Source organism: Lutra lutra, chromosome X (genome assembly GCF_902655055.1).
Source record: "Lutra lutra chromosome X, mLutLut1.2, whole genome shotgun sequence".
NCBI lineage: Eukaryota > Metazoa > Chordata > Mammalia > Carnivora > Mustelidae > Lutra > Lutra lutra.
In genome coordinates this window covers 31,366,736-31,510,914 of record NC_062296.1, presented here as the reverse complement: position 1 = coordinate 31,510,914, position 144,179 = coordinate 31,366,736, and the positions used below count along the sequence as shown (strand labels likewise).

General features: G+C 36.9%; 1 protein-coding gene and 1 non-coding gene across 6 annotated transcripts; both read right to left on the bottom strand.

Moving 5' to 3' along the window:
• Window positions 1–32,902: 32,902 nt before the first annotated feature.
• On the bottom strand, window positions 32,903–139,538 carry LRCH2 (leucine rich repeats and calponin homology domain containing 2). 5 transcript variants are annotated; one of them, XR_007124863.1, is made up of 23 exons: window positions 139,162–139,538; window positions 104,186–104,330; window positions 98,303–98,429; window positions 95,482–95,587; window positions 95,263–95,399; window positions 90,896–91,029; window positions 86,182–86,269; window positions 85,771–85,882; window positions 85,483–85,580; window positions 85,327–85,385; window positions 83,289–83,396; window positions 78,239–78,316; window positions 76,640–76,708; window positions 67,037–67,085; window positions 66,842–66,958; window positions 58,907–58,951; window positions 56,327–56,377; window positions 53,054–53,111; window positions 52,177–52,289; window positions 51,856–51,993; window positions 51,623–51,700; window positions 33,972–35,855; window positions 32,903–32,992 (listed from the first exon to the last, which is right to left on the bottom strand). XR_007124863.1 is itself a non-coding variant. In XM_047716686.1 (22 exons), exons 1-22 carry the CDS (start codon window positions 139,502–139,504, stop codon window positions 35,736–35,738), a joined length of 2,373 nt encoding a protein of 790 aa, XP_047572642.1. In that variant the 5' UTR covers window positions 139,505–139,538; the 3' UTR covers window positions 33,041–35,735. The 5 variants fall into 5 exon arrangements, 4 of the variants coding, with proteins under 4 accessions (XP_047572642.1, XP_047572643.1, XP_047572644.1 ...); XM_047716686.1 differs by lacking the exon at window positions 32,903–32,992 and having other exon boundaries at window positions 33,041–35,855; XM_047716687.1 differs by lacking the exons at window positions 32,903–32,992; window positions 56,327–56,377 and having other exon boundaries at window positions 33,041–35,855.
• LOC125092553 (small nucleolar RNA SNORA35) lies at window positions 55,861–55,989 on the bottom strand. The gene has a single exon (XR_007125007.1). It is a non-coding gene; the product is annotated as a small nucleolar RNA SNORA35 (small nucleolar RNA).
• Window positions 139,539–144,179: the final 4,641 nt, after the last annotated feature.

The window sequence follows — 144,179 nt, the reverse complement described above, 5'->3', positions numbered from 1 at the left end:
AGTCTGTTAAGTGTCTGCCTTCAGCTCAGGTCGGGATCCCAGGGTCCTGGGATCGAGTTCCACTTCGGGGTCCTTCCTTATAGGACAGCCTGCTTCTCCCTCTCCCTCTGCCTGCCGCTCCCATTGCTTGTGTTCTCTCTCCGGCAAATAAATAAATAAAATCTTTTTTCAAAAAGTCAGTGTATCTTTAAATAAAGGAACTACTAATCTATGTTCTCTCTATACAGATTTACGTATTCTGATACAGAAAAAGCACTTGACAAAACACAATATCCATTCACAATAAAAACCCTCAACAAAATAGGGATAGAGGGAACATACCTAAACATCATAAAGGCCATCTATGAAAAAAGCACAGTTAATACGATCCTCACTGGGGAAAAATTAAGAGCTTTTTCTCTATGGTCAGGAACAAGACAAGGATGTCCACTCTCACCAGTTATTTAGCATAGCACTGGAAGTCCGACCCCCAGCAATCAGACAACAACAACAAAAAAATAAGAGGCATCCAAATCAGCAAAGAAGTCAAACTTTCACTATTTGCAGGTAACATGATACTCTGTATAGAAAACCCAAAGGACTCTACCAAAAAGTTGCTACAACTGATACACAAATTCACTAAAGTTTCTCGATATAAAGTCAATGTACAAAATTCTCTTGCATTTCTATACCCGAATAATGAAGAAGCAGAAAGAGAAATTGGGAAAATAATCCCATTTAGAATTGCATCCAAAATCATAAGATACCTGCGAATAAACCTAACCAAAGAGGTGAAAGACCTATACTCATACTGACAACTATAAAACACTAATGAAAGAAATTGAAGATGACACAAAGAAATCGAAAAATATTCTGTACTCATGGATTGGAAGAACAAATATTGTTAAAATGTCTATACTACCCAAAGGAATCTACACATTTAATGCAATCCCTATCAAAATACAACCAGCATTTTTTCACAGAGCAAAAACAAACAATTCTAAAATCTGTATGGAACTACAAAACACCCTGAATAACCAAAGCAATCTTGAAAAAGAAAATCAGGGGCACCTGGGTGGCTCAGTGGGTTAAAGCCTCTGCCTTCGGCTCAGGTCATGATCCCAGGGTCCTGGGATCGAGCCCCACATTGGGCACTCTGCTCAGCAGGGAGCCTGCTTCCCCCTCTCTCTCTGTCTGCCTCTCTGCCTACTTGTGATCTCTGTCAAATAAATAAATAAAATCTTAAAAAAAAAAAAAAGAAAGAAAGAAAAAGAAAATCGGGGGCACCTGGGTGGCTCAATTGGTTAAGCGTCTGCCTTCGGGTCAGGTCATGATCCCATGATCCTAGAATCGAGTCCCGCATCAGGCTCCCAGCTCAGTGGGGAGCCTGATTCTCCCTCTCCCTTCCCTCCTGCTTGTGTGCACTCTCTCTCTCTCTCTGTGTGTGAAATAAAGAAATAAAATCTTAGAAAGGAAGGAAAGATGGGGTGCCTGGGTGGCTCAGTGGGTTAAAGCCTCTGCCTTCGGCTCAGGTCATGATCCCAGGGTCCTGGGATCGAGCCCCACATTGGGCTTTCTGCTCAGCGGGGAGCCTGCTTCCTCTTCTCTCTGCCTGCCTCTCTGCCTACTTGTGATCTCTTAAATAAATAAAGAAAATCTTTAAAAAAAAAAAGGAAGGAAGGAAGGAAGGAAGTTAGGAAGTAAGGAAGGGAAGGAAGAAGGGAGGAAAGAAGGGAGGAAAGAAGGGAGAAAGAGAAAAGCAAAGCTGTAGGCATCACAATTCCAGATTTCAAGTTATATTACAAACCTGTAGTGATCAAGACATTATGGTACTGGCACAAAAATAGACATGTAGATCAATGGAACAGAACAGAAAATCCAGAAATGAACCCACAACTATATGATTAACTAACCTTAAACAAAGCAAGACAGTGGGGGAAAAAAGTCCCTTCAACAAAAGATCTAAATGTGGGACAAGAAACCATCAAAATCCTAGAGAACATAGGCAGTAATTACTCTGACATTGGCCATAGAAACTTTTTTCTAGATATGACTCCTGAGGCAAGGGAAACAAAAGCAAAAATGAACTATTGGGACTTCATCAAGATAAAAAGTTCTGCACATTGAAGGAAATAATCAACAAAACTAAAAGACAACCTACGGAATGGGAGAAAATATTTGCAAATGACCTATCTGATAAAGGGTTAGTATCCAAAATCTATAAAGGACTTATCAAACTCAACTGCCAAAAAACAAATAATCCAGTTAAAAATGGACAGAAGACATGAATAGAATTTTTCCAAAGGATACATCTAGATAGCCAGCAGACACATGAAAAGATCTTCAACATCACTCATCATTGGGGAAATGCAAATCAATACTACAATGAGATACCACCTCACACCTCTCAGAATCTAAAATCAACAACGCAAGAAACAGTAGCTGTTACTGAGGATGTGGAAAAGGGGAACCCTTTTACACTGTTGGTAAGCATAAAAACTGGTGCAGCCACTCTGTAAAACAGTATGGGGGTTCTTCAAAAAGTTAAAAATAGAACTACCCTATGATCCAGCAATTGCACTACTAGGTATTTACCAAAAGGTTAAAAAAATTACAGATTCAAAGGGATACATGCACACGATGTTTATAGCAGCATTATCAACAATAGGCAAATTATGGAAACAGCCTAAATGTCCATCCCCTGATGAATGGATAAAGAAGATATATGTACAATGGAATATTACTCAGCCATCAAAAAGAATGAAACCTTGCCCACTGCAACAATAGGGATAGAGCAAGATAGTATAACACTAAGTGAAATAAGTCAATCAGAGAAAGACAAATACCATAAATTTCCATTCATATGTGGAATTTCAGAAACAAAACAGATGAATATGGGGGGGGGCGTGCAAGGCAAACCAGGAAACAGAGTTAACTATAGTGAACAAACTGAGGGTTACCTGAGGGGAGATGGATGGGAAGATGGTTTAAATAGGTGATGGGGATTAAGAAGGGTGCTTGTTGTGATGAGCACTGGGTGTTTTATGAAAGTGGTGAATCACTAAATCTATACTTTAAACCAATATTACACTGTATATTAACTAACTGGAATTTAAATTAAAACTTGGAGAAAAAAGCCATTTACCTATTCTGCCCATTTCATATAATTGGAATGATATAATGTTTGATCTTTTGTGACTGCCTTCTTGACATGTTTTCTGTTTCTTTTCTTTCTTTTTTTTTTTAAGATTTTATTTATTTATTTGACAGATAAAAGAGATAGCAAGAGCAGTCACACAAGCAGGGGGAATGGGAGAGGGAGAAGCAGGCTTCCCGCCGAGCAGGGACCATGATGTGGGGATCTATCCCAGGACCCCAGGACCATGACCTGAACGAAAGGCAGATGCTTAACTGACTGAGCCACACAGGCACCTCTCGTGACATGTTTTTGAGATTTATCCATGCTGTGGGATATATGAGTTCATTTCTTTTCATTGACTAATAACATTACACTGTAGGAATATGTAACCATTTGCTTAATCATTCATCTTTGAATTTACCTCTGGATTGCTTCTGCTTTGGGGTTATTACAAATGATGCTGCTATAAACATCCATGTGCAAGGTTTTGTGTGGACATGTTTTCATTTTTCTTGGGTGTATATTTAAGAGTGGAACTTCTGGGTCATATAGTAATTCTATGTTTAGCCATTTAAAGATCTGTCAGACTGTTTTCCAAAGCATCTTCAGTACTTAACATTCCAGCCAGCAAATATACAAGGGTTCTAATTTCTCCACATCTGCACTAATACTTGTTATTGTCTGTCCTTTAGGTTTTAGCCATCCTAGTGGGTATGAAGGGAAATCTTGTGCTTTTGTATTTATGAATACAAATCAAATGTTTTCCATGCCTTATGTCTTTCTGGTTCTTCTATTCCTCACTTTTTTTTTTTTTAACTGTTCCACATTTTCTAGTGTATCATTTTAATTCCCTTGTTTCTTTTCATCTATTTTCTTAGTGGTTGGCATGGGAGTTAACAATTAACATCATACCTTTAAACAACCTAGTTCTGATGAATACCAACTTAAATTCAATAGTATTCACAAACTTTGCTCCAATATTGTCTTCTCCCCCAGCCTTTGTTCTATTGTTGTAATACAAATCACGTCTTTATAGATTATAAGCCCATCAGTGTAGTTTTGTAATAATTGCTTTACGTGGGAGTCTTTAAAATCAGAAAGAAGAGTTACAAACAAAATTGCATTTACACTAACTTTTATATATCCATGTAGTTACCTTTACAGGTACTTTTCAGATGGATTCAAGCTCTTGTCCACGTTGGACTCCGTGCTCAGCAGGGAGCTTACTTCTCTGTCTGCCTGCTCTGTCTACCACTCACCCTGCTTGTACGCTCTCTCTCTCTGACAAATAAATAAATAAAAATTTTTTTAAAAGATTTTTATTTATTTATTTGGACAGACAGATATCACAAGTAGGCAGAGAGGCAAGCAGAGAGAGAGAGGAGGAAACAGGCTCCCTGCGGAGCAGAGAGCCTGATGCGGGGCTCGATCCCAGGACCCTGGGATCATGACCCTAGCGGAAGGCAGAGGCGTTAACCCACTGAGCCACCCAAGCGCCCCAATAAATAAAATCTTTTTAAAAATTTTTAAAAAAATAAAAAGAGATCCACACTTACAAACCTTGTGGTAATATATAGAACACCAAAGGAAAAGCAAAAGAGAAAACACCTAGAGTGAAAAGAGCTACAAAGCATCAGGGATTAGGTTTATTATAATACAACAATGAAAGCTAGAATGCAGTAGAATAATATCTTCAGTATCTGATAGAAAATCATTATCAGCTAAGAACTATATAGTCAATGGGACCAACTTTTATTTATTTTTTTTATTTTTTAATTTTTTAAAAAGATTTTATTTATTTATTTGACAGACAGGGATCACAAGTAGGCAGAGAGGCAGGCAGAGGGAGAGAGGGAGAAGCAGGCTCCCTGCTGAGCAGAGAGCCCAATGCGGGGCTCCATCCCAGGACCCTGAGATCATAACCTGAGCCGAAGGCAGAGGCTTAACCCACTGAGCCACCCAGGTGCCCGGGGACCAACTTTTAAGAGGCTAAGACAAAATAGTATTTGTAGACATAACAACTAAGATATTTACCATCCATTGAGTCATGTTAATGAAAATTTTAAAGGAAATACTTTTGGCAGAAGGAAAATGACCTGATCTCTAGCCTCACTTTTCCTCCCTCATTTTGAGTTCTTTTTAAGTGGAATTTATTTATTTGAGAGAGAGAGAGAGAGAGCACATGCAGGAGGAGGAGCAGAGGGAGAGGGAGAAGCAGGGTCCCCAAAGAGCAGGGCTAGGATCATGTCATGAGCCGAAGGCAGACACTTAACCTACTGAGCCACCCATGCATCCCTGATCTCTTTTTATTTTAATTGAGATGTTCCCTCTCTTTGAAAAATGCCAGTGGAACTTTGATCCAGATGGCATTGAAAGTATAGATGGCTCTAGACAGTATAGACATTTTAACAATGTTTATTCTTCCGATCCATGAGCATGGAATGTTCTTCCATCTTTTTGTGTCTTCTTCAATTTCCTTCATGAGTGTTCTGTAGTTCCTTGAGTACAGATCCTTTACATCTTTGGTTAGATTTATTCCCAGGTATCTTATGGTTCTTGGTGCTATAGTAAATGGAATCAATTCTCTAATTTCCCTTTCTGTATGTTCATTGTTAGTGTATAAGAAAGCAACTGATTTCTGTACATTGATTTTGCACCCTGCCACATTTCTGAATTACTCTATGAGTTCTAGAGGTTTGGGGGTGAAGTATTTTGGGTTTTCCATATAAAGTATCATGTCATCTGTGAAGAGAAAGAGTTTGACTTCTTCTTTGCCAATTTGAATACCTTTTATTTCTTTTTGTTGTCTGATTGCTATTGCTAGGACTTCTAGTACTATGTTGAATAACAATGTCGAGAGTGGACATCCTTGTCACGTTCCTGATCTCAAAGGGAAGGCTGCCAGCTTTTCCCCATTAAGGATGATATTCACTGTGGGTTTTTCATAGATAGATTTTATGAAGTTGAGGAATGTTCCCTCTATCCCTATACTTTGATGCATTTTAATCAGGAATGGATGCTGTATCTTGTCAAATGCCTTTTCTGCATCAATTGAGAGGACCATGTAGTTCTTCTCTCACCTCTTATTGATTTGTTCTATCACACTGATTGATTTGCCAATGTTGAACCACCCTTGCATCCCATGGATAAATCCCACCTGGTCATGGTGGATAATCTTTTTAATGTACTGTTGGATCCTATTAGCTAGGATCTTGTTGAGAATCTTGGCATACATATTCATCAGGGATATTGGTCTGAAATTCCCCTTTTTGGTGGAGTCTTTGCCTGGTTTGGGGATCAGGGTAATGCTGGCTTTATAAAAAGAGTCTGGAAGTTTTCCTTCTGTTTCTATTTTAATTGAGATGTACTGGGCTCTTTAAGAATTGTTGTCTTTTTTTCCATTTTGCAAAATTTCAGGTTTCATCTATTCAAATGTTTCTTCCTCTCACCCAGTTTCTTATACCTCTCCTTTTGAAAATGCCATTACACTAATATCAGATGTTCTCCCTTTTATCTTCCATTTCTTAATTTTTCTTTGTCTCACTATGATGAATTTAGGGTAATATCTTCATTAATTCTCTCTTCAGATGCTTCCAATATGTTCCAAAATCTGATCACTAAATCTTTAAATTTGGTTATTATGACTTTAATTTCTAGGTAATTTTATTTTAAAAAGTATGCTTCATCTTATTTATAGCCTGTTGTCCTTCACTTTAACTGTGCATTCTGTTTTTGATTTTTTAACATTCTCAAATATTTTATTTTTAGTCTATGTCTAAAGTCTTTTCATATCCTTGGGGCACCTGAGTGGCTCTGTTGGTTTAGCGTCTGACTCTTGGTTTCTGCTCAGGTCATGAACTCAGGGTGATGAGAACATGCCATGTGAGACTTCATGTTTACCGGGGAGTCTGCTTGGGATTCTGTTTTTCCCTTGCCCTCTGTACCTTCCCAACCTTCTCTAAAATAAATAAATAAAAAGATCTTTAGAAATAATAATAAAGTCTTTTCATGTCTTAGTCTGTTTTCTATTATCTCTGCAGAGCCTTTGGTTTCTGTGGGATGTTTGAAATTTAATGGTGAGCTCACAGTCTACAAAATCCTATCTATGGGAGTTTGAGGTTGAAGATGCACTCTTCCAAAGGAGATATGCTCTTGCTTTGTTCAATCAGCTGGAAACACTACCAATCTGGGTATACTCTCATTAAATTCTATGTGTGAGGTTTGTAAAATACACACACACAAAAAATATGTAGTAAGTAATAAATCCATGCAGGAGATGGTTAATGTGATGTTATACTTAGAGGATTTTTTTGTTTTTTGGTTTTTTTTCTCCTGCGTTTCACTAAATGTCAAAGTCAAGCAAAGCAAGTTTCCTCGTCCTCTTTTATACATCGAAAAACCCTCTGAAGTCCTAGTTTCATGTCACATTATCTTTTCCAATGAGTTGAAACTTATCAGGTTTTAGTTGTAAAGTATCAGGTTTTATCTCGTCTCCAAGTCCTATGCAACTGTCAAAATAAATTTTGCCAGAAACACTCAGGCTGGTTAGTACCTATGGCTTCCTAATTATCAGCTCAGTAGTGTCTTTAGCAATATATATGTGTTTTAACTGAGCACTCTTAATTACTTTCAGGAGGTGGGTGGTTCTCATGTCATTTCATTTATAATAACATAGGAAACAGATATCTTTTTTCAGAGGGGTCAGGGGCGGAGGAAGAGAGAGAATATTAAGCAGGCTCCACACCTAATCCAGAGCCCAACAAGGGGCTTGATCTCACAACCTTGGGATCATGATTTGAGCCAAAATTAAGAGTGGAATGCTACCAACTGAGCCACCCAGGTGCCTCAGAAACAGGTCTCTTGAAGCACTGTTCTAAACACTTAAATCTCAATAAAATATCTGGATCGCACTGATACTAACATGCCAGACAAAATTTTGCCTGTTCTGTTATTTTCTTAACAAATATTTTTTCATAAATACTTGATATAAATTAAGCTACGTAAAAATAACTCTGCGTGGAATGTCTATAAGTACCCTAAAACACTTCAGAAGCACGTACTTACCATTATCTAGAAGATTTTTAATCAATCCTATCTGTATGTCAAGCATTCCTCCACATTTCCATCATAACCAGGAGCCTAGAAACATGCAGGTAAATAGATGGGAAGAAGTGAATGAGAGTTTCTAAGTATTTTGTTCTAATTTGAGAGTATGTTGAAAACCTGGCAGAAACCATGCTGGTCCAAAATAAGACTCGTTAATACTATCAATGTTAACGAAAATTGCATCTTCAAAACAGTGTTTTCAGGAGACTAGGCAACATATAGAGACTAGCAGGCAGCTTGTTCTGGTGGGTTAATTTATTTTTTTAATTTATTTTTATTGGTTTTACCAAGTAGGGAAATCAGGGAAAAAACCCTATTCATAATATATCTTTTTCCTGAAAAAGTTATTTGTAGACCTGTTTATGACCATTTTCATTGAGATTGAAAAATGTGCCTAGGTCCTCACTGTTCAAAACATGTTCCGTGGACCACCAGCATCAGACTCACATAAAAGCTTGTTAGGAATGCAAAATTTCAGGTTCCTCCCCAGACCTACTGAATCAGAATCTGCATTTATCAAGATTCCTAAGTACTTTGTGTGCACATTAAAGTTTGAGAAGCACAGGCCTGGATGATTTTGGAACTGTTCATAGCTAGTTCACAAACTACTTTGATAGTGTGTCAATAGTGAATAAGGCCTCAACAAGAATACACTGATAAAATTCTGAAGAACATCATTTTTAGAGTAAAGACTGAGATGGAGACAAAAATGGTATGCTTATGAATTTTGGAGGAGATAACTATTAATATGCTAGATTGCAGAATCAAGACCCAAAAATATTTCGGAAACGTCTGACAAGTAACAAGATTAAATATGTTGAGAAAAACCATAAAGTTTCAAAAACTAAATTGTACAAATACAGAGAAAGAGACTCTGGCTCAATAGCAGTTTATATATAAATACCTAAGCAAGATTTCCAAAGATTCTGTCACTGATGTAGAACTAGCCCAATTACTAACTTCTTCCCTGAAATTAATTCTAGAGAAATGAAAGAAGAAAACACAGGCACGGAAAACTAATTTAAAAATCCCCAAGGGACGTCTGGGTGGCTCAGTCAGTTAAGCGTCTGCCTTCAGCCCAGGTCATAATCCCAGGGTCCTGGGATGGAGCCCCGCATAGGGCTCCCTGCTCAGCAGGGAGCTTGCTTCTCCGCTTGCCCCGTTCCTCCCTCTCCCTGTGCTCCTCCCCCTGCTTTAGCTCTCTTTCTCTGTCAAATACATAAAATCTTTAAAAAGAAATAAATAAATAATAAAGATCCTTAAAAATCCACTGTGAAGACAGAAACTGATATATGTGGGAGGGGTCATGGAGTTGGAGACTAGTACAAAAGTCACTTGGAAGCAACAGTAGATGGAATAGTTAGGGGAAAAAAGAGGTTTATGTTTTGGTTTTGCCTCTACTCTGCATCTCCTTAAGATAATAATACTGCAGTAATGAGAGCAAGTATATATGACCATAGAGTTAATATCAGGGCAGCCAAATGAAATATGAGGTACTAAAACAATTGTTATCAGAAAGGACTTATACCATCACTACAAGATTGAATCAACATGAGAAAATCCATTAATGTAAATTACCATATAGTAAACTATTGGATTATATTACAATTGATGCAAAAAAATATTCAGTAAGGTTGGACATCTATTTATGACTATCATTAGAAGTCCAGAAAACTAGAATACTTGATAAATGTTCAAAAAGTTACAGAAAATATTATACTTAATGGAATAACATTAATTCATTTCTGGTAAGACCAGCTATCACCACAGTATAACATAGTATTGCAGGTCCTGGCCAATGTTACAAAGAAATAAGAGGTTTAAGGATTAGAGACAGATCTTAAAATATTATTTGAAAATGATAAGACCATTTCCATAAGATTATCAGTAGAATAAGCAAGTCATTGAGACTAAGAAGATTTAAGCAAGATTTCCAGATACAAAATGAATAGCATCTTAACATGTCAGCAATAACCAAGTAAAAATATAATTTTTTAAAAATAGCATTCTGGAGCACCTGGGTGGCTCAGTGGGTTAAGCCTCTGCCTTCGGCTCAGGTCATGATCTCAGGGTCCTGGGATCAAGCCCCACATCGGGCTCTCTGCTCAGCAGGGCACCTGCTTCCCCCTCTCTCTCTGCCTGCTGCTCTGCCTACTTGTGATCTCTCTTTCTCTGTCAAATAAATAAATAAAATCTTTAAAAAAATAGCATTCTAATATTTAGATTCTATATAATCTCAACTAAAATGGTAGTTTATTTTTTAAGAAAGTAAAGGTACTAAAAATGTACACATTATAATAAATCCACAAATTGATATTTCAACCTTAAAAAAGATGAACAAAGTGCCATAATAACTTTTTTTACTTAAAAAAAAAACATAATATTGCTGCAGCAGTCAAATAAACCCTATATAACAAAACAGAAAGCTCAGAACTGGACACACCTTTATATGATAATAAAAAAAATAAAGATGGCACCAAAAATCAAAGGAAAAACAATGGATTACTTAGTAGATGCTGTTGAAAAAAATCCTCTCTATATGAAGAAAATTAAATGACTATTGCCATTGTGTTACAATGATAAATTTTCTGCCTCTCAAGTGTGTCCCTGTAATCAAACGCAGGTCTGAGAATTCCATTTTGATTAATTAAGGATTAATAAAATAATCCTCCCTTTTTTAAAGAATTTGTCTTACAGCAACTGGATGGCTCAGTCAGTTAAGCATCTGACTCTTGGTTTCAGCTCAGGTTGTGATCCTGAGATGAAGCCCTGCGTCAGGCTCTGTGCTCAAGTCAGAGTCTGTTTAAGTTTCTTCTTCTCCCTCTGCCCCACCTCCCGCTCTCTCTCTCCCTAAAATAAATAAATACATAAATCTTTAAGAAAGAATTTGTCTTTATAAAAACACAATAATAGTTCCTCAATCACAACACATTTAAAACACATGTTAAATATAAGACACTTTAAACATAACTATAGGACAAAAAGCCAAGTAATATTTCTGCTCTGGTACCACTATTTTGCAGTAAGAAATTAAGCCCCTTTGCAATCAGACAACTTTTATCACATCACCTGCAAATTATATCACCAACAGTTAATATTTTTGAATAGAATCTCTCTGTTCAATTGCTTGTAGAATGTACTATTTTAATGAAGAGGATGTGAACAAAACATAACTTTGTTGATGATTCCCCAAGCTTCCAAGTTAAAATCAAATGTAGATACATGCCTGATCATATCTATTTAATCACAACTTAATCTTGTTAAAATATAATCTGTCAAATAGGTCAAGAGAGAAGCTTACATTTCTAGTCAAATGACAAAAATTATTAGTAATTACTCCTTTTCTACTTATTATTCTGTGGTTATATTTTCCTTCATCTCACTCAGTGACAGACATTGGTGCTCACTAGAAACTTAGAGCTCTTTCTCCTGACCTTATAGCCCCATTTTTACAGATTCTAGAATTCTCTCTACCAGAAAACAAATTCTACAAGTTACAATTCATTTTATTAACTACTTTAAGTTTAAAGTGGGCAAACATTAAAATTTTGTGTGAAAGTTGAAAAAAATCAAGAAAAATCTGCTGTCATAATTATTTAAATCATTGGAAATGCCAATTTTCAGAAAACATTTTGTTCAAAATTTCCAGCCATAATTTAGGCAGGATAGAAACAAATTAATATTCTTTCTCCAAGATTAAAGTTCATCAGTTTTTTAAAATATTTCCTCAGAATTCCATTCTCTTCCCCCTCTTCTCTCCTGTGTTACCTCTTTTTTTCCTCCGTATCTCTCAAAAATTCTCTCTTAAAAACAGGTATAGTAAAAATAAATAAATAAATAAATAAATAAAAATAAAGAACAAAAAACAAAACAAAACAAATAAAAATTTTAAAAAACCATGAATAGTCTCCATTTGACTATGACTTAGTTCTCTCACACAATTAAGTTAACAACTATTTAAGAATTTCACAGAATTTAAGGGGAAACTTTAGACCTGTAACTGTATAAAATGGATCCATCTATGAAGCATGATAAATGATCTAGGTAGTTCCCAAGATTCACTATTTTTTCACAGCCTATACTGCAATACGGTCTTGAAATTGTAATGAGCAAGAATGACATCATTTCTTTCATTTTTAAAAAAAGATTTTATTTACTTATTAGCCAAAGAGAGAGAGACAGTGAGAGAGAGCACAAGCAAGGGGAGTGGCACACAGGCAGAGGGAGAAGGAGAAGGTGGCTCCCAGCTGAGCAAGGAGCCTGATGCGGGGCTTGATCTCAAGACCCTGGGATCATGACCTGAGCAGAAGGCAGCCACTTAACTGACTGAGCCTCTCAGGCACCCCAGAATGACATCATTTTAAACATTTCTAAGTAACTTGATATAGTATAGTCAGAATAGTTTGATATATCATGCACTGATTGAACAAATACTGGGGAAGTAACTTTTAACATAGTATATGAGAAAAGGTAGATGGCAGTGGAATAGGAAGAACCTAGGCTCATATCATCCCAAGAACACAACTAGATAACTATCAAATCATCCTAAATAACACAGAAATTGACCTGAAGGGCCACCTGGGATTGAGCCCTGCATTGGGCTCCCTGCTCAGTGGGAAGCCTGCTTCTTCCTCTCCACTCCTCCTGCTGCGTTCCCTCTCTTGCTATGTCTCTCTCTGTCAAATAAGTAAATAAAATCTTAAAAAGAAAGAAAGAGAGAAAGAAAGAAAGAAAGAAAGAAAGAAAGAAAGAAAGAAGTTAATTGACCTGAAGACTGACAGAACAAACTTCATAACTAAAGGGAAAGGAGAGACCACATTGAAGAAGATGGGAAGTGCAGAGACCTGGTTGAGGGGAGAAACAGATTTAGGGTACTGTGGAGAGGAGGGAGTTGTGGTCACAGAGAAGGGCCAGAGAGAGAGGAGCACACTGGACAACACACAAAAGCATTCCCCCAAAGCCATTGGCTTGGAAAACAAGAGAGATTCAATTGGGGCTTAAATCTAGAGTTCTAAAGGTCAATGGCGTTGGCTGGGATAGAGCCCAGAGGGTACTGTGCTGCTTTTGGAAAGAAGGCAGGGAAACAACCTGGGAGCACATGGTGGGGAGATTATTTCCTCTTTTCTGAGCATTTGCCTGACAGTGTTCACTGAGAAACCTCTCCCAGAACAAAGGAGTTGGCAGATGCCATTTCCCTTCCCCCACCCCTCAGCATAAACACAGAGCCACCTGTGGGAGGCAGCAAAGCACAGACAATGGCTGCCAAAATTGCTTCCACTAAGCCCCACCTCCTTGTACTCTGGAGATGGGGGGACACAACACTGTCTTTTCAGTCATATTTACCTCAGTCTCACCTGGACAGACCCCGTCACCCAGAAGACCAGCACAGACTCATGTCCATACCTCATCTCCCAACCAGAGAGTTTTGCAGGGCCTCATTTCCAGTGAAGGTGGTGTCAGGTCTCATTTCAAAAGCAGACCAGAGCACACCTAGCTAAAACTTGCAGCATGCAGGCCAGGAAACAAATCCTGCCCATACCAGGCAAGGAGAGCTTCTGCAGATGACTGGTATGAAGGAGAGAGCACAAAAAGTACACGAGCAGAGCACAAGCAGCAAACACTGGAGACCTCCCTGAACTCTTCACAAGGCCATTATTTAAAAAAAATTTTTTTCAATTAAATTAAATTAGCCAACATAAAGTACATCATTAGTTTCAGAGGTAGAGTCAGTAATTCATCAGTTGCACACAACACACAGTTCTCATCAGATCACATGCTCTCCTTTTTTTTTTTTTAAAGATTTTATTTATTTATTTGACAGAGAGAGATCACAAGTAGACGGAGAGGCAGGCAGAGAGAGAGAGAGAGAGGGAAGCAGGCTCCCTGCTGAGCAGAGAGCCCGATGCGGGCCTCGATCCCAGGACCCTGAGATCATGACCTGAGCCGAAGGCAGCGGCTTAACCCACTGAGCCACCCAGGCGCCCATCACATGCTCTCCTTAACGCCCATCACCCCATCCCCTTACCCACCTCCCCTCCAACAATCCTCAGTTTGTTTCCTAGAGTTCAGAGTCTTTCATGATTTGTCTCTCTCTCTCTGATTTCTTCCTATTCAATTTTCCCTCCCTTCTCCTGTGGTTCTCCATGCTATTCCTTATGTTCCACATATTAGTGAAACCATATGATAATTCTCTTCCTCCGATTGGCTTATTTCACTCAACATAATACCCCCCAGTTCCATCCATGTTGATGTAAAAGGTAAGATTTCATCCTTTCTGATAGGCCATTACTTTTAGAAGCAGGAGAAAAAACTGGCTTTTCTAACACAGAGAAGAAGAGATTTACACAAAATGCCAAGATGGAAGAATTTATTCCACATGAAAGAACAAGACAAGGTCACAGTCAGAAATCTAAGTAAAACAGATATAAATAATATGCCTGATGAAGAATTTAAAGCAACTATCATAAGGATACTGACTGGGCTTCAGAAAAGAATAGAAGATATCAGGGAGACCTTTGCCACAGAGATAAATAGATTCTTTATCTAAAGAATCAGATAAAGAATGCAATAAATGAGATCGGAAACAGGTTTGATGCAATGAATAGCAGGCTAGAAGAAGCAGAGGAATGAAATAGTGACATAGAAAACAAAACAATGGAAAATAATGACATTGAACAAAAGAGAGAAAGAACAATTATGCAACATGAGAATAGATTTAGGGAATTCAGTGACTCTCACGGACTCAAATGTCGTAAGATTCATATTATAGGAGTCCAGAAGAAGGAGAGAAAAGGGGGCAAAAATTTATTGCAAAAACTAATATCTGAAAATGTCCTTTATATGGGGAAGGAAACAGATATCTAGATCTAAGAGGCACTGATAACTCCCATTAAAATCAGCAAAAACAGGCAAAAAAAAAAAAGACATATTGTGATTAAATTTGCAAAATATAGTGATAATGAAAAAAAAAATCTCAAAAGCACCAAGACAAAAGTAGTCTTTGAATTACAAAGAAGACCCATAAGGTTAGCAGAAGAAAATTCAACAGAAACTTGGCAAGTCAGAAGAAAGTGGCATGATGGATTCCAAATGCTAAATAGGAAAAATCTGCAGCCAGGAATCCTCTATCTAGCAAGGCTATCATTCAGAATAGAAGGAGGGATGAAGAGTTTCCTAGACAAACAGAAACTAAAAGAAGGTTGTGACCATTAAACCAACCCTTTAAGTAATATTAAAGGGGACTCTTTGAGTGCAAAGGAGAGACCAACAGTAACAGACAAGAAAGGATCAGAGAAAATCTCCAGAAACGATGACAAAATAAGTACTAAAATGGCAATAAATACATCTCTATCAATAATTACTTTGAAGATAAATGGAATAAATATTCCAATCAAAAAACATAAGGTGTCAAAATGGATTAAAAATCAACACGCACTATATGCTGCCTGGAAGAGACACGTTTTAGACCTAAAGACACCTCAGATCAAAAGGGGCTGGGGAAATATTTATCATGCAAATGGATGTCAAAAGAAAATCGGAGTAGTAATATGTTTACCAGACAAACTAGCCTTTCTTTTAAGGACTGTAACAAGAAACAAAGTAGGGAACTACATCATAATAAATGAGACAGAGCAACAAGAGGATCCATCAATTGTAAATATTTATGCATCCAACATGGGAGCACCCAAATATATAATATAATAACAAACATAAAGGAAGTAATTGATAATAATAAAATAATAGAGAACTTTAGCACTGCATTTACGGCAATTTCATCTAATCAGAAAATCAACATGGAAACAATGGCTTTGAATGACATACTGGAACAGATGGACTTAAAAGATATTTAAGAACATTCCATTCTAAAGCAGGATACACTTTCCTCCCAAGTGCAGATGGAACTTCTCCAGAATAGATCACATATTAGTGAACAAATCAGGCATCAACAAAGACTCAACAAAGACTGACATTGTACCATGCATCTTTTCTGACCATAACACTATAAAACTAGAAGTAAACCACAAGAAAAAATTTGGAAAGACCATGAACATATGGATGTGAAACAGCTGCTACTAAACAATGAATGGGTTAACCAGGAAAACAAAGATAAAATTTTAAAATGCATGGAAACAAATGAAAATGAAAACACAACAGTCCAAATCCTCAGATGCAGCAAAAGCAATCCTAAGAGGGAAGTATACAGCACTACAGACCTACCTTAAGAAGAAAGAAAAATCTAAAATAATAAACCTAACCTTACCCTTAAAGGAGCTATAAAAAGAACAGCAAACAAAATCCAAACCTAGCAAAAGGAAGGAAATACTAAAGATCAGAGCAGAAATAAATGATATAAAAATAAAAAAAAAACACACAATAAAACAGATCAATGAAACCAGGTGCAGTTTATGGGGAAAAAACCAAGAACCAACCAAACAAACAAAAAAAACAAAATTGAGAAACCTCTAGCCAGACTTATCAAAATGAAAAGATAAGGACCCAAATAAATAAAAAAAGTCACAAATGAGAGAGGAGAAATAACATCCAACTCCACAGAAATACAAACATCTATAAGAGAATATTGTGAAAAACTATATGCCAACAAACTGGACAACCTGGAAGAAATGGATAAATCTCTAGAAACATAAAACTACAAAAACTGAAACAGGAAGAGATAGAAAACTTGAACAGACCAATAATGAGCAAAAAATTGAAACAGTAATCAGAAAATACAAAGAAAATTCCAGGGCCAAATGGCTTCACAGGTGAATTCTAACAAACATTCAGAGAAGAGTTAATACCTATTCTTCTCAAACTATTCAAAAAAATGGAAAAGGAAGGAAAACTTCCAAATTCCCTCTATGAGACCCGTGTGACCCTATACTAAAACCAGGTAACAACACCACAAAAAAAAGACAACTACAGGGGTGCATGGCTGGCCCAGTCAGTACAGCATGCAACTCTTGATCTCAGGGTTGTAAATTTGATCTCCATGCTGGGGGTAGAGGTTACTTAAAAATAAAATCTTTTTTAAAAAATGAGAGAGAGAAAGCACTACAGGCCAATATCCTGAATGAACACTGATGCAAGAGTTCTTAATAAAATACTAACAAACCAAATCCAACAATACATTTTAAAAAATCATTCACCATGATCAAGTGAGATTTATTACTGGGTTGCAAGTGTGGTTCAATACTCACAAATCAATAAATGTGATACACACTTTAATGAAAGAAAGGATAAGAACTATACGACCATTTCAGTAGATCAAGAAAAAAACATCTGACAAAATACTTCCATTCATGATAAAAACCCTCAACAAAGTAGGGATACAGGGAACATACCTAAACATCATAAAGGCCATCTATGAAAAAGCCACAGTTAATCATCCTCACTGGGGAAAAACTAAGAGCTTTTCCTCTATGGTCAGGAACAAGACAGGAATGTCCATTCTCACCACTGTCATTCAACATAGCACTGGAAGTCCTAGCCCCATCAATCAGACAACAAATAGAAATAAGAGGCATCCAAATCAGCAAGGAAGAAGTAAAACCTTCACTATTTGCACATGACATGATACTATATATAGAAAACCTGAAAACCACCAAAAAATCACTACAACTGATACACGAATTCACTAAAGTTGTAGGATACGAAACCAATGTACAGAAATCTGTTGCATTTCTATATACCAATAATAAAGCAGCATAAAGATGACACAGAGAAATGGAAAGACAGTGCATGCTCACAGATTGGAAGAACAAATATTATTTTACCATATTATCTATACTACCCAAAGCAATAATGCAATCTCTATGAAATTACCACCAGCATTTTACACAGAGGGAAAACAATCTTAAAATTTGTATGGAAACAGAAAAGACCCTGAATAGCTAGAGGAATGCTGAAAAAGACCAAAGCTGGAGGCATTACAATTCCGGACTTCCAATTATTACAAACCTGTAGAAAACCTGTACAAACCTGCACAAAACAGCATGGTGCTGGCACAAAAATAGACACATAGATCAATAGAACAGTACAGAAAACTGAAAAATGAACCCAAAATTATATGATTAATTAATCTTTGACAAAGCGGGAAAGAATATCCAATGGGAAAATGTCTCTTCAACAAATGGTGTTGAGAAAACTGGACAACCACATGCAGAAGAATGAAACTGGACCATTTTCTTACACCATACACCAAAAGAAATTCAAAATGTAATAAACACTTAAATGGGAGACCTTAAACCATAAAATTCTTAGAGGAGAACAGAGGCAGTAACCTCTTTCACATTAGCCATAGGGACTTCTTTCCAAATATGTACCCTGATGCAAGGGAGAGAAAAGCAAAAATGAACTACTGGGAGTTTATCAAGATAAAAAGTGAACTGCACAGTGAAGAAAACAATCAACAAAACTAAATGGCAATGTTTAGAATGGGAGAAGATATTTGCAAATGACTTATCTGATAAAGGGTTAATACGCAAAATATAAAAAAAACTGGGTCACCTGTTTGGCTCAGTCAGAAGAGCATATGACTCTTAATCTCAGGGTCATGAGTTCAAGCCCCACAATGGGTGCAGAGATTACACACATACATACATACATACACAAGCTTAAAGAGACTCAGAACAAAACAATCCTTTTAAAATATACATAAAGAAGTTATAAAACTCAACACCCCCCAAAAATGATTAACCCAATTAAAAAATAGGCAGAAGGGGCACCTGGGTGCCTCAGTCAGTTAAGCATCCAACTTTTGATTTTGATTTTGGCTCAGGTTATGAATTCAGGATTGTGAGATTGAGCCTCACATTGGGCTCTCTGCTGGGCATGGAGCCTGCTTAAGAATCTCTCTCTATACCTCTCCCTCTGCCCCTCCCCACTCTCTCTGTCTCTCTCTTCCCTTTTCCAAAAAAAAAAAAGTAGGCAGAAAACATGAATAGACATTTTTCCAAAAGAAGATATCTGGATGGCTAACAGATACATGAAAATATGCTCAACATCACTCATCATTGGGGAAATGCAAATCAATACTACAATGAGATACCACCTCACACCTCTTAGAATCTAAAGTAAACAACACAAGGAACAGGTGTTGGCGAGGATGCGTAAAAAGGAAAACCGTCTTGCATTGTTGGTAGGAATGCAAACTGGTGCACCCAGTCTGGAAAAAGTATGGAACTTCCTCAAGAAGTTAAAAAAACTACCCTGTGGGGGCGCCCAAGTGGCCCAGTTGTTAAGCATCTGCCTTCGACTCAGGTCATGGTCCCGGGGTCCTGGGATCAAGCCCCGCATCAGGCTCCCTGATCAGCAGGAAGCCTGCTTCTCCCTTTCCCACTCCTTTTGTTCTTAAAACAAAAACAACAAAAAAACTACCCTGTGATCCAGCAGTAGTACTATTAGATTTTTACCCAAGCAATACAAAAACATTAATTCATAGGAATACATATACCCTGGTATTTATAACAGCATTATCTGCAATAGCCACATTACAGAAACAGCCCATGTGTCCATCCACTGATGAGTGGTAAGGAAGAGATGGTCTATATACAATGGAATATTACTCAGCCATAAGAAAGAATGAAATCTTGCCATTTGCAACAACGTGTATGGGGCAAGAATTATGCTAAGCAAAATAAGTCAGTCATAAAAAGACAAACACCTTATGACTTCACTCATGTGGAATTTAGGAAACAAAACATGAGCAAAGGGGAAAAAAGAGAGAGAGAGAAACCACAAAATAAACTCTTAACAACAGAGAACAAACTAATGGCTACCAAGGGGGAGCTGCGCAGGGGGAATGGGTTAAATAGGTGATAGGGATTAAAAAGTACTTATTGTGGTGAGCACAAGGTGTGTAGAATTGCTGAATCACTGTATTATACACCTGAAACTAATATTAGTGTGCATGCTAACTGGAATTTTTTAAAATATATTTTATTTATTTATTTGACATAGAGAGAGAGAGAGCACACAAGCAGGGAGAAGAGCAGGCAGAGGGAGAGGGAGAAGCAGACTCCCTGATGAGCAAGGAGCCCAGTGTGGGGCTTGATCCCAGGACCCTGGGATCATGACTTGAGCCAAAGGCAGATACTTAACCAACTGAGCCACCCAGGTGCCCCAAGAGGTAAAATATTTTAAGGATATTACTTATTTATTTTGAGAGAGAGAGAAAGATAGAGATTAACATGGGTGGGGGGCAGGGAAAGGCAGAGGCACAGGGAGAAGCAGACTCCCATCTGAGAAGGGAGCCTGATACAGGACTTGATTCCAGGACTCTGGGATCATGACCTGAGCCAAAGGCAGACGCTTATCCAACTGTTCCACCCAGGCGCCCCATGTTAACTGGAATTTTAATAAAAATGGAGAAAAAAATAAAACAGTATGAGAATGTATGGAAGGGAGCTTAAACTAATGGGGGTGGGGTGGCAAAGAGAAACCTGAGAAATTCTGTATTTGAATGATGAATTGAAATTGGCCAAGCTCAGTGACTAGGAAGTGGAGGTTCAGGGAGTCATTTAATTTAGCTATCTGGGGATATTAATTAAATTGATTTATTCAGAACTCAAATTTGTATTGAGCCCTTACTAGGTGCAGGTACTCTGTTACCTAAAGATAAAGTAATGAACAATATATATTAAGATCCCCAAATAAGGAACCTTACTAACTAGTCTAGAAATATTATAAGCACAAACTAAAATGTCACATTGAGATGAACTATGAAGAAATCAGCAGGGTGTTATGTTATAGAATAGGGGGAAACTCAGAGAAGGACACTTCTAAGCTAAATGATAAGAAGCCAGCCATGTGGAAATTGTGTTTTCAGCAGTATAAAAAGGCCCTGATACACTGCTGGCATCAGTGACAGAAAGGAAACACGTATGACTTAAACATGGTGACTTGTACACGAAGAGTTAGTAGTGCTGAAATTAGAGAGGTATGCCAGGGTTTATGGTGAGATATTTTTATTAAAATTTTTTTTAAGATTTTATTTATTTATTTGACATAGATCACAAGTAGGCAGAGAGGCAGGCAGAGAGAGGGGGAAGCAGGTTCCCTTCTGAGCACAGAGCCCAATGCAGGGCTTGATCCCAGGACCTTGAGATCATGACCTGAGCCAAAGGCAGACGCTTAACCCACTGAGACACCCAGGTGCCCCAAGTAAGTGAGATATTTTTAAATAGGAAGATGACGTGAAAATTTACAGCTAGTAGGTCACTTGCGTTTGCCATGCAGAGTAAGGACTGGATAAGTTATGTGGAAACGAGGACAGTTAAAAGTCTTGTAGCAGTCCAGACAAGAGATGATGAGTTTCATCTACCATCAGGATGATGGTAGAGATGAAAAAAAATGAGACAGAGTAGAGGTATGTTCTGAAAGTAAGATGACAAATCCTAGCATAATACACAGAGACTCACTATGTCATAAACCGTCAAGTATTGTAACATTGTGTCAACTACACTCAAAAAATAATTTTTAATAAATAAATTTTCCATTTGGTTTGTCAAAAAAAGTGATGTCTTACTAATGACTTAAATATAAAGTAAAAAAAAAATCAAGGATGACTCCCAGTTTCCTGTCATGAGCAACCAAATGGATGATACTAACATTTATTTCTATGGATATGAATGTGTTTGAAGTCAGGTGCAGAATCCATAATTCTTTATTGACCATTTTAGGATTGAGATATCTGAGATATAACAATATAATTCTTTTTTTTTTTTTTAAGATTTTATTTATTTGTCAGAGAGAGAGGAGAGCGAGCAAGCACAGGCAGACAGAATGGCAGGCAGAGGCAGAGGGAGAAGCAGGTTCCCCGCCAAGCAAGGAGCCCGATGTGGGACTCGATCCCAGGATGCTGGGATCATGACCTGAGCCGAAGGCAGCTGCTCAACCAACTGAGCCACCCAGGCGTCCCAACAATATAATTCTTAAGTAGGTAATTGGATACATACATTTGAAACTCAAAAGTAGTTGAGCTAAAAATAAAAGTTCTACATCAGCAGAATAGTGTGATTCTCATCCCTGGCTGCAAATGAGTATAACCAGGAAAGCTTTAAAAATACTACAGTTCAGGTTCCATTCCCAGCATTTCTGTCTACTTGGTGCGTAATGGGCATTGCCATTTTTCAAAAGGTCCCTAGATGATTCTATATTGCAGCTAGAGCTGAGAAGCACGGACATAGATAGAAATGGATTAGTTCTCCAGAGAAGGCATAGACAGAGTGGAGGTAGAGGAATGAGACTGAAAGAACAAAGGTTTTCAAAATTGAGATTTTTGAGCCTTTTAATACCATAATCTCTTGGGGTACTGATTAAAGATAGGTTCCTAGGCTTAATTCAGAGCTCTTAAACCAGAACTTCTGGAATGCCCAAGAATCTAAATTTTAACAAGCCTTCGAAGTGATTTTAGTGTATACTAATGTTTGAGAAACACTCATTTAGAAGTAGGGTAGAAGTCAGGGGATACAGAAGCAAATTGGGAGAATACAGTATCATAAAGACATGAGAGGGCAATGTTTCAAGGAGGGAGAGGTCGAGTATGATGAAAGCTGGTGAGAGGTCAAACAGATGTTAATGAAGAACTGACCATATCTGGCAACACGGAGTTCACGGTGATTTTGGCAAGGGCAATCACTGTCAGTGAAGAGATGAGATGGGAGACTAGAACAGAGAGTCTGAAGGATGAATGGGAGGTGAGGAACTGGTGACAGCTAAAGTAGTCCTCTAAGAGATTTGGGTTTGTAGGCAAGCAGAAAAAGCAGTAAATTGCTGGGAGACAGTGGGAGTTTTGTGATTGTTTTCAAATAGCAAACACCACCATTTACTTTTATGTTGATGATAAAAATCAAGGTGGAGGCAAGAAAATTAACAAAAAAAGTACAATTTTTTTTTCTTCAGAGATTAAGTGGCCTTTGATAAGTGTAAAGACACATTTTCCATTGTAAGAATCCTGAATGACTCGATAGTTGTAATGTTAATTAAGTTTACAAGTGGAAATATTAGGGAGTTCCCAATCCATTATTTCTATTTACCAAATGAAGTGTAATGGAAATTCACCAACTGAGAAAATGAGGGGATAAATGTGAAGACTTGAAACATTTATAATTTGTATAAATTACCTCTGGTTGGACCACCGAAAGAGCATTCCTGCTCAAAACTGAAGTGTTTAATATGGCAGGAATCATATTAAAACCATTTTATTGCTAAGGAGATAATTAGTACCTTGTGGTTTAAAGCAATCTCTCCTGCATTATAGTGGAAATCTGGAATTTCAACTGAGCAACTGTTAGACTTTTAAATAGATACTTCATAAGCAAAGTTTGGTACCTACCTACAGGTAGTTCTGTGGCTGACCAATATAAGGCTTCTATATGAATTAGGATACAATTTTTACAACAAAATATCATTGGCCATCTACATGTTTAATATAGAAATAGAGAAAACTTATTTCATATGAGGAGCTCACATCTGGACAATCTACAAAATTTCCATTTCATCTACTCTACTGTAGGTAGTAGCCATATAGACAGGTTAAATTAGCACAAAGTTCCACAGTTACAAAAGGAATTTGGGGTTAGAGTCTGTCCTACAAAGCATATGCTCTGTGCACAATATGTAACAGAGTTACTACACTTAAGATTCAGTGAATGAAGCATTGCATGATCTCCAAAGCCTAGGGCAAGAGCAATCTTCTTGTACAAATATATTCCTTATCTGGCAGGAGGCTGAGACCTAAATTTTTAATAAAACTGTAGTAATTGACTTGAGTCTGGGTTTTCTGCTTAAACAAGACACTCAATATTGAAAGAGTGCCATGACTCTGAGACCTATAAGGGTATGAATATTTGTCTTACTCACCATTGCATATGTGGTACTCAGGACACAACGCTTGGCATGTAATATATATATTGAATATTTTCTAAGTGATTTACAACTCAATGATTAAGACATGCCATGGTGCCTAATGTTTATTATTTCAAAATTTTCAGTACATTTCTCCATATAAGAAAAATTAAAATGCTATATATATGAGCTAATAATATACTGTTTATATATACATAGAAAACAGATATATACATATGGCATAGAGCAAATATAGTTTAAAATACAAAAATAAGCAAGCGAAGGATGCATAACAATTCCTTAGGAGAAACACAGAACGTTATTTCCAAGATGCAGTGTGATAGAATAATTTTTTTTTAAAGATTTTATTTATTTGTCAGAGAGAGAGGGAGAGAGAGCGAGCACAGGCAGACAGAATGGCAGGCAGAGGCAGAGGGAGAAGCAGGCTCCCCGCCGAGCAAGGAGCCCAATGTGGGACTCGATCCCAGAACACTGGGATCATGACCTGAGCCGAAGGCAGCTGCTTAACCAACTGAGCCACCCAGGCGTCCCTAGAATAATTTTTTTTAAAGATTTAATTTGTTTATTTGACAGAGAGACACAGCGAGAGAGAGGGAACACAAGCAGGGGGAGTGGGAGAGAGAGAAGCAAGCTTCTTGCTGATCAGGGAGCCTGATGCAGGGCTCGATCCCAGGACCCTGGGATCATGACATGAGCTGAAGGCAGATGCTTAACGGCTGAGCCACCCAGGCGCCCCTAGACTAAACATTTTTTGCTGTTGGATATACTTACACTCCTAGATTTCCACCTATGACATGGGTAAATTTGGGCAAATTACTTAACCTCTGGACTGGTTTTCCTCATCTGTAAAATAAATACAGTACCCATCTCAGGGTTATTCTGAGGATTATATCAGATAATGCTGGAAAAGATACAGTACAATGCTATGCACATAGTAACAACTCACTAAATATTAGATCTTATTTTTTAGTAGTTCCACCTCAACCCTTTATCAGTAAGACCTTATTTTATTAGGTCTGGCTGAATAACATGTGGGTCCAGGTCACAAGGCAAAACAAGATTACTTGTGGTGTTCCCTTCTTTCATTCCTGTAGATTAACCAGGCTGAAAAGTACAGAAGCAACTTTAAAGAGCCACCCTGGTTTATGAAAAGATCTAGGAGAAAGAAAAACATTCCCCTTTGTATTTATCAGCACCAACTTGGCTGCTGATAGAGAAAACAATTTGGAAATGACAGGTCAAATGAATAAAAGAGCAATTAAAGAATGAGATTCCCTGCTGACATATATCTTACCAAGATGATTTTCAAATAATATCAAAAGCACCTAAAAACAAGTACAGAAAACAATGAAATGTATCATTATACCATATTGTTTGTTTAAAAAAATACTTTTGAGAGGTGCCTGGGTGGTTCAGTCCCTTCAGTATCTGACTTGGATTCTGTTCAGATCATGATCTCATGGGTAGTGAGATGGAGCCCTGAGTCAGACTTCACATGTATGGAAGCGACTTAGAAGTTCTCTCCCTCTGCTCTTTCCCCCACTCACTCTCTCTCAAGTAAATAAACAAACCTTTCAAAAAATAAAAAGAAAATAGATAAAAAACCACTTTTGGTTAACATTTCCATAGAACAGAAACTATGAGAGCTTCAGGGGCACCTGCATGGCTCAGTGGGTTAAGGCTCCCACTCTTGATTTCAGCTCAATTCATGATCTCAGGGTCGAGATGGAGCCTCACATTGGGCTCCCTGAGCAGGGAGTCTGCTTAAGATTCTCTCTCTCCCTCTCCTTCTGCTCTTCCCGTCCTTGAGCTCTCTCTCTCTTATGGGGAAAAAAACCATCAGAGCTTCAGAGATCTATTAATTGTATATCTAAAATAAATCAAACCATAAACACAAAAGCATTACATTTAAACTAATGTGAAATATTCTAAAACTTCACACTAATAGAGACTTCAAAATGATTGTTTATAAAATAAGTTATTTCAGGAAAATATAATTTTATGAAATATACTTTTATATAGAGTACCTAATACGTGAATAGATATATTTTCTCCATGCAAATGTAACATACAACTATTCAAACTAAATAAGATTATTTTTCAAAGAAACAGGATTGTTGGGACCAACTAACAGAAATGAGTTTTCAATGACAACTGTAATACTGGGAGGTAAATGTTAAAACTAGGATTGCAAAACATGAGCATGAAGAATGATAAATTTCAACAGCAAAATTTAATATTATAAACACACAATATATATCTTTTTTAATGCATCAGCCAGAAGCCAGCAACAGATTTACTTTGCAAAGCTCTGAACAAAAAAGATGTCTTTATCACTTCCATACCACTAGGGCCTACAACAGCATATTACTACAACTGATATATAGTAAATGCTTGAAAGTAGGTTATTATTGAAGTAGAAATACATACAATGCTATGCTAGTTTCAGATGTATAACATATTGATTCAACATTTCTGTACAGTACTCAATGCTTACCATATAATTACCATTTGCCACCATACAATGTTATTACAATATTATTGACTATATTCCCTATGCTGTACTTCTCATCCCTGTGGCTTATTGTACCCCTTAATCCCCTTTATCTATCTCACCCATCCCCCCACCCAATTTCCCTCTGAAAGCCTCAAGTTTGTTCTCTGTATTTGAGAGTCTCTTTTCTTATTTGTACATTTGTTTTTTGAATTCCACATATAAATGAAATCATGTGGTATTTGTCTTTCTCTGTCTGACTTACTTCACTTAATGTAATACCCTCAAGGTCCATCTATGTTGTCACAAAAGGCAAGATTCCGATGTTTTTTATGGCTAGTGTTCCATCACACACACACACACACACACACACACACACACACACACACACCTTTATCCATTTATCTATCCATGGACATTTAGGTTACTTCCTTATCTTGACTGTTGTAAATAATGCTGCAATAAACATAAAGATGCATATGTCTTTTCAAATCAGCATTTTTGTTTTCATTCAATAAATATCCAGAAGTGGAATTACTGGATCATGCAGGTTGTTTTTTTTTTAAGATTTATTTTTTTATTTGACAGAGAGAGTGAGACAGCACAAGCTGGGGAACAGCAGAGGGAGAGGGAGAAGCAAGGTCCTCACTGAGCAGGGAGCCTGACACGGGGCGGATCCCAGGACCCCGGATCATGACCTGAACTGAAGGCAGACACAACCGACTAAGCCACCCAGGTTCCCCTGGGATCATATAGTACTTTTATTTTTAATTTGTTGAGGAACCTGCTTAGTGTTTTCCATAGTGGCTGCACCAATTTACAGTTCCACCAATAGTGAATGAGGGGTTCCCTTTTCTCCACATCCTTGCCAACACCTGCTATTTCTCATCTTTTTTTATTCTAGCCATTCTGACTGACCTGAGGTGATATTTCATTGTGGTTTTGCATTTTCCTGATGATGAGTGATGTTGAGCATCTTTTCATTTGTCTGTTGCCCTTCTGTATGTCCTTTTTGGAAAAATGTCTGTTCAGGTCCTCCGTTCATTTTTTTTTAATGTTTCAAATTTTCATTTAAATTCTAGTTAGTGCGGAAGGTGGTTCCTGGGTGGCTCAGTCTGTTGAACATTTGACTCTTGATTTCGGCTCAGGCCATGGTCTTGGGGTCATGGGATTGAGCCCAAGTTGAGCTCCATACTCAGCAGGGAGTCTGCTTAAGATTCTCTCTCTCCCTCTGCCTTTTTTTTTTTTTAAGATTTTCTTTATTTATTTGACAGAAAGACACAGCAAGAGAGGGAATACAAGTAGGGGGAGTGGGAGAGGGAGAAGCAGGCTTCCCGCTGAGCAGGCACCCTGATGCGGGTCTCCATCCCAGGACTCTGGGATCATGACCTGAGCCGAAGGCAGACACTTAATGACTTAGCCACTCAGACACCCCTCTCCCTCTCCCTTTGCCCCTCCTCCCCACTCCCTCTCAAATAAATAAATAAATCTTTTAAAAAGCTAAATTCTAGTTAGTTAACATATGGTGCAATGTTAGTTTCAGGAGTAGAATTTAGTGATTCATCACTTACATTTAACATCCACTGTTCATCACAAGTGCTCTCCTTAATGCCCATCACCCATTTAGCTCATCCCCTGCCCATCTCCCCTCCAGCCAACCCTCAGTTTATTCCCTATAGTTAAGAGTCTTTTATGGTTTGCCTGCCTCTCTTTTTTTCCTACCCCTGTGTTCATCTGTTTTGTCTCTTAAATTCCACACAAATGAAATCATACAGTATTTGTTTTTCTCTGATTGACTTATTTTGCTTAGCATAATACCCTCTGGTTCCATCCCTGTCACTACAAATGGCAAGATTTCATTCCTTGTTATGGCTGAGTAATATTCCATTGTGTATATGTACCACATCTTCTTTATTCATTCATCAATGGATGGACATTGGGGCTCTGTCCATAATTTGACTAGTGTTGATAATGCTGCTATAAACATCGAGGTGCATATGCCCCTTTGAATCAGCATTTTTGTATCTTATGGGTAAATACCCACTAATGTAATTCCTGGGTCATAGTGTAGTTCTATTTTTATCTTTTTGAGGAACCTCCATACTGTTTTCCATAAAGGCTGCACCAGTTTGCATTTCCACCAACTGTGTAAGTGGATTCCCTTATCTCTGAATCCCTGCCAACACCTGTTGTTTCCTGTGTTGTTAATTTTAGCCAAGCTGACAGGTGTGAGGTGGTATCTCATTGTAGTTTTGATTTGTATTTCTCTGATGATGAGTGATGTTGAGTATCTTTTCATGTGTCTGTTAGCCATCTGGATGTCTTCTTTGGAAAAATGTCTAATCATGTCTTCTGCCCATTTCTTAACAGGAATATTTGTTTTTTGGGTGTTGAGTTTGATAAATTCTTTATAGACTTTGCAGAAGGAAAGAATATTCAAAGGAAAAAAAAGAGGCTCTTCAAAAATGGTGTTGAGAAAACTGGACAGCAACATGCAGACCCCTTTCTTACATGATACACAAAAAGAAATTCAAAATGCATTAAAAACCTACATGTGAGACATGAAGTCATCAAAATCTATGAGAACACAGGCAGTAACCTCTTTGACATTGGCTATAGCAACTTCTTACTAGACACATTTCCTGAGCCAGTGGGAACAAAAGCAAAAATGAACTATTGGGACTTCATCAAGATAAAAACTTCTGTACAGCGAAGGAAACAATCAACAAAGCTAAGGCAAATATCAGAATGGGAGAAGATATTTGCAAATGACCTATCTAATAAAGGGTTAGCATACTAAATCTATAAAGAACTTATCAACCTCTTTTCATTTGTCAATTGGATTGTCTGGGGTTTTTTAGTGTTGAGTTGAGTTGTAGAAGTTCTTCATATGTTTTGGATATTAGCCCCTTATTGGATATATTGTTTGCAAATATCTGCTCCACTCAATAGGATGCTTTTTTGTTTTATGATTTCCTTTAATGTGGAAAAGCCTTTTATTCAGATGTCCCAATAGTTTATTTTTGCTTTTGTCTTCCTTGTCTGAGGGGACACAGTCATAAATGATGTTGCTAAGACCAAAGTCCAAGAAATTACTATTTTTCCTTTTCAGAGTTTTATAGTTTTATGTCTCACACATTTAGGTCTTTAAACCATTTTGAGCTTTCTTTAATGGAAAAGACTATCTTTTCCCCTTTGTACTTTCTTCTTTGTCACAGATTAATTGACCATACAGGTATGGATTTATTTTTGGCCTCTCTATCCTATAATTCTAGGCCACACCTTCCTGTGGAAGAATGGAAGAGCGCCAATGCATAAATTCTAAAATCTTTTATGGCAATAAATCTTTTATGATTATACCCAAGACTGTACATTAACTATTCCTTATATAGTAAAAACCTGGAAATTTTGGTGGTACAAAACAACAAGAAATTATAACAGTATTTTGTATATTGGTACATTTGTACATTTGGTATATTTGTACATTTTATTAAAAATGTATATTTCATACATGTTTCTTCACTAATCAGCATGATTATATACAATTAAGTGCAATTTTATAATTTGGGTTACAGCATTATACTAATTTCTATTAATACTAATCTTAAATTTTAAAGATTATGAATGAGAGATAAACATAAGTAAAAATATATAAATTGCATTATTTATAACTCAATTATAAAAAAGCATCTAGTTCAATGCTTCACATGATTCTGCTCTCTCTCCCTTCTTTATATTTAATTATTAACCTTCCCATATTTTCTTCAGAGTAAATGAGTCATCTTCCCACAGAAGACATTCAGCTTCTGTTGGTAACTCAGGCTAACTTGGGTTTTAATTTGTTTTCTCATGGACAATAAGACATGCTTTGGAAGGCATTAAAATAAATGATTCCAAATGTTTAAATTGTTTTAAGTCAATACAATTTACCGTAAAAAATGAATGAAATAAATAAAAACCTTTACCTGTTTGGAGGGGATAAAATCCATAATTGAAAATGTCAACTCTGATAAAAAATCATAAATATTTAAAATTAAATGTGTTGTATATGGCTCAAATTTTATATTCACCATGGTAGCCTGAAAGAATGAGTATGCTTTGAGCTTAAAATGAAAAGGGGAGTTGCTGCCTAGCAAGAGGAGAATGGACTAACATCAACACCATGAAAAACAGGTGGTTTCCTAAGCATTCCAAAAACGGGAAGTGTTATACATTAATATTTGCTAATTTAACATTATATTAACTTGTTTGGATTTTATGAATACATGCCTTATTATTCATGTAATTTAAAATTACATGGTCATGTGTGTTTAAAATAGATTTTTAAAAGAAAATAAAAGTATGAGGTAATATTAATCAGAGCATAAAGCTCATCTTTAAAAACCATAAAAGAAGGGGGGAGTTGGGGAAATGGGTCAAATAGGTGATGGGAATTAAGGAGTGCACTTTTCATGATAAGCATCAAGTGATGTATAGAACTGTTGAATCACTATATTGTATACCTGAAACTAATATAACCCCATATATTAACTAACTGGAATTAAAATAATAACTTAAAAAATAAATAGAGCCATAAAAGAAAATCTCAAAGTCCTTAATGAAGTAGAACACAATTCAGAAGAGAGACCTATTAAAAAAATGTTTAATTTGGTATCAATTATAAGGACCTTAAAGCATCACTTAAAATATCAAACTACTATTGTATAATAAACTGATAGTAATATAAAGCTTGAACAACCATAAAGCCTTATTACTAAAACTGGCCACTTGACCAGCAGGATCAGCATCACTTAGGAGTTTCTTAGAAATGCAGAATCTCAAAGCCCATCCTTGAACTGTTGAATGAATTGGTATTTTGTCAATAAGGTCACTAGGTGATCCATATGCATATTAAAGTGTAAGAATCACTGTCCTATAGCATAATTTTAATTATTACTTCAAAAATTATACAGTATTGTTTATTTCATTGCATTAGAAGTGAATGAGCTACCTGAACAAAGTTCTAGAAAATTCAATTTGCTATCTGAAAAATCTATTTCTATTTATACATTTGCATATGTACACACCTAATAAACTTCTCTCTTATTTAGATAGATACTTGATGAATATTAATAGCATACAGTAAAAGTGAATTAATTTTTTCTAATCCTAAAGTGGCAGGGTAATGAAAATTATATATTTGTGAATCAAAGAAAATAGTTTACAATAATTTCTTCAAATTTTTTAAAAGATGATTTTAAAGAATCTTCTTTTTACAAATCATGATAACTTTAAAATGATTCAATCAGCAACTTCCCATCCTAAACTACTGATGTTAGAATTCTCATAACTTCTAAAAACTCTAATTTTCCAATGTAGTAGAACTCTACTTTGCTAAAATCGCTGGAGCCTTGCATAAAACACAAACACAGACTGTGGAAATTCCAAGCTATTTAAACAAAATAAGCATAGGGATTTCTGTCATTTAAAAATGCAGAAACAGGAGACATTATGCCTTAAGGACCAGAAGATATCTATAGGCATTTCCAAATTAATTCAATCTACAGCAATGTATCAAAGGGATCCCAGTCCCTCAGAGCACTCTGGATGCTGAGATAGGTTCCTGAGAACCTTGGAACCCACCCTTGAACTGTTGAATCAATTGATATTTGGTCAATAAGGTCACTAGGTGATCCATATGCATATGAAAGTATAAGAATCACTGTCCTATAGCATAATTTTAATTATTACTTCATAAATTATACAGTATTGTTTTTTATTTTTTTGCATTAGAAGTGAATGAGCTAAGTACATTCCATGTACAACAAAATTTACTAAAACGAATACAGACAATTCAAAATTCTATGATAAACTTAGAGTACTCTTCAAACAACTTATGCCAAATATTTACTTACTTAAGTACTTCTCTAAATCTGAGACTTTAGGGCGAGTAACTATAAAACAGGGGGCAATATAATCTTTAATGTTATTTACCTGAAAACTTTCCACTTTTAGGATGAGTAACAATTATGATAATGATAGTCACTTTAATAAAATACGTGGAATTTTTAACAACTAGGATTACTTGAAAATGAAAGATTATTTTTTAATCAAATTTCTTAAGAGTAATTCAATCATATGCCTCACACTAATTTGTATTACAGAATACAAATAATCACGATTTGACCTATCCTATCTTTTATTTTATGTAAAGGTTTATCTGACACATAATATAAAGAGTTTAACTTATGAAGATGTGATTTATTTTGTGAAGATATCTTAGGAAATTATTGTGTTTTAAAGAAAACTTTATCTACTGAAAATAACATGATGTAAAGAGAATCTGGACTCTTAAACAACTTACGTGGAATATCCTCTTGAGGTCTATTTTTCCGTAGTAGAGAATATAGACACAAGCTACCAAATACCTAGAAAAGATGGATGCTATGATGTTGAGAGAAGAAACAGAGAGGGAGAAAAGAAATCTCAGACTTTAATTTTTTCATTCGACTTTATCCACAGTTTGCATCGGTAATATACATTTAGTGTTCCATTTATTTTTAAATGCATCAGAAAATCAATTATGATAGATCTGTGACCAATACAAAGATTTCTGAATTCTTCAAAAAATTCACTTAGAAAAGTCAATAAACTAGCATTCTGTAGAGATCATTATTAAACAAATGGTAATGCATTTTTACTTCTTATTTCAATTCTAACATTTATCCAACATCACTTCTTTCTTGTGCCATATAGTAATAAAATTTAGCAGATGTAGCTATCTACTACATTTTTTAGGGCCCAATAAAATATTTCAGTTTGATTATTTAACCCTCTTCAAATCACAAATCCAATTCAAATAATTATAATCAATCTTAACTCAATAATCGATGAAGTAAATATAAAAGAACCATAAGGAGCATCTAGAATAAAATTTACACTTATTTAAAAACTAATAAAAGAAATACATTAGAGCCTTGGTAAAATGTTTTCTTGGGGACTATGCTGAGAAACTGACTTAGAGGCGGTGTTGCCTTCTGGCACTACAGTAAATAAACTAACATGATATAGACCTCAGATGGACCCATCTTAAATGGAATTTTGCTTTGCAGTAAAGAATGCTACAGTATGGTTCTGGTGTATTTTCCCTTTAAGGTAATAACTGACAAGTAAATGAAATGCAATAAGGAAGTGGCCTATAATTTCACTAATATTTCAATGATATGAAACAGGAAAATAACTGTAAAATAACTTCCAGGTTGATTAATAAGAAGACTTCTACAACATGATAACTAAGAAAGGCATATGGATGATTGCTGTAGCTTTTACCGGTCACTTTATTTGTAAAATTGTCAAATTTCTACAACAAAAACTAACAACTTAAGATATTTATTTGCCATTTCTTACCTTTATTACCCAAGTTTTCACTAGGGAGATTGATTATGCCAATGAAGTTTTTTTTTTTTTTAAAGATCCAACTGAAAAATAGTAACTAATTAGCTCAAATATTTAAAGTAATAAATTACTAATAATTTAATTTTTAAACCTTATAGTCACAAGAAGCTTTAATTCTTTAAAAGCTCCAATTTCACACTTGGGAATGTAAAGAACACATCCATATTCTAATGCCAAAATTTAATTATATGGCTTCATGCCAACTGATCTAAAAAAGTTGAGTTGTTCCTAAACCAACCCTTACTATACCATTTGGCACACTAGTTTTTAACTTTTATATATGCCCTTTGAAATACCCAAGCCAACACTTTTAATAAGTTGCATCCATATTAAGAGGTAACAAGTGCAAATAATCACATATTTAAGATATGGTACTTGCTTGGCTACTACAAAAGTAATTATACTAAGGTTCTTCTATAGCAAACTGAGTTATTCATTACAGTAATGTTTTTGAAAAATTCTTGCACTACTACCAACATAAATGCATCCATCTCCAAATTAAACAAGGACTTTGGAACATAGTATACTTATGAAAATATTTATAGACTGTTCTGTGTTTAACTCAACATCTCATTAATTGAGGGTCATAAGATTTACAGGATCCACAGAGGGCCAGATTTTAAACAAAAACCTATTCTTCAATTGCTGCTCTCTGAATCTGAATAAAATTAATGGCAGCATACTCACATAATGTTACTGAAAGTCAGGACATAAACCCAAACTTTGGCAGTTTTATCAAAATGTCCTTGATAATTAGTACTTTGCTACTTCTCAAAAACCTTACTGCTTTGTGTAACATTTTCAATACAGAAATAAAATACTCTTCAAATAATACATTTTAAAAGATGATTAAGTTTTGCAAAATTAAATAGCATAAATTAAGCATATTAACATTGGTTTGTTTTTTTGTTTTTTTGTGTTTTTTTTTGACAACATGACATAACCAATTTAAGGAAAACTGCAATGGACTAAATAAAAAACCACAAATGTCACAATGTGAGGCACATTTAAATCCTCACATATTACTGACCTTACAAAATCTACTAAAATATTTTAAAGTTCCATTGATTCCATTAATACATAAAAAGAAATTGCAAAAATGCTTAAGACTATATAAGAGTCATCAATTACACAGGCACTTCACATGTAAACAATCTACAGTACAACTGAAAATATTTTGGCACCAACCTATAATACTAAAAGAATTTAATATAAAGCCAGAGTTCTGCATTTTCTACTCACTTTTTTCTAGAAAACTAAGACCAAAGATTGAAGAAACTGTGTATAAACTAGAATTAGAAGTGTATTAAATAACTCAAATATAGAACAGTTTTAAATCGGTAAAAAAATGATTACCTCATCCAGGTGTTTACTAGTATGCTATGATATAAAAAATTAAACCTAAATGATTATTAAATTGAAACCACATTTTAAATTTAGTATCAATCTGGTTTTTGAAAAATAATCAAGGTTATCAACTGACTTAGTAAAAAGAGAATTTGAATTTATCAAAAACTCATATTAAGTTAATCCTGTCTCCCCCAAAAGAAGTTCGGGCAATTCAAATTTAATTTTTATGTTTTAACATGATTTTTTTAAACCTAAGGCTTGACCTAATTAAATTATTTTTGATTAGAGATTCTTATCATGAATTTGAGATATTGGAAATCACTTCAAATAAATGCAACTATACACTTATGATTTTGAAATGTTACATCAAGCTGTAGAAAGCTGAGATGCCTTGGTTGTAGGTAATTCAAGAAGAGCCTGAACTGTGACACCGACTTTCACAAGACCTCTCTCTTCCAAAATGTGATGAGGCAAACAGAGTCTTTCCTGAAAAACAAAATAAATGACATCAGAACATTTGTTTTTCAATAGTGCAGTAAAGCCTAAACAAATCAGAAATAGATTTTTAAAACGTTTCCTGTAAAACATCAAGTAAAAAGTACACCATTCTAATTAAATTAAATTCTAATTTTTAAAATTGTCTTATTGAGGTATAATTCACATATAACATTATATTGGTTTCAGGCATAAAACAGAATGATTTGAAATATGTATATGGTATAATGCAAAATGATCATCACAATAAGTCTAGTACCATCCATTACCATACAAAGTTAACTTTTAGGATTTACTCTCTTGGCAACTCAAAGCTTATTCTACAATATCACTGACTATCGTCACTATGTGGTACATTACTCCCATGACTTATTTATTTTATGACTGAAAGTTTGTACCTCTTGAGCCTCCATCACCTAATTTCACTTACTCTCCTCTAGCAAACACCATTCTATTCTCTGTATGTATAATGTACATTTTGGTGTTTTTTTTTTTTTTTAAAGATTGTATTTATTTATTTGACGAACAGATCACAAGTAGACAGAGAGGCAGGCAGAGGGAGAGGGAGAAGCAGGCTCCTTGCTGAGTGGAGAGCCCGATGCGGGGCTCGATCCCAGGACCCTGGGATCACGACCTGAGCTGAAGGCAGAGGCTTTAACCCACTGAGCCACCCAGGCACCCCACATTTTGGTTTTTTATTTGTTTTTTTTAGACTCCACATATAAGTGAAAACATACAGGATTTGTTTTTCTCTGTCTGACATAATTTGCTTATCATAGTTTCCTCAAGGTCCAACCATGTCACAAATGGCAAGACTTCATTCTTTTTATGGCTGAGTAATATTCCAGTGTGTGTGTGTATCACATCTGTATCCATTAATCAGTTGATGGACACCTGGGTTGCTTCAATATCCTGGCTATTGTAAATAACACCACAATGATCGCCGGGGTGTATATATTTCTTTGAATTGGTATTTTTGTTTTCTTTGGATAAACTTTCAGAAGTAGAATTGCTGGATCTTATGGTATTTCTATTTTTATTTTTTTGAGGAACCTGCATAGGGTTTTCCATAGTGACTATACCAATTTACATTCCCACCAACAGGATATTAGTGTTCTCTTTTCTCCACATCCTCACCAACATTTTGTCTTTTTGACAGTCATTTTAACAGATGTGAGATGATATCCCATTGTTCTATTTCTAAAAGTCTGGGTAGCTCAAGCATCCAACTCTTGATTTCAGCTCAGATCATGATCTCAGTGTCATGAGAATGAGCCCCCGTTGGGCTCCTTACTCAATGCGGAGTGTGCTGGAGGTTCTATTCTGCTCCTTCTACCTACCCCTCAGGAGGATAAATAAATAAAATCCTTTAACAAAATCAATGAAAGCAAGCCAACACCAAGCCAAATCATAGTTAAATTTGTGAAATATAAAGATAAAGAAAAATCCTAAAATCAGCAATAAAAATGGAGTCCCTAACTTATAAGGGAAGGCAAAATTAGCAGAAAATCTTTCCACAGAAACTTGGCAGGCCAGAAGAAAGTGGCGTGATATATTCAAATTGTTGAATGGGAAAAATCTGCAGCAAAGAATACTCTATCCAGCAAGGATATCAATCAAAATTGAAGGAGAGATAGAGTTTCCTAGAAAAACAAAAACCAGGAGTAGGTGACCACTAAATCAGCCCTTCAAGAAATATTAAAAGGGGCTCTCTGATTAGGAAAGAAAGACAAAATGCAACAAAGACAAGAAAGGAACAGAGAAAATCTCCAGAAACAATGACAAAACAAGTAATAAAATGGCACTAAATTCATATCTATCAATAATTACTGTGAATGTAAATGGACTAAAAGCTCCAATCAAAAGACAGAGGGTGTCATAATGGATAAAAGACAACACCCACTTATATGCTGCCTAAAGGAGACTCATTTTAAAACTAAAGACACCTACAGATTGAAATTGAGAGGATGGAGACACACTGGCCAAGCTAATGGATGCAAAAAGAAAACAGGAGTAGCAATACTTATATCAGAAAAACTAGATTTTTAACCAAAGACTGTAACATGAGATGAAGAAGGGCACTATATCATAATAAAGGGGTCGATCAAACAAGATCTAACAATTATAAATATTTATGCCCCCACCTTGGGGGCAAAACAAAACAATAACAGACATAGAGGAATTCATTGGTAATAATACAATAATAGTAGGGAACTTTAACACCCCACATACAGCAATAGACACATCATCTAAACAGAAACTCAACAAGGGAAAATGCCTTTGAATGACCCACTGGAACAGATGGACTTATCCAGAACATTTCATCCTAAAGCAGCAGAATACACATCCTTTTCAAGTGCACACTGGACATTCTCCAGAATAGATCATATACTAGGTAACAAATCAGGCCTGAACAAGTATAAAAAGATTGACATCAGGACACCTGGGTGGCTGAGTGGGTTTAAGTGTCTGCCTTCAGCTCAGGTCATGATCCTAGGGTCCTAGGATGGAGCCCTACATTGGACTCCCTACTCAGTGGGAGTCTGCTTCTCCCTCTGCCTGCCACTCCCTCTGCTTGTTCTCTCTCTCTGACAAATAAAATCTTAAAAAAAAAAAATATGAGAAAAGACACAAATAAAATCAGAAAGAGAAGAAATTACAACCAAAACAACAGAAATACAAATAATTATAAAAGAATATTATAAAAATAATATTCAAAAAAATGGGCAATCTGGAATAAATGGATAAATTCCTAGAAATATATCAAAACCTACCAAATATATCAAAACCTACCAAAACTGAAACAGGAAAAATTATAACACTTGAACAAACCACTACCCACCAAAGAAACTGAATCAGTTACCAAAAATCTCCCAACAAATAAAAGTCCTGGGCCAGTTGACCTCACAGGAGAATTCTAACAAACATTTAAAGACTTAATACCTATTCTTTCAAAACTTTCAAAAAAGTTTAAAAAAAAAAACTTTCAAAATCATTCTACAAACCCACATTACCTTGATTCTAAAACCAGACTGAGACTCACATAAAATGAGAACTACAAGCCAATATTCCTGATGAAAAATTATCAATAAAATAGTAGCAAATCAATCCAACAGTACATTAAAAGAATCATTCACCAGGATCAAATGGGATTTATCCTTGGGTTGCAAGAGTGGTTCAATATTAGCAAATTAATCAACATGATATACCACATTCATAAAAGGAAGGATAAGAACTGTATGATCCTGTCAATAGGTATAGAAAAAATATGTGACAAAGTAAACTATAAAACACTGATGAAAGAACTTGAATATGACACAAGAAATGGAAAAGCAGTCCATGCTCATGGACTAGAAGAATGAATACTGTTAAAATGTCCATACCATCCAAAACGATCTACATCTTGAATGCAATCCCTATCAAAATACCACCAGTATTTTTCAGAGCTAGAATAAACAATCCTAACATTTGTATGGAAGCAGAAAAGACCCCAAATAACCAAAGCAATCCTGAAAAAGAAAAGCAAAGCTGGAGGCATCACCATTCCAGACTTAAAGTTATATTACAAACCTGTAGTGAACAAAACAATATGATACTCACTCAAAAACAGAAACATAGATCAATGGAACAGAATAAAAAACCCAGAAAAGGACCTATAATTATATGGTCAACTAATCTTCAAAAAAGCAGGAAAGAATATCCAACGGAAAAAAGACAGTCTCTTCAGTAAATGGTGTTATGAAAACTGGACTGCAACATGCAAAGGAATGAAACAGGACTACTTTCTTACCCCAAACAGAAAAAAGAAATTCAAAATGTAATAAAGAACTAAATGTGATGGGGCGCCTGGGTGGCTCAGCGGGTTAAAGCCTCTGCCTTCAGCTCAGGTCATGATCCCAGTGTCCTGGGATCGAGTCCCGCATCGGGCTCTCTGCTCAGCGGGGAGCCTGCTTCCTCCTCTGTCTCTGCCTTCCTCTCTGCCTACTTGTGATCTCTGTCTGTCAAATAAATAAAATCTTAAAAAAAAAAAAAAGAACTAAATGTGAGATAGGAACCAATCAAAACCCTAGAGAACACGGTCAATAACCTCTTTCACAATGGCTGTAGCAAATTCCTACCATATACGTGTTCTGAGGCAAGGGAAACAAAAGGAAAAAATAAACTATTGGGACTTTATCAAGATAAAAAGCTTCTGAAGAGTGAAGGAAACAAACAACAAAAGCAAAAGGCAGCCTTCAAAATGGGAGAAGATATTTTCAGGCGACATATCTGATAAAAGGCTGATATCCAAAATTTATAAAGATCTTACAAAACTTACCCCCCAAAAATGTAATTCAGTTAAAAAATGGGCAGAAGACATGAGTAGACATTTCTCCAAAGATATCAAGATAGATGGCTAACAAACACATGAAAAGATGCTCAAAATCACATATCATTAAGAAAATGCAAATTAAAACCACAATGAGATAGGACTTCACACCTGTCAGAATAGTTAAAATTAACAATACAGGATACAACAGATGTTGGAGAGAATGTAAAGAAAGGGGAACCCTCTTATACTGTTGCTGGGAATGCAAACTGGTGCAGCCATTCTGGAAAAGAGTATGGACATAACTCAAAAAGTTATCTTTTCATCAAGATAAAAAGCTTCTGCACAGTAAAGGAAAGTCAACAAAACAAAGAGGCAATGCACGTAATGAGAGAAGATATTCGGAAAGGATGCTACAAACATAGGGTTGATATCCAAGATCTATAAAAAACTCCTCAAACTCAACACTCAAAAAACAGATAATCACCAGGAGGTTCAGAGAACCCCCCCCTCAAAATCAGTAAGAATAGATCCACACCCAGTCACCTAATAGTAAAATTTACAAGTCTTAGTGACAAAGAGAAAATCCTGGAAGCAGCCCGCGAAAATAAGTCTGTAACATACAATGGTAAAAATATTAGATTGGCAGCAGACTTATCCACAGAGACCTGGCAGGCCAGAACGAGCTGGCATGATATATTGAGAGCACTAAACGAGAAAAACATGCAGCCAAGAATACTATATCCAGCTAGGCTATCATTGAAAATAGAAGGAGAGATTAAAAGCTTCCAAGACAAACAAAAACTGAAAGAATTTGCAAACACCAAACCAGCTCTACAAGAAATATTGAAAGGGGTCCTCTAAGCAAAGAGAGACCCTAAAAGTAGTAGATCAGAAAGGAACAGAGACAATATACAGTAACAGTCACCTTAAAGGCAATACAATGGCAGTAAATTCATCTCTCTCAATAGTTACCCTGAATGTTAATGGGCTAAATGCCCCAATCAAAAGACACAGAGTATCAGAATGGATAAAAAAACAAAACCCATCAATATGTTGCCTACAAGAAACTGATTTTAGACCGGAAGACACCTCCAGATTTAAAGTGAGGGGGTGGAAAACAATTTACCATGCTAATGGATATCAGAAGAAAGCAGAAGTGGCAATCCTTATATCAGATCAATTAGATTTTAAGCCAAAGACTATAATAAGAGACGAGGAAGGACACTATATCATACTCAAAGGATCTGTCCAACAAGAAGATCTAACAATTTTAAATATCTATGCCCCTAACATGGGAGCAGCCAACTATATAAACCAATTAATAACAAAATCAAAGAAACACATCAACAATAATACAGTAATAGTAGGGGACTTTAACACTCCCCTCACTGAAATGGACAGATCATCCAAGCAAAAGATCAACAAGGAAATAAAGGCCTTAAATGACACACTGGACCAGATGGACAGCACAGATATTTTCAGAACATTTCATCCCAAAGCAATAGAATACACATTCTTCTCTAGTGCACATGGAACATTCTCCAGAATAGATCACATCCTGGGTCCTAAATCAGGTCTCAACTGGTATCAAAGATTGGGATCATTCCCTGCATATTTTCAGACCACAATCCTCTGAAGCTAGAACTCAATCACAAGAGGAAATTTGGAAAGAACCCAAATACATGGAGACTAAACAGCATCCTTCTAAAGAATGAATGGGTCAACCAGGAAATTAAAGAAGAATTTTAAAAATTCATGGAAACAAATGATAATGAAAACACAACGGTTCAAAATCTGTGGGACACAACAAAGGCAGTCCTGAGAGGAAAATATATAGCGGTACAAGCCTTTCTCAAGAAACAAGAAAGGTCTCAGGTACACAACCTAACCCTACACCTAAAGGAGCTGGAGAAAGAACAACAAAGAAACCCTAAACCCAGCAGGAGAAGAGAAATCATAAAGATCAGAGCAGAAATCAATGAAATAGAAACCAAAAAAACAATGGAACAAATCAACGAAACTAGGAGCTGGTTCTCTGAAAGAATTAATAAGATTGATAAACCCCTGGCCAGACTGATCAAAAAGAAAAGAGAAAGGACCCAAATAAACAAAATCATGAATGAAAGAGGAGAGATCACAACGAACACCAAAGAAATACAGACAATTATAAGAACATACTATGAGCAACTCTACGCCAACAAATTTGACAATCTGGAAGAAATGGATGCATTCCTAGAGACATATAAACTACCACAACTGAACCAGGAAGAAATAGAAAGCCTGAACAGACCTATAACCAGTAAGGAGATTGAAAGAGTCATCAAAAATCTCCAAACAAACAAAAGCCCAGGGCCAGACGGCTTCCCGGGGGAATTCTACCAAACATTTAAAGAAGAACTAATTCCTGTTCTCCTGAAACTGTTCCAAAAAATAGAAATGGAAGGAAAACTTCCAAACTCATTTTATGAGGCCAGCATCACCTTGATCCCAAAACCAGACAAGGATCCCATCAAAAAAGAGAACTACAGACCAATATCCTTGATGAACACAGATGCAAAAATTCTCGCCAAAATACGAGCCAATAGGATTCAACAGTACACTAAAAGGATTATTCACCACGACCAAGTGGGATTTATTCCAGGGCTGCAAGGTTGGTTCAACATCCGCAAATCAATCAATGTGATACAACACATTAATACAAGAAAGAACAAGAACCATATGATATTCTCAATAGATGCTGAAAAAGCATTTGACAAAGTACAGCATCCCTTCCTGATCAAAACTCTTCAAAGTGTAGGGATAGACGGCACATACCTCAATATTATCAAAGCCATCTATGAAAAACCCACCGCAAATATCACTCTCAATGGAGAAAAACTGAAAGCTTTTCCGCTAAGGTCAGGAACACAGCAGGGATGTCCGTTATCACCACTGCTATTCAACATAGTACTAGAAGTCCTAGCCTCAGCAATCAGACAACAAAAGGAAATTAAAGGCATCCATATCGGCAAAGAAGAAGTCAAACTATCACTCTTCGCAGATGATATGATACTATATGTGGAAAACCCAAAAGACTCCACTCCAAAACTGCTTGAACTTGTACAGGAATTCAGTAAAGTGTCAGGATATAAAATCAATGCACAGAAATCAGGTGCATTTCTCTACACCAACAAGACAGTAGAAAGAGAAATGAAGGAGTCAATCCCATTTACAATTGCACCCAAAACTATAAGATACCTAGGAATAAACCTAACCAAAGAGGCTAAGAATCTATACCCAGAAAACTATAAAGTACTCATGAAAGAAATTGAGGAAGACACAAAGAAATGGAAAAATGTTCCATGCTCCTGGATTGTAAGAATAAATATTGTGAAAATGTCTATGCTACCTAAAGCAATCTACACATTTCATGGAATCCCTATCAAAGTACCATCCATTTTTTTCAAAGAAATGGAACAAATAATCCTAAAATTTATATGGAACCAGAAAAGACCGCGAATAGCCAAAGGAATATTGAAAAAGAAAGCCAAAGTTCATCTTAAAAAAAAAAAAAAAAAAGGGGGCGCCTGGGTGGCTCAGTGGGTTAAGCCGCTGCCTTCGGCTCAGGTCATGATCCCAGGTCCTGGGTTGGAGCCCCACGTCGGGCTTTCTGCTCAGCAGGGAGCCTGCTTCCTCCTCTCTCTCTGCCTGCCTCTCTGCCTACTTGTGATTTCTCTCTGTCAAATAAATAAATAAAAAATCTTAAAAAAAAAAAAATAAAAAAAAGAAATTAAAAAAAAAAAAAAAAGAAAGCCAAAGTTCAGGGTGCCTGGGTGGCTCCGTGGGTTAAAGCCTCTGCCTTCGGCTCAGGTCATGATCCCAGCGTCCTGGGATCGAGCCCCACATCGGGCTCTCTGCTCAGCAGGGAGCCTGTTTCCCCTCCTCTCTCTCTGGCTGCCTCTCTGCCTACCTGTGATCTCTGTCTGTCAAATAAATAAATAAAATCTTAAAAAAAAAAAAAAAAAAGGAAAGCCAAAGTTGGTGGCATCACAATCCCGGACTTCAAGCTCTATTACAAAGCTGTCATCATCAAAACAGTATGGTACTGGCACAAAAACAGACACATAGATCAGTGGAACAGAATAGAGAGCCCAGAAATAGATCCTCAACTCTATGGTCAACTAATCTACGACAAAACATGAAAGAATGTCCAATGGAAAAAAGACAGCCTCTTCAATAAATGGCGTTGGGAAAATTGGACAGCCACATGCAGAAACATGAAATTGGATCATTTCCTTACACCACACACGAAAATAGACTCAAAATGGATGAAGGACCTCAATGTGAGAAAGGAATCCATCAAAATCCTTGAGGAGAACACAGGCAGCAACCTCTTCGACCTCAGCCGCAGCAACATCTTCCTAGGAACATCGCCAAAGGCAAGGGAAGCAAGGGCAAAAATGAACTTTTGGGATTTTTATCAAGATCAAAAGCTTTTGCACAGCAAAGGAAACAGTGAACAAAACCAAAAGACAACTGACAGAATGGGAGAAGATATTTGCAAATGACATATCAGATAAAGGGCTAGTGTCCAAAATCTATAAAGAGCTTAGCAAACTCAACACCCAAAGAACAAATAATCCAATCAAGAAATGGGCAGAGGACATGAACAGACATTTCTGCAAAGAAGACATGCAGGTGGCCAACAGACACATGAAAAAGTGCTCCATATCACTCAGCATCAGGGAAATACAAATCAAAACCACCATGAGATATCACCTCACACCAGTCAGAATGGCTAAAATTAACAAGTCAGGAAATGACAGATGCTGGTGAGGATGTGGAGAAAGGGGAACCCTCCTACACTGTTGGTGGGAATGCAAGCTGGTGCAACCACTCTGGAAAACAGCAGGGAGGTTCCTCAAAATGTTGAAAATAGAACTACCCTATGACCCAGCAATTGCACTGCTGGGTATTTACCCCAAAGATACAAACGTAGTGATCCAAAGGGGCAGGTGCACCCTAACGTTTATAGCAGCAATGTCTACAATAGCCAAACTATGGAAAGAACCTAGATGTCCATCAACAGATAATGGATAAAGAAGATGTGGTATATATACACAATGGAATACTATGCAGCCATCAAAAGAAATGAAATCTTGCCATTTGCGACGACGTGGATAGAACTAGAGGGTATCATGCTTAGTGAAATAAGTCAATCGGAGAAAGACAACTATCATATGATCTCCCTGATATGAGGGAGAGGAGATGCAACATGGCGGTTTAAGGGGGTAGGAGAAGAGTAAATGAAACAAGATGGGATTGGGAGGGAGACAAACCATAAGTGACTCTTAATCTCACAAAACAAACTGAGGGTTGATGGGAGGAGGGGGGTTGGGAGGGGGGGTGGGGTTATGGACACTGGGGAGGGTATGTGCTATGGTGAGTGCTGTGAAATGTGTAAACCTGGCGATTCGCAGACCTGTACCCCTGGGGATAAAAATATATGTTTAAAAAAAATAAAATTAATTTAAAAAAAAAGATAATCACGACAAAAATGGGCAGAAGACATGAACAGACACTTCTCCAAAGAAGACACACAAATGGCTAACAGACACATGAAAAATGTTCATCATCATTAGCCATCAGGGAGATTCAAATCAAAACCACATTGAGATACCACCTTACACCGGTCAGAATGGCCAAAATCAACAAGACAGTAAACAACAAGTGTTGGAGAGGATGTGGAGAAAGGGGAACCCTCTTACACTGTTGGTGGGAATAAAAGTTGGTGCAGCCATTTTGGAAAACAGTGTGGAGATTCCTTAAAAAAATTAAAAATAGAGCTACCCTATGACCCTGCACTTGCACTATGGTATTTACCCCAAAGATACAGATATAGTGAAAAGAAGGGCCATCTGTACCCCAGTGTTTAGAGCAGCAATGGCCACAATCACCAAACTGTGGAAAGAGCCAAGATGCCCTTCAAAAGATGAATGGATAAAGAAGATATGGTGCATATTATGCCTCCATCAGAAATAATGAATACCCAACTTTTGTGTCATCATGGATGGGACTGGAGGAGATTATGCTGAGTGAAATAAGTCAAGCAGAGAAAGTCAATTACCATATGGTTTCACTTACTTGTGGGGCATAAGGAATAACATGAAAGACATTAGGAGAAGGAAGGGGAAAATGAAGAGGGAGAATTAGAGGGGGAGATGAAGCATGAGAGACTATGGACTCTGAGAAACAAATTGAGGGTTTTGGAAGTGGGGGGGTAGAGGTATGGGTGAGCTTGGTGGTGGGTATTAAGGAGAGCATAGATTGCATGGAGCTACATGGTGCATAAACAATGAATCTTGGTTGTGGTGCATAAACAATGAATCTTGGAACACTGAAAAAATAAAATAAAATTTAAAAAATAAATAAAAAGTTAAAAATAGTACTATCTTACAATCCTCCAACTGCACTACTAGATATTTACCCAAAGGATACAAAAATACTGATTTGAAGGGATACATGCACCCTGATATTTATAACAGAATTATCAACAATAGCCAAATTATTGGTAGAGTCTGAATATCCACCCAGTGATGAATGGATAAAAAAGTGGTATACACGATGGAATATTAATCATAAAAAAGAATGAAATCTTGCCATTTGCAAGGACATAGATGGATCTAGTGAGTATCATAGTAAACAAAATAAGTCAGTCATAGAAAGACAAATACCATATGATTTCACTCATATATGGAATTTAAGACACATAACAGATGAACAAAGGGGAAAAAGAGAGGGGAAAACATAAAACTGACTCTTAACTATAAAGAACACACTAAGGGCTGCTGGAGAGGAGGTGGACAGGGGGACTGGTATTAAGGAGGGCACATGTGATAAGCACTGGGTATTATATGTAAGTGATGAGTCACTAAATACTACACCTGAAACTAATATTACACTGTATGTTAACTGATTGGAATTTAAATTAAAACTTGGAAGAAAAAGAATATTCTAAACTTAGATTGTTGTGACTCTTGCCCAACTCTGTGACTATACTACAAACCACTGAACTATATACTTTAAATCAGTGAATTTTACAGTATGTTAATTATATTAATGTTAAAAAAAAAATCAAGTGTGTGCCCAACCTCAGGTGTAAAAAAAGAGGATTACTATCCATATCACACAAACACAACTAAAATTTGATCATAGACCTAAATATAAAACTTAAGATTATAAAACTTCTAGAGGCGACTGGGTGGATCAGTCAGTTAAGCATCTGCCTTCAGCTCAGGTCATGATGTCTTGGTCAGGGCTCGAGCCCCACATTAGGATCCCTACTTGCAGGCAGTCTACTTCTTGCTCTCCCTCCCCTTCATGCTCTCTCTCACTCTCTCTATCAAATAAATAAATAAATCTTTAAAAAAAAGATTATAAAACTTCTAGAAATAAACATAGGAGAAAATTTTTGTGACCCTGAGTTATACAAGGATTTTTTTGGTTTGAAACAAAAAGCAGAATTTTAAAAAATGATATTTTACTTCAAAAAATATATAACTTCTACTGTTTGAAAGATATTATAGGGGCGCCTGGGTGGCTCAGTCATTAAGCCTCTGCCTTTGGCTCAGGTTGTGATCCCAGGGTCCTGGGATTGAGCCCCACATCGGGCTCCCTGCTTGGCGGGAAGCCTGCTTTTCCTCTCCCACTCCCCCTGCTCGTGTTCCTACTCTTGCTGTATCTCTATCTATCAAATAAATAAATAAAATCTTTTTAAAAAAGAAAGATATTATAATGAGAATGAAAAGACAAGCCAAAGACTAATGCTACAATATTTGTAATTCATGCATCTGATAAAGGACTTTGTCCCTTCTTTGTAGAGAAATCTCAAACTCAATGAGAAGAAAACAACCCAATTAAAAAACAGACAAAAGATTAGAACACGTCATAAAAGAAGTCATACAAATGGTAAATAAGCTCTTGAAAAGATGATCAACATCATTAGTCTTCAAGAAAATGCAAATTAAAACCACACTGACAAACCAGTACATACCTATTAGAACAGCAAAAATTAAAAAAGAAAACAACAACACTGACTATATTAAATACTGGTTGAAAATGTAGAGGAACTAGAACTCATACAATGGTGACAGGAATATAAAATGGTAGAACCACTTTGGGAAACAGTTTTGTACTTTCTTATAATGTTAAGTACATGCCTACTATCCATTCCCGTCTTTCCACTCCTGGATATCTACTCCAAATTAAAGAATGCATATATCTGGGGGCGCCTGGGTGGCTCAGTGGGTTAAGCCTCTGCCTTCGGCTCAGGTCATGGTGTCTCAGAGTCCTGGGATCAAGTCCCACATAGGGCTCTTTGCTCAGCAGGGAGCCTGTTTTCCCCTCTCTGTCTGCTTGCCTCTCTGCCTACTTGTGATCTCTGTCAAATAAATAAAATCTTAAGAAAAAAAAAAAAAAAGAATGTATATATCTGAAAAGTTGTATATATCTGAAGAGTTGTATATAAATGTTCATTGCTATCTTATTTGTCTAAGTGGTCCCCTAAAACTGGAAACAATTCAAATGGCTATCAACAGGTCAATGGATCAACAAGTTGTCGTATATTCATACAATGAAATACTGCTCAGCAATAAAAAGGAATGACTCATTTATACATGCAACAACATTGATGAGTCTTAAAAACAGTTATACTGACTGAAGAAAAGCCAGAAAACAATCATACATATTCTATCATTCCATTTATATACAACATATATACAACTCTAGATAGAAAATGCAAACTAAACTATAATAACAGAAGACAGATTAGTGGTTATCTGGGGAAAAAGGATTGCAAAGGGGCATAAGGAAAGTTTTAGGAGTAATGAGCATGTTCATTATCTTGACAATGGTGATGATTTCGCGGTGTATGCATGTCAAAACTTAACAATTGTACACCTTTTCTATATGTCAATTACACCTCAAAAAAGTTTTTAAAAATAAAAATTTAAAAATCTTAAAATGAAAAAAACCTAAATGAAACAACTAACTCTGTATTACCATTTCTAAGTTAGAAAAACATACTGAAGCTATTAAACTCTTCCCCCACTGCCAGCAGCTGGAGAATTTTGAAAATGGGAGTTGATAACTGGTCGTTTCATACTGCCTCTTATGGTAAGCCTCAGTGGGGCACTAGCCCTTCCCTAAAACAAGCTAAAGAGAGATTAGAGTATGCTAAGTAGAATAGTTTTCATAAGATCTCCCTAACTGATCCCACTTGCCTATGGTACCAAGAAGGTATCTGGAGTTGCAATGTCTTTTCTTTCATGTAAAAGAACAGAAATAGAGAATATCCACATTAGAGGATATGTTCTGAAGTTAGACCACCTGGATTCATAGCTTGACTTCACTGTTTATTAAAGATGTGACCTTGGACAAGTTCCCTAATTTCCCTTGCCTCAGTTTCCTCATTTTAAAAATGTGCATTCATTCAATGAATGTTTATTGAGAATGCCCCCCAAAACTCTTAAAAATGGTAAAACAGAGGGGCACCTGGGTGGCTCAGTGAGTTAAGTCTCTGTTTTTGGCTCGGGTCATGATCTCGGGGTCCTGGAATCAAGCCCCGCATCGGGATCTCTGCTCAGCGGGGAGTCTGCCCACCCCCAGCCTGCCTCTATGCCTACTTGTGATCTCTGTCAAATAAATAAAATCTTCAAAAAAAAAAAAAAAGATTATCTAAAAAAAATGGTAAAACAGAAAAATGAATATAATGCAACTAGAAAACAAACCTTTCTAATTTTTGTTTTCTCAATAAGAGATTGAGTACTAAAAAGAAAGAGCTAACATAAAAATATTTAAGAATTAAATTTTTTAGGGATGCCTGGTGGTTCAGTTGGTTAAGCGTCTGCCTTCGGCTCAGGTTATGATCCCAGAGACCTGGGATTGAGTCCAGCATCCAGCTCCCTGCTCAGAAGGGAGCCTGCTTCTCCCTCTGCGTGTGTGTGCTCTCTTTCGCTGACAAATATATAAAATATTCAAAAAATCTTTTTAATTCCAATAAAAAGAATTAAAATTTTCAAACATCATGTCAGAGGCACCTGAGTGTGTCAGTCGGTTGGGCGTCTGCCTTCAGCTCAGGTCATGATCTCAGTATCCTGGGATCAAGATGCATCAGGCTCCCTGCTCAGTGGGGAGCCAGCTTCTCCCTCTCCCTCTGCGCCTCCCCCTGCTCACTCTCTCTCTTGCTCTCGCTCTTTCAAATAAGTATTAAATAAAATCTTAAAAAAAATACATTAAAATATCATGTCACGCACAGAGATGTAATTAGAGGAGAACAGTGTGTAGTTTCCAAATTACACTGTAATTCAACTGCTTCTCTCTAAATAAATTATATTTATTCACTTGAGGAAAGAAGTCAAAGTGGAATCTGTAGACCAGATTATGATGACACAGGTAAAAAGAGCTAACCCAGCACAACTCAAGATTAAAGTATCAAACCAACACAATGTATAATAAAGTTATACAACATTATATGTCAATTATATCTCAATAAGAATAAATTTTTAAAAATAAAAAAGGGGAAAAAACATAACTATATTGTGATCTGTTAACAACACCATGTCCTCTCAACAGTCAATCACCTTGATGTTAGGCCTAAAACGTTTTCTAAAAAAGCAATATTTTAACTATTAATTTTCATTATACATTTACAATATCGCTTTGTTAATTTTATAATACTGCAACTATTGTGTGAAACACAAGCCAATTCCTACAAATTTCAAAGGCTGTCCCATGAGATATCATGTGTTACTAAGATTTCCAATTTGACGTCTTAAATAAAGTTTAAATGCAGTTAACAAGGGCACTTAGGTGGCTCAGATGGTTGTCTTCCCGTTGGCTCAGGTCATGACCCTGGGGTCGTGGGATGGAGCCCCACGTTGGGCTCCCTACTCAGTGGAGAATCTGCTTCTTCCTCTCCCTCTGCCCTCCCGCCCTGCTTGTGCTCTCTCTCTGGCTGTATCTCAAATAAATAAATAAATAACATCTTTTTTATAATTAAAAAATAAATAAATAAAATAAAACGCAATTAACACTGCCTGCAGATCTTCCCATCAAAGTCTACCAATGGATTTACAAAGGAGTCCAAATGTCTCTCAGCAGGAAAAATCAAAGTAGCAATTACATCATGAAATCAAGTTTTAATACAGCCACTATGTCACGGTTACTCAATGATATGTACGATTACAGAACTTTTCCATACATGTAGCTGTTTTATAAATGCCTTTAAAAGCAGCTTAAACAATTCATTTGATAGCTGCTATGGTCAAAGCTGGAGCTCAGTAAAATGTACCAAGGGAACATTTTCATGTTCAGAAAGCATGATTCATCTGATTGTGAAGAAAAAGTCCAGTATGCACACAACAAAGCAACATTTAAGTGACAATTTTGTTAGAAAAATAATAGTTACCTGTGATACACCCAACTTTTTACAAGCATCAAGAAAATTTTCTACATTTCTTCGACATTTTGCCATGCTCAGTTTAGGCTGCAACGTTAAGAGGAAGAAGAAATATTACAAGCATACTTATACAGAAATTTATCAATTAAAAAAATTAAATTTATTGAGGTATATTATTTAAAGATAGTCTCAAGAAGCTCTAACTTCCTTTAGAGAGCTAACAAACTGTAGATAAAACTTACCACTGCTGGTGATGGCACGTGAATACTAGCTACAGAGCGTGGCCTTATGTGATTGGCTAAATGGCAAAGAACAACCCCATCCATCAGTGCAGCTCCAATGTCATCAGGCAAAATTACTTTTAACCTGGACTCGAGATTCTGTAAAGAAATGGGTATAAATCACAGATACTCTATGTAAATACATATGCTACATATTATATTACTAATCGTTATATAATCCAAATTTTTTTAAAAACCTTGCAATAAAATTCAGGTATCTTGCTAATTTCCCAAGTTAAACCCATTTCTACAAAGCAGATCTATAAGGTCAAGCTCACTTACATTGCGAAGTTGTCGTATTTGCTCTCGTTCTTCCCGCAGATGTTCCATCTTTCTTCTCATTGTAAATCCTGGATCTGCTGCCCCATACTCCTGGCGAGATGAGCGGCTAAAAGCTATAAAAACAGAAATTTCCTAGCTTATCACAAGGCTAATAGGAAGACTCAACCAGCGGTGGGAAAAGAGGCATGATAAAAAAGAATCAGTACAAAACTACATAAAACAGTATTACTTATTAATACATTCTAAATATTTTTATAGAATATAATTGAAATCTACTTATCTGCACAATTGAAAGCAACAGGGAAGACAAGTGTAATGATTTCTACCACCTATACATGTTCGTATTTAAACATATGTTATTAGAAACTTATGCTCCAGGTTAAAATTATTATTGAACATAAATCAGCTTTTATTATCTTTAAAGAAAAAGGAAATTATTCTTGAAGGTCAATACAGTTATTCAGGAATAAAAACTATAATTCAATACCTTGCCAAGTAACATGGATCCATTTTCTTTTGGGCTTGCCAAATGCGAAAAGATCCCTTTTTAAAACCACAATATAATGGAGTGCTATAATTTCAAACAGTGTTTGGTCTGCTGGCAGAGTGGTCATTCTAATAGCAGTCACAGTAGAGTAGAAATAAGACTGCAGTATATCTAAGGCAAAAAGCTGAGGTTTCAGGAGCTTGAAGGTAAAGAGGAAGAAAGAAATGGGGAATGGGAATTGGAAAGACAAATAAGGTTAAGAGAAAATTACTTTTAGGAGAGGGGAAAGAATCTATGTGTACTTAAAACTATGGAATCAATCCCACTTAAGCTGGAAAACTCTAGTTTCATATATAACCAAAAAATTTTATTTGCAGAATATATACTTACCTGATCTAGGCTTCAAGCCAAAAGGACCATGTGAAAAACCATCGGTTCTATCATATTCCTAAAAAAAAAAAAAAAAAAAAAAGAAAGAAAGAAAGAAAAGAAAACCAATTTTCTTTCAAAATAACCAAGGTAGTTACTCATATCCATTCCAATCTTTGAAGTATTTGTTTCTATGATTAGTGGCGTACAGAAAGGCAAACTGCATTTCAATTCAAACTTATACATTTCTCTTTTAAAAGGTCTACAAATATTTGCTAATTAATCTGACAACATAAGCTCTTAAATACTTCTCTCTCATAGTATAAGGAAAAATGAAAATTACTGAATTATACAAAATAGGCACTGGGGGTATCTGGGTGGCTCAATCAGTTAAGCATCTGCCTTCAGATCAGGTCATGATCCCAGGATCCTGAGATGGAGCCCCACATGCGGCTCCCTGCTCAGCAGGGACCCTGCTTCTTCCTCTGCCCCTCCCCCTGCTTGTGCTCTCTCTCACTCTCCTTTGTTCTTTCTCTCAATAAATAAAATCTTAACTAACTAACTAAATAAAAAGGTATTATTTTTTGAATGAACATTGAGATCAAAGCCTCCACAAAATGAAATAAGCTTCAGTGAAAAAATAAGTGAATTTAGCAACATTCACTCAGTTATCTACTATGGACTTGACGTTTAGTAGATAGTATGACGCAAACCTGCACATTCATACTAATAGGGGGTGATAGGTGACACGAACATGATAAATTATCATCTCTTCTATTTGAATAAATTGTTTCGAAATACTTTCACACAGTGGTGTGGTGTGCTATGGAAAGAAATAGTATATTTTTAAAAATCTGAGCTTGGAGTTAGAAAGCTTAGGCTAACTTTTGAGCAAAACATTCAATTTCTCAGGGTACCTGGCTGGTTCTGTCATTCTGGCATCTGCCTTGGGCTCAGATCATGATCTTCAGGTCCTGGGATCAAGCCCTATATCAAGCTCCCTGCTCAGTGGGGATTCTGCTTCTCCCTCTCCCTCTGACCCCTGCTTGTGCTCTATCTCAAATAAATAAATAAAATCTTTAAAAAAAATTAATTTCTCTGTGACTTTCTCCATATTTTAGATGGAGTGTTTGTTGTGAAGATTAACTCAGATAACTAAAAGAAAGCACTTTGGAAATTGTACAGTGATAAGAAAACATTTTCAGCCGTATCTTATTTAATGCTTGCAATTAACTATGAAGCAGCTAGAGTATGGATTTCAGTCACTTGTCTATCATTTATCGATTGGGGTCTTTGGGAAAGGTTACCAATCTCTTCAGCTATAAAATCATGAGGATAATACCAACCAGCTCATGGGACTACTTCAGGTTCAAGTGTATAGGCAAGCACTTTGTTAATAGTATGGTACTAGGAATGCCTGGGTGGCTCAGTCAGTTAAGTGTCTGACTCTTGATTGAAGCTCAGGTCTTGATGTCAGGGTTATGAGTTCAGACCCTGCAGTGTGTTCTACGCTGGGCATGGAGCCTACTTAAAAAAAAGACTAAACAGTATAGGGGTGCCTGGGTGGCTCAGTCAGTGGAGCATGTAAGTTTAAGCCCTATGTTGTACATGGAGCCTACTTGAAATTTAAAAAGAAAATAAGAAATAAAATAATAATAAAAATAGTATAGTACTATACTAATTGTTTTTACCATTGTCTTTCACAGATGAAATGGAAGTAATCAAAATTTTGTTAATTCTCTAAATCTTCTGTTGATTAACATATCATACGCAGTTCAAGTTGAATGTTAGTTGAGCCACCAAAGCACATTTTCATCACCGTACTCATCCACAAGCTCATAGTTCATCTTCATTATTTTGGTTAAAGTGTTACGAATTCCCCAAAATATGACTTATCCAAATGCAAGCAAAATGTATTATAAAAGCAATATAATTTATTTGAGAAAAATGGCACTAATACTCTCCCCATGAGCAGAGATGATAAAATCATAAGGAAACTAGGGAACTAGTAACTGATACGCTTACATTTATTATAACTGAAAGTAAAAGAAAAGATTAACAAGATCATTAACAAGATTAACAAGAGGAACTAGAGATTAAAAAGACAAAGACTAAATTTAGGATATCCTAATTTAAAATACTTTTTAAAAGAATCCAAACCATTTTACTTGCCATATACATAAATTAGACATGTTTATAAAGCTAATACCAAAAACATTTAAAAGTTTTATAGTGTGGGGCGCCTGGGTGGCTCAGTGGGTTAAAGCCTCTGCCTTCAGCTCAGGTCATGATCCCAGGGTCTTGGGATCGAGCCCCGCATCAGGCTCTCTGCTCTGCGGGGAGCCTGCTTCCTTCTCTCTCTGCCAGCCTCTGCCTACTTGTGATCTCTGTCTGACAAATAAATAAACAATATCTTAAAAAAAAAAAAGTTTTATAATGCAACTCACCCAAAACAAAAGCTAAATGATCCTGGCTTTAAAAAAAAATTAATACCACTTACATAAAATAAAATACTATCTACGTCATTAACCAAAGTTACATGATGAATATGGATGTTCCAAACATTTAGACGAAGTTCTGAATTCATCAAGTGAATACATAATCATTTCTTTACTAATGCCAACACACTTTTAGAATACTAAATAATCTGAAGTAGAAAAGATACTGTTTCGAATATTTTAAATTTATCTCCTGTTGTAAAGTAATGGGCCTAACTAAATTAGAAGAATTGGTCATTCAAGCCACCAGAGTATGGGTGAGATCTCACAAATCTTGACTTTCATCCACCCTTCTCCCCATGCTCCCCCTTAGGTCTAATATGACAAGAAAGGTGTACCCTCCTGTCGATAGGAACAACCCACCACAGGGAAGTTTCTCGTGGAAAAAGGAACTTTCTCTTGCATTGCTTTCAGACCTAATTGGTTATGAGAAAAACCAAAGGCCATTGCACAATGCTGAAGTACTTCTTTCAAATATAAAATTGCGAAGTTGTTCTTAACATTTATTTGAAAATATAGATGAATTATAAAACATAAGAATTTTATAAAGTGAAGTCTATGCTCTATAGGCATTTTCCAATAAAAGTAATTCAGGTAATACTATTACTATAAATATTTGTACAAAAGATGGTGTTCTTAGAATTTTTTAAAGGCTAGGTTTGCACAAATTAAACTACTGTAGATTTCTTAATATGGGTGAATAAATTATATTGTTTAAAAGAAAAAGAATGATGAGATTAAAGAGAAGAAACAAGGAAGAAACCTAAGTAAACACATATAAAAACAGAACTTGTACCTCAGATGATACTGGAGATTGTGGTGACATATTAGCATTATCACTGTCTTGCTAAAATATAAAAATAAAAATATGAAAGATGAAATTAAAATACAAATGATGATTTAGACATATAAAAGAAAAATTGAAAACTGTTTTGATCAACTGCTAAAGGAAGAATCTGGAAAATACTATCAACCACCTTGCCACTCAATATGTGGTCTGTGAACCAACAGCATCTGCACCCTCTTGGAGCTTGTGAAAAATGCAGAATCTCAGGCCAGCCCTAGACCTGCTGAACCAGACTCTGTATTTCAATAAGATCCCCAGGTGATTGATTCATAAGCACTTTAAGGTATGAGAAGCACTATCAATTCACATCAAATATTCCTAAAAAATCTATTTCCCTTAAATAACAAAAATGAAAAAAAAAATCTTTCTGTATTTTTTAGAAGAGATCCATAGTTAGGATTAATTATTGATGGGACATGCCAACAAGAAGCTACAATCTGAAAGAGGTATATGGAGGCATACAAAAATTCTATCACCCCAAGTATGAACATTTTACATGGAAAATTATGTGTATCTAATATTGGCTTAGAAGTAAATACAAAGAACTTAACTGCATAAAATAATATTAAATGATCCATGATTTTAAATGACTACTACCAACCAAATACAAAAATCTTCACATTTAACCTTGAATATGCATACCACATAAGACGTTTATTCATCATTCAACAACAGATTATAGACTGCCTATTATATGTCAGACATGGTACTAGACAGTGGGGATATTAACATTTAGTAAAGTATCATCCACTCAAGGATCTCTTAGTCTAGGGGGAAATGATATTCATTTGTACAGGTAATACAACCTTCTCAGTACAATGACAAAGCTATGCATGCATATTATGAGGCACGGGTAAGGGGCATTTGGGGAATTGGAAGGTGTGGTAGAGAAAGGCAAATCTCCTGAGAAAGTGAAAAATTGAGTAGGTGTTTACCAGAAAGAGAAAGAATGAACAACATTCCAAGATGTCTAAAAGGACAAAGGCACAGAAGCAAAAACAAAAGAAAATTTTTGAGCAGTCCATATTGGGAGAGTACAGTGAAAGAAAAAGAAAGCAGGACAGATTATGAGCTGAGGCTGATGTGCTAAGCAGGGGCCTGCTCAGGAAGAACCAAGAATTTACCTTCTAAGTGACAGGGACACAGTGAAGCTTTCTAATCAAAGGTATGGCCTGAGCTCATTTTTGTGTTCTTTGAAGCAATCATTTTGGCTGCAAGGAGGAAAATGGGCTGTAGAAAGGGAAAAGAGCAAGGATGATATTGCATGTGGTACAGGCAAAAAAATGCTAAGCACCTGTGCCAGGGCAGAAAAAGCAGAAAAGCAGGTGGGGAATGTATTCAAAATATTTCAGTATCACAAAGAAAAAGTAGGTATTTGGTAACTGATTAGATATTAAGGCAGGCAGGACCAAAGTGGATATAAAATACAAAGGGACATGATGTCCATCAACTGATTACTGGATAAAGAAGATGTGGTATATATCTATACTGGAATATTATGCAGCCATCAAAAAATGAATTATTGCCATTTGCAACAATGTGGAAGGAACTAGAGGGTATTATGTTAAGTGAAATAAGTCAATCAGAGAAAGACAATTATTATATGATCTCACGGATATGAGGAATTTGAGAAATAAGACAGAGGATCATAGGGGAAGGGAGGGAAAAATGAAAAAAGATGAAGCCAGAGAGGGAAACAAACCATAAAAGACTCTTAATCTCAGGAAACAAACTGAAGGTTGCTGGAGAGGAGAGGGGAGTGAGGTATGGGTGGCTGGGTGATGGACATGGGGAAGGGTATGTACTAAGTGAGTGCTGTGAATTGTGTAAGACTGATGAATGACTGAAACAAATAATACAGTATATATTAATTTAAAAAAAATTTTTTAAATACAAAGGGACAGGAACAATGCCAAGTTGTACCTCTAGCTCAGGGTTCAGCAAACATTTTCTGTGATTCCATTTCTTAAAGTTTTCAGAAGCCCTGCCAAGTACTCCACATCAAATTACCTACTAATCCCTCTAATGAAAAATACACAAAGCTTAAGTATTTATGGTGATGACACTATATCATTTCAAAAATGCTAGGCTGCTCTATAATTTAAAATGGTGAGATAGAAAAATTTATAGTAATGCACAAGCTGTAGCAACTTAATTTTAAATGTTAAAATAGTACACAAAATTTATAAAAAAAAAAAAGATTAATAAATTCCAAAAGAATCTCAAATGATCACAATGTTGATTTAGGAAAACAACAGATGAGAAAATGTAAACGACAAATGTTATTAATAAAATTCTAAAACTGAACTATTAGAAATTCTGTTCAAAATAAAGGATATATGGAAATTACATGATTAAATTAACAATTGCATGATGATGCTCAGTTTTTATTATTGGAAAAAAAAACCCATGCATTAAATCACTAACCAAGAAACTGACAGAGGTATTACATTTTACTCTGAATGAGCCAACTACATATAAAAAGTAAACATTTTACAATAATTGCTACTATTACCCCCCTTTTCTCACCTCATCCTTTTCAGTGCCACTTGAACTCTTCCTTGATGATTTATACTGAAAAATATTTAAAACATACACTTTATTTTTCTTTGAACACATGAGTTCTATATAAGTAGTAAATTATATGTAAGGTTTACTCATATTTTGGTACTTTTATTAAATTATCTGATACTGACTTTAATTATATAACCAATTTAAACAGTCCTACCAGTTACTAATAGCTAACACAAACAGTGCTTTCATGGCATCGTTCTATATATCTATTAACATTTCCTTCCTGAGCCAATCCACTTCCCATTCATTCACGTTTTCTATCTGAAAGTTGTCTTAAACTCTCTGTTTTTCTTAATTCACTATATCCAAAACATCATTGTCAATTTTTTCTGTAATGTCTCTCAGGCTTACTTCCAAATTCGTACAACTACCAACTTATCCTAGGCCCCCATTACCTCATACCTAGCGGGTAATCTCACCATTCAAAAATGCCATCTATTGTTAAGAAACCTACTGATTTCAGGTAAAAAAAAAAAAAAAAACAACCATTATGTTAGGTATATATACTGATCATACAATAACAGTAATAGTGATAATAGCTAATACTTATAGAAGCGTTTACTATACACCAGGCCCTGTCAAAAGTGTGTTACACGTATCAACCATTTAATCGTCCTAACAATGCTCAAGTGAATACTATTAACTGCATTTTATACTGAGGCACAAGGTCATATGCTTAAAATAAAAAATGCTAGTGTGTGAAAAAGTGCTTGTTTTTAGAATCAAGAATTAAATAAATAAGTGTGACAACCACTGTAGTTCTTGTTTCAAAGTCCTCTACGGTTATTATTTCTAAATCCTCCTCACCACAAATAAACCTGCAAATCAGTGCCAGATTAAAACACTCAAAACACTATTTGCAACTCATGACTCCCCTACTGAAAAACCTACTTTCCAATTATGTTCAAATTTCTTTACCTGGCATTCAAAGTTCTACTTAATGGCCCTCTTTACTTATGCAGCTTTATATTCCATAACTCTTGGAAAACTAGATAATCTACCTGAGAGCTCAACCACAGATTGGGAGGCAAGCAGTATTAGGGATTACAAATATCAAACCTAAATTCCTTCACTGTCTCTCCAGTGATTTATGACAGCTATCACTAATCTACTAGGGTGCTCTCTCCAGCTGATTCCATACATAATCTCAATATGTTACACCCAATGTTCCAGATAGCCACTGAATGGAGTTGTGGCATGTGTGAAAAAACCTACTTGCCATCCCTAGGCATGATGCTTGCAGACAATTTGTGTTCTTGGTTCTATTCTATTTCAACAAAAGAGAGACGGGGTGCCTGGGTGGCTCAATGGGTTAAAGCCTCTGCCTTCGGCTCAGGTCATGGTCCCAGGGTCCTGGGATCGAGCCCCACGTCGGGCTCTCTGCTCAGCAGGGAACCCGCTTCCCCTCCCTCTCTCTCTCTCTGCCTGCCTCTCTGCCTACTTGTGATCTCTGTCAAATAAATAAAATCTTTAAAAAAAAAAAAGTGACATTTGCACAGCAGACGCTAGGACCTGAAGATGACATCAGTCATAACAGTAAAGGAGAAGAAATTCATGGACGTCTAAACAGAGGAGCTGCTAAGTTGAATACTGTTGCAGGATCTCACTCCTAAAGGCACTGTTGGGGTTTTTCGAAGAGGTTACTACCAGTATTACAAGTACGACAATGTGAAGAAAGGGACCATCATAGGGGTTTCTATGTTGTTGGCATCTTACATGCTTTTCAACTACTGCCTTTCATTCAAGGAACTCAAACATCAACAGCTACATATGTACCACTGAAGAGGGCCCAGTGTGGAGGGCGCAGTCTGTATTCCTGACCATGACCTTCTCTGTCAGGCATGACTGATATTTGTTGAATCCTTTCCTATTTTAACTGAGAATTAATACCTGATACAAGAAGACTGGTACAAAAACAAAACAAAACAAAAAAACAAAAAAGAATGACATTGGAGTGAATAATAAGCTAATATTTATTAAATGTATACTTTGTGGCAAGTGCTATTCTCATAACTACTTCACATTATCAAGTAATTCAGTAGTTATAGAATCCTGTAAAAGAAGATACTATCAGAGTCATTCGAGGATAGAAAAAAATTAAGCTCAGCAAAGTCAGGTGTTTTGTCAAAGTCACACAGTTAGTGAATATCCAAGTTAAAAACTGGAACCAAAGCATCTTGATCCTAGAAGTCAAGGCTCTAAACCACTATGCTATACTACCATCTCTAAATCCTGAAAGATTAGTAGAAGTTTGCCAGGAATAAAAAGAGCTAGTGGGCATCCTCAGAAGGAAAGCACAAAGGAATAAAAAAGCTTAGCCTATGTAGAAAACAAAGAGTAGTGGTATGGTGGGGCGCCTGGGTGGCACAGTCAGTTAAGCGTCAAACTCAGTTTTGGCTCAGGTCATGATCTCAAGGTTGTGAGACAGAGGCCCCTGCTGGGCAGGCTCCACACTCAGCGGGGAGTCTACTTAAGACTTCTCTCTCCCTCTCCCTCTGCCCTTCCCCACCCATGCTCTCTCTCACACTAAAATTAAATAAAGAAATAACTCTTTTAAAAATAATAGCAGTATGGCTAGCAAGGAGAGTGAATTGTAGCAGGTAATAAAATTTAGAGGAGTAGATGAACACAGTGTCTGAAGTTTCTTAAAAGCCCAAACTTTGTGTTACTGATAATAGAGATCCAAGAAAAAAATTTAAGTCAGGGGATTTCTCTAAGGACTGTGAAACTACAGATAGGGAGGCCATTTAAGGAGTTACTACATTTGCCTAGACAAGAAAGAATGAGGGTTCCAACAAAAGCAAGGGCAGTAGGGGGCACCTGGGTGGCTCAGTGGGTTAAAGCCTCTGCCTTCGGCTCAGGTCATGATCCCAGGGTCCTGGGATCGAGCCCCCAATCAGGCTCTCTGCTCAGCAGGGAGCCTGCTTCCCTTCCTCTCTCTCTGCCTACTTGTGATCTCTGTCTGTCAAAATAAATAAATAAAATCTTTAAAAAAAAAAAGAAGCAAGGGCAGTAGAGATGGAGAAGAAATGATGAATTGGAGAAAGGACATATAATTAACATCCTGGTAATCCATTAGGTGAGAGGAATAAGAGATGGAAAGATCCAGGAGGACAGAGGCATAGAGCACAGACAACTGGATAGACATTGCTACTATTAACTCGAATAAAGAAAAGAGAGGAAGAGCAACTTCTATGCAGGAGAGGGGCAGGAGGGAGAGACGTATCAAATTTGAAATACATGTAAAGCATCCAGACAATTAAAACACAGATCTGGAGACCAGGAAAAAAGCTGTGGGATGTAAATTTAGACCCCCCCCAGAATATGAGACATCTGGAGTCATAAAAGCTTCAGAGAGCATTTTTAGGGTAATGAAAAGAAGATGAGCCCCTAAAAGCAAGCAGAAGCAAAGTCAGAAAATAAGTTAAACAAGAACATCCAAAAGAAAACAAAAAAACCAAGGAAGAAAAATGAGATAGAAAACAAGAAAGAAGTTTCAAGAAGAGAGATGTGGTAGTAATCACTGTCATATTCTTAGGTACAGGGGTGCCTGAGTGGCTCAGTTGGTTAAGCCTCTGCCTTCAGCTCAGGTCACGATCTCAGGGTACTGGGATCAAGTCCCAAATCAGGCTCCCTGCTCAAAGCAGAGAGTCTGCTTCTCCCTCTCCCTCTCCCTGCTGCTCCCCTTGCTTGTGCTCACTCTCTGTCTAATAAATAAGTAAAAATCTTTAAAAAAAAATTCTTAGGTACATGTTAAGCTCTAGGTAAGAGGTTATTTCAGTGGAGAAATGGAAGCAGAACCCAAACTGTGGTGGGTTAAGAAGTGATCAGAACCTGGAGATATAGAAATGGTAAGTCTGGCCCTAAAAGGAAAGAGACAAGGCAACAGCTCCAAGGGGACTTGGGGATAACTGCAGAGGTCTGAGCTCATGTATCCGATGGAAAGTAAAGACATGGAAAGAATATAGAAGAGTGAGTGAATAACTGATAAAGGAAAGAAACAGAGTGTAATGAGGTCAAGAACATAGATAATGAGACTTGTAGTACTATAACTCAACTACACTTCTAATTAAAAATATCCATGATATATGAAAACTTAGGAAGGCACTCCTTAGTTTGCACTACTGCACAGATTTAAAGGTCTTAACACCCAAAACCTAATATATGCATAGATTTGAGAATATTCTATAAGTCCAACTTTTACTGAATCAATTCAGCTGTCCTCAATTAGTATTAGTCTGAATAACTAAAGTTTATTATATCTAAATTCAAATAACTTAGTAAAGACCTATTTACAAACCAGAGAAACAAAAAAGGTCAGTTCACTTCTGAAGCTTATGTTAATTTCACAGAAGAGCCATTAACTTGTGCAAACTCCATTGACTCAGAACAAAAAAAATCAGGTTATTTCACAAACCCAGTTAGCTTCCCTATTCTAGGATAAAATTAGTCATGATCAGAGAAAATACATAAAAATATTTTCCTTGCCATTAGCCTTTAAATGCAGATATACTGTATTTATGAAATCAGATATTTATTTAAGGGTCATTATAATATTTTATCATAACAGCAATAAGATACATTTGTAGACAAATACATACGGCATTTCAATAAATCAAATAATCCTTAAAACTAATATGGTATAGTTATATTAATGCTTTTTAACTTTCTTGTTTAGAAATCAACCAAGTGCATTTAGAAATCTATGTATTATTATTTTTAGAAGAAATTAAAGCTACTAATTTACATTAAACATAATTTATCAAAAAACTAGATGTTCATATTTTATTGTGTGTCTTATTAAAAGTATTAATACACCTCTGTAAAATGTAAACTACATTTGCCTTTCTTTAAGAGATTTTTAATAAAGTAATGTATTTCCTGAAATATGTTTACTTTAAAAATGCAGTGACTTTATTTTGACAATGAGGACATTATTTTATTTAGTAGAGTAGTAACCTACACAAGAGTGGTCTGGGAGTCTAGAAGAGTTAGTGTAACTCTCCTGCAATGATTTTTTTTACTCATATAATCTGACCCAATTTATCTTCTTGCTCACATAATCTGGCCAATATGTTGAAACCTCTTTTACTTAGTTTCAGTAAGTTTTTACCTGAAAAACATTACTATCCAATATCAGTCTTGGCAAGTGAGAAATAATATATAAAGAGACCCACGCACACAAACATACACACAAACACTTTCAATAAATATATTGAATAACAACAATGCCATTAATAATTTACCATGGAACACAAAGAAATCTTGTGACTCAGTCATTTACATGTGCTGGGATAAAGTTGCACAAAATCTCTGTATGTTTCTTAACAGGGCAAAGCTAAAGGGGCTCTCACTGAGTGAGCTTGGTATTATTTGGATATAAATCTCTAAAGTAGTATATTTTCGTGTTTAATCAACTATAAATCCAGACTAAGTTCAGTAATATATCCTATGAATAACCCTTTTGATTCTTGGGAGATGGGTGATTAAGAGAAATTTTATTTTTAAAATAAAGACACTTCATAGGTATCAACGATGTCTTAAACAAGAAAATACTGGCAATTCTGAATAATGGTTTTGACTTAGACAGTAGTATCTCAGTTTTATATCTTTTTTTACAGCTTAGGAAAAAACTGTTGACATTCCATTTTTTTCAGTGTCCTAACACTGACATCTTCTGACTACTGAGGAGAACTACATATCTCCTTAAAATATTTCCCAATGACTAAAGCTTAACTTTGCACCCACTTTACTAAAAGCATGGAAGCAATTAACATTTGTTGAATGCAGATAATGTAATGGATATTTCAAACACTACCTCATTCGATCTTTTAGCGCTTATAAAATAGAAATATTATAGGAGGTATGTTTAAGTCTTAAAAATAAAATATTTAACAAATGATGCTATTAAATCAAACAACTATTTTTTTAAAGGCTCACTGAGGCTTCTGTTAAGACTTTATTGAGAAGTTCACTTGGGTTACTGTATTTTTAAAAACAATAAAACTGTATTGATCTGAAAGTTTTCATTTTATATTAGGCTATCCACAGTAGATAAACAGGCAATGTAGCATAAGCTCTGGGTTCAAATCTTGACTCAACTGCTTATTAGCTAAGTGAGGCAAAGCATATTACTTAGCCTCTCTGTGCCTTAATTTCCCTATCTATAAAATAAGAATGGTGGGGCGCCTGGGTGGCTCAGTGGGTTGAGCCGCTGCCTTCGGCTCAGGTCATGATCCCAGGTCCTGGGTTTAGGCCCCGCATCGGGCTTTCTGCTCAGCAGGGAGCCTGCTTCCTCCTCTCTCTCTGCCTGCCTCTCTGCTTACTTGTGATTTCTGTCAAATAAATAAATAAAATCTTAAAAAAAAAATAATAAAATAAAATAAAATAAAATAAGAATGGTAATTGTACTTACTTCATAGGGCTGTTATGAATATTAAATTAATTGATACTTGTAAAGTACTTAGAACAGTGCCTGGCACTTAGTAAGTGCTATTCAAGTGTTTTGATAAACTGTCAGAATTTAGGTGCTTTTACTTTACTAGTAGATCAAATAAATACCAAAATCTATTCCATTAGTCAGAAAAATTAAAATTTCCTCCACATCATCACTTATTCGTCAGGTTTTATCTACTAACAAATTTTACTGAGTGCCTTTGTTCAAGGTCCTATAAACTGTAAGAGGAGATTCTGAAATAAGTGTCAGAATGTAAATATAACTGCAAATCTGTAAAGATCTGGGATAAATAGACTTTGACCAATACTGACCAAGGTTCTGCTTAGAATGACCTTGTTTTTTTCCCTATCTCTTATTTCTTCATGATCTCTCATATGGACCAGGTAATATGAAGCTCAATAAAAGGATTCAGTAATTAATTACCATAGAAGTATGAAACTTATCACAGGCTTGTTACAACACATAACATTCTTGTTTTGGTCATATGATACTACTTCAAAATATGTTATATTCCCATATAAGTAAACCGATCAATGTGTACATATAACCGCTTCTACCAAACAGAGAAAAACATGAAATATAATCCTATCCGTTAATGATATAAACCTCAAACTACCTATAATTTAGCATAAAACTACATATTTACATAAAATTATTATTATTGAATAAAAATTAGGCTTGGGGAACAGGTGCACAAAAACAACAGAATTTGGTATTCATAGGGAAGCTTTCCTTTATTGTTCATCTGAGTCAGGAATTCCAGTAATGGATTCTGACTAGTACTGAAAATTATGCTAATTCCCCTCGTTTCTATAAACATAGCAGACTTTAACCACAAATGAATAATATTACAATATTTATAAGGGTATACACAGTAAAATTTCATTAAAACCCCATTAACTAGAAATTTGGGATGATTCAATAATCTAAACTTTTAAATTTACCTAAGATAAAAGATCATCTTGAGAAATCTACTAAGGTAGCAAGAAGAAAAAATGGGGGAGAAACACTTTCAAGCATTTTTAGAGCCACGTAAGTAGCATTATTTAGACAGAAACAGTTAAATGCTAATTGCAAATACATGTGAACTATATGGTGAAACAAATCTACTGAAAGACTTTTCTAGCCAGTTCTTTTAAAACATAACTACATATTGCTACAACTAGCAGTATAGCAAACATTCAACTTTCATGTCAAGTATCTGGTAATCACAATTCACATTGATCTACAGAGTCATTCTTAATTATTCTGAATTACTGAAATTTCATATATTTAACTGGATCATATTATATATACCTATGCATGTGGGAAACCAAGATAAAATAGCATATTTACTACATGTAACTAGAGTTATAGGCTACCTTACTAATTCAAAACTTATAAAACCAAAGCTAATAATTACAAAGTAAATTTTGCAATTTAATAAAAAGTACCTTGAAATATTCTTTTCTAATCTGTTTGCTCCGCCTCCTTTCTTCACTCTGCCAGATTATAGGTTGAGATTCTGGCCACTGCTGTTCATCTACTTGATCCTTCTGATTTTCTAAGGGCTGTAATGAGACAATTTCTTTTAACTAAATAAATGAGAACAAAATACTAGATACAACAGGAATTCATTTTCCTCTTACCTGCCATGTGAGGGGTGATAACGGTGAATTAACTTCATCTGCTGTGACACTACAAAATTAAAGATGCCTTAATATGGTAAAAAATTTAGACTTACCCTTAGGAATTTATTATGAACAATAAAGAGTTGTCTCTCCCTCTCCCTCTCACTCTCTCTCTTTTTTTTTTAACCAGAAATCTAAAGAATTTACCCATGTCTATAGTTTGAACTAATAACATAAAACTTAAAGTCCAGAAAAACATATTTAAGTTCCCAATCACTTCTATCCGTTTTAAAAACTCAAAATTCACTTATTTAATATCATCCCATGCAAAAGACTACTCTAAGGACTTTTTAGAGGCCAAAAGAAATGTAATACCTAGACATACAGTGAAAAAACAGAATGTTTGTTACATTAAATCACAAAAACCAAAAATCTAATAATTTTATACAAATTTATTTTGTTTAAATGCCAAAGAGATTAGGGGAGTAATGCCTTTTTGACTACTGAATTACAGATTATGAACCTCTAACCCTTCATTCTGACACACAGGGGTTATGGTTGAAATTCTTCTCATCTATTTTTGTCAGGAAAAGTAAACTGCACATCTTGTTATTAGGCAAGAAGTTCCTTTGAAAAAAATACACAGACAAAATGCCCACTAGAGCTATTATTAAACACTGTTGTAGAACTTCTCTATTGTACAGTAAGAAAGAACATTTAAAAATTAGAAAGAAACAAACAAATTTTCAAAATTTATGGAAAATATGATTATCCAAGGGGGAAAAAACCCTATTATTATTAAAAGAAATTTACCAGTTATAAAAAATATACAAAAGTTAATAGCTTTCTCATATATCAGTTATAACAAGCTATAAAATATATTAGGAAAAAAATTCATTCATAAAAGGAAGGAAAAGCAAAAATAGTAAGAGCAAACTTAACTTAGACATGCATTAGACCTACAAGAAAAAAACTACCCATGTTGGGGCACTTGAGTGGCTCAACCAGTTAAGCATCCAACTCTTAATTTCAGCTCAGGTCATGATCTCGTGGTTGTGAAATCAAGCCTCAGCATTGAGCATGGAGCCTGCTTGGGATTCTCTCTCCCTCTGCCACTCCCTCTGCCACCAACCCTGTTCCCTATTTCCCGTTTGTGCTCTCTTTCTCTCTCTCAAAACAAAACAAAACAAAACAAAAACTACCAGTGTGTCTAGAAAGGAAACTGAATAAGTATAAAGTTCTTAGAAAGTCTAAATATTGGGCACATGGGTGGCTCAGTTGCTATGCATCTGCCTTCAGCTGAGGTTATGGTCCCATGGTCCTGGGTTGGAGCCCTGTTTGTCGGGCTCCCTGCTCAGCCGAAGGACTGCTTCTCCTTCTTCCACTCCCCCTACTTGTGTTCCCTCCCTCGCTGTCTCTCTCTCTCTGTCAAATAAATAAATAAAATCTTTAAAATAAAAGAAAGACTAATTTTAATGGGTATAACCATTTCAAATTATTTGGCAGCTGAAATAAAATATAATTTAAAAATAGAAAGTATTTCTGGACTTGTATTATGAGACTTGATAAAAGAATTTCAAAGTTAATTTGGAAGAATAAATGATAGAGAAAAGTTAGATAATAAAGGGGACTTCCCTACCAGGAAACTGCATATATTCTATTAAAGTAATTAAATATTATGAGATCCAGAATTTATAGATTTTTCCAGTGGAAGACAAGTACAGGACCACAAATATAACAACCTATGATTTAAAAAATGAAATTCACAATTGTCATAGAAATGATAGGTTATGTAGCAAATAGTGTTGAGACAACTGATTAGCCAATTATAAAACACACAAAGAAAGAAAGAAAAACAGAGGGTGAGGAGGGTAGGGAGTAAGAAAAAGAAAGAGAGAGGGTGCAAAAGAGGAAGAAAAAACCAACTACCTTACCTCATATCAAATACCAAAGTTAATGACTAAAAGATTTAAGTATGAATAAAGAGGAAATCACATAAGTATATGAAAAATATGGGCAGTAAGTTTTTTTTTTTTAAAGATTTTATTTATTTATTTGACAGAGAGAGATCACAAGTAGACAGAGAGGAAGGCAGAGAGAGAGAGAGAGAGAGAGGGAAGCAGGCTTCCTGCCGAGCAGAGAGCCCGATGTGGGACTCGATCCCAGGACCCTGAGATCATGACCTGAGCCGAAGGCAGCGGCTTAACCCACTGAGCCACCCAGGCGCCCTGGGCAGTAAGTTTTTAAATGTTGGGGCAGGGTGTTATATGAAAGAAACAAACTAAACATTGACAAAACATAACAAAATGTAAGAATTAGACTTTGCGTCTGGCCAAGATAGAATAACAGTGATCAGATTTATACCCTGACAGAAAACACTAAAAGAGCAGACAAATATATAGAATTCTGCTTTCCAGAACACTGAGTATCAGGCAAAAAAAAAGACATTTTATCCCTTACAGATGGGTAACAAACAAGGTGAAACCCCCATAATTGCATCAGGTTGCTGCAGGAAAAGTTTCCAAGCTTCTAACCCAGAGAGAAGGAAACAACGTAAGGTCCAGGGAGCTCCCTGAATTGAGGAGACGAAGCTGGGAGCCAGGGTGAAAAAGATGGATGGCATTAACAGGACAAAGTGAGAGAGAAAAAAAGCAAAGCACAGAAAAAGAACTTAAAAGTTCTACAGAAGCATTCTTAATATTTTCAACAGAGTACTGAGCCCTGATCATATGCCTGAGAAAACTACACTAGGCAAAAGAACGAATAGCCAGAAAGACAGAATAATTCTCAGACTTAGAGAGGACTATGAATAAATTAATACCAGTTCCCACCAGCCAGACTGGAAAAGCATGCAGTTCATGGGGCATCAGCTATAGTACTAAGAAAAGTCTTCCTCCAGTAGGGGGCCAAATCTAGTCCTAGACTAAATGCCACACTGATTCCATATAACAAGTTATAAAACCAAATCCCCCAAATATCAAATTGTTGCCAATTAATTTAACCACATCCTAGAACAATGTTCAAGAATATTTATAATGATACTGTAAAATCCAGCACCCAAGAAGGTGAAGTTCACAATGTCCAGCATTCAATCAAAATTCAATCAGGTAATATTCAGAAGCAAGAAGAAAAGACTAAATATGTTAAGTACAGACACAATAGACATAAAATAGATAAAAATCAAAATTCAAGAGATGAAAAGCACAACATCTGAAATTAAAAATAAACTGGATAGTGGGGGGCTGGGTGAGCCTGGTGATAGGTATTAAGGAGGGCACATATTGCATGGAGCACTGGGTGTGGTACATAAATAATGAATCCTGGAACACTGAAAAATAAAATAAAATTACAAAAAAATAAAAATACATAAAAATAAACTGGATGGGATTAACTGTACATTGGACATTTAAGAGGTGTGCCTGGCTGGCTCAGTAGGCACAGCATGAGACGCTTGATCTTGGGGTTATAAGTTTGAGCCCCACATTAGGTATGGAGATTACTTAAAAATAGAATCTTTAAAAAAAAAAGAATTGATTAGACTTAGTAAAAGGCTTAGTAAAAGAACTATCAAAAATCAAATGCAGAAGGTGCTTAGGTGGCTTAGCCAGTTAAGTGCCTGCCTTCAGCTCAGGCCATGATCTTGGGGTCCTACTTCTCTCTCTCCTGCTTCCTCTGCTTGTGCTCTCTCACTCTCTCTCTGTCAAATAAATAAATAAAAGCTTTAAAAAAGTTAAAAAGAAAAATCAAAGACAGAAAGAAAAATATTGAAGAGGACTGAACAGAACCTCAGCGACTGGTGGGAGACTTTAAGTAGCCTAAAATAAATATAATTGGGGTTCCAGAAGAATAGGTCAGGTGACAGAAAAGATCTTTGAAGAAATAAGGGCCCTAAATTTACAAATTTCATGAAAACAATAAACCCGCAAATTTCAGAAGCTCAAAGAACTCCAAGCAAAAGAAAAATGAAGAAAACTACACCAAGATACCTCATAATCAAATTACTTAAAAATAAATGATAAAAAAAAAATTGTAAGCAGCAGCCAGAGAAAAAAGACACATTAGATTCTATGAAACAAACATTGACAAGAGAATTTTCATAAGAAACAATCTAATCCAGAGGACAGAGGAGAAAATTCTTTAAGGTGCTGAAAGAAAACAAAAATGTCAACCTAGAATTTTGTATCAGCAAAGATAGCTTTCAAAAATGAAGGCAAAACTAAGACTTTCTCATACAGAAGCTGAAAGGATTCAACAAGAGTGGACCAGTAATAAAAGTAGTCTTAAAGCTTCTCTTTCAGGTAGAAAGAAAACTATACATGGAAATACAGAGCTACTAGAGATAGTTAAGGGAGGAAAGATAAAAGACATTATTCTGATTACTTAAATCTCTTTAAAGAAATAATTGACTCTTTAAAGCAAAAATAATGACAATGTATTATGGGGTTTATAACATATATAACTAAAATATACAATAACACCACCACAGAGGCCAAAAAGGAAGAAACAGAAGTATACTGTTGTAAAGTTATGCAATGTATGAAATGGCATAATAGCACTTGAATGTAGACTGTGATAAGTTAAACACTATTCTTTTTTTTTTTTTTGGGTCAGAAAGAGAGAGAGAGCGCGAGCACACACAAGCAGAGGGAGAAGAGACTTGATCCCAGGACACTGGGATCACGACCTGAGCCAAAGGAAGATGCTTAAACGACTGAGCCACCCAGGCATCCCAGTTAAACACTATACGTTAAATCCTAAAATAATCACTAATGTACGATAATAAAAAATCATAGCTAATAAGGCCATGAAGGAGATAAATGGGAATTTTAAAATAAAATTAAAAAGAGGAAAGATGGGTATAACGAATAGATAAGACAAAAGCACAAAAGATGGTAGATTTAAATCCATTAATATCAATAATTCCATTAAATATAAACAATATGAACACTGCCATTAAGATTCTCAAATTAAATACAAAAGGAAGGTGCTACCATATGCTAAATACAAGAAATCAACTTTCTCCACAAAAACACAGGTAGGTTAAAAATAAAAGGATGGAGAAAGATATATCTATCATGTTAACACTACTCAAAAGAAAGCTGAGATGACTATACAATATCAGAAAAGTAGACTTCAAAGAAAACTATCAGAAATAAAAAAACGTCATTTCAAAATGACAAAGGCGTAAGTTTACTAAGAGGACACTACAGTCCTAAATATTTATGTATCTAACACAGAGTATACAACTATATGAAGGGAAAATGACAGAACATCAAAGCCAAATTCCCAATTAGTCCTGGAGATTTTAATAGTCTTCTCTCAATAACTGATAAAACTAACATTGTAGTGTGCCAAGGGAGTGGTGTGGTGGTGAAAAAACAGTAAACAAAGTAGTATATATTCAGAATGCCAGATGGAAAAAAATGTATAAATTTGGAATGTCAGAGGGTATTACGTTCTTGGACAAAAATAAAACAGGGTATCGAGGGGCACCTGGGTGGCTCAGGGGGTTAAGCCGCTGCCTTCGGCTCAGGTCATGATCCCAGGGTCCTGGGATCGAGCCCCGCATCGGGCTGTCTGCACAGCAGGGAGCCTGCTTCCCTTCCTCTCTCTCTGCCTGCCTCTCTGCCTACTTGTGATCTCTCTCTGTCAAATAAATAATTAAAATCTTCAATTTCTTTAAAAAAAAAAAAAACAGGGTATCGAAAAAGGACAAAGAAGTGGGGAGGCATCCTCTTTTATTTAAGTTGTCCAGGGAACTCCTTGCTAATGAAGTGAAATTTGAGCAGAAACCTGAAGCCAAGGGAACAAGCCATAAGGCTATCTAGGGGGAAATCATTTCAGGCAGAGGCAAAAGCCTCCAGGGAGCAGGAAATGCCTGGTGTGTGGAGGCCCGTATGGCTAGAGAGCAACTAACTAACCAGGAAGATCCAGGCAAGAAAGAAGACAGGAGGGAGCCAAATAACGAAGAGGTTTCTAAGTCCTTAAAGGACTCTAGTTTTTATCTTGAACGAGATGGGAAGTCATTAGAGAATTATGAAGAGTGACATGATCTGACTTACATTTCAAAAGATAAAAATCTGATGCTTTTTTGAAAAACAGACTAAAGGAAAGCAAGGGCATGAAACCTGTTAGGAGGCTTTTTTTTAATAACTGAAGTTAAGAGATGGCTAGAGCCAAAATAAGTCAGTCAGAGAAGGACAAATATGTGATTTCACTCGTATGTGGAATTTAATAAACAAAACAGTTGAACACAGGGGAAGGGAAGAAAAAGTAAAATAGGAGGAAAACAGATAGGGAGGCAAACCATAAGAAACTGTTAACTACAGAGACCTCAAACTGCGGGTTGCTGGAGGGGAGGTGGGTGGGTGGGGGATGGGCTAGTAGGGTGATGGGTATTAAGGAGGGCACTTGTTGATGAGCACTAGGCGTTGTATGTAAGTGATGAACCCATAAATTCTACTCCTGAAACCAATATTACACTAAATGTTAAGTAACTTGAATTTAAACAAGAACACAGAAGGAAAAAAAAGTAAAACTAATATAAATAAATAATAAAAAAATTTAAAAAAATTTTAGAAGACATGGTGAGGGCTAGGGTGGTAGGTGTGGAGGTGGTAAGATGTGATTAGATTTGGGGTATATTTTGAAGGCAGAGTCAAATAATAGCAAATAATAGCAAATCCATTATTTGCTAATGGATTAGATATGGCATGTGAAAGAAAGTGACATGTTATGGTTGACTCTGAGGTTTTTGAGCTGAGCAACTATAAGGATGAGTTGAGGGACGCCTGGGTGGCTCAGTTGGTTGGAGGACAGCCTTCTGCTCAGGTCATGATCCCGGAGTCCTGGGATCGAGTCCCGCATCTGGCTCCCAGCTCCACAGGGGAGTCTGCTTCTCTCTCTGACCTTCTCCTCGCTCATGCTCCTCTCACTGTCTCTCTCTCAAATAAATAAATAAAATATTTTTAAAAAAAATAAAAAAATATAAGGATGAGTTGACATGTTTTGAAATGGGAAAAAATTAAGGAAAAACAAATTCAAGAGGTGCAAGGAGGAATTAAGAGTGTGGATTTGGAAAGTTAAGTTTCGTATGCCTCCTGGGGCTAATAACACATTACATGTTAATAAAAAAATAAAATAAAATAAAAAGTTTCATATGCCTATTATACATCCAAGTGGAGGTGTTGAGTAGGCAACAGGTTATACAACTCTTTGGTATATGTATATACATACACACATGCATATGCAAATATTTATGCACACAGATAGAAAAAGGCTCTAAAGGGGAAAACACCAAAATACTATGACTTGTCATCTCTGGAGAGTGGGAAAATAGGTGATATTTATTTATTTATTTGTGTTTGCCAAGTTTTGTAATTTTGCAACAATAAAGCTACATTAATTGTTTTTTTTTAAAGAGATTTTATTTATTTATTTGACAGAGAGGGAGACCACAAGTAGGCAGAGAAGCAGGCAGAGAGTGAGTGGGGAAAGCAGAGACCCCAATGCAGGGCTCCATCCCAGGACCCTGAGATCATGCCCCAAGATGAAGGCAGAGGCTTAACCCACTGAGCTACCCAGGCGTACCAAAGCTACATTAATTCTTACCAGAAAACTTTTTTTAAATTTTGTTTTTAAAGAAAAAATTGAGTGATTGTTTTGAAAATGAGAAAAGTAGAACTAATAGTTATATGAAAGAGAGGTCAGGATTAGGTATCACACTTTTGAGGTTTGGGCAATTGGGTCCTTCTCAAGAGAATATCAGGAATCTGGGGAGGAAGCTTAAGATGGGAATGAAAAGAAGTGAGGAGCAAAATAATAACACAAACTTTAAGGAGAGCAAATATATAAGATAACAGAATCAGTACTCAAAAAGGGAGGGAGTGGGTTAAATCCAATTAATGAAATTTGAGTAGAGGAACGTTTCTAGACTTGAGTATAAAAAGTCATCTTTATTTTGAACTGAATTCTGAAAGCCTAAGTGAAAAAAAGAAAGGGCAATTCCAGTAGAGAAACCAGGATATAGAACAGATATGAAATCATGATAGATAAAGAGAAAAATTACTGTTCCTAACAGCAAAACGTGCCAGTGGAAGAGTGCATGATTAAGGTTTAAGGTAAGCAGAAACTCACTTCAATCTTAGGGGTTCACTTAGGCATTTTCAGCTTTACCCTGAAAGTGATAACCAGTAGAAGATAATAAATGACAGTCACAGACGGTTTTGGAGCCAACACTTACATCGATGCAGAAGACAAACTTAAACGTAGGCAAAAGTGAAGAATGGAGATATGTCTGGGGACTGTTGTGGTAATCCAGGAGGAAAAGGATGGAGCCTAAACCAACATGGCAGTGCTAGGAATGAAGAAGTTGGGACAGATGGAAGTAATGTTAAGAAGCTATAATTTTCAGGGCACCCAGGTGGATTAGTCAGTTAAGCGTCTGCCTTCAGCTCAGGTCATGATCTCAGGCTCCTGGGACGGAGCCTCACATCTGGACTCTCTGCTCAGCAGGAAGTCTTCTTCTCCCTCTCACCCTCCCTCTGTGCGTGCTCTCTCAAATAAATAAAATCTTCAAAAAATTTAAAAAAAAATAAAAAATAGAAAAGAAGCTATAATTCTCTGTGATTGACTGAATTGGGAGGGGTGCACGAGAAGTTTCCATTAATTTCAAAGTTGCTGACTTTGGTGACTGAGTAATGGTACATTCACACTCAGGCAAACTATACAGAAGAAATAAATTTGGGAAAAAATAAGTTCAGCTTAGACTATGAGGTATCCAGGAAAAGATATCAGTGGGATGTGTGAATCTCAAGAAAGCAAAATGTTCCTGTTACCATATGTTAAGACTTGAGGTTCTGCAGCCAGACAACCTGGGCTTGAATCCTCACTGTGGCACTTACTAGCTGTGTGACCTTGAGCAAATTATGGTAATTTCTGAGCCTCGGTTATCTCCCTTACAAAATGAGGTAACAAGAGTAACAACTTCATAGAGTTATTATGAGGATTAAATGAGATAAGACATCTAACCCACTAAGAACAGTTTGCATACAACAAGCATTCAAGAAATGTTACTTCTCTCTGTGTATACTTCTATACGAACCCTACACCCAGCCTTGGACCTTAACCCTCCTACAGGAATGACCCAGGAATTGAACCTAATACAAACTTTCAAACTGCCAACAAAATAAATAGAAACTTTCAAGGTCTTTGGGTTCTCTGGAATTCACATATATTAACTTGGATCCTGAATTCATAAGGAAGAATTTAGTAAAACCCAATTGAAATGAAATAAAAAACGTGAACAATAACAGAGAACAAACACAATGATGAAGAAACACATTATTCCCAACAGTAATGAGTTAGTAAATAAATGCTTCTCTCATTACAACGAAATGCAGGTATGAGTAGAAAAAGATATCAAATCAGCATTTTTTAATTTGTTTATATCAAAAGTAAATTGAACTGGTGGCTAGGACACAGTTTGTCATTAAATTATCTAGTTAGTTATATTAAATCTGTATCATTTACTCAATTAAAGCCCACATATGGGAACATCACTATTAGAGAATCAAGTCTCATTAAAAACTACTAAATATAAGGACTAAGATATTTTTATACCTCTTTTCGCATTCCACAGTTTGTTGTTTTGGCTTGTTTCTTGGGACAGAAGTTGAATGATTAAGAATCCTAGAAGTAAATCAATACATTAATTCCAAAATACATTAAAGAGAAAAGTATTTACACATGATATAAAAGATCTCCATAATAAACTGCATCTGGTCCATGAAGCTCTCTGCTAGAAAACAATGTTTATATATTATTTAGATCTAATGTCCATGGCTATTATGAAGGAATGAAGCTCACCAACTCCTCCACACATCTTCTTTTATAAACCTTTTCTCGAGGCCTGGATATCTTCTAACCATACTATTGTTGCCCTCTGTCCATCTAACTTTTGGCTGACACAGAAAAAAAAGAGATGCAGATTGTTTAGGTGCCATCATGACTGATTTCATTTTCCCAGCACAGCAAATGACATGAGTTATGTTGATGGAACAGATGACCATTTTGCCAAAAGCCAAATAACAAGTCTTCCTTCTAAATGTAAAGCCATGTTAAAGTTCAATTCTTTAAAAAGTTTATCAAACTTTTAATACCCAAATGAAATGCTATTTGTAGAAAACAAAAAGAATGATAAACCATCATGAGAGAACTCTTGTCCATATTTTTATAGAATTCTAAGTATTAATCTGAAAGTCAACTTTCTTTCGCATAACTCATTAAAATATTTAAGAGTTCTTAATATTTATTTACTCTAGATTGAAATATAACTTCTCAATTTTAAAGTTTAGTCTTATAAGGAATAAAATATGTCTTATTCAAAAAACTTTAGATGTCAACTATCAAAACACGGAGGATAAAATAATTTAAAATTAAAACTACATATTTACTACTAAAAGATATTGTAAGCTAAAGTTTGTAATTTCAGAAAGATGGTTAACCTAAAGAAACCAATTTCCATTAGCCCGGTTTCCTCACTAGCTTGGATGGATTAAAGCCTCCCTAGGAGGAAATCACAGTGAGGAGCCAAGGGCAAGTATCACAGGCAAAGCAGTGTAGCTTTGTACCAACAATTTTGGATTGACAACACCTTTATTCTTCTTACTATGAACATATACTAAAATTGCACTTAATCCCAAAATGCAAAAGAACTAAGGTAAAAAAAATATCTAGGACTATTAGGAAGAAATACATCCTTAAAGAGTGGTTTTTAAAAAGGAGATGTAACAGTAAGAACTGTCCTGAGGGGTGAATGTCAGAATTATTGACAGGGGGAGGTGAGGGATCAAACTACAATGCCCTCAGTATGGTAAATTCTAAATTCTCCTCAAGCAACACTTATTAGCGTTGTGATTACTGATGTGTATAAATCATATTGGAGCAGATAAACAAAGTTGGGATCCATTTACCTATAAAATGTATTTTATACACTTGAGAATTCCCCTATGTAAACATTTGTTTGTACATGGATATTTAATGTTTTATTCGTGACACTCAAAGTCAAAATAAACACCTACATTATCTAAATATCTATTCTAGATTATTAACATACTTCCCTAACCCCGTTATTTGTACTGTATTTTAAGTAAATGACTATAAAATTCAGCTGAACCACCTGGCCCCTTAATACTTAAGGCTTCCATAAACTCTAGATACCTTGATGCATGTCCTGCGCTTCTGGTCCTCTGGAAGAATTTTTCACTGAATGATGCTCTATAACACAAAGGCCTCCATCTGTATTCACATTTCCCGTACATCAACCAAATCAAAAGATGGGAGAAGTAAGATGTTTTGGGAGAGGACAGGGAAGTCATTAGTAAAGCAAGCAGAAAAGAAAGAATGGATAGATTTTAAGGGTTGAGAGAACGACCTAATTAGTTATAACAAGCTAGAGGTTAACATGATGCCCCTCAAACTGAAACATTCATATATATGGTAAGAAAAAAAAAAATCACATGAAATAGGGTATGTATATAATTCCTATCATTCTAAACCAAAATAATAAACTTCTCAAAATGTGATTTTCCTTTCCATGATCCTTAATTATACTTCAATATAACTTTCCAGAATTACTTTTTTATTTAGCCATATTACAGAGTACTAAGAAGTATATCATTCCACAATAAGTGAAAACTCTAAGGACACACTTAACAGCAAATAAAATCATTATTAAAAAGAAAGACATAATAGAAAATACTATACAAGTTAGCAGGAACGAAAATGCAATGGGAACCAGTCAACTGAAGTTATTCATTGCAAAAGCCCATAAGTATTGTAAACCTCTCTTTATGATGATAACCACACAAATTTTAAGAAGCCAGATAAACATCAACTTATTCAGCCACATAAGACTATCTGTATAAGAAAATGAATGGTGGGGGGTGCCTGGGTGGCTCAGTCGTTAAGCAGCTGCCTTTAGCTCAGGTCATGATCCCAGGGTCCTGGGATAGAAGCCCACATCGGGCTCCCTGCTCTGCAGAAAGCCTGCTTCTCCCTCTCCTGCTCCCCCTGCTTGTGTTCCCTCTCTTGCTGTCTATCTCTGTCAAATAAATAAATAAAATCTTAAAATAAAAGAAAGAAAGAAAGAAAATGAACAGGGGGCACCTGGGTGGCTCAGTCAGTTAAGTGTCCAACTCTTGATTTCAGCTCAGGTCTTGATCTCAGGGCCATGAGATAAAGCCCCAAGTTGGGCTCCATGCTCAGTGCAGAGCCTGCTTGAGACTCTCTCCCTCCCTCTCCCTCTGCCCCTCCCCCCAAAATAAATAAATTCTTAAAAAAAAAAAAAAAAAAAAAGAAGGGGTGCCTGGGTGGCTCAGTGGGTTAAAGCCTCTGCCTTCAGCTCAAGACATGATCCCATCAGGTTTTCTGCTCAGCAGGTAGCCTGCTTCCTCTTCTCTCCTCTCTCTCTGCCTACTTGTGATCTCTGTCTGTCAAATAAATAAATAAAATCTTTAAAAAAAAAAGAACAGTAGCTATTTCTCTAATAATTAGATAAGAGTGTTGGTGGACATTTGAAAAATTAGCTAAATAATTTAGAATAAAACAGTTAAGATAATTTTTAAGATGATAGTTTTTTTTTTAATTTCCCAAATTACAGTGAAGATTAAAAACTTGCAGAATAGCTATTTTTAATATAGGGAGCTTCACTGATTCAGAGGGACTTCAATACACCCAAATACAAGTAGAAATAATCCAGTACTTTAACAAGGGGGTAAAGATTAGCTTCTAAATATTCAACAATAAACTGTCAAAACATAGTAGCTTAATCTATGCATCTCAAAGAGGGAGCAGTCTTCTAAAAACCGGCCTTCAGACTTTGAACACTTGTGAGTTATCTACTTGATAGCTTATTTCATCTCCTTTCCCACCCTTTTTCACTATTATTCTGTGCAATACCCTCTTGTTATTTTCCTAGGGTAGTTTTATCCTCCAAGTACGAGTACAAATTTGCTTAAAGAATAGAAGACACCTTTAAGAATAGTATGAACTAAACAATTGGCAAAGTTTCTTTAAGAAAATGATCACTGGGGGCGCTGGGTGGCTCAGTGGGTTAAAGCCTCTGCTTTCAGCTCGGGTCATGATCCCGGGGTCCTGGGACACAGCCCCACATCAGGCTCTCTACTTCGGCAGGGAGCCTGCTTCCTCCTCTCTCTCTCTGCCTACATCTCTCCTACTTGTGATCTCTGTCAAATAAATAAAATCTTAAAAAAAAAAAAAGAAAGAAAATGATCACTGATTTCATTCTTTTTTTTTTTTAAGATTTTATTTGTTTATTTGACAGAGATCACAAGTGGGCAGAGAGACAGGCAGAGAGAGAGAGGGGGAAGCAGGCTCCCCACTGAGCAGAGAGCCCGATGTGGGGCTCAATCCCAGGACCCTGGGATCATGACCTGAGCCAAAGGCAGAGGCTTAACCCACTGAGCCACCCAGGCGCCCCGATCACTGATTTCATTCTAAGCAGTTTTTTAATTGCCTTTAATTTGGGAGTACATGCATGGCTTCTTTCAGCTGATAGCTAACACTACATTTACCTTCAACTAGTAGCTAGCTAAAGAATAGTTAAGGAGCATAGAGTCAGAGGAGGAGTTCTAGGTGGTACTTTCTGATATGTGAGAGTAATTTTACTCCACATAAATCCTTTTAAATCAAGACAATAAACAAAAACATTATAATGACTTTAAAACTTTAAGTGAAATGTTATAACTCCTGATTTAGAATTTAATCTTATTTTGTTTTAAGATTTTATTGATTTATTACTTAGAGAGAGAAAACCCCATATAAACAGGGGGCAGGGCAAAGGGAGAGGGAGAAAGAATTTCAAGCAGACTCCACTCTGAGCATGGAGGCTGATGCAGGGCTTGATCTCACGACCCTGAGATCATGACCTGAACCAAAATCAAGAGATGTGCACTTAGCCGACTGAGCCACACAAGCATCCCTGACTTGCAATTTTAAATAGCATTTCAGATTTTTCATTAATAAAATTGGAATCAAAAGCACAATATGGTGTGAAAGAGAAAATCTATAACCAGAGAAGGTACAATTAACATCAAATCCTCTAAGGGATGGATATATCTTTATAGAAGATTACTTTTGATTTTTTTGGACCCACTCAAATCAAGTACTGTAATAGCAAACAAAAATTTTAATTATCTGCATCTAAGAGATGTGAGCAACAGCAACATATTTTAGAAGAGAAGAAATTATTTAGTGGAGAAAATCAGCATACAAAACTTCTGAGATCAGTTTAAGTTCAGCCATTAACAGAAGAGAACTGGCTAAGGATCTAATTTAAATTGTCTATAAATTACAGATTTTTTAAAAGTAAAATGTGCTCTTTACATTATGACCAGGTCTCATAAATATTTTAAGGCCTTCCAGAATAAGACATAATTATTACATTAGTGTCACTGCATCAAAAGATCTATATCCATGTGTGCTAATGTCTGAAATGGGTGATGAAGAGAAAGAGCAGATATAGAGAAATTACTTTCGCATACATCTAAAAAAAATAACAAGTTATTCAGAATGAACATAACTAAATTAATGGTTCCTCTTAGCTTTAAATTTGTTAATCTCATCTTCAAGCAATCAATTAACTAATAACAGTATTACTGAGTACCTACCATGTACAAGGCACAGTGCTAGGTGTTATTTTTTACAGATTACAAAACTATCACAATAAAACCCACAAAACATCACTTGATATTGTTTCTAAACCAAAAAGAATAATTCAAGTTATAGGAAGACAAGAAAAATAGTAGAAAACTGAAAAATATAGAAATGATATATATGACATTGTTAAAATCTAAAATTATGCCCTCCAATACTATTTTTAACATAATCAGAGAAATAAATATTGCTGTGGGTTCTTTTAAAATCAGTATTCTCTGCTCATAATGATAAATACAATCATTTCAACTATTGGGTAGAAGAGACAGAAACTTAACTATTTTTTAAGCCACATAGAGCAGGTGGTGGCTTGTTTCATAAACCTCTTAAACCATGAGGACAACCAATACTTTGATTATACTGGAGGGAGAAAAACATACATAACCTCACAAGTAGCCAATATAAAAAAAGGCCCATTAGAAATGAATGATAGGAAAAGATCAGAAAATGGATTTCAGAGAAAATGGTGACAGAAAGTTATGGTAGAAGAAAAATGTGAACTGGGAATGAGGATACATTAGATATAGAAGGAATAAAGAAGAGTGATATTTTCTAGTATGGATTTAATTCTATAAATGTAGTAGTTGCACAAAAAAGAATAATCAGTAATTATTTAAAAATATAGTGGCCCTTAAAAACAGACATTTGCAATTTGATAAGTTTCAATAGTAATTATTTTTCAAAGCATATCTAAAAGCAAATGCCAGTGTACTTAAATTTTTAACGTTCCAAAACATGGTCATGTGACCCACAAACATTTATTGTTTTGGTTAAGAGAAGTAAAGTACTTATTAGCTACCCATGATAAATTTAACAAAATTATTCTTTTAATTTTCTCAAAACAAAAAAACACTCAAATCTCCTTTATTATTTCAGAACTATAAATATAGTACTCTCAGTACGTGAAGATGGCGTAATAGCTGACCCTCAGCAGCACAGAGAACTTCTGGATTAAAAATGGACTTGCACCAATTCTATCGTCATTCATACATCTTCCTTATTGCCAATGGCATGTAAGGAAAGCCTAGCCAGAGGGAAAAATCGTCATTGACCAAGGAACACACCAAAGTGAACCTGTGACCTCCAAATCATCATGCTGATTAAATCAACCATTATAAAGTTCCATTCAATTTTAAGGAGTTTACACATATCCCAAGTAATCTGGAATCTGATAAAAAGTGCACTACATACACATGACATGTACTTAGGAGGTAATACTTATAATGTATCTGTTATTGTGAGCTAAAAGGATTATCAACACATAAATCAGTTATTATTATTTAGCACACAAGAATAAAAGAGATACCTACACAATAATTAAATAAAATGACTGTGAATATAAAGTATATGTCAATTGTGTACATTAATTTTACACTTCTCTCCTAATTATTCCCTATTGTCTTTTAGTAGTTAGTCCCTAAACATAGATCTTAAGATGGTCCTATTGTTTACTGGAAACTTCATTTGATAGTCTTTGATAATCACTTAATGATTATAAAGTCTGCCTATTTAAATCTCATTACTGAAAAAATACCTGTTCTTCTGCTCTTGCTGCAATAACTGAGCGGCTATTTTTCTCAAATCAGTTACTTCCTTCAAATCATCATCCTCTTCCTCTGCAAGTAACTGTTCTTTCCCAAGTCTGAAAGGTGACACAAACATGGTTATCCAAAATGTAAGGCAGATGATATTTTATGCCAGCTTCCAGAAACAGAAACCACTTTTTCATTTCTAATATCATTTAAAAGGTAAAATCCTAATGTCCTTGTATTTAAAATATTAAAATAAAGAATAAGGAATATTTAAGGAATATGAAAACATATCTAACTTCTATTCAATAGGAAATGTACCATACTGGTGATATTAATATAATTAATGGCTAACAAAGTAAACTGTATTACCATTTTGTAATTTCTTATAATTTAACAATGCATACTCCCCAGTCTTGAGTGTAATAAGAACTACAAAGCTCTAATATGCCTGTCTTTATAAATATCAAATGCTATGAAAATTTTACTAAACCACCCTACTTTTATCAGTTTATTCATCATAATGTTAAAATTCTCCATGTAAAATGTTTGAGTAGAAGAAATACAAACAGGTACAAGTAAGACTGGCAAATTTGCAGTAAAATGCTCATTAAAATACATAATTTTTAATCATTCATAAAGAACAAAGGAATTTTTAAGTAAGTTGTTCTCCAAACTCTAGTAATTTTATCCCAAAAGTATTTCACTTAAAACAAAGTATCAAATCCTAAGACTTTGTATCTTGACCATATCTTATATGCCACTGTGACACTCAAGTTAATACAACTGTCTTCATGAGATAAGATGAGAAAGTAAGAGAAAAATGAAATACAAAGAGTACAAGACAAAGCAATGTACCACCTTATGGGGTACCAGAGATGACTAATTCATAACTGATTAAAAAGTTACCAGTGAGGTCACTTGGAGGAAGCACAATGTAGAGAAAAGAGAAAAGCTTAGGGATCAGAGAGAGTTACATTCACACCCTAGGTGCTAGTGGACACTATCTAAGTGGTTCTAGGCAGGAAACTTTAGAGGCTCCAAGCTTCCCCCTTCCTTATCTGTAAAAATAGAAACAGTATCAACCCTGTAGGATTTAGTAAAGATTAAAAAGAAACATGAAGGGCATCCGGCTAGCTCAGTTGGAAGAGCATCTGACTCTTGATCGTGGGGTCATGAGGTCGAGCCCCATGTTGGGTAGAGAAATTAAATAAATAGAACTTAAAAAAAAAAAATCTTAGGGGCACCTGGCTGGCTCAGTTGGAAAAGCATGCTACTCTTGATCTCAGGGTCATGAGTTCCAGCCCCATGTTGGGTGTACAGACTGCTAAAAAAATTTTTTTAAACTGTAAAAAAAAATTTTTTTTTAATAAAAATAAATAAGAAACATGGGAAAGCACATAGCACAGATCCTGGTACATGGCAGGTATTCAACAAATGATCCTTCTTTCCTTCCTACAGCTACGAAGCAACTTTAAGGAGTGACTAAATACGGCAAGTCATATTCCAGCATTTCATAAGATAAACGATACAGAAAAGATCCAAAGTGGAATGATTTTAATAAAATACAGGGATAAATACCCATAAAATTACTATAACCAGCCTGATGAAATGGAAAGTGTATTAGACCAAGAGTTGGAAGACCTGAGTGCCAGACACTTGAAACTGCAGGTCTGTTTCCTTATTGACTAAATGATGCAAAAAAAAAAAAAAAAAAAAAAAAAAAAATCACCTATTTTAAAGAGTTGCTAAAGAGCTCAAATGAAGCAATGTATGTGAAAATACAGTCCTCCTCGGTAATAATAATAGGAGAATTACACTTCTGGCAGGCAGGGGAAATGTATATACTACACTCAGCTTAATTGCTTACTATAATTTTCAGTTTAATTGAGGAATGCAGACAAATGAAGTAGTTATAAATTAACTATCTGAAAGGTAAATGAACCAAAAATTAAATTTTTCCAAAGTACTCTCAAGTAGGAATACCTAACAAATATTTCATGTATAAGTAACATTTCAATTTGAGAATTCCTATATGCTTACCTTTTTTCATCTCCCAATTCTTCATTTTTCTGAGATTTCTCAGGACCCTTTTCTTTCCCCTTATATAAAAGAAAGTTATAATTTTAAATCTATGTGGTATACTTTCACAAGATCAAGGAAAGTATGCTATTAGTATTTGTTCAAAGTTTTCTTTACCTTAAGGAAAGAGACATATGATCCAATATGTGCATCTCCTTGTTCAGGAACTGCTACATCTTCTGTGTTGGGGTCAATAAAATCATACACCTCTTGGTCTAATTACAGATTAATATTTGTCAGAAAATATAAATAGTAAACAGTGTACTTTCATACTGTATTGTTTAGAATAATAGTCTATTTTTTTTCAATAAAAGAACTGGCTGAAGATTCTAAAATTTTTTAAAATGCATTTTTTAATAAGAGCAATATACATGAAATAAAATTAGCAGGTACCATATGAATTACCTTTCTGAGAATCAGGTTTACTTCCTATTGAGTGACTGTCATTTCTTGACGTCTGCTCTCTATTTGACTCTGAGACTTGAGAGTGAAGGCTTATTGTGTCATCATCTGATGGCTGAAAAGAATAAGCACAAAGTACAAATGAGGTATTTTAAACATAGAAGAGGATTAAGTTGTCTTAATTCCACATAATAGAATATCTGCTTTACATCTCTAGTTCTCAAACCAAAAAATATTATGGTAATAGCAATGCTCTGCTTCTAAAAATGTACATGTCCTTTTTTCATCTGAAGTCATAAAATGTAATAATGATATTTCTTAAGCAAAGTAAATCAAGTATGTACAAGTGTCTACATATTTCAAAACTCTAACAAACTTTTAAAATAAAATAGATCAGCAATAGAAAAGACTCACTTCCGTTGTAGATAATCGTTTCTCTCCATTATCACTTCCAATTCCAGAGTCAGGGCCATGATTTTTATTTGGATAAAAGTCCTCCATACTATGGAAATAGAAATTCTAAGGGCAATTAGGGTTTTCTTCTTAAATAAATACAGACTTGACCTAAAATTTCCCTAGGTAATATAGAATATACTCTCTTGATGTCTAAGATCCTTAAGGGAAAATATCAGAAATCTTCTATAAAATATTTTACTTGTATACCTCGTGTAATATATTCCCTGCATGTGCTCTGTTGTAGTGTCAATTGTTGGGGCATATGGGTGTCTCAGTCAGTTAAGTGTCTGACTCTTGGTTTTAGCTCAGGTCAGGATCTCGGGCTTGTGGGATCCAGCCCTACATCAGGTTCCACGCTCAGCAGGGAGTCTGCTTGAGATTCTTTCCCCCTCTCTCTCCCTCCACCTCTGCTCCTTCCCCCACCCAGCATGAACATGCCCTTTCTCTCTAAAAAAATAAATAAATAAAACCTGTAAAGTGTCGACTGTTAAGAATAACTATTACTTCTCCTGAGAGAATCAGAAAAGCAGAGAGTCCTGCTAGAAAATAACCTTAATGAAAGAGCTTTCTATTTTTCTGGTTTTATACATTTCACCATAGAACGTTGAAATATTTTTTAACTACAATTCATAGTTTCTTCATTAGCTCTAAAAATAAGCTTTAGCTTTATAAATAATGCCTATCTGAAAATTAAGAGAAAAATGCAAACAAAAAAAAAAAGAGAAAAAGAAAGTCAGCAAAGAATTGAATGAACAATTGTTTTGGTATGTGGATAGAGCTATCCTTGCAAATTTCTGAATTACACAACAGTATGCCACCCAGGCTGCAAAGTATTTTTCACTTTACTTTGCAATTTACATACACACTCTATACAAACCATTTTTTATGTGCCAGGAATTAGGCTAAGTGCTTTAAAGGTGATACCTCATATATGCCTTGTTTAAATTCTAGCACGTTGGTGTTTTCTTTTTGCAGGTGAAGAAACAGGCCCGGACGGATGAACAAGTTACCCAATGACCCGCAATTTACGAATGGCTTTTTATTTTTTTTTTTTTAAGATTTTATTTATTTATTTGACAGACAGAGATCACAAGTAGACAGAGAGGCAGGCAGAGAGAGAGAGGGAAGCAGGCTCCCTGCTGAGCAGAGAGCCCGATGCGGGACTCAATCCCAGGACCCTGAGATCATGACCTGAGCCGAAGGCAGCGGCTTAACCCACTGAGCCACCAAGGTGCCCCACGAATGGCTTTTTAAAATTTGATCCCAAGAATCTAACACTAAAGTCCCTGATCTTAATCACTATGCTATATTTCTTCCCCAAATACTGATATGCACACATTCCAGGAGTGTATCGATAAACTCAGGTAAGCAACTACCAAGTAAGTGTCAGGCACTATGCTGAATGCTTGAAATGAAATGAGATGAATTAAAAAATGTTTGACCTCAAAGGGCTCCCAGCCCAGAGAGGAAGTATGTATATATATTTTGAAGACTAAGACAAAAGCAAATATAAAGTACTATGAGAAAAGAGAATCAATTCTTGATAAGTTTAGGAAAGGCCTCACCCAAGAATGTGGCATTTGAGCTTAGTCTTGAAGGATAAAGAGAGGCAATACTTGCTAGCATTTATTGAGTGTCTACACTGTATTAGCTAATGTGCCAGGTACACATCATATCTTATTTATAATCCTTACACTCTACAATTTACGCATTATTTCTTTTTACGAGTGAGGATAATGAAGCTTAACTTTACGGGGAGAAAAGTGGGGGAGCGGGAAATGGAGAAGCAGGCTTCCTGGAGCCCAATGCAGGGCTCATCCCAGGACTCTGCGATCATGACCCTGAGCCAAAGGCAGATGCTCAACCAACTGAGCCACCCAGATGCCCTGAAAAAATGTAACATTTACTGAATATCATTTCTTGAACTAGTTGCCACACACATATTTAATTCTCACAAGCTTATGAAGTGGGTATTGTTAACACCTTAAATAAACAGGCTCAGAAAGATTAAATAATTTACACAGTCTACAGTGGATTTAAGAGGTTAAACCATGATTAGAAGCAAAATCCATCTGACGCCACTGCACAATAATATATCCATGTACTATACTAAAATATATGTGTATTTGTAATAGTTGACAATGATAGTAATAAGCTATTTGTTGAGGAATTGTTTTGGTAAGGCATTGTGTTAAGTACTCTATATACATTATTTAATTTAATCCTGGCAGCATCCATATGATTATTTTCCCTTTTACACATAAGAAAACTAAGGACTAAAGACATTATGATACAAGGAAATAAAGTTACCAAGAGCTGGAGAAGGACTTCATGGGCATTTATGTCTAACTCCAAAAGTTGATATGCTTAACTACTATAATGCTTAGCTATGTAGAATAAGAATTTACAAAATAGTCAAGGTATGGAAGGCTCTATTATCCTGTACTATTCTATATAGTAGCCACTAGCCAACATATATAGTTACTGAGCACTTGAAATGTGGCTAGTCTAAATTGAAATGTGCTATAAACGAAAAATACACACCAGATTTAAATGATATAATAGAAAGAAAAAGAACATGAAGTACCTTACTAACATTTTATAAGAAATATAAGTTGTAATGATATTTTGGATATACTGGGTTAAATAACATTACTTTTTTAAGGATCTTATTTATTTGTCAGAGAGAGCCCACAAGCAGGGAGAGCAGCAGGCAGAGAGAGAAGGAGAAGCAGGCTCCCCACTAAGCACGGAGCCCAATGAGGGATGTGGGACTCAATCCCAGGACCTTGGAATCATGAAATGAGCTGAAGGCAAATGCTTAACTGACTGAGCCACCCAGGCATCCCTAAATAACATACTATTAAAATTAATTTCATGTTTCATTTTTAATTTTTTTAATGGATTATAAGAAAATGCAAAACTACATATGTAGCTTATATTACATTTCTATTGGATATCATTGCTAGAGACTATCACCAAAATATGTCTCAGTCCTGTCCACTCCTTTTCATCACTACTACAGTCACCCTGTTTAAGACCCCTCGTTCTCTTGGAAGTACTTCAAAACTCAACTAGTCCCTGTGCTTCTGCTTTTGTTTATTTCCAATCTATTCTCCTTACAAGAGCCAAAATAGACCTCCTTTTAAAAAAGGAGGTATAAATCGGATCATTCCCCTGCCTATAACTGTCCACCGACTTACTGTTGTACTACAAGTAAAATTCAAACTCCTTACCACAGTTCCAGAGCACCCACATGACTTGAGCCCTGACTATTTCTCCAAAATCAACTTGTATATCCGTACCCTTCAGCCATTCTGCTCCAATCATGCTGGCCTTTCAGTTTCTTTAACACACCAAGTTTCTTCCTAACTTAAGGCCTTACCACATGTCATTCTTTTGCCTGAAATGCTCTTCTCCTTCATCTTTACACAGCTAGCTTTCTCCTTTCAGGTCTTGACTTAAAACCTCACCTTCCCAAAGCGACATTCCCTGACCACCCTCCTGAAATATGTTCCTTTCCTTCACAGCACTTGACACAATTTGAAATTTAAGTGTGTATGACTATTTAATTCATTTGCTTTGCTGACTGACTCCTCCACTATACTGTGGACTCCATGAGGGCCAACATCAAGGTGTATATCATTTAACAAAACATACCCTGAACCTACCAGTAGGCAATCGTCTGATACTGTTTTTTTTTCCCCAACTGTTATTTGTAAAATAAATAAATGACTAGTACAATGAATGCCATTACTAAAGTAAATTCATCTTTAAATAAATATAAAGCAAACTAATAGATTAGACTATGAAAAAAGTCTAGTTTTTGTAGAATTGTTTGCTCTATTATATTCATAATATTAAACAAATTAATCTTTAGGAATTAAATATAATGTTAAGATACTTAATTCTACTTAGGCAACAGAAACATTCAAGAAAATGTCCTATTTGGGAAATCAAGAACAGTACTTAAAATACTGCCATTCTAATTAGTCTAAATTTTGGCACAAATAAAATAACAAGTCTTTAAATATTTTAGGGAAGAGTACAGTCTTCCTTTCTGTAGTCTCACTCCATTCCAAATTATTTTCCATACTAATGGACAGAATTACGTTTCCACGAAATCTTTCAGACCAACCTACATCCCCAAAAGATAATTAAAAACAGATAATCAAATCTACCATTTCAAAATCTCAGGAGGAAATTTTCATATCATACAGAATATCAATGATAAATCACCTTTGATCTAGACATAGAGAATAAAGAATACGAAGAAAAAGGGTACCCCAAAATGTCTTGCACTTCCACTAACCGCAGTTCAAAGTCAAATTCTGCTAGTTATTACAATACTGGTTGGTACAATAAAGTGATAATAGTAGTAAATTAACAGTTGTCGAGTCCTGAAAAATTAGTGTCTCTGTACTATAATGTCAAACATTTACATTTTACTACTAAAATATTAGTACTAATTAATATTTTAAGAAAATCCCAAATTTATTCTAGTATCACAGAGGTTCATTCTATGATGGTGAGATTTCACATCAATCAATTATTGATTTTAACACTGGGCCAATAAACCTAAATATATTCGGTGCACTCAAGGTTAATAAATATCTTTTACATACAGAGAAGACACTAACCATGAAAAGAGATTGTAAGAATATTACATTACCTGTCTGTGAGAGGCTGGGAGGGCATTCTTTTACTTAATGATGGAAGGTCCAGAGAATCTGGTTTCTTATCCATTCTGCAACATGCTTGGATATTTAAGTATTTAAATATGTGAACTTTACCCTTTAAACATATCTGTCAATAAATAATTGAGAAAGTAGATTTAATTATATAGGTCCAAATGTAAGTTTTACCTACCAACTTATTTATATATTTTAATAACCTGAAATTATGCTGAGACATCACAATCATAATAGACACTTCACATATTTGAATAATTTCTACAGCTGACACTTAATGAAAACATTTGACAATGATACCAACTAAAATTCTTTCACTGTTTCTATTCTTACCAGAAATAAGCTAATTTTTCTGTGTATCACTAAAGTTTTCTTGTTAAAAGTACAATATACAAACCACCAAATAATATAAAATCTATAACTCATAAAAGTAGCTTTTATTAGAAAAAAGTGAGAAGAAATATATTCATTGCACTGATAAGAACAAGAAAAAAAAAATAACCCATGTAATTTCTTAAAGTAGTCTTATCAGGGGGACCGGGGTGGCTCAGTCAGTTGAGCGTCTGCCTTCAGCTGGTGCTGTGACCCCGAGGTCCTGGATCATCGGGTCGTAGATAGAGCCTAGATCCGGGGATCCTTGGCATCTTTGGCATCCTCAGGCTCCCTGCTCAGTGAGGAGTCTGCTTCTCCATCTCCCTCTGCCCCTCCTCCCGCCCTTGCTCTCTCTCGTGCTCTCTCTCAAGTAAATTTAAAAAAAAAAAATCTTAAAAAAAAAAAAAAGTAATCTTTCAGAACCACTAAGTTGTTTGGTCTAAACACTGGAAGATGGGGCACCTGGGTGACTCAGCTGTTAAGCATCTGCCTTTGGCTCTGGTAATGATACTAGGGCCCTAGGATCAAGCCCCACATCAGGCTCCCCACTCAGGAAGCCTGCTTCTCCCTCTCTCACTCCCCATGCTTGTGCTCCCTCTCTAACTCTCCCTCTTTCAAATAAATAAAATCTTTTAAAAAAAAGAAAACTATAATCAAAAATGTTTAGTTTTGTGGGCCTACATAACCTACAAATATATGCAAAAATAATCAACAAAGAAAACAGTAAGAGGGGCGCCTGGGTGGCTCAGTCATTAGATGTCTGCCTCCGGCTTGGGTCATGATCCCAGGGTCCTGGGATGGAGCCCCGCATTGGGCTCCCTGCTCAGCGGGAGGCCTGCTTCTCCTACTCCCACTCCCCCTGCTTGTGTTCCCTCTCTCGATACATCTCTCTGTCAAATAAAAAAAAAATCTTTTAAAAAAAAGAAAAGAAAACAGTAAGAAACAAAACAGTCTTAAGAAAAGTAAATTTAAAGGTAATTATCATTCCTGGTATAAAGGAAGAATGTTTCTTAGATAATTGTAATAGATACCAAATCTGACCTGACCACTGAAAAATTTCATTTAAAAGGAAAAACTTCTGAGTTATTAGAATATAAATATATTACAAATTAAAATATATCCCATTATCTGTATAAACCAAAAAATAATCATCATTCATTGTCAAATTAAATACTGGTGAATTCTTTTCTTTTGTAAATTTTTAAAAAATTTATTTGAGAGAGAGAGAGAGTGTGTGTGCGCGGGAGCACGCAAAAGCAGGGGGAGGGGGAGAGGGACAAGTAGACTCCTAACTGAGCAGGGAACCCTATGCACGGCTCAATCTCAGGACCCTGAGATATTACCTGAGCTGAAGTCACATTCTTAACTGACTGAGCCACTCAGGTGCCCCCTTTCATAAATTTCTTATTGTAGTAATTCATGTACACAGTTTTAAACTCAAAGAGAATTCTAAAATTGGTAACAAAAAATTAATCCACCCCTTTCAATCTCCAAGACCTAGTCCCCACACATCAACTTTTAGTTGGTTTCCTGATACTTACCTTTATATGTACCAGTAACATGGTTCTACTGTTTAATTTAGTTATGGATCTTATTTATTAAGGTCTAAGGAAAATGAAGACTTAGATTTCTTACATTACCACTACCACAACTAATCATGTATCATCAACACCATACCATCATCCCATCTTCAATCCCTATCAACTTGCTTCCTCCTTCAGAAGCATAGCATAGTTGTTAGCGTGGACTTGAATCAGACTGCCTTGGTATGAAATCAGCCGTACCACATGCTAGCTATGTGGCACTAAATAAGTCCCTTAACTTTGATGCCTATTTCCTCATATATAAAATGAGGAATGGGGCGCCTGGGTGGCTCAGTGGGTTAAGCCTCTGCCTTTGGCTCAGGTCATGATCTCAGGGTCCTGGGATCGAGCCCCGCATCAGGCGCTCTGCTCAGCGGGGAGCCTGCTTCCTTCTCTCTCTCTCTCTCTCTCTCTCTCTGCCTGCCTCTCTGCCTACTTGTGATCTCTGTCAAATAAATAAATAAAATCTTTTTAAATAAATAAATAAATAAATAAAATGAGGAATAATGATAGTATCTTTTATAGGGTTACTGTAAGAATTAAATTAATGCATGTAAAGCATTTCAATGGCGCCTGAAACACAGTAAGCACTAGATGTATCTTTGCTATTATTTTAACTATGTCACAGTTTCTCATTAAATCAAAATGTAGTATTTACCATATTATGACCAATAAAATAATCTGCTGAGGCAAGAAACAATAGTCCTTTGGCTGCTGAGCCAAGGGAGAGAATCTGAGAGACTCTACCTGACTATTCTACTACCAAATAAACCCAGGCTTCTGCTAAGGCAAGTGAGGGCTAGTTGCATCACTGCAGAGCTAAGGGCAACAATCTGAGGGTGTAAATCTTAGACTTGTCGTGTCCAATATGGTAGCCACTAGTCATGTGAACCTACTTAATTTTATTTTATTTTATTTTTTAAAGATTTTATTTATTTGACAGAGAGAGATCACAAGTAGGCAGAGAGGCAGGCAGAGTGAGAGGGGGAAACAGGATCCCTGCTGAGCAGAGAGCCCAATGCAGGGCTCAATCCTAGGACCCTGAGATCATGACCTGAACCGAAGGCAGAGGCTTAACCCATTGAGGCCACTCAGGCGCCACAAAGCTACTTAATTTTAAATTAATCAAAATAAGATTACATTTAAATTTTGGTTCCTTAGTCGCATAAGCCATATTTCAAGAACTCAAAAGCCACATGTGGCAAGAACCAATGGTATCAGACAGCACAAATTATAGAACATTCCTATAATTCAGGAAGTTCTGCTGGATAGCACTGCCTTAGACATTCTACAGACCTTCATATTTTCAGTCTTTCTTCTTTCTATTCAGTTATATGTTTTCCTCCAACATGCAAGCCATTCCCAGGTTTAACAAGTAAATCGAACTTCTTCTTCTTGCCTTCTCCCATAGCAGATCCAAGCTTCAGTTTTCCTTGTCCTGCTCAACCAGCTACTACCAGCACCCCAGCCAGCCTTTATTTGAATTAGAAAAAGCAACTCCTTTGGAATGAGTGGAATGTACCTTTGTAGAAAGAAAAAGGCAACCCTTCTTCTGGATGCAAACCCTGACTGAGGGAACATAGCTTGGAAGTAGAGAAGGGGTTGGCATTTCACTGTCATGTGCTTCCGTGGCCAGATTCTCTTGTGGGAGTGTAAGACCCTAATTTCTGCTATTTCATCTGTCTTCCATTTTCCAAAATTCTGTTGCCATCTCTCCCCTGCAGCCCTCTTCTCTCTCGTTCCTTGGCCTTATGGGTTTGTAGCTTAGTATATTCTTCTACTATCATTTCAGTAGACTTCACGTGGATTTAATCCTCCAACTCAAAGGCTGAATTAATACTTTTCCACTCATATCTTCTTTCTGTTAGGATTCCATCTATGAATGCTAAGTATGTGTTACAATCAATTGTACAACAAATGTCAAATAGACATATACCTGAGTTGGGCAGAGGTAGAGAGACTACACAGTCTGTTTTTAAAAGAACACTGACAGAATTATGCATCTGGGTTTTCTTTCTTTTTTTTTTTAACTTTTTTTTTTAAAGATTTTATTTATTTATTTGACAGAGATCACAAGTAGGCAGAGAGGGAGGCAGAGAGAGAGGAGGAAGCAGGCTCCCTGCTGAACAGAAAGCCCAATGCAGGGCTCGATCCCAGAGGCTTTAACCACTGAACCACCCAGGCACCCCAGATCTGGATTTTCAAAACCCTCTTCTCTAAAAGCTAAGCTAAAACTCCTACCAAAGTGCAAGAGTCACTTCTCAGAAAAGCTCCCTTAGATAATAAAGCCTCAACAATAAACTGACTTCTAATTCTGATGCTTTTTGATTTATCAATTTGATGCATAATTATGAATAAAAAGAGAAGAAACAAGTATTTTTTTTCTTACAAACCTGCGCTGGTGGTACTTGCAATGGATTGTTATCCAAAATCATTACTTGTAAATGATGCAGCTTCCTGTAACAAACTGGGATTTCGGTCACTTTATTACAAGAGAAATCCAGCTTGACTAAGGGAAGATCTCCTAATTCTGTTCAGAAATGAAAGATAATTAAATTAAATTTGACACAGTTACTCTCTTATTCATTTCGTAAAAATAATGAGCATCTTACCATCTGGCAACACATGAAGATTATTTCTTCTTATATTTAGCTCTCTAAGTGAATGTAATTTCCCCATTTGTTGGGGAAGGACCTGAATCTCATTGCAGCTGATATCCTAAGGAAAATAAAAAAATAAAATTATAACAAACGAACTGAGAAATACCTATTTTCATTTTAAAAGTAAAGCACATGGCTAATGGAGCTAGGAAAAGTTACCTGAAATGTTGTTTCTCTAAAAATGGATTATCTGGCAGATTTCTATTTATATTACATCATGAAGTCAATTTAGCACAGTTATCAAATTTTTCTGTGCAATACTGTGAAATTAGAACTTAGTACTACATAATTCAGCCTTTTGAAAATCTCAACTAAAGACCACTCTTGCCAATCAAAACTAGAACTATAAGGATCATCCAAGTGCTCTTCATTCAGAGGTAAAATCAAAAACGACTACCAATCACTGTGATAATCTGTCAATTGTAGTAGTTTTGAGTTACTCTGTTAGGCAAAAGCTGAGAGAGTCAAGGATTTACAGACATGAGCTGGAGAACCAAAAACTATGGTCAGAATCAATTTAAACCTCTTTCTCAAAAGGATTCAAAATATGAGGGGTTACAAGCTCAAAATTCTTTGGCCCACATCATAACCCAAAGACTTTCTAGGAGATCTGAATCGGAAGTGTCTCAATGTTAAATTAAAAGGCAAATCCTGATTTAAAGATAAAGGACATCACTTTTCCATATTAAAAGACAGCTTAACTGTGCTCTCTTCCTCCTCTTTAAGAAAAATCTGCAAAAAGATCTCCCACAGCAGTCACTCCAGACACGCTGCAAATGAAATTCACATGCTACTGCAACTGCCCCCAATTTCCAACTTTCACTGGAAATGGTATTAGCTTGGAGGGAAAAGAGTGGCACATATACTCAGTTCTATCAAAAATAAAAAAGGCAGGAGGGTAAATTCAGAAGAATATTAAAGCCGTGTAAGGAAAAACCCAATAGAGCTAAGATGATTAGAAAAAATGTATCCTACATACTTCTTTCGAACTATATCTAAGGCATCTTCATTCAATGACAAACATTTATCCAATACCAACTATTTGCTAGGCCCAGTTGTAGATGCTAGGGGCACAATTTGAAGTAAAGCCAACAAAAATTCCTGCCCTCATAGCTCTTTATGGAGCGTATTACATTCTAGCAAGGAGAGTAGATTATATAATATGACAGTTGATAAAGGCTGTGGGAAAAAAAAAGGGTAAAGGAAAATGGCAGAGCAAACAGTAATGGGAAGGGATATTAGCAATTCAGATTGTCTCATGAAGAAGCTGTTATTTGAGCAGTATTGTCAGAGCTAAGAGTATGAGCCATGCCAATATATAAGAAAGGAATATAAAGAACAATAAATATTAAAGGACTCTTAGGCAAAATATGCCAGATATGTACTAAAGAACAGCAAGAAATCCAGTGTAACCAGAAGGAAGTCGGGCGGGGAGGTGGACTAAGCTAAGCGGGTGGGAGGGGTATAACTTAGGCTTTTACTCAAGAGATATGTGAGCAGGAACCAGAAATTTTTAAACAGAGAATCCATACAAAGTACGGAGTACGGAGAATCCATACAAACATGAAATTCCAAAGACAGGCAACAAGGGGCTTATGTGACATCCTGAGCTAAGGAGATGGGTAGGAATCTGGGAAAACAAAGGGAAGGAAGATCATTATTAGCAGGAAGGAAAGAGGTGATGTTTGGAAAATAAGCCAGTGCTCAGTTATTCAAATAATTTAGGTAAATTTAAATAGGTAAAGAGGAATCTCCGTTAACAGGGCCTTTCCTAGTACAGGCTCTCATTTACAATGTAAATTTAGGCAGTTGTGCGCCACTGAGGGTGGGTAAAGAGCTTTTCCTAAATCTGTTGGTTTAATTGCTTTCAACTCAAAATAATCATGCCAAAGTAGCCCATCTTGGGGTGACCTGCCCTCATCCCCCTACAGAAGTAACAGAAAGATGAGAAAAGTTCAATGCTTTTAGGATATGTTTCTCTCAAAGTTCAATATCCTTTAATACCTTAAATGTTCTGTTCAAGGTAATTAAATTATTCCTATATTTCTTTTTTTTCTTTTTTTTTTTTTTAAAGATTTTATTTATTTATTTGACAGAGAGAAATCACAAGTAAGCAGAGAGGCAGGCAGAGAGAGAGGAGGAAGCAGGCTCCCTGGTGAGCAGAAAGCCCGACGCGGGGCTCGAACCCAGGACCTGGGATCATGACCTGAGCTGAAGGCAGCGGCCTAACCCACTGAGCCACCCAGGCGCCCCAAATTATTCCTATATTTCTACAATTAATTGTATATAATGGCCTCTCTTCATTTATCTTGGTTCCCAAAGTGTTATAAAATCACATGAGAATATAGAAGAGGAAGAGTTATTTTGTTCATTCTATTGTTTGCAGGCATTGTACTTTCTTCCTTTACCCCTTCTCTAAGGATTTCATAGTAGCCCTGTAAAACCTTTAAAAAAAGATATCTTTTCCTGGTCTAAGACCTTTATTATCCCCAAAGTGAATAGACAAATGCTTATTGGTTTGAAAAGCATTTCTTAACACTTACAAGCAAACCTTTCGACTCACTGGGACTAAAAATAACCAGGCTTTTATTGTGGCTGTGAGCTAAAATCAGACATAAGCAATGGCATCTCAAAATTTTACTAAGGTGAACATAAGTGTATACAAAGTTATTCTTTAAAAAAAAAAATTACACTGAAATTCCATAAAGAGCAATCTTCCAAAATATAAAGGCATGTGTTATAGATATACAATCAATGCAATTATTTTACTCACCAATTCCATTAAGTCTTTTAACTTGCCAATTTCTTCTGGAATGGATACCAGTTTATTATTACTGATGACCAAAACTTTAAGGGGAAGATCAAATAGGTATTTTGGCAATGTTGATAAAAGATTTCGACTGAAAAGAATAAGAAAGTCTCATTATGGGATATGTCTGAAATCTCTCACATTATGTTGAGGTGAACAAATCACCTCAAAAGAGAAAAAGCTTTCACCAGATAATGACTATCATTTAATGAGCGCTTACTCTATATCACACTAAAATCCTTAAATGCACTATCTCATTTAATACTCAGTAACCCCATAAGACAGGCAGTACTATTATCTCTATTATACACATAAGAAAACAAAGGGTAAAACTAGCTAAGGGACTTGCCCAGTCACAAAAGTTTGCAAAGCTTGTGTTGTTACCTATGATATTGTCTTACATACCATCAGTTCTCAAAATGCAAAATCATTCTTCTGAGTTAGAAAATGTCAGAACGTTGTTCTCTGGTATCATTTCACTGCATTCAATACCTCCATGCCTCTAACAAAGGATAAGTTTGCATGCACTAAGTTCAAATCTATGAAAGAATTTAATAGAACTACATCTTCAAAGACATGTGAAACCCTAATCCACTCCCTTTCCTTTTTCTTTTATTTTTTAAAGATTATGTATTTATTTATTTGACAGAGAGAGAGACACAGAGAGGGAACACAAGCAGGGGGAGTGGGAGAGGGAGAAACAGACTTCCCGCCGAGCAGGGAGCCTGATGTGGGCCTAGATCCCAGGACCCTGGGATCATGACCAGAGCCGAAGGCACACGCCAACCACTGAACCTCCCAGGTGCCCCCACTCTCTTCTCTTATGGGTTTATAGTAAAACAGCCCACTAACACCTTTACCTCAGTTCCAAGTTGATAAAACATTCCTATCTCTATGGAAACACTTAAATATAAAAACAACTAACGTATTGTTTACTATGTGTCAAGCCATGTTCAGAGCACCTCACATGAATTAACTCCACTAATGTCACAACAACCAACTTTAGGAAAACAGAGCATATCACGATGCCCATTTTACAGAGGAAGAATCAGTCAAAAAGAGATTAAGCACTGAGGGTTGCCGGGGGCAGGGGGGTAAGGAGAGGGTGGCTGGGTTATGGACAGTGGGGAGGGTATGTGCTATGGTGAGTGCTGTGACGTGTGTAAACCTGGCGATTCACAGACCTGTATCCCTGGGCCTAATAATACATTATATGTTAGTAAATAAAAATAAAATAAAATAAATTTAAAAAATAAAATGGAAAAAAAAAAAAAAGAGAGAGATTAAGCAAACTGTCAAAGTCACACAGCTTGTAAATAAGAGAGCCAGGATTCTAATCTAGGCAATATGGCTCTGAGGTCCTTACCCTCAACCTACTGTGGGTCAAATTTATACACCAATACAGAGTGACCATATGACCCCTGCTGTAGACTCAATGTTTGTGTCCCCCACAAATTTATAATGTTGAAACCTAATCCCAATGTGATGATATTTGTAAGTGGGGCCTTTGGGGGGTGATTAGGTCATAATGGTGGAGCCTTCATGAACAGGTTTAGTGCCCTTGTAAAAAATACCTCAGAGATCGCTTCTTGGCCCTTTGGCTAAGATCAAGTGTAAAAATACCTCAGAGAGCTCCCTTGCTCCCTCTACCAAGTGAGGACAGCTAGGAGATGGCTGCCTGTGAACCAGGAAGCAGGTCCTCAATGAGACACTGAATCTGCTGGTGACTTGATCTTGGATGTCTCAGCTTCCAGAAACGTGAAAAACAAGCTTCTGTTGTTTATAAGGCACCCAATACATGGTAAGAAGTTGCAATGGCTAAGGTCAAAGAGGTTTCTGCCTGTGTTCTCCTCTAGGATTTTGGTAGTTTCCTATCTTATGTCTTTCATCCATTTTGAATTTATTTTTGAGTATGGTATAAGAAAGTGGCCCAGTTTCATTCTGCATGTTGCTGTCCAGTTTTCCCAACACTATTTGTTGAAGAGACTGTTTTCCATTGGATGTTCTTTCCCACTTTGTTGAAGATTAGTTCAACATACAACTGTGGGTCCATTTCTGGGTTTTCTATTTGTTCCATTGATCTATGTGTGTTTCTGCCAATACCATGCTGTCTTGATGACTGAAGCTTTGTAATAGAGCTTAAAGTCTAGAATCATGATGCCTCTAGCTTTGCTTTTCTTTTTCAGGATTGCTTTGGCTATTTAGAATTTTTTGTAGTCCTGGGGCGTCTGGGTGGCTCAGTGGGTTAAAGCCTCTGCCTTCGGCTCAGGTCATGATCCCAGGGTTCTGGAACTGAGCCCCACATCAGGCTCTCTGCTCTGCAGGGAGCCTGCTTCCTCCTCTCTCTCTGCCTGTCTCTCTGCCTGCTTGTGATCTCTGTCAAATAAATAAATAAACTCTTTAAAAAAAAAAAAAAATAATTTTTTGTAGTCCTGAGCAAATTTTAGGATTGTTTGGTCTAGCTCTGTGAAAAATGCTGGGAGTATTTTGATAGGGATTGCATTAAATGTGTAGATTGCTTCGGGAGCAAGGCACCCAATACATGGTATTCTGTCATAGCAGCCCAAACAGACTAAGATAATCGCCCCACCAAAAAATATAAAGTATACCATTACATTTACATACTATTAAGTATTCATAAAAATAAGTTATTTTTCCTGCTTTTCAAAGTGGTATTTTTTTTTTAGGATTTTATTTGGGGTGCCTGGGTGGCTCAGTGGGTTAAGCCTCTGCCTTTGGCTCAGGTCATGATCTCAGGGTCCTGGGATCAAGCCCTGCATTGGGCTCTCTGCTCAGTGGGGAGCCTGCTTCCCCCTATCTCTCTGCCTGCCTCTCTGCCTACTTGTGATCTCTGTCAAATAAATAAATAAAATCTTTAAAAAAAAAAAGAAAGAAAGATTTTATTTATTTATTTGACAGAGAGAGCACAAGCAAGGGGAGCGACAGGCAAAGGGAGAGCGAGAATCAGGCTTCTTGCTGAGCACGGAGCCTGATGTGGGGCTCGATCCCAGGACCCTGGGATCATGTCCTGAGCAGAAGGCAGACGGTTAACCAACTGAGCTGCCCAGGTGCCCCTCAAAGTGGCATTTATAGACCTGTACCCAGCATTTTGTGTAATATACACAGCAAAAAAACCCCCTAGTGTTACCCCAAGGAAGAACATCAAGACCTGAGGACATTCAGAAACACTAGACTGGCTTTAATCACAAGGCACAGGCTTTTAAAAAAAAAAAAAAAAAAAAAAAAGACAATGGCCCTAAACCACAATCATGGCCAGGCTGCTAGAATGCCAGGTGCTTGTTACAACTCTTGACACTTTCAGGATCAAACAGGATCCTTGGGAAAGTAGCCAATGTAGAGCACACAAGGGAGTATTATACAGATAGAGCTGAAAAACCATCTTAGAAGTTTCTCAAGATATTTTCACCAATAAAAAACAAAATAAAAAATAAAGTGGGAAAAGTAATGACACAAATTCATTCTAACCTCCTTCAGACCAAAAAAAGATTAAAATTGGCCTATTTTGAGGGGCACATGGCTGGCTTAGTCGGTAGAACGTGTGACCTTTCATCTGCGGGGTCATGAGTTCAAGCACCAGGTTGGGCCTAGAGTTTACTTTTTTAAAAATTGGCCTATTTTCTTACTTTAAGAAGCAGGTTCATTGAGTTAGCAGTCAGCTTTCTCCAGAATTGAATTTCTTTATATACAGCTAATAAGTCATCAATTTTCACTTTTTTGCCATGTTTTAGAGACAAAGGAAGTCGAAATGAAGACTAATGTTATTTCAATAAAGTTTGTTCAAAAACGTTTGTGACTATAAACAAATATCAGGAGACAACTTTTAAAGATCAAAATGGGGCGCCTGGTGGCTCAGTAGGTTAAGCATCTCCCTTCTGCTCAAGTCATGATCCCAGGGTCCTGCATTCAAATCTAGCATTGGGCTCCCGGCTCAGGGGAAAGTCTGCTTCTCCCTCTACCCCACCCCCCTGCTCTCGCGTACGCACTCTCTCTCTCTCATAAAAATAAATATGTAAAATCTTTTTTAAAATACATAAATAAAGATCAAAACAGGAATCAGAGAAAGTTTTAGTAGAACTATTTTAAGATAACCATACATTTCTATTAGTATAGAAATATAATTCAATTTTTGACAAATCACTTTTTTCCAGAAGAGAACAAAGTGAAACAAAAATAAAGACAAAAATTAAAAGTACCTCACTTGCCTCAAAACCTCTCCCAAGCCAGGCCAAGCAGATTAGAGAATTAAAGAAAAGAGCAACCCAAATGACTAATATCTATGAAAGGAATTCACACATTTTAAGGTATAAAGATTCAGTTAAAAAAGAGTATGTACTGCCAGGTGACACCACTGGGGGAGACAAACAGAAGGATTAATGTATCCCAGTGAGAAAGGACCATTATTATTTGTATACATTAATTATATTTACCACCTTCCTGTATGGGAATTCAGACATTGTAACTTTGTTAAGGAGAGGGAAGAAATTAACACTTACAATTAAAGAAAAACAAAACAAAACAAAAAAACAAGAAAGTGGTCCTTTAAAAAAAAGAAAAGACTTTATTTATTTGACAAAGAGAAAGAGAGAGAGAGTGCAGAGTGCATAAGCAGGAGTAGCAGCAGGCAGAGGGCAGGCAGAGGGAAAGGGAGAAGCAGCAGGTTCCCCACTGGGCGAGGCGCTCCATCACAAGACCCTGGGATCATGACCTGAGCCGAAGGCAGAAGCTTAACAACTGAGCCACCCAGGCTCCCCTCAAATAAGTAAAATCTTAAAAAATAAATAAATAAATAAATAAATAAATAGTACCTCTTTCAAAATGCTGTTGTGAAGAGGAGATGAGGCAATATGGGTAAGGTATTTGTAACATTGTCTGGCACATAGTAAGCATCTATTAAGTATTAACACCTTCATCTACTTCCTAAAATTCCAACACTCCCAACCCAACCTATCCATCCTTAAAGTAGCAAGGAGAACTCACAAGAGTGAACACTATAGCTCAAGAACTGTTTCGGGGGGCGCCTGGGTGGCTCAGTGGGTTAAGCCGCTGCCTTCGGCTCAGGTCATGATCTCAGAGTCCTGGGATCGAGCCCCGCATCGGGCTCTCTGCTCAGCAGGGAGCCTGCTTCCTCCTCTCTGCCTGCCTCTCTGCCTGCTTGTGATCTCTCTGTCAAGTAAATAAATAAAATCTTTAAAAAAAAAAAAAAAAAAAAAAAAAAAAAGAACTGTTTCGGGGCGCCTGGGTGGCTCAGTGGGTTAATAAGCCTCTGCCTTCAGCTCGGGTCATGATCTCAGGGTCCTGGGATCGAGTCCCGCATCAGGCTCTCTGCTTGGCGGGGAGCCTGCTTTCTCCTCTCTCTCTCTCTGTCTGCCTCTCTGACTACTTGTGATCTCTCTCTGTCAAATAAATAAATAAAATATTAAAAAAAAAAAAAAAGAACTGTTTCTTTATAATGTTTCACTTTAACTGAAAATGCATATAAATAAATCTGCATCGTGGTGCTATGATTTCAGTAAAATATTTCTGATCTAAATAAAGCCTGGCATTACCAGGGTCTTGTTAGAAATGCAGGCCCCACTGCAGAGCTATGCAATCAGATGTTTTAATCCCCACGTGACTACTGGGCCGATTAAAGGCTGGGATGAGAAGCGCTGCTCTCAAGAACAAGACCAAACACCTATAAAGTAATGTGAAGGTATAACAAATACAAATAAGGTACTGTTGAGATAAATATAGGTTACACAGCCAAACCAAACACATTTCTTTGTTACTAAAAAGGATTAGAACTGTAATAAAAAACAAAATCTACCCCAAAAAATGTTTCCTTACCTAATGTTAAGGTATGTTAACATCTGCAGGTTTTTAATGGCTTCAGGAATAGTTTTGATGCAATTATGATATAAATTTAACGTCTCAAGAGGTGCAAATAACCAGACATCGGAAGGAATTTCTGTAAAGCGATTTCTTGAAAGATCTGAAAAAGAAAAGTAATATTTGAGTGCCAAAAATATACAGTATCTATTATAATTAACAGAACTATTTTCATATTTGCTGAATCACTTAGCATCTAAGCAACTATTTAAAGTATAATAAAATATGAGGCACCTGGCAGGCTCAGTTGGTAGAGCATGTGATTCTTGATCTCAGTATTGTTGAGTTCAAGCCCCACATTGGTCATAGAGTTTACATACGTACATACATACGTACATAAAGTATTATAAAATATTGGGGCACCTGGGTGGCCCAGTCAGTTAAGCGTCCAACTCTTGATTTCAGCTCAGGTCGTGATCTTAGGGTCCTGAGATCAAGCCAGAGTCAGCTTATCCTTCTCTTTCTGCTCCTCCCCTGCTCTCTCTCTTTCTCTATTTCTCTAATAAAATCTTTTGCAAATACATTCTATAAAATATCATCCACCATGACCATGAAGGCAAAAAAGTCATATAGAAATATACTCATTTAGGGCACCTGCATGGTTTAGTCAGTTAAGCATCTGCCTTCCGCTTAGGTCATAATCCTAGGATCCTGGGATAGAGTCCCATATCAGGCTCCCTGTTCAGTGGGGAGTCTGCTCCTCCTCCTCCCTCTGTCCCTTCCCCAGCTTGTGCTCCCTCTCGCTCACACTCTCAAGTAAATAAACAAAATCTTAAATATATATATCCTCATTAAAAGCTTGTTTATTAACAAATTGTACTTCATATGCTTTGATATCTTTAGAATTTATCTTTTAAAATACCAATGAGGAGGGGCACCTGGGTGGCTCAGTGGGTTAAAGCCTCTGCCTTCGGCTCAGGTCATGATCCCAGGGTCCTGGGATCGAGCCCCGCATCGGGCTCTCTGCTCAGTGGGGAGCCTGCTTCCTCCTCTTTCTCTCTGCCTGCCTCTCTGCCTACTTGTGATCTGTCTGTCAAATAAATAAATAAAAATCTTTAAAAAAAAAAGTTTTAATTAAAAAAAAATACCAATGAGGAATTCTCTCTGATCTTTTCAAAAACACAAAAAGTCCTCCCCAGATCCCACGTCCGCCTCTACCTCTTCCTCCTTCACAGCCAAACTTACATAAACCTACAACACAACTAAATTTCTTACTTACCATGGATTTCTCAACCCACTGTAACTGGGTTTCTAATCACTTCCTGCCCACCTAGGTCACAACAGCCTCTGTATAAATAACGACTCATCTAACTGGAAGAATTTCCTTTCTCTTGCCTTGGGAGACTACACTTCCTGCATCACTTATTATCTCTCTGGCTACTTCTTAAGTCTCTTGCTGGATTTTCCCCTGTATTGTGAATGTCGATGCTCCTAAGAGCTGTGACAAGGTACCCTTTCCTTCTTAAGATGTACACTTTACTGGGTGATTTCATCCAATCCCAGGGTCAAATTATATTTATATATCAACAGATTTCAAATTAAAGCTATGTCTGAACGCCCATGTTCTGATCTTCACAATTTCTCTTGATATCTCTCAGACACCTCAAATTGTACAAAGTCTGTACAAATTCTGCAAAATCTGAACTGAAAATCTTCTTCCACACCTCAAATTGTACAAAGTCTGTACAAATTCTGCAAAATCTGAACTGAAAATCTTCTTCCACACATCTGTTTCTCTTATCTCAGATAATGTCACCAACATCCTCCTGTTCAATTGTGCAAGCCAGAAACCTGGTATTCATTCTCGATTCCTTACTATTCCAAGTACACACAAATATACTTCCAATCATTTCAGTTTTCTCAAAAATAAAATCCTGGAATTATTATAACTATTTACACCTATTTTAAAGGTTAGTTAAATGAAATTGTGAAAAATACTTAAGACAACAAGTATGTGGCAGGTTGAAAAAAATATCCTAAAAGAGTTTCTTAACTGAAGCACTATTGCCATTTTAGGCTCCATGACAATTTGTTGTGTAGCACTATCCTGGGTATTGTAGGATATTTAGCAGCATCCCCAGCACTTACCCACCAGATGCCATTAAAACCCTCTAATCATGACAGCCGAAAAATGTCCCCTGGGGTTCAAATGCCCCTACAACCTGTTGAGAACCACTGCTACCTCATCATAGATATATATTTTGCTTACATTAATTCATTATACTATTTGGTTAAAAAATAAGAATATTATTTACCTCTGTCAGGAAGAACATCTATGGTGTACATTAACCCACCATACATCATTCAACTTGTGTTCTGCCCTCATAAGAAAAGCCTCCTACCAATTTCTAACTTCCTTACCCTAAGGGATGAGCCTATTTACTTAGCAATATAAATGTATTAATATATGTTTATGTGAGTGCAAACACAAACTCACCTAATATAAAATTTTATAATAGGCAAAAAAACATTAGTTATGATTATTTGAGAATTAATTTGGATTCGTCTTCCTACCACCATAAGATTCTAAATGACTAAATAAAAGGACAGACAGAATTACTAGAAACCAAAATCTGAACTTGAAACAGAAGTTTCTCAATATCCTGGCTTAACTCCTCTGGACACCCAAGCATCAGGCAGTTCTACTGAGGAGGAAAAATTAAATCATCATTTTTTTAAGTTTAGGATGTTTCTTTTATATGTAGGGTTTTACCTCTTACTCTTGTAACTTCAGAATCCTAGGAGTTAAAAAATTACTGTTTACAATTAATCTGAAATCCTAAAATCAAAATTATGCCCAGTTCATTATTCTGTATAATAGCTAGCATTATAGACCCATAAATAATAAAGTGGTCCCAGAGATAGATTATGGTTAAAATTAAGATCACAAGAATGAGTCTAAGAAAATTAGATAGATTTTGAAATTTATTTTTTTGTTGTAGTACTTAGACATTGGGCAAGTGACTGTCTATGTGGGATAAATAAGAGGTTATTTAATAAAAGAGATGGGGGTTGAACAAGATTTTTGTTTTTGTTGCTGTGCTGGTGAGAGTTTCATTTTGTTTTCTGAAGCAGAAGTTAGAATCAAAGATTCAATCATCTATTTGTATAATGTGAGATATCTGAAAAAGAGTCAATCGAGGTGTTAGATGATTATAGATCTCTGACATGACGTCTGGGATGAATATATAAAATTTAAAGTTCTGGGAATATGGTTAGTACAATAAAATCACAGAAATGGAAGACATCACCTAACATCATAGTACTGAGTTGGAAAGAGTTCAAGAATGAGCCATCGGGACAGCCGGTATCTACAAGCTGAGTCGAGGGGAAAAAAGCAAGCAGAGAAGACTGAATATAATGGTCAAAAGAAAGCACAATAACCATATAAAGAGTGTTTAAAGCACTGACGGGAAAAAAATCAAAAGTACTATTTGTTCAGCTATAAGATAAAAGCAGTCATAATCCTATTCTTTTTTTTTTTAAGATTTTATTTATTTATTTGAGATCAAATGAGAGAGAGAGAGAGCACAAGCACGGAGAGGAGAGCGGTAGGCAGAGGGAGAAGCAGACTCCCTGCCAAGCAGGGAGTCCGATGCGGGATCTATCCCAGGATTCCTGGATCATGACCTGAGCAGAAGGCAGACACTCAACCAACTGAGCCACTCAGACACCCCAATCATAATCCTATTCTTGATTTGTTTTATCAGCAGACAAACTAATTGTTGGTGTGATGCATAACTGTAGCCCCAAACAGAAATAAAATGAGTGTACAATTTGACAATATAAAAAAGACAAAATATCAGTATTAATAACAATGATTTTAATAAAATAATTTAAATACCATGAACATTATTTTAATAATTTACATATTGTGTGAGGCTTTATGTTCTTTCCCCTCTAAAAAAAAGATTATTTAGTTAAATTACCAAGTAATATTATGAATTCCCTTAGGGAATCTAATTAAATTTGCAATATAAACTAGTCTCTGAATGAGCTAATATATTTACTTAGTAAACACCACTTAAAATTACAATTAATTATTATTCTAACTTAACTGGGTGAAATCAAATAAAGCATAATAAACTCAAAATTAAAACTCAAGCTATTATAAAGCCCTTAATTAAGGAAATCTTGTTCTAGGATTTTTCAGATTTTAAATCTGTATAAACATCCTTTCTAAGAACTAGGTAAACAGAGTAACAGTGCCAAAAGAAAAATACAAACACGGAAAGAAAGATAGGGAATAATACAAAACATTCTGTATCTTAATTTCTTTAAATATCTCACACTAGCAGCATCTCATATTTTCCTTCAAAAAAGTGAAAATTAACTTCTATATAGATATAACAGATAAAATTTAAACTTTTAAATTTTTTTATCTTGTGATGTACAATTAAACCAAAAAGGAATTTTTACATAAAAAATCATTTAATTGACAGGTACACTAGGGCAACTGAATTATAGGACTAGTAACATATTATACTCAAGAAAACATGCAAAATTGGTATTGTATATAATATGGTGCCATCTAAAGATGAAAAAACAAACTTAATTCATTCTTTATGGAAACACTCATTTCACAACGGCCTTAATGCCTGCCTTCTTTGGAGACAAGCAGGACTTGGGAAAAGACCTTTTTTTTTTTTTTAAAGATTTTATTTATTTATTTGACAGAGAGATCACAAGCAGTCAGAGGCAGGCAGAGAGAGAGGAGGAAGCAGGCTCCCTGCTGAGCAGAGAGCCCGATGCGGGGCTCGATCCCAGGACTCTGAGATCATGACCTGAGCCGAAGGCAGCTGCTTAACCCACTGAGCCACCCAGGCGCCCAGGAAAAGACCATTATAAAGACGTTTCACCTTTCCCACACACACAAAAAGAGATAACGAAAATTTGTTTCTTATTTTCCTGAAGTGAGTTGAATGGTGGCCCTCAAAGATATCAGGTCCCTATTCCTGTGAATACTGGCTTATACGGTAAAATTGTGCAGATATAATTCAAAATCTTACGTTGAGATTATCCTGAATGACCCAAGTGGGTCCTAACTGCTATCACACAAATCCTGACAAGAGGAGGGCAGAGGGAGACTAGACAGACACACTGAGGAGAAAGCCATGGTGAAGTTGGAGGAGACACTGGAATGTGATGCAGCCAAGAATGCCAGCAGTTGCCAAATGCTGCAAGAGGCAAGGAAAGAATTCTCCCGTGGAGCCTCTGGAGGGCAAACAGCACTGCCAAAACTTGATTTTAACCCTGTAAGACTCATTTCATATTCTGATCTCCAGAACTATAAAAAGAATAATAAGTAAACCTCTGTTGTTTTATTTTAATTTTTTAAAGATTTTTATTTATTTATTTGTCAGAGAGAGGGGGAGAGAGCATAAGAAGGGGAAGCAGCAGGCAGAGGGAGAAGCAGGCTCCCCGCTGAGCAAGGAGCCCAATTCAGGACTTGATTCCAGGGCCCTGGGATCATGATCTGAGCCAAAGGTAGATGCTTAACCAACTGAGCCACCCAGGCATCCCTAAACTTCTGTTATTTTAAACCACCAAGTTTGTGGTAATTTCCTACTGCTACTCCTACTAGTTTCCTAGGAAACTAGGAAACTCCTTCTCCTACTAGTTTCCTAGGAAACTAACACACTTCTCATAAAATCAATTTATCAGAATCAATAAGAGAATGTCTGCAAAGTTTTTAAAATTAAATAGCTGTGTATTTTTTCTCTTAAGTAGTAAGTTTATATCTCAATTAATTAGTATCCTTGTCGATAAGCACCTTTATAACCATTGAATCATTTTTCTTTTGTCCTGGTTCAATTATAAATCATATCAAGCAGTATTGGCAACAGCTCAACAGCAGACAGAATGCTGTGCCGTTCCTGCCTTCCTTCAAAACTCTCCTTGTGAAACTGCTAGGAGGCTTTTAAAGATGTTAAGAGATCATTTTAAATAATCTCATCTAAATTACATTCTGTATCACTCTTGAGCATCAGATGTCAAACGACGCTAGGGAAAGGAAGGAGAGGAGTCAGATGGAATGGAAATCTGTTTGCTGCCTCCCAACCTGCAGCCACAGCAGCCACAGACGGGTCCATATGCCACCCAGTGCAATTCTTGGCCCACAGGCTAGCATTTCAGCCAAGGTAGGTATAGAAAATGACTTTCAGAAATTATACTATTACACTATATTAATTATACTAATTATAGTTTTATTTTATTCCATGTACAAAAGAATGTACAGTTTTTGTCACAAATTGTTGTAACTTAAAAATGCGTGAGTCTTCTTTAGGTGATATTTAATGATATAGATTGCTATAGTCCCTCTTATTAAAAAAAAAACTGTAGAAAATGTTTGAAAATCTGGCACATTTCTACTTCTGGAAAAATTTCTACTAATGGAAGTGTGTTGCTGGAACACATTCTCATCAGTAATAGAGATATTGTCAAGAATTTTCTGCTTGGGGCATCTGGGTCACTCAGATGGTTAGGTGTCTGCCTTCAACTCAGGTCATGATCCTGGAGTCCTGGGATCAAGCCCAACATTGGGCTCCCAGCTCAGCAGGGACTCTGCTTCTCCTTGCCTCTGCCTCTCCCGCTGCTTATGTGCTCACTCGCGCTCTCTCTCTCTCTCTCAAATGAGTAAATAAAATCTTTTTTAAAAAATTTTTTTTGCTTAAGGAAACATGAGGGGCAGGAACTTGGCTGATTCAGTCAGTAGAGCATACGACTCTTCATCTCAGAGTTGTGAGTTCAAACTCCACACTGGGAGTAGAGCTTACGTAATAAAAAAAATTTTTTTTTAAAGAAACATGCCGGGGCGCCTGGGTGGCTCAGTGGGTTAAGCTGCTGCCTTCGGCTCAGGTCATGATCTCAGGGTCCTGGGATCGAGTCCCGCATCGGGCTCTCCGCTCAGCGGGGAGCCTGCTTCCCTCTCTCTCTGCCTGCCTCTCCGTCTACTTGTGATCTCTCTCTGTCAAATAAATAAAATCTTTAAAAATAAATAAATAAATAAATAAATAAAAGAAACATGCCAGTTAAGTGGAGAAATAATTTGAAATGAGAACTCTAAATTCACAACAATAACTTAAGTGGAACTGGGGTGACTATTTCTATTTCTGTCTCTCTCTGTCCCCCCAACACACACCACATATCCAAGATCACAATGCTACAGGCTTTGCATAATTATGTCTAATCCTCTTAACACTCTTAGGAGGTAGCTATTATTCCACATTATATATATGAATCAAAGACAGATTGAATGCCCAGTGCTAAAAACTAGTATTAACTGACAACACCAGGGTTCCAAACTGAGATGTTACTTCAAAGCCCATGTTCTATGTGTGCTTTTCCACTCCTCCAACATACTTTTGTGATTTCGTGTCCCAAATTTCAAATATTCTGTTCCACTAGAATCACAATGCAGGGTCAGAGAGATTCTTAGTCTCCCTGCCGCATTCGTATCTTAGGTTGCTTCTTGCAATAGAAAGAACACAAACTTGACTTCAAGTCCAATTTTTAATTAAAAAATAATGAACACCACTTAAAGCTCTCAGCTGTTTGTAATTTACCAATTCAGAACTGTTCTTAGCTCCTTAAAGAGTAGACGCTTATTAATTTTTCAGAATTTTTAACCAATTCAATAAACAAGGATTAAAGAACATTAAACAAGTTTCTCCAGAAAAGAAGTAACATTTACAGGCAAAACCACTGTCCTGAGTACCTGCCAAAAACTCTGAAATATCTGAGACTTTACCCTACTTGTAAGCCAACAAGTTAGCCTAAGACGGTTGTATAGGTGCTGGCAGAAGGCATGAGATTCCTATGTGAGACAAAGGACTTCGTTACTCATAGCATAGCAAGTGGCATAAGCAGCAAATTTTTATCAGTTCTCCTTGCCTTCCAAATCCCACAGGGGTAACATAGATGGGTATAGATGAATGCTGACCCACATACTAGAACACAAAATAGGAGACAAACTCTAAGCTAGGGGAACCCAAATCTTTATAATAGACAATAAGCCAGCACACACTTTGTTCAAAGGGAGACATTATCTTTAGTTTACCAGACAGTAATCATGACTGTCCTTTGCTTTGCAGAGAGAAACTCTCATTCTTCCAAAAGTCAGTCCTGAGCAAAGAGCAATTAGTGCCGCATTTGCAAGATATGCAGAAACATGAAGCCCATGGAAAATTATCTCCCAATAGTACCATGTACATTCCTTATCAAGCGGGATTGGAAGTTGCAGCCTCACTACAGAGAATATACAAGGTAAAATAGTTACCTTAATGGTCACATTCTCTGTAGTCCTATACTTACTGTCTGTCATAGAGGCAGGCAAATCCTGATCTTTGCCTTCCAGGCCCCATTCTCCTTATTTCCTGGGCAGCATTCTGACTGGACTCATTTAGCCAAACAAAATTCTATTAAGCCCTAGCAGTTGTTAAGGTAGGTAAAAAGCCCACTCAGACACCAAACCTAAGCAATCCCAATTACTGTTTCACTCTAGCACCAAATACAATCTGCTTAGATAATAACATTCAGTGAAAGAAACTATGCAAAAAGAATCACCCCCACTTAGTTCTAGTAAAATTTAAATTTTCACAAAGCTGTTGTGGTGGGACCAATACTGCATCATCCTTGGGGTACATCATGAGGTTCACACAAAGACTGATGGAATGAAAAAGGAAGGGTAACTTCTTTAACAGATGAGCAGTAAACTGGATCTGAACTGTATTCTGATTCTACTGATTACTACCTATGAAAACACTGCCAGAATCAATTACTATTCCTCCCTATCTCAGAGCTATTAGAAATGAGTAAATATTCTATAACAACCTAAAATCCCTAGAAGTAAGCAACAGAAATGAGGGGGGAAATTATCAACTTGCACATAACTATATATTTTTTTTTCACAAATGCATAAAATAAAATGAGAGAAGTTGATTATATATTCCGTTCTTACAACAAGGAAAATATATACCAGAATTATGTCTTTAGAGAGTGGATAAAATCAACCAACTCAAAAGCGTATTTCCTCATATAAAAAAAAAATTTTTTTAAGATTTTATTTATTTATTTGACAAAGAACACATGTAGGCAGAGGCAGGCAGAGAGAGAGAGGGAGGCAGGCTCCCTACTCAGCAGGGAGCTGGATGTGGGGCTCGATCCCAGGACCCTGGGATCACGACCTGAGCCGAAGGTAGAGGCTTCAACCCACTGAACCACCCAGGTGCCCCTCCTCATATAAAAATTTTTAAGAATTAAATTTTCTGTTCTCTTTAGTAATTGATATTACTCAAGTGTAAACATTTACAGTATGTAAAATATCATTAACATGCTCTCAAATATTAATGCTTCCTTATCTATTTTTCCATCTAAAAGAAATGTCAGGACTAGAAACAAAAGCAACAAGAAAACAGGAGGCACCACAGCTGTCTGTCGATGCAAGAATGGAGAGTGTCTTTGAAGTATTAGAGACTCTGATGTTGGAGCCTGATGGGAAATGACAACCCTACGGATCTGGCATCTGCTTTGAACAGATGCCCTCGCAAAGACAGGTGATTTCTTGATTCAGTATTCCCTGGAAGGGTGTTGTGCTGTGTCATTCAGGACAAGATAATGGAAAGTCCATCTATAACTCTGAAGCCCTGTTGCATGAGTAAGACCTATGGGTAACAGAATTTCTGAGCTACTCTGTAGTGAGTTACAACATTAACCATAAGTAGAGTGGAGAGAGAAAAAGGGTCAGTAGATATTGGAAAAAAAAAAAATGAAGGAAAATGCGTTAAAGCCAACTATTATGAGAAACAATAACAAGCAGACCTCACCAGCCTACAGCAACCAATACTGAAAAGCTCTTTTTGAGCACAGGCACTTTGAGAAGCAAGGGTGCAAACAAAAACAGATGCTGCAAAGAGAAAGAAACCACAGCTGCTAACCAGAGGGCAGATTACATGCATGCTCAGTGAGAAAAGAACTGTGAGTCATACAACTATTAAGCCACGTGGAAGGATAGGACTTTATTTAAAAAAAAAAAAAAGGAGGGGGCTGCTCTATGCAGTTATGGGTAGGAAATTCTGCTAAGTGTTTTAGTTTCGCCAAGAAATAATGACAATTAACTGTGCAATGACATTCGAACATCAAAGTAATGCTTAAAAATGACACTACAACCCTTGTAATATGACTTATTACACTGTAAATTTGGCATTATGAATTCATGCAGTATTATTTATTAAATGGTTCCTGGAAAACTTTTATTTTCAAAAGACAAATGGTATAGCCTCATCACATAACTTTTACTAAAATAAATTCCAGATGGAAGAAAATGATAAACAAAAATGAACCATAAAAAACCAGAAAAACATTTTGTGAATATCCACTTAATATTAAAATGGGGAAGGACTTTCAAGGCCTTCAATGAGGGAATAATTCGCAAATGAAAAGATTTCTAGATTTAGAGACATAAAAGAAAACTACAGTCTGTCAAAAAGCAAAATGATACCAACAGCTCGTAGGTAAAACCTTGCATCAACGACAAACAGATTCAAAAATGAAAATTACCAGACCAAGATGAACACGAAAATATGCTCAACCTCATCGTCAATCAAAAGAAATGCAAAGAATAAGATATCATAACTCGCTCATCAAATTTAAAGGTTTTTAAAGGTATTGTTCGCTGTTGGCAAGACACTTCCACACACCACTGATGGGATTTCAAAATGAGGTAACCCGTCTAGAAAGCAATTTGACGACATGAATCAAGCTCCTGAAAAATGTTCATACACACTGATCCAAGAAATCAATCTCTAGCAATTTTTGAAACCAAATAAACATAAGAAATTATGTACTTTTAAGGATTATCTAAGACAGTAGAAAATTAGAATCAACTTAAATGCCCAACAATAGGTAAAGGCTAGATAAAATATAGTATATCCTTAAAATGGAGTATCTTGCCGCCCTTAAAAACACTATTATAGATCTGATTCCTTAAAATGAATATAAGAATGCTCACAGGAGGGGCGCCTGGGTGGCTCAGTGGGTTAAAGCCTCTGCCTTCGGCTCGGGTCATGATCCCAGGGTCCTGGGATCGAGCCCCGCATCAGGCTCTCTGCTCCGCGGGGGGCCTGCTTCCTTCTCTCTCTGCCTGCCTCCCTGCCTACTTGTGATCTCTCTCTCTGTCAAATGAATAAATAAAATCTTTAAAAAAAAAAAAAAAAGAATGCTCACAGGATAATAACTAGAACTTTTTTTTTTTTAAGTAGGTTCCATGCCCAACACAGAGTCACGACCCTGAAGTCAAGACTTTTTTTTTTTTTTAAACTTTTAACTTTTAACACACATAAAGGTAATGAGTGTAGGATAATGAAGGAAATACACCAAAATGTTAGTATCTATTCAAGGTTGGTGGGATGAGGAGTATTTTGTATTTTCTTCTGTATGCTTTTATTTTCCAAGTTTTTTACAATAAGCAAGCATTGCTTCTGTCATAAGAAAAACACAATATTATGCTATTTTAAAGGTACTATATTTCACAAGGTAAACTGAATTCTAACCATACACATTCCACTCATAAAAATGGTATGTGCAGACAGTTACAGGCTTCATAAGGTGGTATTAGATATAATCATTTTCTTTTTCATGGGGCACAACTCGGTCCTTCTACCAAAACCTGCTACCAAACATCTATCACCATGCTGAGTCATGTTATATTGACACTCCACCATATGTCGTAATTTTTAAGATGCAAATTACCAGGAAAGTATGAAACTTCAAATGTCAAAATCATGCTTCCATGTAAATTATTTTCTTAAAGCAAAACCCCAAAACTGTAAAATCTGAATTGTTATAAGAAGTCTGGTTAGTGAAGTAAGTAATGGCAAAACATTATTACCATCTTCACCATTTATGAGACATATGAATTGCTGCATAATTAATATGACATTCATGCTCCTCCTGCCTAGGTCAAGATCAACCAGCCACTGAAAATCAAGTGGAACTGTTTATACAGTATACTTTCTTTTTATACAATATACTATTGATTTGCCTTAATTAAGACACCTTAGTAGCTTCCTACTGCATGAGGAAAGAAAATCTAATGTAGTATGAGAACAGTCTGCATGAAACTGACTCCCCCAGGATAACTCTAGTAGGCTGTGGGCTCCGAAACAAAAGTAGTCCTTAAAAAAGCAGCGGTGGGAGTGGGGGGAAGGCGGTCGCCTGGCTGGCTCAGTTGGTAGAGCATGCAACTCCTGATCTTGGGGGTCTTGTTTTGAGCTCCATATAGGGGGTACCACATAGCAGGTACAGCTTACTTTAAAAAAAAGTAGCCCAGGGGGCGCCTGGGTGGCTCAGTCGTTAGGCATCTATCTGCCTTTGGCTCAGGTCGTGATCCTAGAGTCCAGGAATGGAGCCCCACATTGGGTTCCCTGCTCGGTGGGAAGCCTGCTTCTCCCTCTCCCACTTCCCCTGCTTGTGTTCCCTCTCTTGCTGTGTCTCTCTCTGTCAAATGAATAAATAAAATCTTTAAAAAAATTAAAAAAAAAAAAGTAGTCCTTAAGGAAAGTTTAAAAAAACAAAACAAAACAAAAAAACCCTGAGAGAAAGCTACCACGCTAAATAAAACTAACTGCTTTATCTCTGATGAATCTAGACTATGATGAATTTTACAGGTAGTATACTGTGCTCCTTAAAAAAATACTCTATTTAGGGGCACCTGGGTGGCTCAGTGGGTTAAAGCCTCTGCCTTCGACTCAGGTCATGATCCCAGTCTTGGGATGAGCCCCACAGCAGGCTCTCTGCTCAGCAGGGAGCCTGCTTCCCCCCTCCCTCTCTCTGTGCCTGACTCTTTGACTAATTGTGATCTGTCAAATAAATAAATAAAATCTTTAAATAAAAAAAATACGGTATTTAGAGAGCAAGAATCATCCTTACTTGAGCTGTTTAACAACAAAGCACTAAATACTGGATGCTGAAATTAAAAGCAAGTTATAGTAAACTAATTACAAAGTAATGGCAAATTCCACAAACCAGGCCAAAGAAGACTCCATTAATTTGTGCTAAGTGGTTAAGCAGCCCCTACAGAGCAGTGTATTGGCAGCTATCAGAAAGACCAAATGCATTCAGACAGTTTATTATCAACAGAGAAAGTATGATCAGTATGGGATCAGTTCCCTGTGTCTTCAGGCCTACAGGAGAAAACCAAACTGGAGGGAGGGACCAAATGACAGACAATATGCATGGTGGGTTGCTCGTTTTTGAGGACTCAACTCTAGATTGCAGCTTTGCAATTTTATACTCACAGCTATAGCCAAATGTCCCATATCTTCCCAGTATGAGAGATGAAAATAATAAACTATCTTGCAGCAGCCTCCCACAAGAGAGGAAGGCAGATAAGAAATGACCTCATGTCATCTATCTATTTTGCTGTGTACCAGGGAAGATCATAGAGTCTTCCCGCAAGATCTGGGCCAGATTGTGGTTGAGCCTGGCCTATGCAGACTATGCAGAAATGTGCAAGATCACCAAAGTACCATGGCAGAGCCATTCCATTAGTTTATAGTCAAATAGAACAAGTCAGTGTATAAAAGAATATACCATGTCATGTTCCTTCCCATAATTTTAAGTTCAGAAATTTGATAAGCATTCACTATCAACCATTGCAGAGAGGCACAATACTGAACCAAACACTATAAGGAATTTCTGTATCTGCCCTCAAAGAGTTTAAATTCCTCTTGGGGGAAGCAATTTATTTATGTATGTATGTGTTGAGAGAGAGAAAAAGAAAGAGAGTACTTATGGGGAGGAAGGGGATAAACAGAAACTGAAGCAGGCTCCAAGCCTAGTGCAAAGCCCAATGTGGAGCTTGATCTCCCAACCTGGAGATCATGACCCAAGCTGAAACCAAGAGCTAGAGGCTTAACTGACTAATCCACCCAGGCACCCTGGGGGAAGCAATTTAAAGCCAAGAATACAATTGCACCTGGCTGTATTAAATAGTAACTTAAACATTTAACAAAAGAAAAATGGTTTAATAAAATATGGTACATTCATACAATAGACTATTAGGCAATCCTTAAAAAATCACGTCATAAAATATTTTTCTTCAGTGGAACAGTGGCATAAGAAAGACTCAGGTAGAAAAATTTGGAAGAAGACTATACAATAGACTATAATGTAAAGACTTTTATGACAACATTAAATAGATAAATGTTGAGAAAATTCAGCCACGAGGTGATGAGGCTTTTTACAAGAGAGGCAGTAAACACATAAAGAGTTGTTTATGAGGACCTTTAAGCTCTGATCCTACTGAAGATGATAAACTTTGCAACTCAGAAGTAGTAGATCTTAGCTCTGCCTAAGGCAAATGGAAGACAGCAGACTAATGTAATAAGAGAAAACTAGAATACAATTTTAAACAATTTAGAGCTATGTTACCAAGAAAACTGCTAAACCTAATCAAAAAATGTGCATTCATCTCCCAATTTTTCTGGACTTCTTCTACAAATATAATTTTCAAAACAGAATTTGCTAAACCAACATATTAATCCTAAAAATATTTTATAATGTAATATTTTCAATGTAAAACATATTATTTAATGTTATAAACATTACTCAAAAATCAATTCTATTAGTTAACCTAAATATTTAAAAGCTGTCAACTATTCTGCAGAGCACTGGTTGACTGAGTTGGTGGAATATACAACTCCTTGTTCTCAGGATTATGAGTTCAAGCCCCATGGTGGGCACAGAGCCTACTAAAAAAATAATAATAATAAATAAGTAAATAAAAGCAGTCGACTATTCTAAAATAAAAACGTATCAATGGTACAATATAACAATATACAAAAACTATAGCTAAAATAAATAAACTAAAAAAGGGGGGGTTGCCTGGCTGATTCAGTCAAAAGTACATGACTCTTGATCACAGGGTTGTGAATTCATGCCCCATACTGGGTATAAAGATTACTTAAAAATAAATAAATAAAATTTTAAAAAAACTATAGCTAATCTGCAACAGTTCAAGTTTAATAATCATCTCTCTGCTTATGAAGCAATAATAGACTTCTTTGTTCTAATAGTTTTTTCCTTTTTTTAAATAAAAATAAAGCAAAGAAGACAAAATCAGGGAGACAATGAGAAGTCCAGTCTGGCTGGAGAACAGGGTACATACATGAGCAGTGGTAAATATAGTGGAAAAGGAAAGAGGCAAATTGTGCAGAGACCTGAAAAGGCACCCAGGGTAAGGAGCAGCCTTAACTGAACAAATGTGTTAAACACCTACCACTCTTTACTAACTGCTGGAATGGCAGCAAAGTAACTACATTCAAGTAACTCCCAAAACCAGTAAAAAGAGAAAGGTAAACAAATACCATATTTCTTTGATTTTACAATGTACATTTTACTTTAATGTTAACAATCCTGAAATCCATGTATGTGCTTATTGTGTATTTTTTCCAGAAAAGTTATTAAATTTATGGTAAATGCTACAACAGAGGAAATATATTAAATGCAATTAAAAAATCACACCTGCTATAACAGAGGTATAGAGTAATCACTATATGTGGAAGATGAGAGGACAGGGAAACAAATAAAGAACTGATCTGAGATACAAAAGATGAATAGGAATTCACAAGGTAGGAAAGAAAGAGAAGGACATTAACAGTTAGGGGTAAAAACATAGAGACAAGGAAGTATATGATACTGTCAAGAAACAGCATGTAGTTTGGTAGGCTGCAATGTAGAGTTGGGGAGCAGTATAAGACTAACTTGAAAGGCAGATAGGCCAGGAATGCAAGGGGGTTATAATATCCAAAAAACAATCAATGTAAGTATACCATATTAATGCAATAAAGGACAAAACCCATGTGCTCATCTCAAAAGACCCAGAAAAAGCAACTGATAAAATCCAACACCCTCTTTTGACAAAAAGTTTTCAAAAAACTGGCTTAAAAAGGGATTTCTTCAACTTAATAAAGGACATCTATGAAAAGAACCAGAGCTAACATCGTATTTAACAGTGAAAGAGTCGATGTAGACCTTCTAAATTCGGGAACAAGCAAGAATCTCCACTCTCACCACATCTACTCAACATTGTACTAGAAGTTCTAGCCAGGAAAATTAAGTAAGAAATAGAAATGAAAGGCATCCAGATGCAAAAGGAAGAAGTAAAGCATCTCTATTTGCAGATGACATGATCTTGTATAGAGAAAATCCTAATAAACCATTAAAAAACTATTAGAACGAAGAAACTAGTTCGGCAAGGTTGCAAGATAAAAGATCAATATATAAAAACCAATTATATTTCTATACACTGGCAATGAACATCCCCAAAATGAAATTAAGAAAAAATTTCCATAATACTCAGCCATTAAAAAAAAAAAAAATCTTGCCATTTGAGACAACATGGATGGACCTAATACCTAGAGGGTATTAGGCTAAGTAAATCAGACAGAAGAAGACAAATACCTTGTGATTTCAGTTATATTTGGAATCTAAAAAACAAATGAACAAAGAGAAACAGACTCATAAATACAGAGAACAAATCGGTGGTTGGGGGAGGGATGGGCAAAATAGGTAGAGGGAATTAAGAGGTACAAACCTGCAGTTATAAAATAAGTAAGTCACAGGGTTGTAAAGTATAGCATAGGGAATACAGTTAATATTACTGCAATAACTTTGTATGGTGACAGATAACTAGACATCATGGTAATCATTTTGTAATGTATATGATTTCAAATCAGTACACTCTACAACTGAAACTAAAATTGTACGTCTTACATCAATGTGGATGAGACTGGAGGGTATTATGCTAAGCGAAATAAGTTAATCAGAGAAAAACAATTATCCTATTGTTTCACTCATATGTGGAATACAAGAAATAGTGCAGAGGATCATAGGGAAAGGGTGGAAAACTGAATGAGAAGAAATCAGAGAGGGAGACAAACCATGAGAGACTCTGGACTCTGGAAAACAACCTGAGGGCTGCAGAAGGGGAAGTTGGTGGGGGGACGGAGTAACTGGGTGATGGGCATTAAGGAGAACACATGACGTGATGAGCACTGGCTGTTAAACACGACTGATGAATCACTGAGTACTACATCAGAAACTAATGTTGGCTAATTGAATTTAAATAAAAATAACTTTTTATGTCAAGTATATGTATTTTTAAAGATTGTATTTATTTATTTGACAGAGAGAGATCACGAGTAGGCAGAGAGGCAGGTAATGTCAAGTATATTTTTAAAAATTTTTTACTTACAATAGTATCAAAAAAATAATTTAGCAAAACTACAAAATGTTGAAAGAAATTAAAGCTATAAATAAATCAAAAGACATTCATTATTCATAGGTTAGACAACTTAATATTGTTAAGACGGTAAAACTCCCCCAAATTGATCTACAAATTCAACAAAATCCCAACTTGCATTTGCTGAAGAAACTGACAGGCTGATCCTAAAATTCATACAAGAATGCAAGGGTCTCAGAATAGCCAAAGCAATCTTTAAAAAGAAAGATGTTGGAGGGTGCCTGGGTGGCTCAGTGGGTTAAGCCTCTACTTTTAGCTCAGGTCATGATCCCAGGGTCCTAGGATCGAGCCCCCACATCCGGCTCTCTGCTCAGCAGGGGACCTGCTGCCTCTGCCTACCTCTGCCTACTTGTGATCTCTCTCTGTCAAAAAAATAAATAAAAATCTTTTAAAAACGGCACCTGGGTGGCTCAGTGGGTTAGGCCGCTGCCTTCAGCTCAGGTCATGATCTCAGGGTCCTGGGATCGAGTCCTGCATCGGGCTCTCTGCTCAGCAGGGAGCCTGCTTCCCTCTCTCTCTCTCTCTCTCTGCCTGCCTCTCCATCTACTTGTGATCTCTCTCTGTCAAATAAATAAATAAAATCTTAAAAAAAAAAAAATCTTTAAAAAAAAAAAAAAAAGAACAATATTGGAAAATTCACTCCTCCTGGCTATAAAACTTTATACACAGCTTACTGACCAGCTACAGAAGTCAAGAGTATGGTACTAGGAGAAAATAGAAATAAACACACACATACACACACACACACACACACACACACACACACATATGAAGAGAAATATAGATCAATGGAATAGAATTGAGAGTCCAGAAATAAACATTTATATTTACATTTATGGTCAACTGATTTTTGACAAGGGTGGTAAGATAAGTGGATGAGGAAAGAAATATTTTCAATAAATGGTGTTGAGGGGCACCTGGATGGCTCAGGTCATGCCCTCAGGGTCCCAGGATCAAGCTCCACGACCCGCTCTCTGCTCAGTGGGGAGCCAGCTTCCCCCTCTCTCTCTGCCTGCCTCTCTGCCTATTTGTGATCTGTCTTTCTGTCAAATAAATAAATAAAAATCTTTAAAAAAAAAAAAAGAAAGAAAGAAAGAAATGGCGCTGAGACAGCTGAATATCCACATGCAAAAGGATAAAGTTGGACCCTGATCTCACATCATACACCAAAAACTAAAAATGGACAGTACACCTAAATATAAAAGCTAAAACTATAAAATTCAAAACAAAACATAAGGGTGAATCTTCGTAACCTTGGGTTAGGCAACGGTTTCTTAGATATGGCACCAAAACCACAGATAACATAAGAAAAAAATATGTAAGATAGGCTTCATCAAAATTTCAAAATTGTTTTTTAAAGTAAAGAACCCACAGAACACAAAATAAATATTTGGAAACCATCTATCTGATAAGGTTTTATGTACAGAATTAAAAAATAAAAACTCTTATAACTCAGTAATGAAAAGACAACCCAATTAGAAAATGGACAAAGAGTTGAATAGAATTTCAATTAGGAAGATGCTTAACATCATTAGTTATAAGTGAAATGACATCAAAACCATAATGAGATTATACTTCACATACTAAGATGACTATAAAAAAAATATAGATAATAACAAGTGTTGTCTCGAATATGAAGAAATTGACTTCTCATACATCACTAATGAGAACGTAAAATGATACAACCCACTTTGGAAATAAGTTAATATTTCCTCAAATTGTTAAACATAGAATTACCATATGATTCAGCAATTCCATTCCTACATGTTATACACAAGACAAACGAAAACATACACCTACACAAAAACTTGTACATCAGTGATCATAGCAGTATTATTTATAATACATAGCCAGACAGGAAACAACCCAATTGTCCATCAACTGATGAATGGATAAACAAAATGTACAAAGGAATCTTGTTCAGATATAAAAAGTAATGAACATTCGGGTGCACGTGCCCCTGCGGATCACTACGTTTGTATCTTTAGGGTAAATACCCAGCAGTGCAATTGCAGGGTCATAGGGTAGTTCTATTTTCAACATTTTGAGGAACCTCCATGCTGTTTTCCAGAGTGGTTGCACCAGCTTGCATTCCCACCAACAGTGTAGGAGGGTTCCCCTTTCTCCGCATCCTCGCCAGCATCTGTCATTTCCTGACTTGTTAATTTTAGCCATTCTGACTGGTGTGAGGTGATATCTCATGGTGGTTTTGATTTGTATTTCCCTGATGCCGAGTGATATGGAGCACTTTTTCATGTGTCTGTTGGCCATCTGGATGTCTTCTTTGCAAAAATGTCTGTTCATGTCCTCTGCCCATTTCTTGATTGGATTATTTGTTCTTTGGGTGTTGAGTTTGCTAAGTTCTTTATAGATTTTGGACACTAGCCCTTTATCTGATATGTCATTTGCAAATATCTTCTCCCATTCTGTCAGTTGTCTTTTGGTTTTGTTAACTGTTTCCTTTGCTGTGCAAAAGCTTTTGATCTTGATAAAATCCCAAAAGTTCATTTTTGCCCTTGCTTCCCTTGCCTTTGGCGATGTTCCTAGGAAGATGTTGCTGCGGCTGACGTCGAAGAGGTTGCTGCCTGTGTTCTCCTCGAGGATTTTGATGGATTCCTTTCTCACATTGAGATCCTTCATCCATTTTGAGTCTATTTTCGTGTGTGGTGTAAGGAAATGATCCAATTTCATTTTTCTGCATGTGGCTGTCCAATTTTCACAACACCATTTATTGAAGAAGCTGTCTTTTTTCCATTGGACATTCTTTCCTGCTTTGTCGAAGATGAGTTGAATGTTTATAGCAGCAATGTCTACAATAGCCAAACTATGGAAAGAACCTAGATGTCCATCTACAGACGAATGGATAAAGAAGATGTGGTATATATACACAATGGAATACTATGCAGCCATCAAAAGAAATGAAATCTTGCCATTTGCGACGACGTGGATGGAACTAGAGGGTATCATGCTTAGCGAAATAAGTCAATCGGAGAAAGACAACTATCATATGATCTCCCTGATATGAGGGAGAGGAGATGCAACATGGGGGGTTGAGGGGGTAGGAGAAGAGTAAATGAAACAAGATGGGATTGGGAGGGAGACAAACTATAAGTGACTCTTAATCTCACAAAACAAACTGAGGGTTGATGGGGGGAGGGGGTTGGGAGAGGGGGGTGGGGTTATGGATATTGGGGAGGGTATGTGCTATGGTGAGTGCTGTGCAGTGTGTAAACCTGGCAATTCGCAGACCTGTACCCCTGGGGATAAAAATATATGTTTAGGGGCACCTGGGTGGCTCAGTGGGTTAAGCCGCTGCCTTCGGCTCAGGTCATGATCTCGGAGTCCTGGGATCGAGTCCCGCATCGGGCTCTCTGCTCAGCAGGGAGCCTGCTTCCTCCTGTCTCTCTGCCTGCCTCTCTGCCTGCTTGTGATCTCTCTCTGTCAAATAAATAAATAAAATCTTAAAAATATATATATATATGTTTATAAAGCTGTAAAAAAAAAAAAAGAAAAAGAAAAAAGAAAGGATGGATGAATACCCAAGTTTTGTAGCAACATGGACGGGACTGGAAGAGATTATGCTGAGTGAAATAAGTCAAGCAGAGAGAGTCAATTATCATATGGTTTCACTTATTTGTGGAGCATAACAAATAGCATGGAGGACAAGGGGAGATGGAGAGGAGAAGGGAGTTGAGGGAAATTGGAAGGGGAGGTGAACCATGAGAGACTATGGACTCTGAAAAACGATCTGAGAATTTTGAAGGGGTGGGGGGTGGGAGGTTGGGGGCACCAGGTGGTGGGTATTGTAGAGGGCACGGATTGCATGGAGCACTGGGTGTGGTGCAAAAATAATGAATACTGTTATGCTGAAAAAATAAAAAATTAATTAAAAAAAAAAAGTAATGAAGTACTGATACATGCTACATTATAAATGAACTTTGAAAACCTTATGGTAAATAAAAGAAACCTGTCACAAAAGGCCAGATGAAATGTCCAGAATAGGCAAATTCTATAGAGAGGGAAAACAAATGAGCGATTACCTAAGTTCAAACTAGGTGGGGGTGGGGAAGCTGGGAGTGTGGGAGGAATGGGGAAGGACTGCCAATAAGTATGGGCCTTTTTGGTGTAATTCCAAAATTACATTGTACTGATGGATACAGAACTAACAACCAATAAACTATACACTCTAAATGGGTGAATTTTTGGTAGTGAATTATAATCTCAACAAAATATTAAAAAAGAGTAGGCAGGGATAGATCTCGAAAAAGATGATCTGTGTCTAAAATATGAAACTGAATCTCACACTATTGTATAAAAATTAATTCCATATTGATTAGGAACTTAAACACTCAAAACAGACCTTTAAAACTCTTAGCAAAAAATGCAGGTGAATGGGGGCACCTAGGTGGCTCAATCAGTTAAGTGTTTCTCTTCAGCTGAGGTGATGATCCTGGAGTCCGGGGATAGAGCCCCAAGTCAGGGTACCGGCTCAGTGGGGAGTCTGTGTCTCCCTCTCCCACTGCCCCTGACCCCTAGTCTATGCCCTTTCTCTAACTCACTTTCCCTCAAATAAATAAATAAAATCTTAAAAAAAAAATGTAGGTGAATGTATTTTGCACATTCTTAAACAAGACACAAAAAGCAGTGACTATAAAGCACTGGCAAATCTGACTGTATTAAAATTTTGAACATTTGTTCATTCAAAGTCTTCTTAAAAAACAAAAAGGCAAATTAAAATCTGGGAGAAAATATTCACAGTATACAAACCTGACAAATGAGTACTGTAAGGAATATGTTTTAAACCCATAGACGTCTGTAAGGAAAGGACAAGCCACCAATAGAAATTGGACAAAATATATGAAAAGTTATTTCACAGTACAGGAAACACCTATGGCCAACAGACATTCAAAGATATGTCAATATCACTAGTGATGAGAAAAATGTAAATTAAGAAACACTTCATTGAAATACCATTTTATACTCATTTGTCCAAAATGCATAGATCTGACAACACTATGTGTTGGACATATGGATTCTTAAGATCTCTTATACATATTGAAGGAAATGTACATTTTAAACCAGTTTGGCATTATCTCAAGTTGAACACTGTCACACAAAATAGCCTAGAAATTCCACTACCAAGTATATGCACAGGAGAAATTCTTGAACATGTACACCAGGAGACATAATAATGCTTACAGCAGCGCTGTTTGCAAGAGCACAACTGTGGAAACAACCCAAACTGCCATCAGTGAGAAAGTGGATAAAGTATAGTATAGTCACACAATGAGAGATAATGCAGCCATCAAAGAGAATGAACTACAGCTCCACACATTTTGGATGAATCTTAGCAATTTAATATTAAGTAATACAAAAATTACCAGTCATATAAAGCATAGTGTATGCAACAGCTTTTTTTTTTTAAGATTTTATTTATTTATTTGACAGACAGAGATCATAAGTAGGCAGAGGCAGGCAACGAGAGAGGGGGAAGCAGGCTCCATGCTGAGCAGAGAGCCCGATGCAGGGCGATGTGGGGCTTGGGCTCGATCCCAGGACCCTGAGATCATGACCTGAGCTGAAAGCAGAGACTTAACCCACTGAGCCACCCAGGCACCCCTGCATCAGCTCTTTTTACATATTTTTACATACTCAAAACAAGGAATAAGCAATGTATTGTTATGGAGCTGGCTTACTGGCTCCAAGGTGTTTTAGTAGCTACAAGTGACAATCGGATCTGCATATTACAAAGAATGCTCTGGCTACCCTGTAAAGAGCTAACCCAACTTGAACCAAATATGAGGCAGCATAATTATTCAGGAAAACTGCTGATAAGTCCAGTTAAAGGTAAGAAGAGGAGGACCTGAACAATAACAATAGCAGTGAGAACAGACAGGAGGGAAAGAGATCCGAAAGCTATTCAAAGAGTTATGACCAACAGGCCTTAGTTTCTAACTAGTTCTAAAAGGAAAGGGAAGGGAAGAGTGGAGAATCTTTCCTAAGTTTCTGATCTGAGTGACCAGGGGGCCTAGGATCAAAATAAAGGCTGATTTTTTTAATATATTCTGATTTGAAGAGACTCTCCGATGTCAATATGCATATGGTTTCCTCCCTTCATGAGTAACTATAAAATCCGATCCTTTCCCTTAATCCGATCCTTTCCCTTACCTCCACTCTCCTTTACAAAGCCCTCTCTGCTGTCCTAGTGTAAGGGCCTATTTAGCCAGAGCAATTCCATCCCGTTAAACAGTGATTTTGTTGTTCATGCAGTAAAACTTAAACTGACCCTGCCCCGCCCCCGCGCCAGAAGAACTTACTTAAAAGCAAGTCCGGGAAACCAGTAGAATATGGTCTACCTGTCCCTGATAACAGAGCCCAAATAAAAGGGCGGGTCAGGTCAGATGGAGGTAAGAGAGCCGGCATGCAGGGATGAGTCAGGCCAGGTGGAGACATCCAATCAGTGGGGCGCGCATACTGTCTCCCTAGGTACCAAGGAGTGTGGGCCCCGCCTTTTGGGCACCAATCCTGACCAAGGTATAAGCTAGTTCAAATAGCTACTATGGGGTGAATTGTAATTCAGTTGGCCACCCGTGTGTGACCTAGCATGACTGTGCAGCTTTCTCTGTGTGTTACAATCTCATTGGCCACCTATGTGTGGCCAGGCTCAACCACATGGCCTTTGCTCTATAAAAGTTAGTCGGCAAGGCAGGGAGGGGTCGCCCTCTCTGTAAGAGGCGACCCCGACCAGTTGGTTTGATGCTTGGCGCGAAATAAAGTTTTGCTTGACCTTCGCTTTGTATCAGTCTCATTCCTTTGACTTGGACCCAACACTACCAAGGCAGTCAGAAGTCATCTCTCCCTCTTTGAATCTGCAATGTACTTTGTTTTCACTTATGACATTTATCTTACTCTAGCCCAGTGATTCTCAGTCTTAGCACTCCTGACATTTTGGAACAGATAAGTCTTTGTTGTGTGTGGCAGTCCTTGCTCTGCACTATGGGATGCTTTGCAGCATCCCAGGCCCCTCTTACCCACTAGATGTCACAATCAAAACATCTCCAAACATTACCAAATACCCCTGGGGCAAATCTTCCCTCATTGAGAACAACTGACCTAGCCTATATAACAGATAAGTGGGTACAGATAAATGAGTATTTTTTTTTTTAAGATTTTATTTATTTATTTGACAGATAGAGATCGCAGGTAGGCAGAGAGAGAGAGGAGGAAGCAGGCTCCCTGCAGAGCAGAGAGCCAGATGCGGGGCTCGATCCCAGGACCCTGGGATCATGACCTGGGCCGAAGGCAAAGGCTTTAACCCACTGAGCCACCCAGGTGCCCCTATGTATATCTTTTTTTTTTTTTTTAAGATTTTATTTATTTGACAGAGAGAGATCACAAGTGGGCACAGAGGCAAACAGAGAGAGAGAGAGGAGGAAGCAGGCTCCCTGCAGAGCAGAGAGCCCGATGTGGGACTCGATCCCAGGACCCTGAGATCATGACCTGAGCTGAAGACAGAGGCTTAACCACTGAGCCACCCAGGTGCCCCTATATATATCTTTTTAAAAGTACTTGATTTCCCACTGACAGACATCCCCAACCAATTACCTCAGAGTATTAGGGATTTACATATCGTAATTACTTTTTTTTTAAGATTTTATTTATTTTACGGACAGAGATCACAAGTAGGACAGAAAGGCAGGCAGAGAAAGAGGAAGAAGCAGGCTCCCTGCTGAGCAGAGAGCCCGATGTGGGGCTCGATCTCAGGACACTGGGATCATGACCCGAGCCGAAGGCAGAGGCTTTAACCCACTGAGCCACCCAGGCGCCCCTGTAATTACTTTTTTAAGAGAGGAAGAATTGTAGGCTGCCCATTCTAGAGTCTCTTTGGGGCATAATCATTTAACGAAGTGATTTTGGATGAAATCCAAATTCACAAATGTTCTAGAATGGGTTAGTCTCTGTAGAGTTCAAATAAAAGTTTATGCTGCAGTTATTTTCTGTCTTTGGTCACCTTGAATCCCTAATATTATACATAAAATTCTACGGAAAAGGATTGAAGTAATTAATTTAAAAGTAAAGTGACAAAAATCTCTGTCACAAATCATAAAAGAGGGGCACCTGGGTGGCTCAGTTGTTAAGCCTCTGCCTTCGGCTAGGGTCATGATCCCAGGGTTCTGGGATCGAGCCCCAAATTGGGCTCCCTGCGTGGTGGGAAGCCTGTTTCTCCCTCCCCCACTCCCCCTGCTTGTGTTCCCTTTCTCACTGTGTCTCTCTCTGTCAAATAAATGAAAAAAAATCTTTAAAAAAAAAAATCATAAAAGAGTACAGCGAATTAGCAAGATCCACAAATAAAAAAAGACTTACTTCCCTACTTGGAAAAAAATAACTTTTCTTTAAAATTTTTCATACCGGGGCGCCTGGGTGGCTCAGTGGGTTAAAGCCTCTGCCTTCGGCTCAGGTCATGATCCCAGGGTCCTGGGATCGAGCCCCGCATCGGGCTCTCTGCTCGGCGGGAAGCCTGCTTCTCCCTCTCTCTCTCTGCCTGCCTCTCTGCCTACTTGTGATTTCTGTCTGTCAAATAAATAAATAAAATCTTTAAAAAAATAAAAATAAAAAAATAAAATTTTTCATATCAAAAAATACATTAGAAAACAGCCATTGTTTAATCATCCATTACAGTACATTGACTGATATTCTGTAAGTAAAATGCTATCAATTTATAATTTATTCGAAACAGGAGAAATATAAAGATTAAAATTTAAAACTTGACCTTTAGTAGACTTGAGTGCAATAGTTTTAAGTGAGACTAAACATAAATTTAAATTATTGTTATAAAACTGACCTGTCGAGGGGCGCCCGGGTGGCTCAGTTGGTTAAAGCCTCTGCCTTCGGGGGACGCCTGGGTGGCTCAGTTGGTTGGACAACTGCCTTCGGCTCAGGTCATGATCCTGGAGTCCCGGGATCGAGTCCTGCATCGGACTCCCGGCTCCACGGGGAGTCTGCTTCTCTCTCTGACCTTCTCCTCGCTCATGCTCTCTCTCAAATAAATAAATAAAATCTTTTAAAAAAAAAAAAGAAAAAGCCTCTGCCTTCGGCTCAGGTCATGGTCTTGGGGTCCTGGGATCGAGCCCCGCATCGGGCTCTCTGCTTGAGGGGGAGCCTTCTTCCCCTTCTCTCTCTGCCTGCCTCTCTGCCTACTTGTGATCTCTGTCAAATGAATAAATAAAATCTTCAAAAAAACAAAACAAAACAAAACAAAAACCTGACCTGTCCAGTTTCCTCTTATTACACTGAAACGGGTTCCCTGGAGTGGAAGGTGTTCCCTTCTATAAAAGGGAAGTAGAGAAAACTTTTTTTAAAAAGATTTATTTGTTTGTCAAAGGGAGAGAGAAGAGAGAGTGCACACCAACAAGGAGAACGGCAGGCAGAGGGAGAAGCAAGCTCCCCACTAAACAAGGAGCCTGATGGAGGACTTGATCCCAGGACCCCTGAGATCATGACCTGAACCAAAGGCAGACAGTTAACCAACTGAGCCACCCAGGCATCCCAGACAAAACTTTGCAAACTTTTCAGAGTATTACAGTGCTTCAAGAAGTACCCTCAAGCGGCACCTCGGTGGCTCAGTGGGTTAAAGCCTCTGCCTTTGGCTCAGGTCATGATCTCAGGGTCCTGGGATCGAGCCCGGCATTGGGCTCTCTGCTCAGCAGGGAGCCTGCTTCCTCCTCTCTCTCTGCCTGCTTCTCTGCCTACTTGTGATCTCTGTTGTCAAATAAATAAATAAAATCTTAAAAAAGAAAAAAAAAGAATCACTTTAAAAAAAAAAAAAAAGAAGAGGTACACCGATACACCCAAAGTGCAACAAAAAAAAAAAAAGAGAAAACCAAGATTTTCCCTCTAGGTCATTATGCAAAGCTCTGTAGAATGAGGGTGGGCATCACAGAGTTTAAGCATGCCTTAGAGTGGGCTGCTGGGGTGGGTCAAGAGAATGGCATGCCCTTTTGCAAAGTTCCACAGAGTGCCTTGGAAATTTTAAACAAATACCCACTTCCAAGGAATCAATAAGCTGTTTAAGTCTTCAATTATTTATATTCATGAAAAATATTTTTATTTGTGGAAAGGGTTCCTAGCATTATCTCTTATTTTGTCAACAACGTTCTGGATCTTGTCCAACTTCATGCTTTTGATGACAAATAAGTGCTTCAGAGTTTGTATTACAAATAATCTAAATCAAGATATCAAATTTTAAACTTCAAGCAAAGTGTCCCTATAAACCCAATTCTAAAATATCCTAATCAGCCACTTCTGTTCTTTTACCTGTCATTTCATATATATAATTATTTTCATAAAAGATGATATGCTCATGTTTTCCAAAAGGTACTAATTTAACTGCTTACCACACAGTCCTAATTCTGAACTGTGGCTTATTCCCCAAATTGATTCCTTAAAGCATTATGCCCTATTGAGTACCTTTTCTACTCTCTTCAACCTTTTCCCTGACAACACTGCTTCATTTCTTTAAGATTAAAATTTAAGACATTACAAGTAATGACAGATGCTGATGAGGATGCGGAGAGAGGGGAACCCTCCTACACTGTTGGTGGGAATGCAAGCTGGTGCAACCACTCTGGAAAACAGTGTGGAGGTTCCTCAAAAAACTGAAAATAGAGCTACCCTATGACCCAGCAATTGCACTACTGGGTATAGATCCTAAAGATACAAACGTGGTGCTCCGAAGGGGCACGTGCACCCGAATGTTTATAGCAGCAATGTCCACAATAGCCAAACTATGGAAAGAACCTAGATGTCCATCCACAGATGAATGGATAAAGAAGATGTGGTATATATATACAATGGATTACTATGCAGCCATCAAAAGAAATGAAATCTTGCCATTTGCGACGACGTGGATGGAACTAGAGGGTATTATGCTTAGCGAAATAAGTCAATCGGAGAAAGACAACTATCATATGATCTCCCATATGATATGAGGAAGTGGAGATGCAATGTGGGGGGTTTGCGGGGTAGGAAAAGAAAAAAATGAAAGAAGATGGGATCGGGAGGGAGACAAACCATAAAAGACTCAATCTCAAAAAACAGACTGAGGGTTGCTGGGGAGAGTGGGGACGGGAGAGGGTGGTGGGGATATGGACATTGGGGAGGGTATGTGCTATGATGAGTGCTGTGAAATGTGTAAACCTGGCGATTCACAGACCTGTACCCCTGGGGATAAAAATACATTATATGGGGGCTCCTGGGTGGCTCAGTGGGTTAAGCCTCTGCCTTCGGCTCAGGTCATGATCTCAGGGTCCTGAGATCAAGCCCCGCATCGGGCTCTCTGCTTGGTGGGGAGCCTGCTTCCCCCTCTCTCTCTGCCTGCCTCTCTGCCTATTTGTGATCTCTCTCTCTGTCAAATAAATAAATAAAATCTTTTTAAAAAAATACATTATATGTTTATTAAAAAAAAAAAAAAGGAAAAAAAATTAAGACATTAATGTCCCCAAACATCTACCTTCACTTTTAACTTAGTAAAAGTCAGGTTACTTCTCCCTTCCATGGCTAACAGCTCCCCACCCTGTTCTTGCTTCCCTTGCCTTCAAATGAAGGTCCTCTCTACTCTTCTTACATTTGAACTCTGAGCTCTGCACCTGTTCCCTCCTCTCAGCCTCTCAGGATTTTTGTGAAAATACAGAGTAAACCAGTTAACATCTGTCCTTAACACACAATATCATTCCTAACTCTTATTCACACAATTTCTCTCCTGAAATTCTGCAACTGTCCCTCCTGCCTAATCATACTGATCGTTTACCTCAAGATTCAGCAAATACCTAACTTTAAAGGACTTTCTCAAACTTAACCCCCAATAAAATTAAGCCTTATGCCATAGTTTCACATCACTTAAACAATTTTGAATAGTGTTACATAATTCTTTTCTTTTTTATGAATTGTTTTATTAATTTTTTAAAGTGTATTTATTTACACCCAATGTGGGGCTCAAACTCATGACCTTGAGATCAAGAGTCACATACTCTTGGGGTACCTGGGTGGCTCAGTCCATTAAGCATCCGACTCTTGATTTGGCTCAGGTCATGATCTCAGGATGGTGGGATCTAGCCTTCCATCAGGCTCCATGCTCTGGGAGGAGTCTGCTTGAGATTCTCTCTCTCCCTCTCCCTCTGCCCCCTCCCACCACTCACTCAATCATGCTCTCGCTTTCTCCCTCTCACTCTCTCTCTCTAAAATAAATAAATAGGGGATCCTGGGTGGCTCAGTCATTAAACATCTGCCTTCGGTTCAGGTCATGATCCCGGAGTCCTGGGATTGAGCCCCACATCGGGCTCCCTGCTCAGCGGGAAGCCTGCTTCTCCCTCTCCCACTCCCCATGCTTGTGTTCCCTCTCCTATGGTCTCTCTCTCTCTCTCTCTCTCTGTCAAATAAATTAATAAAATCTTTCAAAAATAAATAAATAAATCTTTTTTTTTTTTTTTAAATCACATGTTCCGGGGCACCTGGGTGGCTCAGTGGGTTAAAGCCTCTGCCTTCGGCTCAGGTCATGATCCCAGGGTCCTGGGAACGAGCCCTGCATCAGGCTCTCTGCTCAGAAGGGAACCTGCTTCCTCCTCTCTCTCTCTACCTGCCTCTCTGCCTACTTGTGATCTCTGTCAAATAAATAAAAGCTTTAAAAAAAAAAAAATCGCATGTTCTTTCCAGATGAGCCTGCCAGTTACCCTTATAATTCTTTTCTAATTGTTACACATATTCCTGTACACATTCAATTATTTTATAAACTGTTCAAGGACAATAACCATGTCTCTTTCTTTTCTATTGGCTATAATCATGTTTCCAAAGTTGGAGTTCAATAAACGCTTGCTTAATAAATCTATTCTAAAACCATCAGAAAGAGGCACAAAGACAAGCTATGCAACTGCCATACACACCATAAAAAACAGTGCACACAAAGCAAAAAGTATACTAACTACATTAACGTATGAAATTAAATTAGCATAGTGTGCAGTTTAATAATAGTTTTATTATATAGAAAGAATGTGTTACAATGGAAATAACACTGGAATAGTGAGGGCTTGAGTCAGAAAACCCAGGCACTGACCCACACTCTGCCATACGCTATCCATTTAACTTTGGACAAATCATTTAACCTCTCACAACAATGAGTAATTACTATGTACTGTGCCAAACTCACAGGGTTTTATTAGGATACAGTAGCATAATATACATGAAAGTACTTAGAAATTTATAAGGAGCTATATAAATGGTAATCTTTTAATGATGAACATACCCTCCAATTTAAGATAACATTTTATTTTAAAATATGAACTTATAAAAGAAAGAAATTAAGGGACAACTATTTATGCTGTAGAAGAATTCATCACTAAATAAAATAAATCACTGCAAGGGCCAGCAACTCAAATTCAATCTAGAGCAATTAAAATATGAGTCAACTGTCAAAAATGTGCTTCACATTCAATTTTTTAGGGAGACATTTATTACACAAAGCAAAGTAGATATTGAATCAGTCCACAAAATCACAAGTTCATTTCACTGAATGCTCTAAGAGGGCCTTCACCTCACGACATAATCAGATGCTGCTAAGTTTATCTGGCTCCATTTTACAACCTGATACAATGCACCATGCCCCACAGTTGAAGGGGTGAACCAGCACATGTAGGAAATACTAGAGTTGACTCCAGGTTTACAGGAAAACATGTGATTAACCCAGGACACAGCACCATCTGATGCATGTAAGAATTCCTAAATCTGTTTCGCAGACCTATTGTTTATAAAGAGGTATGAAGAAGCAGAAGGAGAAGCTGCAAGTAGGCTGAGACTTACTTGTAGCATTGGTGACAAAGTCAAATATGAAACTTTCAGGATTTGTTTGAGTAGCTATCAGAATCATTTTCAAGCTCTCTTCTTAAGGTCAACAAATTATCACGGTATCTAGACAGATTAAAATGTTCTAGGCAATTTCCCTTTGCCCTGCCAAGTTTACCTATAGACCATCTAAGACAAGACATTACAAGAGTCAGTTACTTTCCTGAAATGGATTACAAACTTTCTCATCTGTTGTTATGTCTTAATATAGACGAGGACTTTAATCAAGGACCTAGAAGACAGATCCAAAAAGGTCATGAGCACAAACCACCAACTGAAGATTCAAATAAATTAGCAAACTCTCCCTTTTTAATATTAATTCCTTAAAAGGCTGCCATAATAAACTTCAAGCTACATCCCAGCAAGAGAAGGGGAGTGAACCGAAGAGGGGCAAAGAAATGAGGAGAGCAGGAGGGCACAGGCAGGTGAAGATCACACACCAGAAATGCAAAAAAAGGTAAAAAGACACCAAAGACAAACTAAACTTCACCAACAGCTACCAATTATCCATCTTCCCTCAGGGCAAGCCTATTAATAAACAAGATTTTGCTGCTACATGTTTTGGAGGCACTATTTTCTTAATGCCAAGTTATCCAATAGTATTCAATGTAAACCAGGGTTATGAATGGTAACTGAAGAAACTATAGCTTCCTGGCAATTTTCTGTTCACTATAGACATGATATAATGGAAAAAAAAAAAAAAAAAAAAAGAGTCTCTGCTTCATCTAGCCTATTAAAAAGAATACTGAATTAGATCCTGAATACATAGTTCCTAGTTTTGGCTTTGACCCTCTTGACATGTGACTTTAGTCACTAAATGTTTATCAATATTTGCATTCACCTAAACAGTACTACTTGAGTACCTAAAAAATGAGTTATTTTAGAGTTTCTCAGCACTGCCTGCACACTAGAATCACCTGGGAAGACTTTTTAAAAAAAAAGATTCTCTTGGCCCCTGAGATTGTGATTTAATTGGTCTGAGGTAGGGCCCAGGCATAGGTTTTTAAAAAACACTCCCTTGGGATTTTAACCTGCAGCCCAGGTGAAGAACCACAAGTCTATTTTGTCTTATGTATATGTGAGGAACGGCAAAATAATGCAAAAAACCCTCCTGCTTCCTTTCAAATTTATCAATTTTCCCTTCTTATCCAATTTAGTTTTACCCCAGATTCTTACCACCTCACACCTAGATTAACAGAATACCTTCCTATTTTCCCTTCCACCAGTCTCCTCCCAACCCAATAAACCATTATATGCTTGCCTAACTAATCAGTTTGGTTCTGAAACATTATCCCACTGAGAGTCATTTTTATGTATAACAATACCAACAAAGAAAACTGTTTTCATCAGAGGATACTGTATGTATACAGATGTGTATGTATGCGTGTGTACATGTATATATGATCTCAAACATGCTCTATTTTTCTTCAGTTCCAGTGTACCCACCTTCATTTATACATAATGAATACTACTAGTCTCTTCACATACAAAAATATTGCCCCTAAATAGTTCATGACTGAATTTTGTCAAAAATGAATGGCAAATGAATCACTCACAAATTTCTCATTTAAATTTTGAAGTGTTCCCACAAGGAACACACATTCAACTGAAAAAAATAAATAAAATGAGGTGGAATCGTCTCAAAAATCCAATGTTACCGTAGACACCGATAAAGTTTATGACGAATGAATCCTTACCAAGAACAAATATGGCTCTGCTTTGTGTTAAAGCTTGCCTCAGAAAACCAACTGAAGGCTTAAAAGCCAAAGGTTATAACCACAGAAGATGATATTCAAGTTTATGAAAAATATTTTCAAGTACAATCTAAGCAATAAATAACGAGAAGACTGAACAAGTATATGACTTACTCCCTGCCCTTAAGGAGCGCTCCAGCTTCTCAGGGACAGCATGACACAAACATAAAAAAGAAAATAAAGCCAGCCTTAGCAAGTAAGTGGCAAAGATGGTAAGCACCGTAAGAACTCAAAAACAGGAGACTGCTGTGGACTAAGGCAGTTAGAGTCAGCTTCCTGGAAAAGCTGGGGGCTTGAACAAAATTAAATAGATGGAGTAAAGACAAAAATCCCAAGCCTGTGGGTGACCTTCTACAAAGATGAGACAGAAATTCATTAAATATATTTGAGGGACAGGGAGTTGACCTCGTTAGAACAGAGGGTTCTGTGTAGGAGTGTTTGGGGCAACAAGGTTGCAATAATAAATTGGAGCTGGACAGTGAAAGCCCTGAATGCCAAGCCAGGACACTCAAACTTAGTCCTACAGACACATCCTTTACAGGTTATAAAGCATGATAAGCAAAACAATATATCTCCTTAATGATGCAGTCTGAAACCATTTTTCCTGAAGCCTTTTAAGAACATACCAAGTCATATAATATTTTGCCAATATATTCATAAATATGTGAACATATTGTTTAGGAAATCTGTTCAGAGTGAAGGAGTAAAGACTCAAACATGCTTTCCAAAATACAAAATCAGTGATCAATTACGCATTCATAGTTCTTAGTAATTCCTAAAAGAGTAACTGGGTAGAAAGCTTCATTTTAGGCTTTGCTCCTCTCCCCAACCTCCTCCAAACACATAGCTAAATTTCATATCCAGAAACTGAATACACTGAAATAGTGTTATTCTGAAAATAAGAGGCCTTTTATTACTAATCATTATAGGTGAATTTACTTACTGTACTGTTTCAAAATTACTACACCTATCAAAATAATTTTGTCCATGATTTCTTTGAGCAAAGCAAATATAAAAGATAACAAATGCGAAGATTATAAAAAGCAAGAAACCCTTTCATCAAACCAAAACGTATTTAAAATAATCAGCATTGGTTTATAAGGCAGAGAGGAAAGAGTATGTTCATAACAAAAATTGCCATCCACAACAAAGAGTACCAGAGAGTATATGAAGAACGCTACAATAGCCAATTTCTCAACCAAAACGATAGGCCATTAGCCCACAACTCCCTAAAGAATAGAGTTAATTTTGTTTCTCAGAAATGCCCTCAAATTTTTTGGCTATTTCTGCTATAAAAATTAAGACTCTAACATAACTCAAAACAAGGATCCTTTCCCCTAGTAACCAGACATGTTAGTGATTGATGATTTCATTTGCCATTGCAACAAATACTAATTTAACCACCACTACCTTCTCAACACCAGGAAAATGAAAGGCATACGTGACCAGAAGGCAAGAATATACTAAAATGATTAAAATACACACACAAAATATCACGTAAAACCCGTGGCAATGCTTCTGCTGTACGAAGAAAAGGAATATGCCATTCTTCCAGACACATATGCCTTTAAAGAATATGTGTAGCTTGTGATTTTATGTATTGTCTCCCCCCCCCCCCCGCCCCGAGAAAGATGAGAAAGAACACCCGAGAGAGTTGAAAGAAGTGCATTAAGGAAGGTGTCAATACCTCCCTCCCTACTCCTTACTGGGGAAACTCGCCTTAACAATAATGCTCTCTCACCCCTCACAACGCACCGGATTTCCATACATCCTTCAGTCACCAACCCCCTCCCCCTCCACGACCACCACCATTCCCTTCTCTCTCCCTCACATTCACGAGAACAGGCTGCTCCGACTCTGTCAGTCTCGCCGCCCCCGCGAACCCGCCCAGACCAGCAGAGTCCAACAACGCAGCCACGCAGCCACCCACACCCCCCACCTCCTCCTTCGGAGCCCAGCTTCCCCTCCCCCGCACCCCGTCCTGTCACCTGCTTGGGTGGTGTCCGTCAGATCGTAGCCGCTGCCCGGGAAGTCTCGGAGTTTCCTACCACTGAGGCTCAGGATGCCGGAGTTGCCCGCCTCCTCCAGGGCCCGGTCCAGGCTCCTCACGGTGTGTTGAGGCTGCAGGCTCCCCGGGTTCCACTGCGGCCCGTTGGGGAACGGCTGACCGAAAAGAGTCGGTACCGGGATGGGCACCACCAGGGTCCCGCCGCCGCCTCCCCCTCCGGCTCCGCCACCTCCCCCTCCGGCTGCGCTACCGCCACCGCTACTTCCACCTCCACCACAACCGCCGCCCCCACTGTTAACACCACCTCCCTGACTCGCCGCCATGTTCCTGGGAGAGAGAATAGCCCCCGACAATACTCTCAGCTTGTGCCGCGAGTGTAGGGGCTTCTTAGGACGCATGCGCAGACTGGGGGGGGGTGCAGACGGGGAAAGAGGTAGAGGGTGGAAAGGAACCAGGAGGCGGACTGGGAGGAGGTGTTGGGTAGAGAAGAGACGGTGTTCCAACGTGCAGAACGCTCGCTTTAAGAAATGTGTGATCAGAGGAAGGATGCTAAATCTCGGTTCCGCTGCTTTGGGTACCAAGATCTTGCGAAGCGACACCAGCTTAACCACAGGTCATTTAGCGGTCTGTCCCCAGATCTCTAAATTGCTTCACCTTTCTCGCTCTGCAAAACAAAGGCAAATAGGGGTGAAAGGGATCCGTTTCAGAATATATTGAAACGGCATTTAGAAGGACTATAAGCCATCTTATTGAAACGCTTATTGCAAATGCCTCAGGAATTGTTTACGAGTGTTGACAGGGAGAGAAACGGTGGAGGGTCATTTGGGGAGGGAAACCGGTGGAGAACCGAGTTTTAAACATATACGAATTTGCCATAATTTAGAATTCCAAAATAGGAAAAGACTTTTTAAATGTTTTCAAGGAAGCCTCTCGTTTCAGTATATGTGGGTCTCAGCCAAAGTGCTGCCTTCCAAAACTTGGAAAAGTTCTCTGCATTCTGTTCTATCACTCTTTGAAGTTGTGCCAAGATCTCCAAAATATCTCAGGTTTCTTCTCATCATGTCAGTATGGCTCATGGAAAACTCTTCGATCATTAAGCAGCCTTAAAGTTTACTTTCGGAATTAAAGTTTTGGTTTTAAATGGAATTCTGTAGGTTTAACACTGGGAATAATAAGCTAATCAATCTTCGATTTTAGGAGGTCATTTTTAGAACCTGAACCCAACAATTCAGGCCACTGTTAACCCTTCTCTACCCACTCAGAATACTCAAAACTTTTTCAATGATAGTAGAGAGACCCCTCCCCCCAAGAAAACTATCCGAATATTTGGGCATATTCAATCATCATCAATTTGAATATCCAATGCATCTCTTACATCCATTTCAATTTGAGCAATCTGCCAACAATCTTCTTTTCTTAGAAATCACAAAAGTTTATCTGCCGTTGGCTCTACTTTGGGGAGAAATGCAAGAAAAAAATTTGTGGCCATCCATACAGGTTACTTAAAATGAGTATGTTGCAAGAAATTACATTTACCATATGCATGACCCACAGAAGGAACAGAACTGAGAATCAGACTCTACAATGAATTAGCTAGCTATTTAAACCCACTGGCGTCAGAAAGAAATGTTGTACCTTATATCTCATCTTTATATCACAAATCAAATCAAGTATTAATTGAGAACTTCCAGAATCAAGAAGCGGAGGGGAGAAACTAAATTTATTACTTAGAGAAAAGACTAGAAAATGAATGATTTTAATAATAATTAGCCAATTAGAATTTTGACATTATTTAAAAGGATGTATTGGACTCCAGGAAAAATATCCCCTCATACCTGTCAAGTGTAAAAGGTGTAAAACCAGTGTAAAAAACATATTTAAGAAGTAATCTTTCATAAAATTAAAAGAGAGTCTAAGTAAAAAGCAGGAAGCCTGCAAAGTAGGTTAGGTATACATGAAAATCAGACAAAATAACACTTTCTAGAGCTCTTTCACAAGAACACCAAGGCCATAAGGAGTATTAAAATATAAACTGAGACATATTTTAAAAATTTAAAAGTTGATTTGAGCATTTATCAATTTAAGTTTAGACAATGCCAAACCAGAAGTGTCTAGGAGTACTCTGCCAACAGGAACCAGGGGAAAAACATGTACAAAAATGGGAAAGCGAAGAAAGGAAATTGTCTGATTGGCTATAACTTAAAGCTAGTTGGGTGTTTGTGATTGGTTGTCCTTAGCATTTTGATTTCATAACCTTGAGGCATTTATAGGTTTAGATTTTGGTATGCTTAAGTAAGTCACCTTAGCAATAGAACCACCTCAGTCTAATATCCCCCTTGTTTTGTTAACAGGTTTAGAAGAGTATGAAATTTGGAAATTTGTTCCAACCACCTAACTGACCGTGTAATACTCAGAAAAGTATCTTAAAAATCTCTATATGTCAGTTTCCTTGTAAGTAACACTAGAAAATAACACGAAGAAGAACATTTAAAATAGTACTTAATAAAAAATAAAAATAGTGCTTACTGTTTGCCAAAATTGCTTTGCATATACTGTCATTCAATCTTCATAACAACCCTGTAAAATAAGTACTATTATTCTTCCATTTTACAGATGAGGAAAATAGTATATAGTTCACATAAGACTGTTCTAAGAATAAATAAGATCACCTATGAGTTACTACTCTATGCCAAGAAACTATTCTCTGCAAGGAATAGTATAGCATTAGGTACTCAATAAATATTAATCTCTTTATTATACCCTTGATGCTTTCTTAAAAGAAAACTAAATAATAAGAAACATACAAATAGAAGAAGTCAAGAAGAAAATCAGTTAATTTCTTGATAATTGTGCACAAAAAGATATTTGACATATTGCATAAATTTTTTTGCTTCAAGTCTATAGCACAGAATATTTTACAGTGGTTACCACTTCAATGTTATTTTTGATCTGGATGTTGGTAATTGGTTAAATTACAGTCAATACTCAGCATTATCCAAGCCAAACTTAGAAAACAAATGTTGATAGATCAACAGGACTAGATGATATATATCAAAGATTACAGAAGGAAAACAAGGGGTTTTGAACAAAACATGCAGCCTCTATTCAATAAAGTGCTGGCAAATGACACAGGTGACTTTTACTCAAAAGAACTCTAAAGGGGACTTCTGAAATTCCAGGCCAGTTTACAGTCACTGCTATTCCAAGCAAACGGTTAGGTACCCAACATCTCTAAATAATATAGAGGAGGAAAAGCACAGTCCAAATTTCCAAATTCTTCTGTTAGAGAGCAAGATTATTGGGATAGACTGTAGGATGTTCTTACCAGTCTGTAAATCAAAAGTGAGATATGTTTCACCTCAGGCTCTAGAGCAAGTTAATGATCCTGGGATTAAATAGATCAAACTATAGTATGAATTTTTGTTTTCCATCCTGGTTAGGATCTAGGAGAGAGCCATGGGAGTCTCTGCAGTTTTTTCCCTGAAAGTATCAGCTCAATTAAATACTAAATCCAGAGAGGGGGGTGGATGCCTGGCTGGTTTAGTCGGTAGAGCATGATACTCTTGATCTCAGGGTCATGAGTTCAAGGCCATGTTGGACATAGAGCTTACTTAAAATAAATAAATAAATTCAGGTGGGGGCAGGGAGTGCCTAGATAGCTCAGTCGGTTGGGTGTCTGCTTCCAGCTCAGATCATGATCCCAGGGTCCTGGGATCGAGCCCTGCATCAGGCTTCCTGCTCAGTGGAGAGTCTGCTTCTCCCTCTGCATCTCCCCCTGGCTTGTGCTCTCTCTCACTCAAATGGATAAATAAAATCTTTTTTTTTTTTTAATTCAGGGGGAAAAATAAGAAATGGTGAGTATCATCAAGATATATATCAGAAACCCTAAAAAAATATTTTTTTAAAGATTATATTTGTTTATTTGACAGAGATCACAAGTAGGCAGAGAGGCAGGCAGAGTGTGGGAGGAAGCAGGCTCCCCACTGAGCAGAAAGCCCACGTGGGGCTCGATCCCAGGACCCTGAGATCATGACCTGAGCTGAAGGCAGAGGCTTAACCCACTGAGCCACCCAGATGCCCCAAAAAACTATTTTTTTTTAATCAACAAGGATATATATATATTTTTAAAGATTTTAAGTAATCTCTACACCCAAGATGAGGCTTGAACTTATAGCCCCAAGATGAAGAGTCATGTGTTTTACTGACTAAGCCAGCCAGGAGTCCCTGCAAAAGCTATTAATATACCCCATGCTGAACTATTTCACAGCTGCAGCTAGAATGAGATACACAATTCTGCTCACTCCAATCTCAGTACAACTCCTGAATTAGAGAAAGCCCTGAGAAGTACACCTAAAATAATTAGAGAAATGGGGAACGGGGAAACTCACTTGGCCCTCCTCTAGTAACTTGATCTTCGGTCCCTTCCCAAATCCCTGTTCTGGTATGGGACCTTCAGAGGACTATAGATTAACTTATTTTAACATAATTTATAGCACACTATTTACAACATCCCTGATCCTCCTTTGCCTGTCTGTCTTTGTTTCTACCCATGCACATAAACCCTTTGCACTGCTTTAACCAGTCTTAACAAACTCACTAATCCCAAAGGTAATATTTATTAACTTGAAAGAGATTTGGGCAAATGTATCAACGATCACTATTACTTAAAAGGGGCTATTACGTACCTAGTTTTCAGTGCTGACATCAGCAAGCACTATTATATTCTACCTTGTTTAGAATCCCTGCTATGACACTTACAAGATGTGAGATAGACAAGTCTTACCTCTCAAAGTTTCGATTCCTCATCTATAGACCAGAAATCACAACACTATTAGCTATTGCATAGGATTATATGAGGATTACATGAGATAATTACTTAAACACCTACCATATTATAGAGGTTATTATTATCTTTTTTCTAGGTTCACTTTGTCACTAGAACACTGACCTAGTGAACCATGAATTATCAGCATGGCACTTCTTTTTTTTTTTTTTTTT

What these genes read in the sequence shown, in the direction of transcription:
- LRCH2 (XM_047716686.1), bottom strand. Translation starts at nt 139,504, where the DNA reads ATGGCGGCGAGTCAGGGAGGTGGTGTTAACAGTGGGGGCGGCGGTTGT. An exon ending in TTAACATACCTTAACATTAG is followed by an intron (nt 98,430 to 104,185) that starts GTAAGGAAACAT and finishes TATTCTTTTCAG; the next exon opens with TCGAAATCTTTTATCAACAT. An exon ending in GTGGCACTGAAAAGGATGAG is followed by an intron (nt 56,378 to 58,906) that starts GTGAGAAAAGGG and finishes TTTATATTTTAG; the next exon opens with CAAGACAGTGATAATGCTAA.